The sequence below is a fragment of the Bufo gargarizans genome, chromosome 6 (genome assembly GCF_014858855.1).
Source record: "Bufo gargarizans isolate SCDJY-AF-19 chromosome 6, ASM1485885v1, whole genome shotgun sequence".
Lineage (NCBI taxonomy): Eukaryota > Metazoa > Chordata > Amphibia > Anura > Bufonidae > Bufo > Bufo gargarizans.
This window is the reverse complement of record NC_058085.1, coordinates 358,489,954-358,634,132: the sequence shown is the minus strand read 5'-3', so window position 1 is coordinate 358,634,132 and position 144,179 is coordinate 358,489,954. Positions and strand designations below refer to the sequence as shown.

General features: G+C 45.1%; 2 protein-coding genes and 1 non-coding gene across 7 annotated transcripts in view; 2 read left to right on the top strand and 1 right to left on the bottom strand.

Annotated features, from left to right (window-relative positions):
• Nucleotides 1-47,734, bottom strand: part of KIF11 (kinesin family member 11) — a 65,234-nt gene extending 17,500 nt beyond the window's left edge. The window contains exons 1-16 of one of the 2 annotated variants that reach the window (XM_044298888.1): nucleotides 47,637-47,734; nucleotides 29,045-29,141; nucleotides 26,957-27,089; nucleotides 25,211-25,308; nucleotides 23,863-23,941; nucleotides 23,547-23,732; nucleotides 23,344-23,468; nucleotides 21,108-21,198; nucleotides 20,134-20,376; nucleotides 19,329-19,424; nucleotides 15,768-15,856; nucleotides 15,608-15,695; nucleotides 15,282-15,470; nucleotides 9,879-10,086; nucleotides 6,402-6,574; nucleotides 4,258-4,383 (exon numbers count right to left, since the gene is read on the bottom strand). In XM_044298888.1, coding sequence (XP_044154823.1) covers nucleotides 4,258-4,383; nucleotides 6,402-6,574; nucleotides 9,879-10,086; nucleotides 15,282-15,470; nucleotides 15,608-15,695; nucleotides 15,768-15,856; nucleotides 19,329-19,424; nucleotides 20,134-20,376; nucleotides 21,108-21,198; nucleotides 23,344-23,468; nucleotides 23,547-23,732; nucleotides 23,863-23,941; nucleotides 25,211-25,308; nucleotides 26,957-27,089; nucleotides 29,045-29,121 — 2,001 coding nt within the window. In that variant the 5' untranslated portion in view covers nucleotides 29,122-29,141; nucleotides 47,637-47,734. The remainder of the gene's footprint in view (nucleotides 1-4,257; nucleotides 4,384-6,401; nucleotides 6,575-9,878; nucleotides 10,087-15,281; nucleotides 15,471-15,607; nucleotides 15,696-15,767; nucleotides 15,857-19,328; nucleotides 19,425-20,133; nucleotides 20,377-21,107; nucleotides 21,199-23,343; nucleotides 23,469-23,546; nucleotides 23,733-23,862; nucleotides 23,942-25,210; nucleotides 25,309-26,956; nucleotides 27,090-29,044; nucleotides 29,142-47,636) is intronic. The other variant, XM_044298889.1, reaches the window with a different exon arrangement.
• Nucleotides 47,735-61,546: 13,812 nt separating this feature from the next.
• Nucleotides 61,547-132,987, top strand: IDE (insulin degrading enzyme). 4 transcript variants are annotated; one of them, XM_044296255.1, is made up of 25 exons: nucleotides 61,547-61,664; nucleotides 71,783-71,967; nucleotides 73,091-73,298; nucleotides 73,781-73,950; nucleotides 79,021-79,143; nucleotides 82,069-82,181; nucleotides 84,910-85,072; nucleotides 86,549-86,641; nucleotides 89,782-89,873; nucleotides 92,645-92,725; nucleotides 93,863-93,966; nucleotides 102,162-102,264; nucleotides 105,189-105,311; nucleotides 108,008-108,090; nucleotides 111,787-111,931; nucleotides 115,565-115,675; nucleotides 116,092-116,212; nucleotides 123,279-123,370; nucleotides 124,492-124,603; nucleotides 124,687-124,854; nucleotides 125,730-126,002; nucleotides 127,151-127,212; nucleotides 129,881-129,953; nucleotides 131,180-131,247; nucleotides 132,013-132,987. In XM_044296255.1, the coding sequence occupies exons 2-25, from the start codon at nucleotides 71,808-71,810 to the stop codon at nucleotides 132,106-132,108; spliced, it is 2,937 nt and encodes a 978-aa protein (XP_044152190.1). In that variant the 5' UTR covers nucleotides 61,547-61,664; nucleotides 71,783-71,807; the 3' UTR covers nucleotides 132,109-132,987. The 4 variants fall into 4 exon arrangements, with proteins under 4 accessions (XP_044152190.1, XP_044152189.1, XP_044152188.1 ...); XM_044296254.1 differs by lacking the exons at nucleotides 61,547-61,664; nucleotides 111,787-111,931 and adding exons at nucleotides 61,890-62,041; nucleotides 112,310-112,454; XM_044296253.1 differs by lacking the exon at nucleotides 61,547-61,664 and adding an exon at nucleotides 61,891-62,041 and having other exon boundaries at nucleotides 132,013-132,986.
• LOC122942929 lies at nucleotides 74,277-74,475 on the top strand. Its single transcript, XR_006390767.1, has one exon. It is a non-coding gene; the product is annotated as a small nucleolar RNA SNORA74 (small nucleolar RNA).
• Nucleotides 132,988-144,179: the final 11,192 nt, after the last annotated feature.

Here is a 144,179-nt window from a genome sequence, read left to right as displayed (position 1 = left end):
GCAGAAGAAAGGTCCTGTCCAGACTCCTCGGTGATTTGTCCCAGGCCGACAGAATTGCCCTCTGAAAGGTGCGGGATCGGAATTGTGCGAACGGCACCGCTTCGAAACAGGCAACCATCTTTCCCAACAACCGCATGCTGGATCTGAGGGAAGGGCGGTGATGACGGAGGAGACTGCGAACCGACCCGCGAAGGGCCAGACGCTTGTCCGACGGAAGGCGGACCTCCGCCAACTCTGTATCCAGGAGCATCCCCAGGAAGATCAGCCGTCTGGAGGGGGTAAGGGAAGATTTGGGGTGGTTGATAATCCAACCGAACCGCGTCAGGGTCTCCAGAGTGAGTTCCACACTGCGGGATGTCTGAGAGAAGGAGGGTGCCTTGACCAGGATGTCGTCCAAGTATGGGAGAAGAAAAACACTTCTTGAACGTAGAAGGGCCAAGACAGGGGCCAGGACCTTGGTGAACACTCGAGGAGACGTCGCCAGACCAAAGGGAAGGGCGACGAATTGGAAGTGATCGTCCCCCACCGCGAAGCGCAGGAAGCGGTGATGACATGGAGCAACCGGAACGTGGAGGTATGCATCCTGAATGTCGATTGAGGCCATGAAATCCCCTCTTTCCAGGGAGGCCACTGCGGACCTGAGAGACTCCATCCGGAATCTCTGCAGTCGGAGAAAACGGTTCAGGCGTTTTAGGTCCAAGATCGGACGCACTGAGCCTTCCTTCTTGGGAACCACAAAGAGGTTCGAGTAGAACCCCCTGAACCTTTCCGTCGGAGGCACGGGGGCGACGACACCCTTGTCCATTAGAGAGTGAATGGCCGCGAAGAAGGCGGCCACTCGTACGGGATCTCGCGGAGGACGGGATCGGAAGAAACGGTCTGGCGGAATGGACGCAAATTCGATTTTGTATCCGCAAGATTCTTCAGGCGCACCTTCAGGCAGAGGGCTGCTGGCCTGTGGGAGCCCGTGCAGGCTGGGACTTGCGCCAGGTAGGTTGCGTCCGAAAAAACGGCTTCTTGCGTCTATCCTGGGCTGGGCCAGAGGAAGAAGAACTGGCCGCGGGTCTAGACCCGGTGGGCTTGCGAAAGGACCGAAAACGGGACGAACCAGCGCGACCACGGGGGGCGCCCATTGGCCTGGGGGAGGTGAGTACTCTTCCCACCCGTGGCCTCTGATATAAGTTCGTCCAGACGGGTTCCGAACAGGCGGGAACCCGTGAATGGTAGGCCGGCCAAAGAGCGTTTGGAAGCGGCGTCCACCGCCCAAACCTTCAGCCAGAGTTCCCTCCTGACAGAAACTGCCAGGGCAGAGGAACGGGCAATGAGGGCACCCGCATCAAGGGAGGCCTCACAGACGAATTTTCCGGCCTGAACAATTAGTTGGGCTAAGGAACGGAGGTCCTGAACAGGGACGTCCGACCCTAACTCCCGTTCCAGTTGCAAACCCCATTCAGAGACCGCTTTGCCAACCCAGGCGGAGGCAAAGACCGGTCTAAGGGCCGAACCAGAGGCAGTAAATATGGCCTTGGAGAGGGATTCCGTACGACGGTCCTCAACAGACTGGAGGGAAGATCCGTCCTGTACAGGAATAGTAGTGCTTTTGGACAGGCGAGCCACGGGAGGATCAACCTTAGGCGGGGATGTCCACGTGGTCACAGAATCCGCTGGAAAGGGATAACAAATGTCCAGCTTTTTGGGTGTAATAAAGCGGACATTAGGCCGAGTCCAAGCCTTGGATACCACAGAAGAAAAATCAGCGTGTATGGGAAAAACCTTGGAGGCCTGTTTGGGGCGGAGAAAGGACACGCCGGCCTGTTCAGAGCTGGGGGGGGTCATCGTGTAGCTGAAAGGTATCACGGATGCTAGTGACAAGATGCCCCACCGCGGACGCCAATTTGGACGGAAGCTCTGAGTCCATGTCCACGTCCGAATCCGCCAGTTCTCCCTCAGAAAGCGTATCCCTTTGAGAGGATAGACTTGACTGAGCTCGCACGCATGGCGGAGAGAGCGAAGCATCTGGAGAAGATGTGCGCTCAACCCTTGAACGTTTCTGAGTATGCCGGGCCCTGGAAGATTCCTGGGAGGCAGGGAACCAGTGGGGGCGGCAGAAACGGTAGTCCCAGCGGGTGCGACAGGGATTGTGGCAGCCTGCGGGAGAGGCGGTCTATCCACGAGACGGCCCACTACGTGTGTAAGGCTTTCCACCGCCTGAGACAGAGACCTAGCCCAGTCAGGGGGTTCAGAGGCACCGGGGGGCGCAGCGGGAAGCGGGCTGCACCGGGCCTGACATGCAAGGCAATGCGGCTCAGATTGCCCACGCGGAAAAAGTTCCTTACAGGCGGTACAGGCATGGTACCAGGGTTTGGGGGCACCTGTGGGATCTGACATGCTGAAGTGTGGTTGTACTCTAATATAGAGACCACAAAGGGTTATAGCAGCTATGACCAGGAGGGTTAGGAGAGGGTTAACTGTCCTACCAGTGCCTCAGAAGAACGTCAGGAGATGGCCCAGATCAGCAGCAGCAGAGAAGCAGTGAACAGCAGAGAGCAGCAGAGAGCGCCCACAGAAGCCGAGCGATGTACACAGGAGGTTAGAGTCCCCCACCGTGTCCCAGCTTCCTGTCAGGAGTGAGGAAGCGCGGGAACCTCAGCAGAAAGCGCGGGGAACAAGCTCCGCCCCCTCCAGCGCTTGAAATGTCTCCTGTGAAGGAGAACGTAGCTCCGCCCCCAAAATGACGCGCACGTAAGCCCCGCCCCCTGCCGGGACCGCTAAGCCCCGCCCCCCGTTCTCGGCAGGAAGGGGGAGAGAGAGAAGAGAAAAATGGAGTCAGCCCCGAATGAGGGGGAGGGGGGGGGGGGGAGAGAAAGATAGCAGCGTGGGGGGGGGGGGAGAAATATAGCAGCGTGGGGGGGGGGAACGGCGTGGGGGTGCTGAGGATGCTGCTGTGCTGCATTGTCCTGCAGATGAGCGCTCAGAATGAGCGACCACGGGTGCCCCCCTTACCCAGAGGGGTAGATGCAGATAGGGACGGGGTATGGGCTGGAATAGCCATCTCACCGTCCGACGTCTTCACCCTCAGTCCCTTCCAGTAGGGTCACCCCTTCAGCCACTGGCACCGCAGTGGCAGGAAGCTGGAAGAGGGGCTTGGCGTGCGGGCGACCCCCTAGCTGGCGGGATGTAGGGGAGCCATTGCTGCCCAGATCCTCCTATTGCTTCTGTGGGGGAGGCAGCAGTGCAGATAAGTTGGCACTGGCGCAGCTCAACCCCGGGAGAGCAGAGAGGTCTAATGCGTCTCTGGTATCCCTAGGAAAAAATAAAATAACAAAATTAGAAGAAAAAGTAAAAATAACAAGGAGAAAACAGCCCTGCAGTAGCAGGGAGTGTCTTGCCTCCTTGGACACTAAGCTAAAACTGGTAGCCTCTATCTCCAGGCTGAGGGTATAGCTGATGGAGGAGGGGCTTAACAGTTTTACTTAGTGTCACGCCTCCTAGGGAGCTGAGCTATACCCAAGGTCTGTGTCCCCCAAGGAAAATGGGCGAGAAATTCTGGACAACACCTTTAAATTTGAGCTAGTATGTAGGATCTGTAAGTGGAGGCAATAAAGATCACGTGGATCATATTTCATAGTATTATACTCTGTCGCCCAGGGACGACTATAAATTAAATTGCAGAAGCACTTAGGGTAGGTTAAGGTGATCCCATAGTTATATTCTTTCTGGTTTGCATCTGGCAAATCCATACAAGCACTTTTGAGGATATGTTCACAGATGGCAGACTTGTTGCAGAAATTTCCACAAAACTCATTCAGATAAATGGGAAAGTTGCAGAAATTTCAGCAACAAATACCGTATTTTTCACCCCATGCAAGATGCAATTCTCTCCCCCCCCCCCCCCCCCCCCAAAATAAAATAAAAAATGCGGAGAAAATGGCAGTGCATCTTATGGGGTGAATACTAATGGGGGCTCTTAACAGAGGTCTGATTGGGGGTCATTCACATTGGGGTCTGATCTGAAGGACTTAACATAAGGGATCTGATTGGGGCTGTGAGCCAAGATCTGATTAACATTGGGGGTCCGATTGCTGGTCAAACCTGTGGTCTAATGAAAAATATTCTTTTCTTATTGTCCTCCTCTAGGAGTTGCGTCTTAGAGGGCGAAAAATATGGTTGCGCTTGCAGCCCCTGCAAATCCACCGCACAGGCAAAAAGGTCTCTGCACAGATTATCTGCATTACAGCCTCAAAGCTATTCACGTACCTTGTCAGCAACAGCGGAGAAATTCTGCATGCATCGGCTCATCTGCGAATTCAGATCCAAAACCGAGGTTACAATTGGAAGCAAGTCAGATGCCAGAGCTTTCTGCAGTGCAAGCCGGTGCTCATTCTGTCGGGAGAGATTACACAAAAAGGGCACAGTGGTGTAGAATTAGATATGATGGTACAGCTCAGGCATTGATGAATATAACAAAAAACAAGAACAGTCCAGCCGACCGCAGCGATAGAAAAAGTTTACCCCTCTACTAGCCCTGCTGGACCAACCAACAAGTTTAAACATCAGACCGGTTTAAAAATCTGCACTTCATGTATCCCCTACTATGGCTCCCCAATTCCATTGCCACTGGAGGGGACAGAGTTGGGCCCCCAGAGGAGATTTGTTACATGAACTGCTGAATCTAAAATGCTTTAAAGGGCTTGTCCAGGAATAAATTAGTTTTTAAGCCAATGCCAGCCGCCTGTTATCAGAAGATTCACACACCATGGAGGAAAGAAGTGGCATGGAGCCAGTATGAATCTACCAATAGCTAATGTGACTGTCACACTTGCATTGTTAATTCCAGTATTGAAATCCTGCAGAGGATCTCAATATCAGAATTAAACGGATCTGTTTTGATGTGGTACATCAGGATGTGGCTGTGTGAAACCAAAACTAACAAAAAAATAAATAAAAAATGGATCTGTCAGCATTAACTTACAATGTTTTCAGTGCTGGATCAGTTTTTACACCTGGATACAAAACCGCAGCGGTCACAAAATGGAATGCTGACAGAACAGAAGACATCCTGAACGGATCTCTTTCCATTCAGAATGACCAAAGGGAAAGTATTTTTTTTTCTTCCGGAAAATAAAGCAAGTGTGAAAGTAGCCCAAGGCAGGCTGCGGGCATTAGCTAAAAATGAATTATTCCCAGACAATCTCTTTAGAGCACACCTGTCATTTCAGTATAAGCAGTCCTGTGTGCATAACCAGTAATGCCACCATTTCTGGGCATTATATGACCTGCACTTTTCCCCTCTGCAGGCTCTTAAGTTGTCCGTTTTCCCGGCGCTATACTGCACACAGAAAAGGACATCCGCACTTCTTACATATACAGTCAGAATGCAGAAACAGCATGGAGGACATTATACAGTGGTACTGAGCAGTGTAGCTGTTAATCCAGCACTAAAGTTAGATAGTGTGGCGCTCTCTGTAACTGCTGCTTCTTCTCCCTCCTCTGATCTGTTAAAATGACTGCCCATTTAAAGAAGATCCATCACATCAGAAATTGGCTGCTTACTTTTGCAGCTGCATCTTCACTGATTCCAACACAAATTTTTGTTTTGTTTTTCTACAACCCCCACTGTGTTGCCTTAAAGGGCTTTTGTCACCCCACTAAACCTTTTTTTTTTTGCTTACTTAAAATCCCTACACTGCGATTTATGGCTACATGATCAAATTAATCTACACCCGGCGCAGGCGCATTGAGGATGGAGCGGCCGCCTCTCAGTGCGCCTGCGCCAGTTGAAGACAGGTAAGGCCGCGGCGCAGGTGCAAGATTGCAAACAGGCAGGGCCAGCAGAGAACGGTCCCGTTCCCTGGCCCTGTCAATCACAATGTGGAGGGGGCGTCTTTACGATCGGAGGATGCAGCTGCTACCAGCAAGTAGCCGCCCTACTTGCTGGTAGCAAGGTAATTAGCATATTTTAAAACCTCGTTTTAAACTAAATCTACAGGACCAAAATGATTAATCATGTAGCCAAAAATCGCAGTGTAGGGATTATAAGTAAGAAAAAATTAAAAATAAAAATAAAATAAAATAAATAAATAAATAAATAAATAAAAGGTTTAGTGGGGTGACAGAAGCCCTTTAAGGTTAGGACCAGATATAGTGAACTCTCAAGTGTGCAGTCTGCTGCAAGTCTCGTGATTTTCCATTGAAACAGGGCAGTGAAGACCACCCGAGAATTCACTAGTATCAGGCACCAAAACTAACTTTAAAATTTTTAATGCCTTTAGAAAAATCTAAAAAAAAAAAAGAATCCAGACATCCCCTTTAAATGCCCCAAGTCAAAATGTTCTGTGCTCAAAAACTTTCATTTTGAAATAAAATAGTTGCTGCATACCCACAAATCCATTGCAACATACCATCAATTTCTGCAGCTCATCCTTTGCTTGAGTACACAGGCCTTCCTGCTTTAGTATTGCATCAAGGCTTTGAGTCACCTGACTGGACACCGTATCCTGAACCATATGAAAAGACGAGGAAACTGCAGCAGCGGTGGCACTTAAAGCTGAAGAGCTGGCAGAGAGAAGGCCATCTGCAAGAAGAACATCACGCTATTTAACAAACTTCTATACCCATAATGAGGTCCAGCGATGATCCAGCAAATATGTCTAAAAACTGTCGGACAAATACCGCCGCACGCAGTGTTTTTGGTCCGGCCGATTCCCATCAGGCCTAACGCTGGGAAGATCTGTTATTTAAATAGTCACCATCATGTGAACAAACTATGCAATATATCTCATCAGAGAAAGAAAAATCTCTCTTTCCCCCTAAACTTTTATTCCACGCTAAGTCTATCTTAAGAAACAAGATGGTTGTCCTCTCACTGAAGGATCAGATCACAGCAGCCCATAGAAGACAATGGAGAAGGAGGAGCTGCAGTGAAAGAAGAGACAAAAAAAAAGAGCTTCTATAAAAGGGGACAAGAAGTCTATGGAGAGAGGAGGAAGAATGAGCTGCTAGGCGTTGATAAGATATATTACAAAGTTTCTTACATTTACCTGTACTACAGATTTATGCAAAGTTGAAATGACAGTGACCATTTAAAGGGAGTCTGTCACCAACCTGACCGATTTTAAACCAATCACATAGTTCAGTGGGACACAGAGACATGACACAGATGGTAGCTTTGTTTTGTTTTTCAGATCATCCAAATCGCCCAAAAAGTCGTTTTATGATATGCTAATGAGCCATTGCAAGTGCCCAGGGGCGGAGAGTTTGCTGAAAGTGCCCAAGTTCCCCCGCCTCACTCCGCCCCTCAGGCCAGCCCTGTGGCTGTGACAACATATTTCCCTATAGGCCGTTCGTGCATCGCAGAGGCACAGAGATATGCAGTGCGCATGCCCCGATTTTTCGCCAGTAACTGCCGCATGCGCACTGCATATCTCTGTGCCTCTTCCCACTGTGGGCAGAACACTGTGCATGCCCGGGCCTGGCAGTGACGCGCGAACGGACTAGGGATATATGTTGTCACAGAGCCACAGGGCTGGCCAGAGTTTACTGAGGGGCAGAGTTAGGTGCGAATGAGGCAGGGGAACTTGGGCACTTTCAGCAAACTCTCCGCCCCTGGGCACTTGCGACGGCTCATTCGCAGTTTTTGGGCGATTTGGATGATCTGAAAAACAAAACAAAGGTAACATCTGTGTCATGTCTTTGTGTCCCACGGAACTATGTGATCGTTTTTTTTTTTTTTTTTTTTTTATCAAATCTTTTTTATTGTTACAAATAAAATAAAGTTTTGAAACAATATTCACTTGTCATGGTCTTTTTCAGATCTTACAATTAAACTACAGCGTAGAATTACATGGTAACATAAAGACATAGAGAAATTTCTATTACATGTATGTATATATTATTATATAGAGTATAGAAAGGCAAGTAAGAAGACTCCCGTAACCACCCCACCGTATAGTTAACTGAAATGCCTGGTTATCGCTTATTCAAGTTTCTTTAAAAAGAAAAAAAAGAAAATAAAAATCACATAACTATTGGGCTATGTGCCAGCCAATCGCCCCAAATTTTAGCAAACTTTTGAGGGCATCCTCTCTTAGTGAAAACTCTTTTCTCCGCCATCAACATATCATGAACCTTCCTTACAAATTCACCTAGTGCCAGTGGGTTACTCTGAATCCAAAGTAGCGCCACTAATTTCCTGGCAACATACAACAGTCTACCTATAGCAATTTTAGCAGACTCGAGACATATCCCAATATACATATTTTCGGGTCACTTTGTACCCTTAACTCCATATGCTGGTGTATCAAGTCTAATATCTCTTCCCAGTAGCATGCAATAACTGGGCAAGTCCAAAGCATATGCAATAAGTCCGAAAGCTCTTCCGAACATCTAGGACACCTTGCATCAGCCCTACATCCAACCTTATGCAAAAACACTGGTGTTTTATACACTCTGTGTAGGATAAAGAGTTGCGACAGCTTGCCCTGCTCACTCAGGGACACCTTTGGCACTGCTTCCAGTATATCAGCCCACTGACCCCCTGGAATCTCTCCAACACCCCTTTCCCATTTACTCATCCTCGACAATGGATGAGCAGCGAGGAATTTCTCCAACAACAGAGCATATACTTGGGATATCAAACCTCTCCTGTTACTTCCCATCAAAATCAGCTTTTGAACTGCCTCCACTATAGCTACTAAGCAGCCAGTCCTTATAGTGGTCTCATACGCGTGCCTAAGTTGGAGGTACTGATAAAAGAAATTACGTGGGATATTAAATTCTTCCTGCATATCCTGGAACGACTTAAAGGGAACCGGTCATGTGGATATTTCATTATAATCTAACTAATTATATACAATCATTAACTACGAAAAAGTACCTTAGATGTATTCACTTACTGGTGTGACAGATGGTTACCTCATAATATACACACAAAGATGCTGCATGCTAATGAGCTGATTCAAGTCCAGCGTGAGGTCAGAGTCCAGCGTATATTTAAAGGGAACCAGTCACCTAGATTTTGGGTATAGAGCTGAGGACATGGGTTGCTAGATGGCCGCTAGCACATCCGCAATATCCAGTCCCCATAGCTCTGTGTGCTTTTATTGTGTAAAAAAAAAACAACGATTTGATACATATGCAAATTAACATAAGAGTCATATCTTACTTGTGTGACCAGAGAAGAGTCATATTTTCAAGCTCTGACTCATCTCAGGGTAATTTGCATATGTATCAAATGTTTTTTTTTTTTACACAATAAAAGCACACAGAGCTATGGGGACTGGGTATTGTCGATGTGCTAGCGGCCATCTAGCAACCCATGTCCTCAGCTCTATACCCAAAATCCCGGTGACAGTTTCCCTTTAATTCAGAGCTATAGCCACTCCCCTGCCCACCTGCTGCTGATTCCTATGGAAACAAACTGCCACTCAGCAGCAGGTGGGCGGGGAGAGTCAGGAGCTCATGAATATTCATGACTCATCATTATCAGCTGGAGCTTTTCAATACAAGATGTTGGCAGATTGACCGGGTCAATTAAAGAAAGCGACCCAGCATTTTGCTAAGCGAATCAGTCACTTATTTATGTTGCCCTTAGTTAGGACACCATAAAACTGGTGACAGGTTCCCTTTAAAGACATTTCCCTCAAGTAGGTTCCCTATTCTCCACACCCCTCTGGACTCCCAGTTCTTAGAATTAGAAAAGTAAGAACTCCGGCAATATATTGTTATTCAAAATTGGCGAGAGTTCACTTACACCTCCTATTACTATGTGATCGGTTTAAAACCGGTCAGGTTGGTGACAGACTCCCTTTAAACTATATTTATATAAATTGTCACTTTAGAGATCACCTTCCCCTGTTCATGTACATGGCTGCACTTACTTATAGAGCTGGTATAGACGTCCAACTTCCCCTGCTGCTTCACACTGTACTCATCCACAGATCTCTGAATGGTGCTGAACATTTTATCCATGTCTTCTGCAAAGCTCCCATGGACCTGGGCATTGTGATGTTCCACTGACACCTTGCGATCCAGTTTGGCATGGAGACCAGACACATCTTTGGTGGTTTCTTCAACGGTGCTCAGCAACTAAAATGAGTAATTCAATGGAAAGGATGTTCAGGAAGCTTATAAACAATGGAGGGAGACATAAAAAAAAAAAAAAAGTATATTTGTGAGATCTGATGGGGGTAGACCCTGTTCTAGTTTACTTTTCTTTTGCCCGTCTAGACAATGGATAGTCTATAAATTCCCAATAATAATCAGCGATCATGGATAGGATAGCATGTCAAGTATTACAGCTACAAAACCACTATTAGGGCTCATGCACGAACATGTGACGGCCGTTTTGTGCATTGGGGACTGCAATTTGCGGTCTCCAACGCACGGACAACTTCAGTGTGCTTGGTGGAGGAGGATGTAGACCCAAAAAAGTAGAACGCAAAAAAAACAAAAAAACAAACAAACAGTCTATATTATTTTTTTGTTGGGGAGTCATGGACAGAAAACCACGGAAGCACTCCATAGTGCTTGGGTCCACATCCGTGATGCGGTGCACAAACGGCTGGGGCAAGAATATATATTGGCACCGTGATATTGGCCCGGCCAACACACATTTGCGTGCATAAGCCCTTTTAATGAGTTGCCTGAAACCAGCCCTTTATAGAGGACCCATTAGAGCATATAGATCTTACTAGGGCTGCAGCTAACGATTATTTGAATAATCGATTAGTTGCCGATTAATTTCTACGATTAATCGATTAATCGGGAAAAACGACAAAATTACAAAACAGAGAGGTTTATATGATCTTACTTGAAAAATTATGTTCAAAGGCCATATTAAAACAAATTGTGGACGACACTTATGGGGGATCTGTGGACGACACTTATGGGGGGGATCTGTGGACGACACTTATGGGGGGGATCTGTGGACGACACTTATGGGGGGGATCTGTGGACGACACTTATGGGGGGGATCTGTGGACGACACTTATGGGGGGGATCTGTGGACGACACTTATGGGGGGGATCTGTGGACGACACTTATGGGGGGATCTGTGGACGACACTTATGGGGGGATCTGTGGACGACACTTATGGGGGGATCTGTGGACGACACTTATGGGGGGATCTGTGGACGACACTTATGGGGGGATCTGTGGACGACACTTATGGGGGGATCTGTGGACGACACTTATGGGGGGATCTGTGGACGACACTTATGGGGGGATCTGTGGACGACACTTATGGGGGGGATCTGTGGACGACACTTATGGGGGGATCTGTGGACGACACTTATGGGGGATCTGTGGACGACACTTATGGGGGATCTGTGGACGACACTTATGGGGATCTGTGGACGACACTTATGGGGGATCTGTGGACGACACTTATGGGGGATCTGTGGACGACACTTATGGGGGATCTGTGGACGACACTTAGGGGGATCTGTGGACGACACTTATGGGGGATCTGTGGACGACACTTATGGGGGATCTGTGGACGACACTTATGGGGGATCTGTGGACGACACTTATGGGGATCTGTGGACGACACTTATGGGGGATCTGTGGACGACACTTATGGGGGATCTGTGGACGACACTTATGGGGGATCTGTGGACGACACTTATGGGGGATCTGTGGACGACACTTATGGGGGATCTGTGGACGACACTTATGGGGGATCTGTGGACGACACTTATGGGGATCTGTGGACGACCTTATGGGGGATCTGTGACGCCGCAGTTATGGAGAGGGGGATCTGTGGACGGCGCAGTTATGGAGAGGGGGATCTGTGGACGGCGCAGTTATGGAGAGGGGGATCTGTGGACGGCGCAGTTATGGAGAGGGGGATCTGTGGACGGCGCAGTTATGGAGAGGGGGATCTGTGGACGGCGCAGTTATGGAGAGGGGGATCTGTGGACGGCGCAGTTATGGAGAGGGGGATCTGTGTACGGCGCAGTTATGGAGAGGGGGATCTGTGGACGGCGCAGTTATGGAGAGGGGGATCTGTGGACGGCGCAGTTATGGAGAGGGGGATCTGTGGACGGCGCAGTTATGGAGAGGGGGATCTGTGGACGGCGCAGTTATGGAGAGGGGGATCTGTGGACGGCGCAGTTATGGAGAGGGGGATCTGTGGACGGCGCAGTTATGGAGAGGGGGATCTGTGGACGGCGCAGTTATGGAGAGGGGGATCTGTGGACGGCGCAGTTATGGAGAGGGGGATCTGTGGATGGCGCAGTTATGGAGAGGGGGATCTGTGGGTGGCGCTGTTATGGGCATAACAGTGCACAGACCCCCCCTCCTCCCCATAGCAGTGCTATACACAGACCTCCCTCCCCATAGCAGTGCCATAGACAGATCCTCCCCCCTCCCCATAACAGCCCCGGCCCCGATGCTTATAAGTCAGACTAATCACTGCATCTTTATTTTACCTTTTTACAATGACGCTCCTGTAACAGGCAGAGCGGACGGCGGCGTAACGTCACTCAATCACGTGACGCACCTGGTCCGCCCACTTCATGAAAGTTATCGAATATAATCGATTACATCGATTAATCGTTGCAGCCCTAGATCTTACAGAAGATCCCCTCTAAGCCAGAACAAGGATTCACTAGGCAACTGTGGCTCTTTCCCATCAATGAATTACATAGGGTGCACCAATACTGCACTGACGACACTACTTTCCATCTAGGACATTTATGGCATTTCAATAAGATATGCCATAAATGTCCAATAGATGTGGGTCCAACCTCTGGAACCCGCTCATATGAAAAACTGCTGTGAATGGAGAGCAAGCCACGTATGTACAGCCACCCCCTTTTTCCCTGCTACGAGACCAAAAATATCTGAGTGTTGGATTAAAGGGGTATTCCAGTTAAATAAAGTTAGTCCCTACCCAGAGGATCCCAACCGATCATGAGAACAGGGGCCCTGTACCCTGTGGAGCTCCCTTGAAATAGACGGAACAGTGACGCGCATTACGACCAGCTGCCCCAACCACATCAGGGGGGCTATACGGGGTATGCGGCCCCCATTCTCATGATTAGTGGGAGTCCCAGTGGTAGGACCCCCACTAGACTAATGGTCATCGCCCATCCTGCAGATATGGGATAGTTTTCTCTAACCGGAATACCCCTTTAACTGTTTTTGGAAGTCTTATACTAGTGAATGCAGGGGTGGCATCATATGCCGTTCATAGTGGGACCTCAATTATTAAGAGTGGAGCTGGTCTTAGAGATTAGACATTAATAGTACATCCTTTTAATATGCCACAAATGTATGATATTAGAAAAATCTACATTTTTTTTTGTGTGTGGAAATTAGCTTTCCATGCAGGATTTGAAATTTTCAGCATGTCAATTCTTCACGTAGGTGTGATTTAAAGAAAAATCTGCAGCCTATACCGCAAGTAACATGTGGTAATTGGTGCTGCGAAGAGGCACAGAAATCGTCACGTTAATTCTGTCTCAGAGGCCACACCTGTATGCAGAAAGCCTCACAGTAAATGCGCACCTTCGGCCAATTTCATTCAGTTTTTATGCTCTTTTTACAGAGCCATAAAACGATTAATGATGAAATGCCGCCACCTAAGGGCGAGTTTAGGAAACTGCAAATAGGAACATAGTACAAGTCGTCCCTCAAGTTATAATGGCCTTAGGTTACAATTAGGGATGAGCGAATGAAACATCCAAAGTCAATTCACATAATACTCCTTACAGTATTAGTATGTATTGGCTTAGATGAGGCGAAATTACTTCGGTTAATAACCTCAGAAATTAATTTCTACTGTAAAAAACATTCCACTTGGAACTAAACCAAAGTTCAGGAAATTGTTGTTTTTTTTTACAGTAGAAATTAATTTCTGAAGCTATTATACGAGGTCTCGCGAGACTTTGCGAAGTAATAACTTGGGCTCATCTGAGCCAATACATTCTAATACTGTATGGAGCGCTCGCTCAGTACAGTATTCAAACGTAGTATTATGCGAAGTCGAGTCGCTCATACCTACTTACAATACATTCCCACACAGAATGTTCTTTCCTGGACCATTAACTTGAATTGAAACTACACTCAACCTACAATGCAGCTAATCTGTGACATGTACGATTTGCTAGACGACGTAACCAGTCAGCATGGGCATGCACTGACCGGCTGTCTAGTAGCGCCTCCGCAGTACACAGGGCATGTAGTACCGCACCGATGATCTTTACCAGTGCCAGGATGATCTGCTCCTATGGACACTAGGAGAGGATGGCTCAATTTTATGTCTCTGGCACACGTATGTACGGTATAGGACTCCGTAAAAGCTCGTCCTTAGCATACAACGCGATATAATGCAGTGAGCCGCTATTTCTAGGGTTTATATATAAAGACTTGATTCATCTGTATTAGTCATCTTTCCATCATATTCTAGGGTTTCTGAACCCATTACTACTTTTTCAAGATAATTGTACCGTGCGCCTATAACTTTCCAACTTACAATGGTCGCCCCAAAACAAACGTTGTACGCAGAGTGACCATCGGGTGCACTATGCTGTGTATACGGCATGTGACCACTGCAGCCAATCACTGGCCTCAGTGGTGTATGGAAAAAAGCTGGCTGATGTTTGCCGCTACATCAACGCAGTAGCCATGTACACAAACATCAGTAAAGAGGATCAGAGCTGTGGCTCTTGAAACGTCAGGAAGTACCAAGTCAGTATACGCTTAGTTCTTATTTTATTTCCTGCATGTTAGCTTTATGGATATGCATCTGCAATTACGAAGGCGTTAGTCTAAATTTCTTGTTAGTATATATTGAGGGTATCTGCCTCTTAGATTGAGCACTCCCCGCATATCTGCCTGGAGCTTCTGAGCAGAGTCTGTCTATATGTAGCTGGTTCCTACACCGGCCTGAACATTGTAGGCCTAGGTCAAGCCCAGGAGAGGCAGCTCTGTTAGTGTTAGGGACCCATCTGCAGAAGCCACCGTGACACCAGGTAGATGGGCCAGACACACGATTGATCAAAAATGTGCGCAAAGAGCCTCTATCTTTATCATTTATAGTCGGTATAAATACACCACATGATCCTTAGCTTTTAGTTCGATTGTTTGTATGTGAACTGTTGTGCTGCCATTCCTTTTTTTGTTAGCTTTATGGAAATGCATCTGCGATTATGAATGTGCTAGTCTAAAATTTCTTGTAGTTCTTATTTTATGACACTTAGTTACTTTTTTGTAATTTTTTTTATTAACTCGGCCATCCCCTTTAAAGAGACTACCTTAACCCTTTAAAGAGTTACCTTATTGGCTGTATTGTGAAGTTTCTTTTCCGTGGTCTTTAATGCAGACGTTACAAACTCCTCCTGAGCCAGATTAAGCTTAGATTCCTGTAGATTCTTCTGGGTTTCCTCCAGTTCTTTTGCTTTATACTGCAGCACAGTAGTGCACTCCTCCAGCTCCTTCTTATTCTCAGAGAACAGCTCTGTCACCTGTCAAAAAAAGGGATTTGAACAAATAAAATGTAATCTGAATAAACGGACAGGGATAATATATCCCGTATATGGTTGCAACGGGCTGCAGACCCATTCTTCATGCTCTACAGTCACCCCAGTAACAATGGACTCACCCGTTTCAGCTCCTCCTCGAGAGCGGCAATTTTATCTGTGTATTCTGAGATCTGCTCTTCTTGGCAGACTAGTTTACCCTGTAGCTGCCTGAGTAAATAAGATAACCGTGAGCATGAACCCTGTTACTTTCTCTAGTTTCATCTCTTTAGTTAAACTTACTCGTAGTTTTCACTGGGGAGGTAGACCCCATTCTTCTCTCTGGCTGCAGCGAGGTCCCTCTTCAGGCGCTCAATCTCCTCGGTGTATTCCTAGAAAGAAACAGGTTACCTTTTTAAAAGTTAAGTACATTTCCTTAAACAGCTTTTACCGGATTCTCACATTTCAAACAAAAGTTTTGTTTGTTTTTTTCATTAAGTTTTTATGGGTTTTCATAATATTTTAACAAGATTAAAGAAGTTAAAGATTTAATGTTAAAGGGGTTATTCGAGACTAGCAAATGCACACGCGCGCGCCACCCCCCCCCCCCCCCCCATATATGCCGGGCCCCTCACACTGATTCTACTTACATGGCTCCCCACGCAGCCGCTTCTCCCAATGCATGGATGAAAATATCCGGTGTCGGAGATGTTTCAGCCAATGGCAGGCGGTGATGGGACAAGCCTCCCTAGCGTCACCCTCGATGCTAGGGAGGCTCATCCTCGAATGCCATTGGTTGGCACCCTCGGATGTTTTCATAGGCGCATGGTAAGAAGCACCGGCTGCGGTGTGGGGGAACAGGAGCGGCGCAGGGAGTCAGGTAAATTGATTCAGTGTGAGGGGCCCGGCATATGGGGGGAGCATTTGTTAGTATCGGATAACCCCTTTAAACCTCAAACTAAAGTTAAAGGGCATGTGAAAGTAAAGAAATGCATTGTTTTCTTCCACTGGCCAAAGCACAAGGATTTATATATATATATATATATATATATATATATATATATATATATATATATATATATACACACACACACACACACACACATACATACATACATACACTCTTTATTTAAGTTTTCAATTATAATCAATAAGTTAAAATTAGAACATTTGATTATTAATTCATGTATTTTTTTACACAAGCCTTTTAGGATTGTTGTCCCTTGTTCTTTTTTGTCAAATACATACATATACATTAAAAGGTATAACAAATTTAAGTTATACAACAATATATAACATTGATATTAAGATGTGTAATAAATGTATTGTTCCATTTGGGGTATTTATACAATAAAAGTTTTCCATTTTTTAAAGAAATGTTTTTTGCTTTGTTATTTAATGAATCTATTCTCTCCATACACATCATGTACTTCATTTGGGAAAATACGTCTGAAGTTTTTGGAGTTGACTGGTGAAGAGTTAATGATACATCTTTTAGCTATTAGCTAGGGGAACACTGGTTGCAGCCAGGATCGCTAATCCCATAGAAATGAAGGGGATCGCCGTGGCAGTCGCAAGGAATTCAAAACAGATAGATTTCTTGTGACTGCAGCGGCCATTCCATTCATTTCTATGTAGTACAATTTTTGTTTTTTGCTTTGCCATAGAAATTGTGAACATTTTGTTTGTTTGTTATATCTGTATGTTTAAATAATATAGGTATGTTTGAAATAGATATAATAATTTTGGAAAAGTTATCAGTAGATTACATCATCCTATTAATGACAGTAGTAAATATTCCCATCTTTGGGATTCTTCTGTTTTAGTTTTTCTAATTAAGGGGGGTAAGTTTAGTTAATATATTCTGTCAGGGGTACATCCATTTTCTATCCCTATATAATAGGTGTGTGGAAACGGATTTTTAGATTTATGCCTTTCTGAGCACAAGGAGGTATTAGTGCGTGGTGCTGATGCAGAACTTTCAAGTGAAGGATACAGGGCATGCGTGTCCTCCGCAGCCTGCTGGTGAAGGTGGCTGCATTCAAAAATTTACAGGGGGGCTTCTGCTGGCACCAATTTAAAAGGGAACCTGTCACCGGGATTTTGTGTATAGAGCTGAGGACATGGGTTGCTAGATGGCCGCTAGCACATCCGCAATACCCAGTCCCCATAGCTCTGTGTTAAAAAACCGATTTGATACATGTGCAAATTAACCTGAGATGAGTCCAGCGTGAAGGAGCCCAGCACCGCCCCGCATAGTCAGAATCTCCTCCTTTTCTCCCAGACGTCAAAAAGCTAGAGCGCTGTAATCTCGCGATGAGCGAGCTAGCACATGCGCAGTGTCATCAGTGTTTCTTCCCTGTGCTGGCATCAGCCTCAGGGAACGAGCTGCGCATGCACTAGCTCACGCATCGCGAGATTACGGCGCTCTAGCTTTCTGCACACAGAGCTATGGGGACTGGGTATTGCGGATGTGCTAGCGGCGATCTAGCAACCCATGTCCTCAGCTCTATACACAAAATCCTGGTGACAGGATCCCTTTAAAGATATATTGGAAAACGAACACTGGAGGATTTATCGAGGCTGATGCGTCTAAAGCCAGTGCCACTCTGCAGTACAAGTGGTCCATGCACCAGAATCTGAATGCGGTGTTTCAGGTATTGCTTGTACCAGAAAAATGGTGTAAGTTATGGCAAACGTGTCTGGCCGTTTAGGCATCCTTTTAGCAGAAGTGGCCAGCAGGGTGGAAAACAGGCAAAAAACAAAAAAAGTAACAATTTTGTGCAAAATGGGCAACTTTGGCAACCCAAATCTTGTGCAGGGGATATGATCAATCCCCCCCATTATTTTTCATGTCTTTATGTACACTTTGTTCCACAAGTTCTTGGATTTCAAATACATTTTTTGCTAGACAAGTCCTTTAAAAGGGTTTATGATCTGTATTGAGCTGATAACCCATCTGATAAATTCCTTAAGAAAATCATCCAGCTCCAGATGAATGCATCCACCTACACCAGCAGGCAGGAGGTCTGACCTCTGCTGGTGCTCAACGGAAGTACTGGAAATAGAGCGCTGTACTCTGTGCTCTCTCAGGCAGTGCCACAGAGTGACTGGATGTGCAGCCTCCTGCTCCATTACTAGGTGGACACAGGAACCCCGTTCTCATGATTAGTGGGGTTCCCATCAGACACCCATCCTCAATGATGTGGGTATGTATCATGGGAAAATCGCTTTAAGGTTGGTCATACACAATTATGTAGAGCTGTCGGACGCTACAAACAGCTATAATCAGGAAGGTCCAAACATTAACACAAGACTTAGGCCTCTTGCACAAAAGAGATACAGAATGAGGCTTCTTGCACACGAACATTGTGTGCCCGTGGGCTCATACAGCGGGTCCGCAATACACAGGCACTGGCCCGTATGCACTCCACATCACGGATGCAGCCCCATTCACTTGAATGGGTCTGCAATCACGGAGATGCGGAACGGAAGCACGGATCGGAACGCCACTGAAGCACTACGGAGAAAAAAATAGAACTTGTTCTATTTTTTTGCGGTGCGAAAGGATCACGGATCTATTCAAGTTGAATGGGTCTCCGTCCCAGCACCGCACTAACGCTGTCTGTGCATTGGGGACCGCAAATTGCGGCCCCCAAAGCACGAAACGGATACACAACAATTGAGTGCAAGAGGCCCGAGTCAGGATCTGTTCAGGGGAAAACTAATGGATTTGCAAACAAAAGGAATCTCCTCCCTCCTCCTCCCTATGTGTTCACTACATACATCCAATCCGGATGGAAACCGCGCTCATGTGAAAGAGGCCTAAGTATATATTTAACTTATAGCAAAAATGTGATTTACCTTGATAAGGGCCCGTTTGGTGAGTTTCTGATTCACTTCAGGTTTATTCATTATATTCTTTGCTCGGTTGGCATATTCCAAAGTGCTTACAGTTTCCTATTAGAAAAAATACATATTTTAGCATTTTAAAATTAATGTTTAAAAGGACATCTGTCAGCAGATTTGTACCTATGACCCTGGCTGACCTGTTACATGTGCGCTTGGCAGCTAAAGGCATCTATGTTAGTCCCATGTTCATATGTGTCCGCATTGCTGAGAAAAATTAAGTTTTAATATATGCAAATTAGCTTCTAGGAGCAACAGGGGCGTTGCCATTACACCTAGAGGCTCCATTCTCTCTGCAACTGACGCGGCCTCTGCACTTTGACAGGGCCAGGTGTGAAGATGTTTTCACTGCCTGGCTGTCAATTAAATGGAAATGATGCGGCGGTTGCAGAGAGAGCAGAGCCTCTTGGTGTAATGGGAACGCCCCCGTTGCTCCTAGAAGCGCGCGTGCGTACCTGTATATAAAAACATTTTGATCAGCAATGCGGGCACATATGAACACAGATGCCTTCAGCTGCCAAGTGCACATGAAACAGGTCAGCCAGTGTCATAGGTACAGATCTGCCGACAGATGGCCTTTATGGTAGAACAACTCTCTCAATTTAATCTCTTTCTTTTATGACTTGTATTTGTTATAACTTATTTATATGTACTATAATTGAAAACTACAATTAAAAAAAACAAAAACACACACACACACACACACACACACACACACCCCCAACAACAACATGGAAAGGCACACTGGAACATAAATTACCTCTAAATTAATTGAGGCTGGAGAGACCGTGGCAATAATGGAAGTTTTTGTCCTTCCTCCCAGAGAGTCCTGCAGGATCCTCGTCAGCTTAGACTCCCTGTATGGGATGTGTGGAGCTCTCTCCACCAGAGCGGTGATCACTCTGCCCAACGTCAGAAGAGACTGGTTGATGTTCCCAGCTTCGCGGGCTCTCTTGTCTACAGCGCCAGATCGGCCAATGTTCTCACTGCCAGCCAAATCCACCTGAGGGGAAAGATTCAGCAGGCGTTACAGACAAGAAGTTCAGATCACAACCATCCAGCATAGGAGGATGAGATCTAACCAATATATTCAGGTTTATAATGAGGATCAGTAATGATATCTTTATAGTTAAATGTGTCCCACAAACATATTAATTCACTGTTGCAATGCGCAAAATGTAATCATTCTGATAAAAAAAAAATATATATAATTTAAACCTGTTATAGCACCCCCTGGTGTTCTCTTGATTCACTCTGATAATGTCCACCTAACATGTCTAGTGCTGGAGGTCACACACGCTTAGTCCTCCCGCCTAGATGGCCTTGTACACCAGCAGTTGAGCGATTCCTGCTATTGTACAGGCCATCGAGTAAGAATCTATGCTCTAGAAGTGGCTTCCTCTCACCAGCACTGGACACATGACGTGGACGGCATGAGAAAGAATCAAAAGAGCAGCAGCGTCAAAACAAGTAACAGCAATATCTAGGCACAAGAAACTTTTTTTATTTTTATTTTTAATCCAATGGTTGAACTAAGGTAAATTAATTCATTGTGGGACATTCCCCTATAAAGGAGCCACGCCAAGATAGAAACTTCGGAATAAACAGGTGATCGGTGGGGACTTCTGGGACCCCTAGGCTCATGACAAAAGATAACCTGCATGCCAATTACATAGGGATTCCACTTTAATGAATGGAAAACCCACTTTTCAACAGCAAAAAAATAAAATTTACCAAATTAAGCTTCCCAATTTTCACCAGCTCTTCTCCATCAACTGTAGTTTCTTTCATGTGAATGGTGACTGAAAACACTGAATGAGATCGACTATGGAGAGAGCAATAAGAATCTAAGACTTATTAAAATGTACAAAATCTATATTTAAAAATACAAATTTTTTCCACATTTAAAAAAATAAATAAATTATTGAAACACTTGCAAACTCAAGAAAACTCACAAAATGGTACAATGCACAAAAATTAAAAGGCACCTTAGGGAAACAAAATATTTAGAACATTTATAAAAGTGTATACATAAGTAAAACACAAAATAACACATTTATTACACTTCTGTCTTAATATCAATGTTATATATTGACATTTTATTTTACAATGTAAATTTGCTATACATTTCATTTAAACGTATGTGTTCAATAAAAAGAAAAACAATAAGGGAATACAACCCCAAAAAGGCTTGTGGGGGTGGGTATGTTCTGATACTTTAATATTGATCGGGACAGGACATAAAAATCAAATCAATAGGGGTCTAATACCCCGCATGCAGGCCGATTGTTTTTTCTGAAGTACATCCAGAACGTTACAGCCCATTTAAAGTTAATTGCGGCACCTGAGGGGTTAAGTGCCGCTGATCGCAGCTCCCCGTTAAAGAGGTCGGGTGCCAGCTATGCGATTCTGCTGCCAGCACCCGCCTCCTGCATCTGTATTAATGGTTTAAAAACATTGGTGGCAGTGGCCACAGTGCCTCCCCTCCTCCGCCCCTCTTTCTTCTCATTGGTGGCAGCAGCACAGGGGGAGGGAGGGAGACACCGCTTCCCACTCCCCTGTGCTGCTGAGGGAACATGGAGCACGCAGAGAGCAGCGCATGCCATGTTCTCTGATACTAGGCTGTGCAGTAGCGCAGCCCAGTATCGGTAAATGGCAAATCCCGGTATTGAATAGATACCGCTACAAAAGTATTAATTGGGTATCGATAATTTGATAACCAGTGCAACCCTACATAGCACATGCACAACACAGCGCATACAATCTACTCATTAGCGGCTGCAGATGAAGGAGAGCGTCCCTCCCTTTCCACTGTCACAAATGAAAATGCGAAATGAGAGGAGAACGGTGCAACGTGCAAGAGAAAAGTTCCATCAGCAGCAAAGAGGAACATTGGGGTTATTTACACTTGTGAACCCCAATATTGCCATTGTGTGAGATAAACAATGGGGTTCACTTATAATTCTTAAGGTGAGGTGAGTGGTGTTACCGTTCTTCCCTGTGCCTCACATAAATAAGCGACCCCCATCAAGTACCTCTTAATATAAGGGGCAACATTGGGTGAATGTGAGATACATGATGAGGTTATTTACTATTACTACAGGCACATAGAGATAAAACCATGTGCTCCACATTAAAAGCAAGCCGGTCCATCAGGTACCTCCACACTTTAACCCCATGTTGCCTGAAGGGTGAGGAAGTATTTGAGGTGTTTATTATTGTGATGCACATGTTTTTTTTTTCAATTTGGACTTCCATGATGTGTCTCACATTAACCATCATGTAACATGTCGCACAATAACTTGTTATGCTGATACAGTTAAACAATGGAAGGACTTTTTTGGTATTGAGTATTGTTATATTTTACTTGGTATTGAAATAAACATTCAAATTCTGGTATGGTGACAACCCTAGTAAGTAGCTGTGTCCACTACAGAAATGGATGGGGCCGTGTAGTTCGGCAATGGAGCTACTGCAGAATAGCTGATCGGGAGAAGTGTCTGACCTCCACCAATCAGATATGGATTACCTATGCTGAGGAGAAGGCAGCATAAATTTAAGAATTGGATGAAGGAAAAAAAAAAAAAAAAACACAAACTAACAAACATCTTTCGATGTGCCATATCAAAGGTTTAGATTGGTGTGGGTCTGCAAGCCAAGACCCTCACTGGTCACTGGAAGTCAATGGTGAAGGTGACAGGCTCAGTAGAAAGTGTATGAGCCCTTCTTCAGTCTCTCTCTCCTGCAGAGGGGAGAGAGAGCACGCTTTTCTCTCTCCTCGTTCTAGCAATTGGGTGGGGGTGGGGTTAATCCTCAACTCTTAAACCCCCCACCGATAAAAAACTTTTTTTATGTCGCTGTTTTTTTTTCTAAGCACAGGAACACTTTAACAGACTAAAAATATATACAAAATAAAACTATAATAAAAACCTTGAGATTTTGCAGGACTATAGAGACATAAGGTCGATACCTGGAGTAAGCATTCATCAGGGTGGAGGCAGTGGTCCTCTTTGCTGCTCCCCTTTCTAAGATATGGTAAACTTCATCCTTGTTGTGCACGGTCACTTCTTCCAGGCCCTTGATGATCACTCCTCTCTACAAGACAGTCACATTACACCCCTGCCTCTGCATTTGAAGAGAATTGAAAGAGAACACATGAAACTAGAGACTCACTTTGTTGCGGGGATCATCAAACATCTGGAGCCTCTCACTGACATCGAGAGCAGGGCTTAGAAGGTCAAAGAGCTCCTCGTTGTAGATTTCCAGCAAAGAGACTTTCACAGAGAACTCTGTACCATTCTCAGAAAGCTTCTCAAATATCTGGTGAAGAGTTCGAGGAATTATACCGGCCAGAGGATCCTGTACAGAATAAAAAAAAAATAAATTTAAAAGGCATTATTTTAAAATAATGTACTGACATTTTAACAGTCCTAGACCTTGTTGAAATCTGACTTTTTGGTATGGCACAATAATAAAAAAAACACAATACCTGTTCCCAAGTGAACTCCTCATCAGCAGTTCTTTCACCTTCCATAGTGAAGGTTTTCCCTGTGCCAGTCTGACCATAGCTGAAAAGACAGGAGACAACATGTGCTAGTCAGTAGAAGTTACCAGTAACATACTGGCTACAGAGAGGACATTATGGGCCAGATTTATCATTACTCTGACAGCTCACTCCACTGTTACATATGTCCAAAGTCACTTTTGGCCAAGTCAGATTTATTAATGGTCCTTTAATACTGTGATAAATGTGGTTTGACGGTAGCAGTTTATTCTTCAGTAAGCGGCTTTACGAAAAAGTCACATGTTCTATTAAAAAGCTGCACAAGATAAGCATGGTCCTCACTGGAGTGAAATTGTGCAATTTTCTTGCGACTTTTTTAAATTGTTGCAATAGTAAGTCTGTCTAGAGATTCATTTACATAGGAAAACACGCCCACTTTCAGAAAACTGGCGAGCATAGCGCAAAGCCAATGAAAGCCAGCCTCTGCAGGGGATATGTATTATTACATGGCACAATTTAGATACATGGCTATCCATATAATTCAAGGACAGCTCTAGTCCACCACAACGGTGATCTAGTGGGATTAAACATAATGAAATCTTGGATATTACTAGGCATTTGGAATAAAAGCTAGATGGTTACAGAAGGGACGTCATGTATGTAGACACATGAATTCCTTTGCTTTGGTTTTCCCGCACTATGGTATATTGTGAGGACATATAGATCCATGTGGCAGAATCCTATCGGTTTATTTGCATTTTTAGGTGGTAAGGGTGACACCCAGGTCTTGCTGCTTAATAAAAAGGGGTCTGCTGCCGTTTGAGGTCAGAAGAGGAATAAATACCATCATGAGCCATGTCTTCTCATTCTTTTGCCCTTAGACTGAATTTTAAGATTTAACATTTTTAGAGCCATTGCAGAAGACATGGTTAGATCGCTTTGTTTGTGGGTCATGGAGAGTCATAATAAGGATATGGTTTTTATCAGCACGATCAACCTCATCAGGTTGTATGCCTAGCTTATTAGGGTTGATCATGCTGACATATTATCTTTACTGATTAGGCGTCTTATCAGAAGGGCCAGGAATTGCTGGCATCAAAGATTACACTTATTTGTGTCTATATGGATCACATTGATGAGCATACTGCAATTTAGACCATTTTCTAATGATAATTTATAATAATCATAAAACAAAGTCGACAGAAACCCCATAGGTAACAACCATGTTATAGTAATTATTTGACAAAAGAACCAATTTCTTAAACCCAAATGGAATATTTCTGTGGTCACAAAAAGCAAAAAAAACACCACAAAAAATTGAAAAGATACTCACGCAAAAATGGTGCAATTATAGCCCATAATAACCTCATCCAAGATGGGACATACTACGCTTCTGTACACTTCAATTTGCTTAGCTGAAGGGCCAAATACCTAAAAAAAAAAAAGACACCAAAAAAACAAAAACAAAAACACACTAGTACAAAGTTTTGCAATCATGAGTTAAAGAGTGAAAATACAGTCTGCAATCTTGATAGCAATAGAAGAGACAAAATCCAGCATCCGATAAAGAAAAATTCTGATGTTGATTTCCAATTGAAGGTGTTCTACAAGACCAGGATCCATTCTTTTAGAGTGGTTAAACAGGGTGTAAGGATTAAAAATCAACCGTCTGTGGTGCTCCGGTTCCAGCGTAGAGCTCTTTTCTCCTCTGCTTAACATTTCTGGTCCGGCAGGGACCAAAAATAGAGAAAGGAGCTCGGCAATAGAACCAGACCTTTGTGGCAATATCAAGAGGTTCCTCGTCTCAGAGAGTCCCTATAAAAGGGATCAGCAACCTTCGGCACCCCAGCTGTTGTGAAACTACAACTCCCAGCATGCTCCATTAATTTCTAGGAGAGTTCTTAGAAGAGCAGAGCAAGTATGCGTACTGGGAGTTGAAGTTTCACAACAGCTGGAGGTTGCCGATCCCTGCACTATAAGATCCACACAAGAGCATGACCACTGCTTATGCGTTTCAGGCTCAAAATAACCCTTCAGTAATCAGGTTATGACTTTCCTGTCCTCAAAGAACTTCTGTCTTGGCACATATATAATCTACAGACACCTTCACAGGAGCGGATACACAAAAAAAGCCATGCGATAAGGAGTAAAATTGGGAAGTTGAGGGGTTTAGACAAAGGAATTCTGAGTTTTGTCTGTGGCGTGATGCCACCCTGAACCCACAGAGCTGTTACAATGATGGGCTCCCACTTAGTAGATGGCGCAGGAAGATTTCTAGCTACCCCAATGTATAGGAGCTATTACTCCAGCAAAATGTATAGTCTAATGTAACACGATTCAGCCCACAACCAGCATTGCATAAAAGGCACTTCTACAGATCAGTCTTGGGCTACTTTCACACCTGCGTTTAGGTGCAGATCCGTATGGTGTCTGCACAGACGGATCCGCACCTATAATGCAAACGCTTAGATCCGTTCAGAACGAATCCGTTTGCATTACCATGAACAAAAAAAAAAACATTTTTGTTCATGATCATGCAAACGGATCCGTTTTGACTTACATTCAAAGTCAATGGGGGACGTATTTGTTTGAAAATTGAGCCATATTGTGTCAACTTCAAAACGGATCCGTCCCCATGAATTACATTGTAAGTCTGGACGGATCCGTTTGCCTCCGCACGGCCAGGCGGACACCCGAACGCTGCAAGCAGCATTCAGGTGTCCGCCTGCTGAGTGGAGGACAAACGGTGCCAGACTGATGCATTCTGAGCGGATCCGCATCCACTCAGAATGCATTAGGGCTGGACGGATCCGTTCGGGGCCGCTTGTGAGAGCCTTCAAACGGAACTCACAAGCGGAGCCCCGAACGCTAGTGTGAAAGTAGCCTAAACCACCCTAGGAATACCAAAACAGGCACTGTACAATAAATGGTGGAGGTCACGGCACTCAAGGAAGTGAGGCAGCCTCATCAAAAAGCTGATCTGCAGGGGTGCCAGTACTCGGCCCCCCACTGATCAGATACTGAGGACAGGTGTACACCTGGAAAACCCCTTCAAGTTCTGAGGCATACAGTCACCTACCATATCAAACATATAGTTTTTCTTCCCCAGTTTGTCATTTATTCCACCAGTCCGGACAGAAACTTCTTTGCGCTGGGTGTCACATTCTAGCACTGAATGAGAGTTAGCCTTCCGCTCCAACTGATTGAAGGGTCTGAAAAGAAAAACAAGATAGAAGTGATGGCAGACAGGCATCAAGACAATTGCTATGAATTTGATAATCGTTTTAATATCATATCTGTCAACCTTCAGCACTTCGGTAAATGCCCCTTCTGATACATCAACTAGTGTTGAGCGAAGCGATCTTCGGATGTTACATCTGAAGTGGCTTTGTTTAAAACTTAAAATTTAGGGTCCATTCACACGTCCTTAAGTGTTTTGCAGATCCACAAAACACAGACACCTGCAATGTGCGTTCCGCATTTTGCGGACCGCTCATCGCCGGCACTTAAAGGGAAGCTGTCACCTGGATTTTGGGTATAGAGCTGAGGACATGGGTTGATAGATGGCCGCTAGCACATCCACAATACCCAGTCCCCATAGCTCTGTGTGCTTTTATTGTGTAAAAATAAATGATTTGATACATATGCAAATTAATATAAAAGAGTCATATCTTACTTGTGTGTCCAGAGAAGAGTCATATTTTCAAGCTCTGACTCATCTCAGGTTAATTTACATATGTATCAAATCGGTTTTTATACACAATAAAAGCACACAGAGCTATAGGGGACTGGGTATTGCGGATGTGCTAGCGGCCATCTAGCAACCCATGTCCTCAGCTCTATACCCAAAATCCAGGTGACAGGTTCCCTTTAATAGAAAATGCCCAATCTTGTCCGCAATTGCGGACAAGAATAGGACATGTTCGAATTTTTTTTGGAAACGGAATTACGGACCCGCAATTCCGTATCCGGGCCGCACATCGTGCGGCCCCATAAAAATGAATGGGTTCGTAATTGTTCCGCAAAATGCGGAACGAAATTGCGGACGTGTGAATGGGGAGATCTGTGTCCATACAGTATTAAAATGTATGTGCTCCGATGAACCGAAGTTAGTTTTTTGCAAAGTCGAGCGTGACTTTGGTCGTTGATTTTTCAAATTAGGAGTGATATTAATGAAAAGTCATCTCTGTCCTTTTTTACTTTTCTGATACACTCCTGATTTTGGCTTTCAAAACTGCACCAGGAAACCTGACAGTGTAGCTGTACCCCAAGGCATCTTTCACACAGGCGTCCCGGATTTGCTCCGGATGCGTCGCATGTGCATTGCAGGAAAACAGCGCGAGTGCACATGCAATTTCAGTCAGTTTTGACTGTGATTGCGTTGTTCAGTTTTTATCGTGCTGGGTGCAATGCGTTTTGCACGCGCATGATAAACTGAATGTGGTACCCAGACCCGAACCAGGACTTCTTCACTGAAGTTTGGGTTCGGGTTAGGTGTCCTGTAGATTTTATTATCTTCCCTTATAACATGATAAGGGAAAATAATAGCTTTCTTAAAAGGGTATTATCATCTTAATAATCACTGTTAAATCTGTTAATGATTTAAGGCCTCATGCACACGACCGTTGTGTGCATCCGTGGCCGTTGTCCGTTTTTTTTCGCGGACCCATTGACTTTCAATGGGTCTGTGGAGAAAAAAAAAAAAAAAAAAAAAAAAAAAAAAAAAGGAGGAGGAGGAGGAGGAGGAGGAGAGAGAAGAAGAAGAAGAAGAGGAAAATGCGCTGTTTTCCAGCCACATCCGTGTTTCCCGTCAGTCCAAAAAATATGACCTGTCCTATTTTTTTGACGGACAACGGTTCACGGACCCATTCAAGTCAATGGGTCTGTGAAAAAACACGGATGCACACAAGATTGGCATCCGCAGGCTGCTTTTACACAGACGGATCCGCAGATCCGTCTGCATAAAAGCTTTTTCAGAGCTGAGTTTTCACTTCGTGAAAACTCAGATCCGACAGTATATTCTAACACAGAGGCGTCTACAGCAAACCCGCAACACATCCCGAGAGTTATAAGAGTGCAAGCCTCAAATTTCTGCCCTGGATTTTCAGTAGGTCAATCTGACATGTGTGAACACAGCCTAAGAATTACATAGAAGCATGGCACGTACCTGCATCTTACCACCACTTGGATATTCTTCCCCTTGTCATCTTTCTTGCTGGACATGGTAGAAGGTTGGGATAACATAGCCTCAAGGAGATGACCTACTGGGGAACAAATCAAGAATTTACATGCTAGTGTTTCACCAATACATATGACCACTGCAGGCCCAAGTGTTGATGTATAAACCTATAGTGTTGTTAAACAACAAAAGAATGCCCAATGTATTCAAAAAATATATTTTATTTTATTATAATAAACATATCATGATTTATAAAATATTCAAGATAGCAAGAAAAAAAAAAAAAAAAAAAAATGTATGAAGAGTCAGCAGTAAACCGGATGCCGCAAACCACTGGCCGGTGTCGCTGCTACCCGCCAGAAGATGGAAAACATGTCAAGTATGCCAGTAGTATGCACCGGGTGATTTACAGCATAATAGCCCATATAATATGACTATTCTGAATGGTAATTCATATAATCATCACCCTGGTGCATAGCCACCAGATGAATCTCAGCTCAACTCAGAGTGTAATAAAGAAAAATAATCAGACAACTGCTAGAATCTAGCAATAAAGGGGACAAAGATGAAACCCTCACATAAATGAGACCGCACACACAGAACCTTACGATAAAGGATATAGAGGAGCTCATCTGTGGATATCAGCTAGAGAGTTAAAGCATACCACTGAGACATGATGGAGGGTAGAGGCAGCAGGCACGGGACAGGCTAGGAACCTCTGTGACCTCCTGGTCTGGAGCTATGAACCCTAAAGGGTTTTGTGGGTCATTGAGCTGCCAGGATCAGCAGGGAGGGGGGACCCTTCCCAGAGGCGGGAAGAGGAGGGGCCGGCTATAGTTTAAAAGGCTTGTGCCAGCAAGCGGGTGGTCATTTTCTCTGAAGGAGGGTTGCAACGTGCCACGTGTTTAGAGGGACCTGCAACCTGTTGACATCACTGCCCTCCATGTGAATACAGCTAAGAACTCATCACAACCCAAAAGGATTCATCCATCTGGTAAACTGATTTTTGTACTGCTCAACCCCGTTTGTACCATATTACCTGCATTTGTAACCTCAGACCACTGTATATATTCCTTGTGTATAGTGTTATTTCTAGTGAGCCCTTAAGATTAATAAATATTTTGGGAATGCTCAGTTATTAAGGAGTTCTGGACGGCGGTGCACAGGTATCTTAACGCTAGGTTGGGACTCCCAGCGGTGGTGGCACCAGAAGTTAGCTTGTTAGGTTTGGTTAATGACATTCTTCAAACCAAATACGATAGAATTTTGTATAGGCCATTGATGTTCTATGCAAGGAAGTCGATGCTACTCAACTGGAAGACCCCCCAAAAAGCCTAGTGTGTCGCACTAGATTCAAATTATTAACGAGGCCCTTCCCATGTATCAACTAACGTATGAAGCTAGAGGGGTTCCGGAGAAATTCCAGAAAATTTGGGGCACTCGGTTAAATGCAAATTCGGTTTCAGAATGTTGAACTAAATCAGCTACGAATGGTCCAAGTCACTGCCTGAATGAGTGTGTGAATGGTGTTTGAATGTGGATGCCAGTTGGGGGAATACCACGGACTTACCAATCTAATGGGTAAGCAATGATTTTGATATGTATCCTACTTGTAATAACCGATACTGTTTTTCCTACTATGGTGGAAATTCCCTGTGTCTATGGCCCCTTTCACACGGTCGAGTTTTCCGCGCTGGTGCAATGCGTGAGGTGAACACATTGCACCCGCACTGAATCTGGACCCATTCATTACTATGGGGCTGTGCACATGAGCGGTTATTTTCACGCATCACTTGCGCGTTGTGTGAAAATCGCAGAAAGCTAAATTTTGTGCATTTTTCACGCAACGCAGACCCCATATAGAGGTGAATCTGGCTGTGTGAAAAATGCAAGCATCTGCAAGCAAGTGCGGATGCGCTGCGATTTTCACGCACGGTTGCTAGGAGACGATCGGGATGGAGACAGTGCTCAAGACTAAAAAAAATACCTAGTAGCCATTGGCTCCTGAACTGAAAAATTTTGTCGCCAAATCGAAACCGAACCAAAATTTTGGTATCGTGACAAAGCTACGCCGATCAGATCGGCATAGGGTTGTTTTGATACCAAAATTTTGACTTGCTTTCGTCACCATAAAAACGTATTGCGATACTCAATACAGTGCAAAAAAACACCAAAAAAGCTGCGTGCATTTTATGAAACATTCGGTCCTATCCTAATTTTTGGGGTGACAAGGTGACAAAAAAAAATGGTGAATGCTCACCGCATAGGAGATATTTTTTAATAGTTTGGACAGCGCTATGTAATATGTTTTTTTTATTTATTGTTTATATATTTTATATGTAAAATTGGGAAAGGGGGGATTTAAACTTAATATTTTAGGGTACTTTCACACTAGCGTTTTTCTTTTCCGGCACTGAGTTCCGTCACAGGGGCTCTATATTGGAAAAGAACTGATGCATTCTGAATGGAGAGCAATCCATTAAGGATGCATCAGGATGTCTTCAGTTCCGTCATTTTGACTAATCAGGCAAAAGATAAAACCGCAGCATGCTACGGTTTTATCTCCGGCGAAAAAAAACTGAAGATTTGTCTGAATGCCGGATCCAGCATTTTTCCCCCATAGGAATGTATTAGTTCCAGATCCGGCATTCAAAATACCGGAATGCACCCGCACTAAATCCGGACCCATTCACTTCTATGGGGCTGTGCACATGAGCGGTGATTTTCACACATCACTTGTGCGTTGCGTGAAAATCGCAGCATGCTCTATATTGTGCGTTTTTCACGCAACGCAGGCCCCATAGAAGTTAATGGGGTTGCGTGAAAATCGCAAGCAAGTGCGGAGGATGATGGTTGCTAGGATGAAAGTATATTCACTGTATTATTTTCCCTTATAACATGGTTATAAGGGAAAATAATAGCATTCTTTAATACAGAATGCATAGAAGGTCAATATAATAAACATTGGTGGCACAGTGCGCCCCCCCCCCAACACCCAAGTATGATAAACATTGGTGGTGCAGTGGGCAGTGCCAATGAGTGTTAAAAAATAAAATAATAATTAACTCACCTCCTCCAATTGATCGTCTACTGTTCTTTCTTCAGGACCTGTGGTGACATCACTGTGCTCATCACATGATCCATCACCATGGTAATGGACCATGTGATGAGCTCAGTGACGTCACCACAGGACCTGAAGAAAGAACAGTAGACCGGCAGCTACACGATCAACTGGAGGAGGCGAGTTCATTTTTTTAAATTATTTTTTAACCCTCATTGGCACTTCCCACTGAGCCACCAATGTTTCTTATACTGGGGTGTTGGGGGCGCACTGTGCCACCAATGTTTCTTATACAAATACAAGAGGCGGGTGCCGGAATCAAATTGCCGGCACCCGACCTTTGTGACAGGAAGCTGTGATCAGCTGAGTTAACCCCTCAGGTCTGGAGCCCTGGGAGACCCGATCATTATTACTTTATAAGGGAAAATAATAGCATTCTGAATACAGAAAGCATAGTACAATAGGGCTGGAGGGGACAACAACAACAACAACAACAACAACAACAACAACAACAACAACAACAACAACAACAACAACAACAACAACAACAACAACAACAACAACAACAACAACACAACAACAACAACAACAACAACAACAACACAACAACAACAACAACAACAACAACAACAACAACAACAACAACAACAACAACAACAACAACAACAACAACAACAACAACAACAACAACAACAACAACAACAACACAACAACAACAACAACAACAACAACAACAACAACAACAACAACAACAACAACAACAACACTCACCTTAATCCACTTGTTCGCGCAGCCCGGCTTCTCTTCTGTATTCTTTGAGGAATAGGACCTTTGATGACGTCACTACGCTCATTACATGGTCCGTCAAATGATCCATCACCATGGTGATGGATCATGTGAAGGACCATGTCTAACATCCCTGAGTATGTCACTAAAACCCTGTCACCCTGCTACATTATGTTAAAAGTGTAAATGTGTTATCATCTGGTGTAATCTGACATAACATTTGTATTATCTGGATTTTCTATGACTGTTATATGTAAATTGCTGTAATTATTTATGTACACCAGTAGGTGGCGGCAATATGCAGATAGTCTATAGGACAGTTTAGTATATCTAGGCTGGAATAGTCCATTCCAGGTTAGCCCCCCCCTTTCTGAGGAGGAGTTGAATGTTCCCACTTCCTACCTCATAGGGAGGAAGGAAAGGTTAGTCTGTGTCTACTAGCCCCCCTTCTGGGGAAGGCTGTGTTGGTAGGAGCTCCCAGTTACAGGGATCCCAACCTCAGCTGAGGTTTTAGATCCATCTTCCCAGCCTGAGTCATCTACCTCAGCTGGACGACCAGAGAAGCAGCAACCACAGAACAATAGATCTCCAGGAAGAAGACACCATACCCTGCGAACTGCCCTGTGAGTACAAATCCCAAGTCCAGGAGAAGCCAAATACCTCCTCAGCTAGTCAGGCCCATTACCAAGCAGAATACAGACAGAGCAGAAGACAGATACCTGCCAGATCTATAGGCGTATGTACCAGATGCAGAATAGATATAAATTCCTGCCACATATTGCCAAAACCTGCTGGGACCCAAGACTTAGGCTACTTTCACACTAGCGTTCGATCGGATCCGTTCTGAACGGATCCGCTCATATTAATGCAGACGGTGGCTCCGTTCAGAACGGATCCGTCTGCATTATAACTTAGAAAAATTTTCTAAGTGTGAAAGTAGCCTGAGCGGATCCGTTCAGACTTTACATTGAAAGTCAATGGGGGACGGATCTGCTTGAAGATTGAGCCATATGGTGTCATCTTCAAGCGGATCCGTCCCCATTGACTTCCATTATAAGTCTGGACGGATCCGCTCGCCTCCGCACGGCCAGGCGGACACCCGAACGCTGCTTGCTGCGTTCAGGTGTCCGCTCACTGAGCGGAGCGGAGGCTGAGCGCTGGCAGGCGGATGCATTCTCAGTGGATCCGCCTCCACTGAGAATGCATTAGGGCCAGACGGCTGCGTTCAGGGCCGCTTATGAGCCCCTTCAAACGGAGCTCACGAGAGGACACCTGAATGCAGGTGTGAAAGGAGCCTTATGCTGTAACTTGTACGGATTCAAAGCTGCATTAAAGTAAAGACGAGTTGGACTATATTCTCTGTCTGGATCTTAATTATTCCACCAAAACTCCTATTAACAACACTCAGTTTGTTGCATGTGAGCCGGCATACAGGAGTCCAGCCGTACCAAGGTAGGAGACACCGTTGACACTGCATAGAGACATTATTCCCCCTCTGGCATTCCTCACCTGGTATATGAGCTATACCATCTTAAAGGGCCCTGCTACAGTACCTGCGCACATTGCAACTGGCGTCACAAACTTATATACATGTAAACTGACCCACTGCACAGCAACCCCTCTGACCCAGTGTCCTGCTCATTGCACATGTAATGAGCGCAGTGACGTCACCACAGGTCCTTTACCCAGGTCCTGAAGAAAGAAGAGATGCCGGCTGCGCGAACAAGTGGATTAAGGCGAGTTAAATTATTTTTTATATTTTTTTAACCCCTCCAGCGCTATTGTACTATGCATTCTGTATTCAGAATGCTATTATTTTCCCTTATAACCTTGTTATAAGGGAAAGTAATACAATCTACACAAACTTGAACCCAAACCTGAACTTCTGTGAAGAAGTCCGGGTACCACATTCAGTTTTTTATCACGCGCGCGCAAAACGCATTGCAACCGCGCAATAAAAACTGAACGGAATCACAGTCAAAACTGACTGTAATTGCGTACCTACTCGGGCAGGTTTGCTGCAACGCATCCGGACCTTATCTGGACACGCTTGTGTGAAAGAGGCTTATGATTGGTATATTCTTGATTTTAAAAATAAAAATAAAGCCTATTAAATAAAAAAGATAAATATATAATTCAATCTTGTGCTATCTTGTATCTTGATCACGAAACCCCACGTCCATGTTTCGGCCTAGCAATACGCTACCGCGGGTTGGTTTCTTACTCTTTATTATAATACCGTTAGCGGACCAGGCTTATATCAAACAGGAAACTGGTGGCAGTCTTCCCGGGCTGAGACATCACTCGGCCAGCGGTAAACAGTGAGAAGGGGCCTCATCTGACTGAGCTGATCCGTTTAAAGCAGCTCAGTGTGAGGTAGCAAAGACTCTAGCAGGTCTTATGTAACATGATCCTAGAGTGAAGGCTGGGCCCTCCCTCCCTTGCAACAATATTATTTATATTAATTACCCCTCCAGTCCTGAGTTTTTCCCACTCCCTGGGTGTTTTTTTTTTTCCTTCCCCAGCTCCTGAGTTTCGGTTCAGTTGCTTGTCAGCCGACTCAGCAAGTGACTCGAAGATTCAACTCATGAATCGGTTCTTTTGAATGAACAGATTCATTTAAAAGATTCGAACTTCCCATCACTAACGAGTGCTCCGGGGGACACTCAGCAATAGAGTCTCCTCCGCACATTCTGGATGTTTGCAAGGGACACCGATGATCAGATAACTGACTCCCTACATAGGACATTCCAGTTGTAGCAAGGGACATCATAAGGCGTCCTGCACGTGACTGTATCCATGCTGCGGTCCGAACCCACAGATCGACAAAATACTGATCGTGTGCCACCACCAGTTTTTCCCTCACTCCCAACAGTATAAATGGCTACGCTCGTCCATAAAACAGGCATTTTCTAAAACATCTTGTTCTATAATTTGCAGAAAGGACACACGGACGCAGATGGCACATGGAGGACATCCGTGTACAGTCCGTTTTTTTTCTTTCAGACTAGAAACACAAGAATCCTTATGTGATCCACACAAAAAAAAAAAAATGCAGATCAGACACAGACACAGATACAAAATACAGTCGTGTGCATGAGGCCCAGCACTAAGATATACCGCCACTCCCTAACGGATGGGCGTACAACCGATTGCAAAAATGAAGGATCCCCAAAATCTCTACCTGGGCAGAACCAGAGCTCCGCAGGCGCTGCGCAGCCAGCACCCCATGCACCAGCCAGGGACGGCGCGCAGTAGAGATCTAAAGCGGACATGGTGCAGCCACAGAGGAGACATTGGAAGGAATGAAACACCTTACATACAATAAAGAGAAAATAATGATTTAAATTACAATCATTTTTATCCTTTGCATTACTCAGCCCTTACTAAAAAGGGGAAAACAAAAAAAGGTATTTAGAGAAAAAACACAATTTTTAAAACTAAAGAGTCTGGCTATTTAAAGGTTAAATCAACTCAGACCGAACTTAGCCTTCACCCCCAGGGCTGAACGTATGGTAGTGTCTAAACTCCAGACACCAAACGGACCTTCTGACGTCACACTATCACGTGACATTTCTAGGTCACGTGGGTCGGCAGCCAGCGCGCGCTTCAGAAGTTATATTACAGCAGGAACTTGGTCAGGCATGGCTGCTCTCGCTCTGCGCACCAGCGTCTTTAGCACTGACAGGGGAGAGTGTCTGCCTGAGAGGTACATGTGAAGCCTGTGGAGGGGGCCTGACAATTCTAGGAGGTGTGAGGAGGGGCTGTCATGTGGGATGGGGGGGCTACTATGGTGTGGGATTGTATGATGGGGGGTACTATGGTGTGGGATTGTATGATGGGGGGTACTATGGTGTGGGATTGTATGATGGGGGGGGGGGACTATGGTGTGGGATTGTATGATGGGGGTACTATGGTGTGGGATTGTATGATGGGGGGTACTATGGTGTGGGATTGTATGATGGGGGGTACTATGGTGTGGGATTGTATGATGGGGGGTACTATGGTGTGGGATTGTATGATGGGGGTACTATGGTGTGGGATTGTATGATGGGGGGGGGACTATGGTGTGGGATTGTATGATGGGGGGGGACTATGGTGTGGGATTGTATGATGGGGGGGGACTATGGTGTGGGATTGTATGATGGGGGGGACTATGGTGTGGGATTGCATGATGGGGGGACTATGGTGCGGGATTGCATGATGGGGGGACTATGGTGCGGGATTGCATGATGGGGGCGCTGCGGTGCGGGATTGTATGATGGGGGCGCTGCGGTGCGGGATTGTATGATGATGGGGGCGCTGCGGTGCGGGATTGTATGATGATGGGGGCGCTGCGGTGCGGGATTGTATGATGATGGGGGCGCTGCGGTGCGGGATTGTATGATGATGGGGGCGCTGCGGTGCGGGATTGTATGATGATGGGGGCGCTGCGGTGCGGGATTGTATGATGATGGGGGCGCTGCGGTGCGGGATTGTATGATGATGGGGGGCGCTGCGGTGCGGGATTGTATGATGGGGGGGGGGCGGTGCGGGATTGCATGATGGGCGGTGCGGGATTGCATGATGGGCGGTGCGGGATTGCATGATGGGCGGTGCGGGATTGCATGATGGGGGGGCGGTGCGGGATTGTATGATGGGGGGGGCGGTGCGGGATTGTATGATGGGGGGGGGCGGTGCGGGATTGTATGATGGGGGGGGGCGGTGCGGGATTGTATGATGGGGGGGGGCGGTGCGGGATTGTATGATGGGGGGGGCGGTGCGGGATTGTATGATGGGGGGGGGGGCGGTGCGGGATTGTATGATGGGGGGGGTGCGGTGCGGGATTGTATGATGGGGGCGCTGCGGTGCGGGATTGTATGATGGGGGCGCTGCGGTGCGGGATTGTATGATGGGGGCGCTGCGGTGCGGGATTGTATGATGGGGGCGCTGCGGTGCGGGATTGTATGATGGGGGCGCTGCGGTGCGGGATTGTATGATGGGGGCGCTGCGGTGCGGGATTGTATGATGGGGGCGCTGCGGTGCGGGATTGTATGATGGGGGCGCTGCGGTGCGGGATTGTATGATGGGGGCGCTGCGGTGCGGGATTGTATGATGATGGGGGCGCTGCGGTGCGGGATTGTATGATGGGGGGGCGGTGCGGGATTGTATGATGGGGGGGGCGGTGCGGGATTGTGTGATGGGTGCGCTGCGGTGCGGGATTGTGTGATGGGTGCGCTGCGGTGCGGGATTGTGTGATGGGTGCGCTGCGGTGCGGGATTGTGTGATGGGGGGGCGCTGCGGGATTGTATGATGGGGGGGCGGTGCGGGATTGTATGATGGGGGGGCGGTGCGGGATGGGATTGTATGATGGGGGGGGCGGTGCGGGATGGGATTGTATGATGATGGGGGGGGCGGTGCGGGATTGTATGATGGGGGGCGGTGCGGGATTGTATGATGGGGGGCGCTGCGGATTGTGTGATGGGGCGCTGCGGGATTGTGTGATGGGGGCGCTGCGGTGCGGGATTGTGTGATGGGGGCGCTGCGGTGCGGGATTGTGTGATGGGGGCGCTGCGGTGCGGGATTGTGTGATGGGGGCGCTGCGGTGCGGGATTGTATGATGATGGGGGGCGCTGCGGTGCGGGATTGTATGATGATGGGGGCGCTGCGGTGCCGGGATTGTATGATGATGGGGGCGCTGCGGTGCGGGATTGTATGATGATGGGGGCGCTGCGGTGCGGGATTGTATGATGATGGGGGCGCTGCGGTGCGGGATTGTATGATGATGGGGGCGCTGCGGTGCGGGATTGTATGATGATGGGGGCGCTGCGGTGCGGGATTGTATGATGATGGGGGCGCTGCGGTGCGGGATTGTATGATGATGGGGGCGCTGCGGTGCGGGATTGTATGATGATGGGGGCGCTGCGGTGCGGGATTGTATGATGGGGGGGGCGGTGCGGGATTGCATGATGGGCGGTGCGGGATTGTATGGGGGGGGGCGGTGCGGGATTGTATGATGGGGGGGGCGGTGCGGGATTGTATGATGGGGGGGGGGGCGGTGCGGGATTGTATGATGGGGGGGCGGCGCGGGATTGTATGATAGGGGGGGCGGTGCGGTGCGGGATGGGATTGTATGATGATGGGGGGGGGGCCGTGCGGGATGATTGGGGGCTGCTATCTGGGGGGCCACGTTGTATGTCACATGTTTTACTGAATAGAACAGGTCTCCATCTTCTCCGCACCTGATATTTATTCTTATATATTTTCTACTGTACAAGTCGAAGTGAAAGCTGCAGGTTTTACTGTTTAATAAAAACTTATTGTTGAACCCCAAAAAAAGGTATTCTATATATTTATGTTCATTTCTCTATTTTTATTATTTTTTATTGCAGTCCTGCTGTATTCTCGGCGCTTGTAGCTGTGCATACGTCTGTAATGGTCAGTGTTGAGTGAAGCTTCATTCAAAACTTGTGAGTAATATTGTACAGTGATTCGTCTCTGTACAGTCTTAGAATGTATGGGCTCCGAGGAGCCGAAGCAAGTTATTAACAAAGTTGCGTGAGACCCCATTGAATAACCCGAGTAGTGGATTTTTAAAGTGGAAAAACACTTTGACCCTGGGTTCACACCTGAGCATTCTGAAAGGAGCGCTCTGTATGCGCGATTGTACCGGCGTTTGCAATCGCGCATACAGAGACAAGCGAACGCCCATTGTCGCGCGTTCCCGAAAGTCTATGTACAGGAACACGCGACAAAACGCCCCAAAGAAGCTCAAGAACTTTTTTGAGCGTAGGGAGTTTTACAGCGCGTTCAAACGTGCTGTAAAACGCTCAAGTGTGAACCAGGGCCATAGGGAAGCATTGGTTTTCATGTGTTGAGCGTTTTACAGCGCGTTTGAACGCGCTGTAAAACGCTCAGGTGTGAACCCAGCGTAAAACTTTAAACAGAACTCTGCTTCGGTTCAGAGGTTCTAGACGGGACCGAAGCAGAGTTCAGTTTCAAGTGCTTTTCCACTTAAAAAATCAACTACCTGAGTTATTCAATGGAGTCTCGTGCAACTTCATGAATAACTGACTTCGGCTCCTCGGAGCCCATACATTCTAAGACTGTACGTAGTCTAATCACTGTAGTGTACAGTATTAATCCAAAGTTTTAAACAAAGTGTCTTCGGATGAAGCCTCCAACGCTCACTGCGCTTGACACTGACAATGGCCTAACGGACGCTTACATTACACCGCCCCGCGGATCTGTGAGGAACAGCATTTACTGCTACAGGGGGGACTCCCTGTACAATGCTTATACCCCTTTCTGACCACCCAACGTAAATATACAGTCCTGATCAAAAGTTTGAGACCACTTGAAAAATGGCAAAAAATCCTATTTAGCATGGCTGGATCTTAACAAGGTTCCAAGTTGAGCTTCAGCATGCAACAAGAAGAAATGAGAGCGAGACCAAACATTTTTTGAGCATTCAATTTAATGAAAACAACGAATAATCTGAAACCGGCTGTTTTTCAGCTGATTAAAAGTTTAGGGCCACACCTCCAAAAAAGAACTAACCCCCCCCCCCCCCCCCCAAAAAAAAAAAAAAAAAGAAATCCAACTTCCAAACATAAACTCAGTAATGAGTAGCTCCGCCGTTATTGTTTCGGCATGCTTGATGCAAGCGTTTCCATGAGGTGAGTGGGAACATTTCTCCAGGTGGTGAAGACGGCCGCACGAAGGCCATCTACTGTCTGGAACTGTTCTCCATTTTTGTAAACTTCCCCTGCCATCCATCCCCAAAGGTTCTCAATTGGATTTACATCAGGGGAACACGCAGGATGGGCCAAAAGAGTGATGTTATTCTCCTGGAAGAAGTCCCTTGTCCTGCGGGCATTGTGTACTGTAGCGTTGTCCTGTTACCACACAGACGAGGGCCCTCAGTCATGAGGAATGCTCTCTGCAACATCTGGACATAGCCAGCGGCCGTTTGACCAGGGCTGTGGAGTCGGTAGATAAATGGTCCGACTCCTCCGTTTTTGGTACTTCCGACTCCTTTGTATTTAATATGCGAATGTCATTACCACAGAAGTACTGGCCAGGAAGCCGCTGCCTTCTCCGCTGTGTGCTGATCTTCTGCTGAAGATAGGGCAGTGCAAGGATCCAGGACGGGGCATTTATTGTAAAACATGATTTCCCCAGTAGAATCCCATAGTCATGTTTAAGCTAACAATCGAGTTTACAAGTTTTTATAGCCTTAGCTGAATGGCAGCAGTTTTTCTGATGGTTTACAGCTTCAGTCTTGAGCTATTGACCATCCATTCCCTTATACAAGTGTCTCTAGTCCTGCAAAAAACATATTTACTTAATCGGTTATCAGTGAGAGGCGAGGCTAACCATGGGCATTGTGTTCCCTGTAACATCAGAACACAACACAATGGAAAGTATAAGTATTACCGCTCCTTAACTGTGCGTTGTGTGCCATATAGTGAAGCATATGAAAAGCTTCTTCATGGTCACTTAACGTGTTCGTTTTGCGGTAACGTGACGCACTGCATGCATTGGCCTTTATTCTTACAGTACAGAAGTACCATATTTATCACAAAAGTGGGGGGAAAATAGCAGTGCGTCTTATGGGGCGAATGCTACGACCGTCCGGTGAATAGCCTGAGAGGGAGGAGGGGCTGGGGGCCGGCATCTGTTTCTGTAATGGCAGCGGGGCCCGGGGCAGTCACTGTATTCTCCTACACCGGGCCCCGCTCACTGTAGTATACGGTAATCATATCTAACTTGTGGGTATTGTTAAAGTATTCCAATCATCTTAAAAACTTCTTGGCAGTCAGGGGGCCGGGCGGGCGCTCATAGCCGGGCCCCGCTGCCATTACAGAAACAGATTCCGGCCCCCATTCACTAAACAGGGACACTGTTATGGGGGGGGATCTGTGGATGACACATAAGATAAGATGCTATATATGTGTCATCCACAGATGCCCCCACAATGATCCCCCATAACAGTGCCCCCAACAGATGCCCCCATAACAGTGCCACCCACAGACCACCATTAGTTCAAAAGCACACCTTTTGGTTAAAAATATTTTTTTTCTTATTTTCCTCCTCAAAAACCTAGGTGTGTCTTATAGGGTGAAAAATATGGTAATTAATTATAACTTTTTGTGAATTGGGACATTTAAACTTTGCTTTTTTATTTATTTTTATTTCAATTTAAATCTAGTAGGGATTGGAGTCGGTTCATTTTTTGCCAACTCCGACTCCAGTTACCCAAAATTGCCTCCGACTCCACAGCCCTGCATTTGACGCCCCTGCACTTCCTGAAGCTCCATTGTTCCACTGAAGGAAAAAGCACCCCAGACCATTATGGCGCCCCCTCCACTGTGGCGCGTAGAAAACATCTCAGGTGGGATCTGCTCGTCATGCCAGTAACGTTGGAAATCATCAAGGTTAAATTTTTTCTCATCGGAGAATAAAACTTTCTTCCACCTTTGAATGTCCCATGTTTGGTGCTCTCTTGCAAAGTCCAAACGAGCAGTTCTGTGGCGTTCAAGGAGACGAGGTCTTTGAAGCCCTTCAGTCTCAGATGCCGTCTGATGGTTATGGGGCTGCAGTCAGCACCAGTAAGGGCCTTAATTTGGGTTGAGGATCGTCCAGTGTCTTGACGGACAGCCAATTGGATCCTCCGGCTCAGTGCTGGTGAAATGCTTTTGGGTCTAACACTTGACTTTTTTTTGTTCCATAACCCTCAGGATCATAAAAAATGATAATTCCAAATGACTGTCTTACTGCGTCCCACCTGTGTCCCCCCCAGCTTATGCAGTTCAGCAACCCGACCACGTTCAAAAAGGGAGAGTTTTTTTGCCTTTGTCATCACAACGTGTGACTACCTGACAGAGAATGACAATGAATCCACAGATTTGGCCTTTTAAGGCCCCTTTCACACGGGTGAGATTTCCGCCCGGGTGCAATACGTTCACCTCACTCACTGAATCCGGACCCATTCATTTCTATGGGGCTGTGCACACGAACAGTGATTTTCACGCATCACTTGTGTGTTGCGTGAAAATCGCAGCATGTTCTATATTGTGTGTTTTCCACGCAACGCATTCCTCATAGAAGTGAATGGGGCTGCGTGAAAATCGCAAGCAAGTGTGGATGTGGTGTGATTTTCACGCACGGTTGCTAGGAGACGATCGGGATGGAGACCCGATCGTTATTATTTTCCCTTATACCATGGTTATAAGGGAAAATAATAGTATTCTGAATACAGAATGCATAGTATAATAGGGCTGGAGGGGTTAAAAATAATAATAATTTAACTCACCTTAATCCACTTGATCGCGCAGCCGGCATCTCTTCTGTCTTCTTCTTTGCTGTGTGCAGGAAAAGGACCTGTGGTGACTTCACTCCGGTCATCAGATGATCCATCACCATGGTAAAAGATCATGTGACTGACCATGTGATGACCGCAGTGACGTCACCACAGGTCCTTTTCCTGCACGCAGCAAAAAAGAAGACGGAAGAGAAGCCGGGCTACGCGATCAAGTGGATTAAGGTGAGTTAAAAATTATTATTTTTTTAACCCCTCCAGCGCTATTGTACTATACATTCTGTATTCAGAATGCTATTATTTTCCCTTATAACCATGTTATAAGGGAAAATAATACAATCTACTGAACACCGATCCCAAACCCGAACTTCTGTGAAGAAGTTCGGGTTTAGGTACCAAACATGCTGATTTTTCTCACGCGCGTGCAAAACGCATTATAATGTTTTGCACTCGCGTGGAAAAATCATGCATGTTCCCGCAACGCCCATGTGAAAGAGGCCTAAAGGCATGTGGTCCGAAAATTTGGATCAGCTGAAAAACAGCCTGTTTCAGTTTAATCGTTATTTTTAATTAATTGAATGCTCAAAAAATGTTTTGTCTCACTCTCATTTCTTCTTGTTGCATGTTGAAGCTCTACTTGGAACCTTGTTAAGATCCAACAATGTAAAATATGTTTTTTTTGCCATTTTTCAAGTAGTCTTAAACTTTTGATCAGGATTGTACCTCGGTGGGTGGGTATTTAAATATGGTGGCCGCTCGTGAGCACCATAGCTGCTGGGTGCTGTTTTAACCCCTTAAGGACCCATGACGTACATGTACTTCATGAGGTCTGGGGGAAGATCGGGGTGGAATCGCTGCACCATGGGTGCTCTTACCGGCAGGCAGCTATGCCCTGCAGCTCCAAGCGCTGCGATTGGATGATCAATGTGTCGTCACATCGCAGCACAGGAAGCTGTCAGCAGCTGCTGGGAGGAGGTCAGAGGACAGTGGCCGGTGCTGAACTGGTCAGCACCGGTCACCTCCGAGGTGAGGCAGGGAACACCAGTGTTTTGGGTCCCCTGCCAGCGCTGCGATTGGCTGAAACAACGCTCCAGCCAATGGCAGCGCTATAGCTGCACAGGAAGAGGCAGAACGTCCCTGCATGCAGCCATTCTAGCTAGTGACTGCTTGCAGATAGGTTCTGTGGCTTGCTGGGACTTGTGCTGTACCACCACTACGAATTTAACGCCTTTGCTGCTGAAAAGAAGAAAGAACAACAACATCTGGAATAGCTGCACAATTTTTGCAGTCCCCCCCCATCCTTTTTTTAAGGACACCATTTGGTCCGTGCATTTTTTTTTTTTTTAACCATTTTCCAGCTCTGCATCACTTTTTCTGTGTGGGACCTGTGACCGCCAAGTGCTTTTCAGTGCATTTTGCAACCACTGAGCACCGATCAGTAGTGTCCATTACTGATCGCGTCTGCTCAGTTTGCGCTGCAAGTAATTTATTTTTATTTTTTTGCTGAAAATGTTTTTATTTTTTTAGAACTTTTCTTCTAAATTTAAATTTCAAATTTATTACAAGCCCCTTCAAGTGTGAAAACACTACATACACTCCCCACACTAAATAAAGGTTTACACGTTTCACACCTCAATAAAATAAAAATGTCCCATTCATCCCAACGACTATATTCAGCTGAAGGGGCATACGCCATGCTTGCCTCTGATACAGAGTCTGCCAGTGAGGAAGAAGAGGATGCCACTTTCCTCTACCCCCTCATCCTCATCCGCTGATGAGGGACCCTTTAGACCAGGCATGCTCAACCTGCGGCCCTCCAGCTGTTGTAAAACTACAACTCCCACAATGCCCTGACGTAGGCTGTTTGGGCATGCTGGGAGTTGTAGTTTTGCAACAGCTGGAGGGCCGCAGGTTGAGCATGCCTGCTTTAGAAGGTGCCCCAGGGTAGCAGCAGAGGAGGCCCCCCAGAGTGAGCCCACATGGACCCCACCCCCTGACCATTATCAGCCCCAAATTCCGGAGTTCGTGGGCCACTCAGGAATTTTGATAGATTGTGCGGACTTCGCTGAGCTAGATTTTTTCAAAATCTTCTCTGAAAATTTTGTAAATCTAGTGGTGACCGAAACCAATTTAGACGCCCAACAATTCATTGCTCAGAACCCGAGTTCTCCATACGCTAGACCCCTAGGTTGGACCCCAGTAGATGCAGCAGAGATGATGAAGTTTTGGGGACTCGTGCTGCATATGGGCGTAGTAAAGAAGCCAAACGTTAGACAATATTGGAATTCTGACATTTTCTACCAGACTCCAATTTTCAGTCAGACCATGAACCCGAAGCGGTTTGAATGGCAGCTAAAACCCATGTCTCTGTAGGTAACGCATAGAAAAGGTCTATCTGGTGTATGGGAAATAGACAGTTCACTGTGAGCAGGCTAAACTCCATGTCTGAAGAGGACCTCACCAGCAGGAGAACCTCTCTGTATATAACACATAGAAAAGGTCTATCTGGTGTATGGGAAATAGACAGTTCTCTGTGAGCAGGCTAAACTCCATGTCTGAAGAGGACCTCACCAGCAGGAGAACCTCTCTGTATATAACACATAGAAAAGGTCCGTCTGGTGTATGGGAAATAGACAGTTCACTGTGAGCAGGCTAAACTCCATGTCTGAAGAGGACCTCACCAGCAGGAGGACCTCTCTGTATATAACACATAGACAAGGTCCGTCTGGTGTATGGGAAATAGACAGTTCTCTGTGAGCAGGCTAAACTCCATACCTGAAGAGGACCTCACCAGCAGGAGAACCTCTCTGTATATAACACATAAAAAAGGTCCGTCTGGTGTATGGGAAATAGACAGTTCACTGTGAGCAGGCTAAACTCCATGTCTGAAGAGGACCTCACCAGCAGGAGAACCTCTCTGTATATAACACATAGAAAAGGTCCGTCTGGTGTATGGGAAATAGACAGTTCACTGTGAGCAGGCTAAACTCCATGTCTGAAGAGGACCTCACCAGCAGGAGAACCTCTCTGTATATAACACATAGAAAAGGTCCGTCTGGTGTATGGGAAATAGACAGTTCACTGTGAGCAGGCTAAACTCCATGTCTGAAGAGGACCTAACAAGCAGCAGATCTGATGGGGCTCATGCTGAGCTTTCCTTTGACCATGATGATGGTGAAATCACAGGTTACCGCCAGAGTATTGCAATCTGGATGTATAATTTGATGGTAACATTTCACAGATAACACTTGATGAATAGAAAATTTGAGCCGATACTTTCGTTTTCTCGGACACTGGAAGGCGGACATTTCTCAGTGATTAGAGGCTCCTCTGCAGCATCATCTGAGGTCACACCTTGTTCTAACAGGACTCGGGGTGAAGGGCGTCCATGATATGGATTCACGTTTTATAGTGATATTAAACAGTTAGGCCTCCTGCACACAAAAGTTTTTTGTTTCCGTTTAGCAAAAGGCTTTTTAAATCCCATATATGGAAAAAAACGGAATGTACTCCGTATGCATTCAGTTTCCGTTTTTCAGTTCGAAGATAGAACAGGTCATATTATTGCCCGCAAATCATGTTCCGTGGCTCCATTCAAGTCAATGGGGCTGTAAAATGAACGGATACAGAATGCATCCGTATGTTTTCCGTATTTGTTCCATTTTTTGATAAACCGTCTATTGAAAATTTTATGCCCTGTGGAATTTTAGAATGTAATTACTGTATATGCCTTGTTTAAGTTCCTCAAAAAACGCAAACCAAACAGAAACGGAACGGAAACTGAGACAGTACTGAAACAAAAAAAAATAAAAAAACGTATCCTTTTAAAACGGACTTCAAAACCATCCGGTCTTCTGCAGGAGGCCTTATAAGGATTAAAAATAAAAATGAGATTTTCTACCACTCATCTGTTCAACTTTATTTGGCAAAATTATTGTAATGGATCACATACCACAAAGGGTTAAGAAGGTCCTTACGGAGTATGGAGTTTAGCCAATTCACTTTGAATCAGCTAAATCCCATCATAGTTCTGTACCTAACCACTAGGGGGCTAAGAGGTCCGTACCGTGTATGGAGTTTAGACGGCTCCTATAGAGTTGGCTATTCCCCATACTTAGTAAGGACCAGGTCCGCACCGTGTATGGAGTTTAGCCAAATCAATGTGAGCTGGCTAAACACTAGCTCTGTTCCGGACCCGTCCACTAGGGGGCAAAAAGGTCCGTACCGTGTCTGGAGTTTAGACAGCTCATAGAGAGCTGGCTATTTCCCATACTGCAAAACGACCAGGTCCGTTTGGTGTCTGGAGTTTAGACACAACCCTGAACGTATGGTTCCATATGGGAGAACGGTGAAAGCACCAAAAAGGGAGACCGCACTCGGCAGTACGGTATGAACGATGGCATACGATATCACGACAGCACACATCCTACCTGTCCGCGGCTCCGGTACTCGGCGGGGGACGTTACACAGCGCGCACAGCCGCCGACTCTCCTCTACACTGTGGGGACGTTTGAAAATTGCGCTTCCGAAAGCGACAGCCAATCCGCGCTCAGCAACGCCTAGGGAATGCGGATTGGTCCGCTGATGACACGTCGTTACGGATTGGATGGTGTATGCATCACGTGATCTCGTTTAAAACTCCAGAAGCTTTTCTTTAGGCTGCCGCTGCTGACGTCACGTGTGTTGGTGAGAAGCCCCGCCCATTAGGCTGTGGCGACGGCTTCCTGTTTACTAGGGGCAGCAGAGCCCAGAGCTCTGTGGTCACACACTGCGGTGTCTGTTACATGCTGTCCGCTCTGCCTGCTCTGTGCACAGCGCTGACTGCCGTGTGTTCTAGTACAGGCATAGATTATATTCTATTTATTAGATTTTTCCTTTAGGTCATATACATTTTTTGCGTTTTTTGTTTTCAGTGATACATGGGACATTGTTTTTATACTAGTTTTTTTTTAGTATTTTTTGTTTGTTTCATTTTTATACCAAGGAAAAAGTATTTTTCTTATTTTTTTCTTAATAGCAGAAAGTGCAAGTGACATAACTTTTGCGATATGGTCCCTTCTGTGATCGTTTTGATATTTGCTTCATTGTTATTAGAAAGTGCAGTGTAATTATCATTTTTTTGGTCTTTATATTAAAGGGAACCTGTCACCGGGATTTTGTGTATAGAGCTGAGGACATGGGTTGCTAGATGGCCGCTAGCACATCCGCAATACCCAGTCCCCATAGCTCTGTGTGCTTTTATTGTGTAAAAATACAATTTGATCCATACGCAAATCACCCTGAGATGTGTCCTGTACGTGAGATGGGCGCAGCACCGCCCCGCATCCTCAGAATCTCCTCCTTGCTCCCCGACGTCAGAAAGCCGTGAGACTATCGTGAAAGGTTTGCTTTAAAGAGGACCCGTCCCCTCCCCTGACATGTTTGTTTTTGTAACTATTTGTATTCCCCATGTAATAACAGTTCTAGGGCATCTACTCTTATGACTGTATGTTGCGCCATTCCTCTATTATTCCTTCTCCAAGTTTATGGATAAAGGTACAGATGAGAGTTACCGGCCTGAGGATAGGCCATCAATAGAGAGTTACCGGCCTGAGGATAGGCCATCAATAGAGAGTTACCGGCCTGAGGATAGGCCATCAATAAATATAACTTGGACAACCCCTTTAATAAACTAGCAACAGTACCTTATAGATCATCTTCAGTGTGTTCTTATACATCCTTGTGCCGCTTTCATGCGCTGTATATGCCTGAAAAAAAGTCTTATAAAGTAATCATTTCCTGCTCCAGCAGTCACGCTAGAAGTCAAGGGGGTAGCCCTTCCCTTACCTCAGGCTGTACCTCCCCTGCCCTAACCCCGCCTCTATGCACTGTAATTGACACCCGGTTCAGTCGCCAGGACCATGCTTGAGCAGGCTGCGCATGCGCCGTCCTCCTCATTCGCCGCGCGATCCCGTCTATCGAGCGGACTCAAGCGCGATCCTGTAATTCAGTGCTCCTAGAGGCTCCGTTTGCCCACCTCTTTTCACGCCCTTCTTCTCTTGATTGACAGCAGCCACTGAACGGCGCGAGATTTACACTGCAGACACGGCCGGGGGAGGAGAGCAGCGTTGCCCTGGCCCTGTCAATCAAGAGAAGAAGGGCGTGAAAAGAGGTGGGCACTAATGTCAGTCAGCTTAATACCCATTTTTCAGGTGACAGAATCCCTTTAAATGGGTTATCCAAGATTTTAATATTGATGACCTATCCTCACATTATACACTGCTCATATCCAGGGATTATGACCACCCTGCAATCCAGCAGCGGTGGTCGTGCTTGCACAATATAGGGAAAAGTGCTGGAATCTGGTGGCAGCAGCTCTGGACCTGTCCACCTTGTATCTGTGCTGCAACGGTGGTTGTAACCATGGAAACAGGCCGTGTTTAATGTGATGGAAAAATGAATCCAGCCAGCAAAAGAGACAATATTTATTTAATGCACTTTACAGACATTGGCATCACACTGTCCACCAATGGGGCTCACAATCTAAGTTCCCTATCAGTATGTCTTTGGAGTGTGAGAGGAAACCCACACAAACACAGGGAGAACATACAAACTCCATGCAGATGTTCGCCTTAATGTTTTACTTTTGTGTTTTAATTTTTGATGTTTGTTATATTCTTTAGTTTGAATTGTGTAATACTTTATGGTAGACATTCTATGCAAAATGGGGCTCACACTCTAAGTTCCCTATCAGTACGTCTTTGGAGTGTGAGAGGAAACCGGAGAACTCCCACACAACACGGGGAGAACATGCAAACTCCATGCAGATGTTGTCCTTGGTTAGATTCAAACCCAGGACCTCAGCGCTGCAAGGCACCAGTGCTACCCACTGAGCCACCCTGCTATGGATATTCACAATATATTAGTAAGTGCCATTTGCTAAAGGGAGAAAACCCCTTTAGTACAGACCACCCTGACGTGTATGGTCTGTGGGTGGTCCACAAGTGGTTAACCAATGGGATGTAGTAAAAGTGAACTTTGAATGCTGTGGTTGTCGCACCTGCAGGCTGCAGTGCTTTTGGCTCAGTGTATAAGCAGCTACATCGCCCGTCCGCTCTGCTGAGTGATGACAGTAGCCGTCTCCTGGTTGGACTGTGATAACCCTGCACGTCCACTACTATGTAGATGGCAGGTAAACAATGAAGCGGATGCAGCGCTTGCGCAAGCTCTGCAGCCCTTTCAAACATCTGATCAGAGGGGGTACCAAGAGTCGGACCCCCCCCCACTGAAAAATACAGAGCTAAGAATTCCACTTGCACCAGCTAGACTTGATCAGGGCATGCTAAGGTGATCTCAGGAGGCTTTCCTTGCTGAGTTCTACAGTCCGCAAGTGTCGATGAAGTCAATCTCCTCCCGGAAGAAAAGACTCCCAGCTTCACTCTAAATCAGCAAAGCCGAAAGTCTTTTTTCGTCCGGGAGAAGACTAACGTCATTGGCACTTGTACAGTGCAGGTGTCAGAGGCGAGAGCCTCCTGAGATCAACTGTGCATGCGCTGATGAAGTCTCACTGGCACAAACACGAGATTTCAGGGACAGGCATCCAAACAGTAAGGCCCCTTTCACACGGGCGCTCAGATGCGATGCGTGAGTTGAACGCATTGCACCCGCACTGAATCCCGACCCATTAATTTCTATGGGGCTGTTCACATGAGCGGTGATTTTCACGCATCACTTGTGCGTTGTGTGAAAATCGCAGCATGTTCTATATTGTGCTTTTTTTCACGTGACGCAGGCCCCATAGAAATGAATGGGGTTGCGTGAAAATCGCAAGCAAGTGCGGATGCGGTGCGATTTTCATGCACGGTTGCTAGGAGACGAGCGGGATGGAGACCCGATCATTATTATTTTCCCTTATAACATGGTATATGATCTTTTACCATGGTGATGGATCATGTGATGACCGGAGTGACGTCACCACAGGTCCTGTTCCTGCACACAGCAAAGAAAGAAGACAGAAGGAGATGTCCGCTGCGCGATCAAGTGGATTAAGGGGAGTTAATTATTTTTTATTTTATTTTTAACCCCTCCAGCGCTATTTTACTATGCATTCTGTATTCAGAATGCTATTATTTTCCCTTATAACCATGTTATAAGGGAAAATAATGCAATCTACAGAACACCGATCCCAAGCCCGAACTTCTGTGAAGAAATTCGGGTTTGGGTACCAAACATGCCGATTTTTCTCACGCTCGTGCAAAACGCAGACAGACGGAGTCACATGCATCACATAAGTCAGTGATTGGCCTCACTGGTGATGTGTTGCCAAGCAGCATGGGACCCAGCAGTGATGTGCCACTTGGGTACATGTCTCTGCTGTAGCCAGTCATTGGCTGCAGTGGTGCACTTAAAGGGGTTGTCTGGGCTTTTTAATATCGATGACCTATCCTCAGGATAGGTCATTAATATCAAATTGACTGGGGTCGGACACAGCCGCCAATCAGCTGTACGGCACCCCCTGCCTCGGTATTCCTGGACAGGAAGACGGCACATGCGCACTGCACGCGCCATCTCCTCATACAGCTGATTGGTGGGGGTGTTGGACCCCTGCCAATCTGATACTGATGACCTACCCTGAGGATAGGTCATCAATATAAAAAAGCCCAGAAACCTCTTTAACTGTGTCCATTTGGAAGATTACACGACGGGGGCCATTGTTTGAAGGTGGGGGCACTGCACAGTATCAGGCTCCTCTCTCTTGCAGCACAGGCGCTGCAGGCTTTCGCAGGTCAGTACTCTAAAACTACTGAATGCCATCACGGAAGTGACAGACTGCTGAAGTCAGTGGGAGTTGACAGGTTCTTTTAAAGTGTTTGTCCAGCTTTTTTAAAGGGAACCTGTCACGGGATTTTGTGTATAGAGCTGAGGATATGGGTTGCTAGATGGCCGCTAGCACATCTGCAATACCCAGTACCCATAGCTCTGTGTGCTTTTATTGTGTAAAATAAATGATTTTATACATATGCAAATTAATTTCAGATGAGTCCTGTCCCTGAGATGAGTCACGTACAGCACTCATCTCAGGTTAATTTGCAAATGTATCAAATTGTTTTTTTTACACAATAAAACCACACAGAGCTATGGGGACTGGGTATTGTGGATGTGCTAGCGGCCATCTAGCAACCCATGTCCTCAGCTCTATACACAAAATCCCGGTGACAGGTTCCCTTTAACTCAGTAACAGCCTGTTGACCCATCAGTGACATGACGACCCGACCCAACACGTCACCACTGAGGCCAATTATTGGCTGCAGTGCTGCACGTGATCCCTTTCACTTTGAACATTAACACAAAGTTTGAGGGAACAGAGTGGTGGGCAGCAGGTGAGTATCCTTTGTTTTCACCAGGTACAACAGGCTGCTACTGACAGTTAAAAAATAATAATAATCTGGACAACCCCTTTAAGGTGTGTTGTCTCAAATAAATGTGCTTAGGTGTTTCTACATGAATGATAATGTCATAATCAGTGTTTACCATACATTTTACACAGTAAGTTGAACAAGAAGAAGAACAAGAATGGCAAGAATGATGACATCTTAATCTCTGACAAATTAATTTAGTTAAATAATTGGGGTTGTTATTTGATGAAACAATATTTCTTTATCTAAGCACAATACAGACACTCCCTGGTTTAAGTAAATGACAAGTCATCTTTTCTCTACATATTGGATAACTGTATGACCTCATTCCCTGACCTGATTCATACAGGGATGGCACAATGCTGAACAGTTGTAGCCGATTGTAACGGAGAGCTTACACTTAAAGGGTAACTGTTAACTTTTTTTTAAATTTTATTTGCTAGTTTATTAGAGCTAGGCATGTATATCTGAGTTAGGCTACTTTCACACTTGCGGCAGAGAGATCCGGCAAGCAGTTCCGTCGCCGGAACTGCCTGCCGGATCAGGCAAAACATTTGCCAACTGATGGCATTTGTAAGACTGATCAGGATCCTTAGGCCTCTTTCACACTTGCGTTGTCCGGATCCGGCGTGTACTCCACTTGCCGGAATTACACGCCGGATCCGGAAAAACGCAAGTGAACTGAAAGCATTTGAAGACGGATCCGTCTTCAAAATGCATTCAGTGTTACTATGGCAGCCAGGACGCTATTAAAGTCCTGTTTGTCATAGTAGTAGTGGGGAGCAAGGGAGCGGTATACTTACAGTCCGCGCGGCTCCCAGGGCGCTCCAGAATGACGTCAGAGCGCCCCATGCGCATGGATCACGTGATCCATGCGCGTGGGGCGCCCTGACGTCACTCTGGAGCGCCCCGGGAGCCGCACGGACAGTAAGTATACTGCTCCCCCACTCCCTACTACACTTTACCATGGCTGCCAGGAATTTAGCGTCCCGACAGCCATGGTAACCATTCAGAAAAAGCTAAACGCCGAAACGACGTTTAGCTTAAGGCCGGATCCGGATTAATGCCTTTTAATGGGCATTCATTCCGGATCCGGCCTTGCGGCAAGTCTTCAGGATTTTTGGCCGGAGCAAAAAGCGCAGCGTGCTGCGGTATTTTCTCCGGCCAAAAAACGTTCCAGTCCGGAACTGAAGACATCCTGATGCATCTTGAACGGATTTCTCTCCATTCAGAATGCATTAGGATAAAACTGATCAGGATTCTTCCGGCATAGAGCCCCGACGACGGAACTCTTATCACCTTTTTTTCAGTCTGCGCATGCGCAGACTGGAAGGACGGATCCGGCATTCTGAATGCCGGATCCGGCACTAATACATTCCTATGGGAAATAATGCCGGATCCGGCATTCAGGCAAGTCTTCAGTTTTTTTCGCCGGAGATAAAACCGTAGCATACTGCAGTTTTCTCTTTTGCCTGATCAGTCAAAATGATGCAAACTGAACGGATTACTCTCCATTCAGAATGCATGGGGATAAAACTGATCAGTTATTTTCTGGTATAGAACCCCTGTGACGGAACTCTATGCCGGAAAAGAAAAACGCTAGTGTGAAAGTACCCTTAGTCTGTCAATGATTGTCAAAAGATCTGTAATTACCTTATTATAACAGCTTTTATTAATGTCCTCTGTCCCTTTCCACTGCTCCCTTAAAAGACAGTTGCTATGGCTTGTCTGTCTCTGTCTCCTTCGCACTGCATGCCTGCATTAGGCTTCAGAGTGAGGAGGCGTGTCTCTCAGTAATCCAATCTGATTGGCTGGCAGGGAGCTGCTGGCTACAGCAAGTGTGTATGGGAAGTGAGTGAAAGCAGTTTTGGCCTCAGAGAACTGGCAGAGGAGCCATCTTGAGAAGGTCCTCATATTGTAAATGTTTAAAGGGATTCTGTCACCTATTTTTACCCTATAAAGATTCGGACATGCACGGCTAGATCGCCGCTAGCATGTCCGCAATATACCTGTCCCATAGCTCTGTGTTGTTTTATTGAGTGTAAATTTTTTTTTTATATATATGTAAATCAGCCTGGTAAGGAGCCCAAGGGGCTGTACTAACCGTTCTGGAGCCCAGCCACACCCCCCTGTGGAGGAGCCCAGCACCGCCTGTAACCAGGAATCTCCTCCTTGCTCAAGAACTCAGATCACCATAATCTTGCGATGTGCGAGCTAGCGCTGGCTGCTCTTCGCTCACTTTTTGAACCCTGTTCTGGGATCCGCACCTATAAGAAGGGGGGGGGGGCTGAATTTTGTGGTCTGATCTGAGGTCTGTGTCACGGTCCCTCCTGTGACAGAGGTTAGAAGATCTGAGAGACTGGCTGCACGTTACGTTATCTGACAGCCTATCTGTTTTGACTTGTTGCAGTGTTGTTGTTGGTAATGACCACATCTTGTCTCAAGTGTAGCTTGTGGTCATTACTGTTCCTCTATTTACCATGTGGTTGATATCTGCCTGGAGTTGGAAGAGCTGGTGTGTGGTCCTTATCTGAGTTCCTGCTCATCCATTTTCTATTGAAGATAAGTGTACTTCCCTTTGTATTTTGCTGTTTCCATTTGCTCGTTCTTTACTAGGCCTCAGGAAGACGCTGGTTTGTTCAATTGGGAAGGAACCAGTAGTCTCAGACCCCGTCACTACTCCTAGGGCTATTCAGGGTTCCTAGGGCCTAGGTTTCCGGTGTATGAATGTTCCTACCTTCAAGGTCTATTCATACTGACAGGAGTCAGGGCTAGGTTTAGGGTTTCCTAGGTGGTGACCTTTTCCCTTTCCCTAGCCATGATGACTAGTTTCTGGTCATTTTCATTCTGTTGTCATTCTGGTGTTACTCCCCTCCCCCCACATTGTGACAGTATTCAGGAGTTTGAGGGAGGGTGCTCCTGAATATTGGGTTCTGATCTGAGGGGGGGGGGGGGCTCCTGAATTTTGGGGTCTAATCTGAGGTCTGCAGGGACCTTTGGGAGAGGGGTACATGAAATTTGGGGCCTGATCTGATGTCTGCAGGGATCTGAGGGAAGAGGGTTTGGGGGGGGGGGGGGCATGTGAATTTTGGAGTGTGATCTGAGATCTCCTTCAAGGGATGGTGGGTTATATGGAGCCATATTAATTTGGGGTCTGATCTGAGGTCTGCATTTAAAGTAAAGAGGATATAGGGCACCACATGAATTTGTGGTCTGTATAAATTTGGGGTCTTATCTGGGGTTTGTGTGAATTTGGGGCTAATCTGGTTTCTGTATTAATTTTGGGGACTGTTCTGGGGTTTTATGCCTAAAGTCTGATTTTGGCCCTATCATTTTCTAGTTCTGTATATCTGTCATTTGGCATTTTTATTTTGGCAGTACAGTATTTGGCGTAGCTTTGTGGGAAAGGGGTGTGACCAAAACACATCTCTGTGCATGAAAATGTTGGCACTACAACTGTGCCAACTTGTAGGTGACATAAAGTTAGACTAGCCAGTTTTTTTCACTGACACATTTTTGGACGCCAAAATTCTAGTGTAAATTTGGCACATAATTTATAATTCTTAAAATTTATAAAGGTCCATGTACCAAAATAGTAATTTTGTCTAATATTAGAGGGGTTGTCCCACAAAAAATATTGTACAGTTTTTAAACCAGCAACTGTCACGATCAGTGTGGGGGGAAAACTGAACACAGGAGGGAAGGGGAACAGTAACTGGGCCTGGAAACTAAGGAAGGAACAGGTCACCTCCTAAACAACCCTAATCCAGACCCTAGCTACCTATCAATATGAATAGACCTTGAAGGTAGGAATATTCATAAGCTGGATACCTAGGCCCTCATATCCCTATAAGGGTACTTTCACACTAGCGTTTTTGTTTTCCGATATTAAGTTCTGTCACAGGAGCTCAACACCGGAAAAAAACAGATCAGTTTTATCCTAATGCATTGTAAATGGAGAGCATTCCATTCAGGATGCATCAGTTCAGTCCCTCTTACATTTTTTGGAAGGAGAAAATACCGCAGCATGCTGCAGTTTTCTCTCTGGGCAAAGATACTAATCACTTGCCGGAATGCCGGATACGGCATTAACTTACATTGAAGTATATTAGTGCCGGATCCGGCATTAAGTGTTCCGGCAAAACGGATCCGGCTTTCCGATCTGTGCATGTGCAGACCTTTAAAAATGCCCAAAATTTTTTATATCGGAACCGTTTTTCCGGATGCACCAGAGAGACGGATCCAGTATTTTAATGCATTTGTCAGACGGATCCAGATCCGTCTGACAAATGCCATCAGTTTGCGTCCGGATTGCCGGATCCGGCAGGCAGTTCCGTCGCCAGAACTGCCTGCCAGAATCCTCTGCCGCAAGTGTGAAAGTACCCTAAGGCCCTGGAATGAGTTTAGGACCAGAGACAACCCATTCCTCCCCAGATGGACGAATGGAAGTCTCTGTCCAGGCCCAGATACAACAACAGGGAATAGAACAAACACAATACAATAAGAAAACACACAGAGTACAACCGACCAGCTGGTTAGAAGACAGGAAGAAAGTCTATAACCGCACCTCCAAAAGTGAGAAGCGGCTACTTATGGGAAAGGTAAATTACCCTCAAGCAACACCTGAAGCAAGGGGTGTGGCATTCACCAAAACACAGACACAATAAGATCCACAGGGAACTTGTCAATTTAACCCACGAGTTGCCAGTCTCCCCGATCTCCTGGTACCTGCCACGGGAACGTCCCTGGCAGCAAATGAATATGAATACTTTTGTAATTGCAGATAATTAACGGGGTTGTCCGGGTTCAGACATACCCATATTTTCACTGAGGCAGCCCCCCTGACAAGAGAATCAGAGCATTTCATGCTCGGGTGCGCTCCTTTGTCCTGCGCTGAATCGCGCAGGGCAAGGGCTTTTTTATTTACAATAACACACTGCCGGGCGGAGGCTTCTGTCCAGCAGTGTGTTCGGTGACGTTACCAGCTCTGATAGGCTGTCTCTAGCGCTGGCAGCCCTAAGGAGAGCCTGGTACTAGGGATGAGCGAACCCGTGGAAGTTCGGGTTCGGCCGAACTTCAGGTCAAAGTTTAGGTTCGGGACCTGAACTTGACCCGAACCCAGACCCAATTAAAGTCAATGGGGACCCGAACTTCACTTTATAATATTTTCCAGTATGGTTATAACGGAAAATAACAGCATTCTTAAGATAGAATGCTAAATAAAATGTCCATTGAGGGGTTAAAAATAATTTTAAAAAAACTCACCTCATCCACTTGATCGCGCAGCCGGTATCCTCTTCTTTCTGCAGGACCTGCGCTGAGGGAGTTCTGAGGAGACGAGCCTCCTTATCTCAGAGCGCCTGCGCCGAATCAACACAGGCGTGCGATTTTTGAAATGCTGACAGGGCCAGCCGGAGGAGGAGATCGCGGCTGGCCCTGTCAATCAACAAGAGGAGGGGGTTTTCTGCGGCTGCTACCAGCAAGTAGACGCCCTACTAGCTGGTAGAAAGGTAATTAGCATATCAGAAAAGTATGTTTTTTGCAAAATCTACTGAACGAAAATTATTAATAACATAAGGTATAGCAATTTCGCAGGATAGGGATTATAGGTACACAAAAAAAAAAAAAAAAGTTTAGTGGGGTGACAGAAGCCCTTTAAAAACTGGTAATTTGCCTCTGTACTGCGTCCGCACACCCTGTCTACCAGAGCGAATCCCCACAATTGGTGGAAAATGAGGGAAAGAGCAGTGAGGCTGGCGTGAACGCTGATATTTTGGGGTTCTGCATTTTTTTCAGGCACGGTTGTATGTCGTACATTAAACCAGCTGTATTTCAACCAGTGCCCCATGACAAAATGGAGGCTGTTGTGAAGACCCTCATTGAGGCTAATCTGCAGCAGCGAGAGACAAACCTGCATCTACGTGAGGCTAATGAGCAGCAGCAGGAAACCAACCAGTTGCAGCTACAACATGTGATGGCTTTGCAGACAGCAGGAGCAACCCCGAACGTCCACGATGCGCGGAAAGCAGTCCGTGCCACAATTCCCAAGATGACCCCCGCAGACAACATCGAAACCTACTTGGCGATGTACGAGAAAGTGGCCATCAGGGAAAAGCTACCCCGTGACCAGTGGGCTGAGGTCGTTGCTCCGTTCCTGACATCCGATTCCCAGCGAGTGTATTTCGACTTGCCGGACAATCAAGTGACCGACTACCAAAAAGTGGTTCCTGTCCTTGCAAAACGTTAAGCTCACCGTAGAACACAGGGCAGGCCGGTTGCAGGGAAACACGTATGCCCTGTCCCGAGTATACTGTATAGCATGTGTTCACCGCCTCAGGGTTGAACAAAGGGGGAAGGTATGTAAGAAGGTACAACAATCATCGTGGATGATAAGTACGTGTCACTGAGGTTCCTGGCCTCGGTGGAGTAAGAGATGGTTTTTATGTGTCCGCAGCAGTTGCTGTTTGACACCTTAATACTTAGTATGGCTGTATAGCTGATCCGGGACGGCTCTTACTGGGAGTAGTCAAAGTGCTGGGTGGGTGACTACTCCCCATCTTCCAGGCCAGGTTTTGCCAGGCCTAAAAACCAGCCGGCACTGCCAGGTGAGGAGGATTACCTCAGTCTGACAGTGGAGCTCAGGGTGTGTGTGTGCTGGGATCTGAGGCTTGTCTCGTGCTGGAGGGCTGAGACCCGTCTGTAAGGGAAACAGGCCCCCTAAAAGCCTGCTATGGACTGCTGGAGGCAGAACTGCCAACAAAGTGATTTCTGCTATGTGGACTTTCCATTGTGTGTGAACTAACACCAAGACTGCAAAGTGACGTTTTGTTTTTGCTTTATGTGTGAATAAACACAGAAGTTTGATTTAAGAACTGGTAATTTGCCTCTGTACTGCGTCCGCACACCCTGTCTACCAGAGCGAATCCCCATGCTTATTATACAGATCCATAAGCTTATAAACCATACTCCACTGCTGAATCACTTCATAGTACTTATACATATTCTAACAGACTCAATGGAGCCATTAGTCATAATGCATCCACTGTGGATGTAAGGTACCTCCTGAAGGGAGGACTATACGCTAAGGCATAACAAAAGATACAGTGCTAAAACGGCAGAGACAAAGAAAACCATACAGACCAGGACCTGGGGAGAACAGGACAAACCCAGACGTACGTTTCGCCACGCTTCCTCTGGGGGCGTGTCCATGTGATTTATTCCCACACTTAAATGCCCCAAACAATCTTGTGATCCCTCCTCTATCATTAAATATTTCACCTGTATTATTAGAAATGGTGACTCCCGCATGGCGCGGGTGGCTTTTCAGAGGTAATGGCAATAAGATCCCACAATGTATCACGGGATCGCCAGAGTATCGTCTGGCTATGAAGCTAAATCTTGCAATGATTGTCATACTGGCTTCATCGCGTATCCGCGCATGCGCAGGGCCAGAATATGATAGCGCCACTGCGCGCGCGGGCAAAGACAAGATGAGAAACAACCAGCCAGCATAACAAATAGGCAAATCTTAATAATAGACTCCCGCCCTTCGATCGGGGTCGGGGCAATATTTGAGAAGGGCAAAATGCCCACATCATGGTCCCTGCACACGCCTGAACTTAGACATAATAGAAATAGGCAACCACATCCATATGTATTAAAACCTTCTTGAACACTTTTTTCAAAGCTGCGGTTTCTAAAACCACGAGCAGAAAAAAAGTGGTTTTCCCATTGACATCAATGGAAATTATTTTCAAGCTCTTCTGGGGCTTTTTTTTTTTTTAGCACAAATTTTCTCAAAAAAACAACAACAACCCTCTGTGATAGGGTATCTATGTGATATTTGTAAAACCTCATTCATTTATATCTGGTGGAAATCCGCTCATCTACATGGCCGTACTCCAGCCTGTACTGTACCGTATGTATGCCCGATTTCATAGAGGGTTTTTTCTGTTGCATTACTAATGGAAGAAAAATCGAATACCGAAAGTTCTAAGGGAATTCTCTTCTGGAGTACTGAATACGTCTGTTCAGAGTCAGATGGAGCCTATAAGGCGGTATGGGCTCCTATAGGACTCTGCCAGGTGCATGATACCTTAGGCCCCATGCACACGACCATATTTTTGATCCGCCATTAATTTCAACAGGGCTACAAAAAAATGCTTACTGCAGAACGCATGTTAAATCAGAACGCTCTTTTTCTCTGCTAGCGGTTTTTTAAACTGTCCGCAAGGTGGTTTCTGCCATAAGTTTTTAATTTTGAACGGTGCGGCCCCACTGAATGGAGCTTGTGGATAACCGGTGTCAGCTCAGTAAGGGTGGGTTCACACTAGCGTTAGGGATTCCGTTATAAAGGAAAATAACGGAATACCCAGACAGAATGCAAAACGGAAGCCTAGCCTTTAAAAGGAATTCCGTTTGCTTTCCGTCCTTATAGAAGTCTATGGGAAAGACTAACAGATCCGTCTGTGTCCCGTTATGCAAGACGGAAAACAAAGTCCAGTCGACAGGACTTTGTTTTCCGTCTTGCATAATGGGACCCAGACGGATCCGTTTTGATTCCCATAGACTTCTATTAATACGTAAAGCATTTGCATTCCGTCATGATACAAGTCTATGGGCAGAAGAACGTTTCCGTCCTTCCGTCTTATGGATTCCGTTATAACGGAGAGCCATAACAGAATCCCTAACCGCGCCAAAAACAGAAGTGTACCTTCTTGGTGCGGTCTGGAAAAATCCTCAGCCACATGAACTGTGGCACAGCCTCCCATTGAAAACAATGGTGAGCTGTTTCCATCCATTATACAAGCATTACTCTCATAGGCCTGGCTTAGTGGCTTTACGGGTGACAACTTGACCAAATGCCATCTTTCTGCAGGATTTCTCAATGACCTTGTCCTTAAAATAGACCGGGGTTGGCAGCTCAGCGCTAATAGAGGAGGGCCTGTGGCAGGTAAGTGCCGGTGACTAATGAGCAGACGAGTCCTCCTCCTCCTCCATCTGCTTCTCATAAGAGAAACGGACCAGGAGTCACGAGCATCTGCCCGGCTCCTTCATCATTTGGTAAGTCATGGTAGACCAGGCCTCTGAATAGGCCCGAAGACCTTGGGGGTCTCCTAGTAAGCTCCCCGAGAACCTGCCACTGCAGCGCGGGCTCAGCCTCAGGAAAGACCGGGGCTTAGGTGGAAAGACTGATAAGTATGGTAGGGTCGGGAATGAAGAGGTGGGAGCGGAGGGGCCGGCTTTGTGTGGTGTATTGGAGGCGGGCACCATGGCGTAGGTGCCGGCTCCATAGGTTAGCATTGGCAGGCGGGAGGAGGGCCTCGTCCTCCATAGGCCGCCCCCCTTCTCTTGTTGCGGTGCCGGGCTATGTTGCAGGGCTCCCGCCGCCTCCTCCTCTTCGCCAGCCGCCTCTGGGGGTCCCGATCACTCACAGCAGGGTAAGAGGTTGGAAAAAGCGGCCTCCGGCGCCCCCTCCAGCCGGCCCTTCTCTCCCCCTGTCCGGGTATGTTCCGTATCTGTCGCCCTGGACAGTGTGTAAAGTCGTGAGTCAGCAGGCGGTCACATTGGATGGGAGTCCTACTTCCTGATCCCCCCCCTACCACTAGAGTGCGGCCATGATATGTGTGTTATGGTCCATAGGCCCCCTCAGGAACGTTACAGCATAGTTTCCACTTGACTTGTAGGATAAGGGAGACCCCCCAACTCCTGCTCTATAGTGCATAAGCCCTCAGATAAAGTGGAGGCCCGGCCCTGGAGCACATTCTTCAGGTGTATTCACACTAGTGGTTGCAGTGTGATTGAAAACTGCAGCAGAAAATAAATGCTTGTGGTTTGCGGTTACAGTTTTGGACAGGTGAAGCACACTTAAAGGGGTTCTCCGGGGCATTGACTAAGTTCTAGCTTTCAGACTACCTGTGGAAGGATGATATTCACCACTACTACTTGTTCCGTCGCCCCGCCGATCCTGCGATCTGGGCTCACCGGACCGGCTGTGGGCTCTACCGCTGATGTGTCACCCGGATCTGCTCCGGTTTCTTCTTGCTCAGGCGGATTGTGGAATCGGCGGGGTGATGGAAAGGTAAGTAATGGTAAAAACTACCTTCCTTCCACAGGGTGAAAGCTAGAGATTAGTCAAAGCCCCTAGAATTTACAACGTTCACCTGTAAACTCAGAAACCGCATCAAAATCTGCCTTTTTCATTTTTTTTTTTCGATGCAGATTTTAAGCTTGTCTCGCCCACTACGTGTGAATATACCCTGTATGTTCCAGTCCTTCTCTACTTAGGATTGTTCACACCTAGCGGTACGCTGCTGATTTGCAGCAAAGTGGGTGAGATCTTAAAGGGCGTCTGTCGGAGGGCACAGCAGGTGCAGAGAGAGCAGAGCCTCTAGGTGTAATGGCAACGCCCCCGTTGCTCCTAGAGGCTCATTTGCATATATTAAAGCATCATTTTTGTCAGCAATGCGGACACATATGAACATGGGACCTACACAAGACGCCTTCTGCTGCCAAGTGCACATGTAACAGGTCAGTCAGTGTCATGGGTACAAAACTGCTGACAGATGGTCTTTAAGATCTCGCCCACTTTGCTGGCACTGTCAAACACTGCAAATCAGCAGCGTATCGGCTACGTGTGAACATATCTTTAGAAAAAACGTAGATGGAAATCTCCCCTACGCGCTGTGGAGAATTAAAAGCTGCAGTGTAAAGTGATGTCTGCAGATTTTATTCTTTTTTAATGCAGAGTGTGAAATCCTGGAAAATCTGCGAGGAAACGTCCAGACTTAGACGATTTGGTACATGTGTCCTGTACCCTTAAAGGAGCTCTCCAGCCCTTTAAAATCAGTATTGGATCTGTGGGGGTCCATGGTGCTTGGGGTATGACGGCGTGATAGCGAAGCACCTGTGCTGCGGATGAGTATTGGAAGTGCCTCCTGGCCAATAACCACGCAGACGGACTAAACGCTGATCAGCAGGGGTATCGAGAGTCGCACCCCGACCAAGCTCATATTGCTGGAGATAGGCCATCGGTTTTAAAAGGCTGGATGACCCCATAAAAAAAAATAATAATAATTGCAATATGCGGGCACCGGCCGTGTGCTCTCTGCATCACTGATGTGGACCCATTCACTTGAATGGGTCAACGATCCAGAAGGTCGGTGCGGAACGGAGTCACAGAAGCAGTACGGCGTGCTTCCGTGGGGTTTGTCCGTGCCTCCGCACTGCAAAAAAATAAAATAATGAACCCTTTTTTTTTTTTTTTTTTTTTTTTTTTTTTCCTGTGCAGACAGATCACGGACCTATTCAAATTGAATGGGGCTGGATCTGTTGCGGCAGCCACAAATTGCTGCCCCCAACGGTAGTGTGAATGAGGCCCTTACGCTGTATTGCACTCTTGTGTTATACAATTGTTGCAATTGTTCTTCAAATGAATGACAGAATACAATGTAACCGTTGTGAGCGGAGCCAGAAAATACCGTTTTGTTTGTGTGTTGTATCTTTAGGTGTTTGTTTTATGTCCTGTCTCCATGATCTCGTGCCCGCCGTCCTGCTGTGTGCATGGGCATTAGGCTCCTTTCACACTCGCGTTTGGTGCGGATCCGTCATGGATCTGCACATACAGGTCCGCACCGATAATACAACCGTCTGCATCTGTTCAGAACGGATCCGTTTGTATTATCTTTAACATAGGCAAGACGGATCAGTCTTGAACATCATTGAAAGTCAATGGAGGACGGATCCGTTTTCTATTGTGCCAGATTGTGTCCCCGTTGACTTACATTGTGTGTCAGGACGGATCCGTTTGCCTCCATCGTCAGGCGGACACCAAAACGCTGCAAGCAGGGTTTTGGTGTCTGCCTCCAGAGCGGAATGGAGGCTGAACGGAGGCAAACTGATGCATTCTGAGCGAATCCTCTGCCATTCAGAATGCATTAGGGCAAAACTGATCCGTTTTTTACCAATTTATGAGATCCCTGAACGGATCTCATAAACGGAAACCAAAACGCCAGGGTGAAAGTAGCCTAATCTGGTGACAGTTGGAGTCTCGACAATACTGTAGACCCTGGAGATTTCTGAACACTCGGTGCCGGTTTTCAGATGTACAAAAGTCGCACATTATGGCGCAGGCCATTTTTGCACAAACAAATGCTTTTTCTGCTTTTATGCCACACTTGCAGAAGTAGGTAGGAAAGTGGGCATGGTTAGCCAGGCGAGCAGGAATGTGCCCGATTTATGAGATGCAATTTAAAAAATAAATAAAAAAATAGTGAAAACTGTAACAACATCGCTAGACGTAAGTGTTTTTAAGGATGCAGCAAATTTGATAACTTGGGCACAAATTATGGTGATGCAGACTCAAGCAAAATGGACTTGATAAACTGTGTACCTGCTCACTGGACCTGTGCATGTCTGTGGGGCTATGCACATACCCGTATGTTTGAGGCTCTGTGCGGCCGTTCTTCAATTTGAGCGTGTCCTATTCAGGTCCGTATTGAAGACAAGAATAGCCCTTTCCATCGTTGGGAGCGAGGAAATGCACGCAGAAGGAATCTGTTTTGTGGAGCCATTGTTTTGTGGACACGGCCATGTGCCTGATCCTTATGTGGTGGTAGAGCAATTCTGTGAGGAAGAAACCTTGTGCAGTAAAGTAGTGGGCATTGCTATCGGTACGGTAAAGATACTGCCAAGCCACGTCTGCCTGCAGCAGCCAATGACTGCATGGTTTTGCCGTAAAATCGTGCGGCCATTACCTGTGACTTGGACGCATGCAGCCTGCCGCACTGCCTGAAACTTGCCGCCAAAGCATCCCTATTCAGATGAATAGAACTGATTCAGTCGCAGATAATTTCTGCAATGAAATCTGCTGTGTGTGAAAGCAGCCTAAAACTTCATATTCTATTAGGTTGGTTTTACACGACCATCTTGGCCATGGCACCAGTCACACCACCAAAGAGGTCTGTATAGCAGTGCAGCTATTGAACTAAATGCAGTCGCAGCAAGATTCACAAGTTGCCGTGACTTTCACCTTAGATTCACAAAAACCCAGCAATGTTGGATTTTTATATTTTTTTGCAATTCAGGTGTCGCATTTGCAAGATGCGTTGCGACCCCCTTTCAGCTCAGAAGCTGCACTGCTAAGGCAATTTTTGTTTGTGCGATAGGTGTGGCCAGGATCGCCGCGTATAGCCAACCTTAAAGGGGATGTCTAGGAGGATTATTATTATTTTATTTATATTACTGGTATGGCTCAGGCCTATTGACTTTTATAATGTAGCTGAACCACAGTACCAGATACAACCTTTAGACGGGTGGTGCTGTTCTGAAAGACGCGCCTAAGGATTCTTGCATGTGTGCTCCATACCCATGCTGAGGGCCACAAATGGCTGTGTGGTTGCCATTTACGGATGCAGTTCGCAAGATTCATGGTCTATTATTATTTTAAAAAATTTTTACAGTGCAGATGCGCTCCGTAGTGCTTATGTAGGCTTCTGCTCTGTTTGTATCTTACAGATTGCGGACCCACTCAAGCTGTTTGCGGACCACAATATGGGCACGGGCTGGGCACGTTCGTGCACATGATCCCTAGGGGCCAGACCTTCTATAGCACTCCTTAAGCAGGTCGCCTGACCTCGATGCCTCGCTTTTGGCTGTGAGACTTGTCGGGGAAGATCCACAGTTAGTTGTGATCCCAAGAGAGGTCCAGTCGAGAACGCGCTGTGTGCTATGTCGCTGACCTTTGAGGGATTAGGTGAATGGTTCCAGCAGCTGGGTGGCTTCATTTACACCACTCTATATGACGGCTACATTGCAGTATCATCTTTTATTAATTTCCTTACAGCTGTAGATCTTTTTATGGCGGCAGGTATTCAGTGGTGTCTTATTGATCGACATTAGTGCAGCAGACCTAGATCTGCCGCAGCCCTCTTCCCGTTCTAAAGCACAGAAGCTGGGGAAAGAGATCCTGCACCCAACTCCAAAATGAAGGGGGGGGGGGGGGTTACTCGAGTGGAGATGCTAAGGGTCACTGTATCCAGGTGGGGAATGAATGGAGAGGTGACAGTGCAAGAGGCTCAGCCCTCTCCATTTATTTTCTTTTGGGGGGTGGGAATGGATCCAGCCAGGCAGTCCAAACCCGTTTTCTGGAAATAGGTGCAGGTCCCACCTCTGGGATAAATCTGGAGCATTTCAGGCCGGGGGCAGGTAAGTAAGCTTGCCTTTACAGGTCTGGCCAAATTCCCCCCCACGCACAGACACCATTTTTGCATAACCCCATTAGCAAACAGAATTTATTATGTAGATGCAGTTAATACAAGGCACTTACTAATTAATGTATTGTGATTGCCCATATTACTTCCTTTACTGGCTGGACTCATTTTTCCATCACATGATATACTGCTTGTTTCCATGGTTACAGACCACCCTGCAATCCATCAGTGGTGGACGCGCTTGCACACTATAGGAAAAAGCACCAGCCTATGTGCGCTCCCATGGTCCCGGCCACCACAAAGGACAGCGCGTTTTCCTATAGTGTTCAAGCACAACCACTGCTGATGGATTGCAGGGCGGTCGTAACCTCGGAAATGTTCAGTGTATAATGTGATGCAAAAATGAATCCAGACAGCAAAGGAGGCAATATGGACAATCGCAATACATTAGTAAGTGCCTTGTATGCTATTTGCTGAAGCGACACAGGCTGGGTTCCCATCGGCGCAGTGGACTCCTGCACTGTAATCCGGTCACTGTATCTGGCGTAAATGCCTGTTTTCAGGCGAACAAAAAATACTACACTATTTTTTTTGTCCGTCTGGAAAGTGTCCGGATCGCTGCCAGATCCCATTACAGGGAAAGGGCATTTGGTGGTATCTGGCTGTGCCGGATACAGTAAATTCTGTCAGTCTTTTCCGCCGCTGGAACAGACTGCTGGAGTTCACAGCGCAGATGCGGACCGGCCTAGTCTGCAGCGTGTTAATTTATGTTGCAGATTTCACCTTTTGCAATGGATAGTTTGATATCCGTGACACATGCGCATGTAATGCATGAAGATCTTGGTTATGATTTGTTGGTGATTCATGTAGAAACTTGTAGCAGATTTTTTTTTTATTTATTTTTTTTCAGCTGAATTTTGGCCCCATGTGGACTTACCGTTATATGCCATAAATGTCCCGATTGGACAACCCCTTTAAAGGGAGTCTGTCACCACTATATGACCATATACAGTGCTTACTGTCCTGTCGCACACCTACACATGAATGTAATGGTACCTTTGTTATTTTCTTTACACTTGCAAAAGCAGGAAAAATGAACTTTGATTCATATGCAAATGAGCCCTCGCAAGCGGCGGCATTCACTGAGGCTCCTCTGCCTTCTTTCAGCGTTACTCCTCCCCAGCCTCTGTCTATGCTTGCCCTCCTATTCCCTTGTGTCATCCTTCGGTCCGGCTGAGATCCCACGCCTGCGCACTGCTTCGCCGGGCAGGGGCATACACACTGTGATGCCCATTGTGGGCACGGCATTGATTCAACTAGTGCGCATGCGCCAGCCCGATGAATCAGTGCGAAGGCGCAGGATCTCTGCCGGACCTAGGGATGATGCTGTATATGGTCATATAGTGGTGACAGGCTCCCTTTAAGGGCTCATTCAGATGGCCGTATGAATAACTATGCATCCGTTCCCCAATTTTAAAGAACAGGTGCGGACCCGTTCATTTCAATAGGGCCGCAAAAGATGCGTCCGCATCCGTGGTTTCTTTCCGCGGCTCCTCAGAAAATATAGAACATGTCCTATTCTTGTCCACAAGACAAGAATAGACCTTTTCTATTATGGTCGCGGCCATGTGCAGTCCGCAAATAGCGGAACGCACACTGACGGTATCCATGTTTTGCGGATCTGCAAAGCACTAGGGCCGTCTGAATGGGCCCTAAGAAGAAGGAAATGCATATGGGTTCTTTGTATAACTTTCACCTGTCTTCGTTCTGCTGGCACGCTGAGGTGTGACTCTCCTGGTGTCATGGCCTCAGGCACCTGGCAGGTCACACTGGAGATCTCCTGTACAAGCTGGTGTAACCGCAGTGAGATCCCGCACTGAATTCCTTCCCAAAACAGCTGGCAAATTGCTTCTGTGCCCAGTCTGGAATGCCACCTGTGTGCGCCAGGTAATGCTGGTGGTGGTTATTTCCGACGTTGCTGAGTGCCTCTGATTTATTCATGCGCTTCTGGATAAAGGCTTTTATAGCTAATTGCTAATTGGGATGTCATTCTGTGGCCGAGAGACATTCTTCTCCAGTCTACAGGTAGCCAGACGTTCCTACAGCTGCCAGCTATGTCTGAGTAATGCATGTGATGTCAGTGGGAAGATGACCACCTGTGAGAAGAAAGGACAGGCTGAAATCCAGTATGGCCTAGTGTTCTTCCCCTATTTCGTCAGGGGATATTTAGGACACCCCTGGTCTGTGGTTGACCTTTCCTCTTGAAATTGGCAGTTTTGGGCAATGTTCATCTCATGTGTGTGCCAACCTTTAGGGTAGGAATGGCCAACCTGCAGCTCTCCAGCTGTTGCAAAACTACAACTCCCAGAATCCCTAGACTGCTTACAGCTTTCAGCCTACAACAAAGCATGGTGGGAATTGTAGTTTTACAACAGCTGGAGAGCCGCAGGTTGGCCAGCCCTGCTTTAGGGCATGGCCGCACAGCGATTTGGGCACGCCCTTGTTGCATCCAAGCATCGCGGTGTACCAGGGTTACCGTAGGTATGAGTGGGGCCGCAGTTCATTGTGACCCTATTCATTCCTATGGCAGCCCCGATATACTGCCATACTAGGGTGCAGCACGGGTCGCTACCAAAATTGCCATGCAGCTGTTTTCTTGGGGTACGTCCATATGTGACTGAAAAACGAGGAAACGTCTGCTGCGGTTTTTGCTGCCATTCGGGGGGGGGGGGGGGTAGTAGAGACAAGTATTACATTTTTTATTTTATATTTTGCCACAGAAATGACTGGATTTCTTTCATTTTGAAGACTTCAAATCCACACCGCAGGTCAATTTACTCTGCGGATCATAGGGCAGAATGTTGAGGAACTGCTTTTTATGCAATTCTCTAGTAGATTGGTGTTTCCCATAGCTGAACCTCTAGCTTCCAGCTTCTGGATAACTCTCCGTATGTAGTCAGGCCTGACCTGCAGTAACCCTCTGTGATGTTTTTGCAGCAGCGCGCAGACCTCTGCGCCTGTCGGTGTGGGGGGTGCGGCGTGTTTGCTGTGAGCTCATGCTGTTATCATGTGATCCTGCGGTCTCTGATGCTGCAGTCAGCGCTGAGCGGTTTCTGGCCGGCGTTCAGCATACTCTGAAGGAGTTCCCTCAGCTCCAAATAATAGAAGTGTCCTGGAAAGACTTCTCAGCCTTGAATTGGACACTAAAATCTTGCTTCTAAGGCCTCATGCACACGGCTGTACGATGCCGACCGTGTGCATTTTGCAAAACTCAAGGTCTGGCAATCAATAGACCAGTCCTTTTCCTTGTCCATGATACGGACAAGAATGGGACTTGTTCTCCTTCCTTTTTTTTTTTTTTTTTTTTTTTTTTTTTTTTTTTTTTTTTGCATGGCCGTGGAACGGAGATACGGACGGCACACGGAGGGCTGTCCACATCTTTTATGGTTCCATTGAAGTGATTAAGTCCACATCTGAGCCGCAAAAAAAGCATTTTGGATGTGGACCCAAACAACATTCTTGTGCATGAGGCCTTAAGGGCACCTCTCACTATTTAGGTATACTCTGCGTTTTATTCAGTTATTAGAACAAAGACAACACCTTTCACTATTTGGATGATAAGGTCCAGTTAAAGGGGTTCTCCGGGCTTTTAATATTGATGACCTATCCTCAGTGTGCATGTCTCTCTTCCTGCTCGATACTGCTGCTATGTCTATGGCAAAGCAGGAAAAGAGAAGGGAGACGGCACATGTACACTGTGCCCACTGTCTCCTCATACAGCTGATCGCGGGGGTGCTAGGTGTCAGACCCCCGCCGATCTGATATTGATGAACTATCTTGAGGATAGGTGATTAATATTTAAATCCTGGACAACCCCTTTTATGACTGCTGATGGTTTGGCAGTTGTCACTAGGGATGGGCGAATCAACTTCGATCTGAAGTACGGAGCGAGCATGGGCGAGATTGTCACGCGGGTGCAATGCGCAAGGTGAATGCATTGCACCCGCATTGAATCCGGACCCATTCACTTCTATGGGGCTGTGCACATGAGCGGTGATTTTCACGCATCACTTATGCGTGAAAATCGCAGCATGCTCTATATTGTGTGTTGTCCACGCAATGCGGGCCCCATACAAGTGAATGGGGCTGAGTGAAAATCACGAGCAAGTGCGGATGCGGTGAGATTTTCACGCATGGTTGCTAAGATGACAGTCTATTCACTGTCTTATTTTCCCTTATAACATGCTTATAAGGGAAATAGCGCGGGTTTGCCGCAACGCATCCGGACCTTATCCGGACACGCTCGTGTGAACTCGGCCTTAGAGTTTAGTACATGAGATTGCAGATTCAGGTCTCCTGAGAGGACTTTTTAAAAAAAAAAGGTACAAAAAACATAAGTATAAGGGCTCATGCTCACGATGCCCCTGACAAAGCTTTTCATTGCGAAACCCAGGTCGGGTGTTAGATCTTGTGTATATACTGCTCATTATCGTTTTAACCCGGCGAGTATAAACTCTTTCCTTTGTCAACCTTGTGACGGTGCTTCACTATTGTTGCTACTTTTGGTCTTTGACAGAAGTTTGCAAAGAGGAGGAGAAGGTGGCTTTCTGTGGCCTTAGTGCTTTCCTATATCCACCAACATCTGCCGTGAATGAAGAGCATGCTGTGCATTTGTCGTGACTTTCACTGTGGGGCTTCTGAAAATAGCGGCGTTGGCGCTTTTTTTTTCGGAAGTCTCGTAGCAGGGAATGTAGACGGCACGCATGCGCAGCTGGCTGGCTCTCCATTCTCGTTGGGGCCCTGTTCTTGAGATAGGAGCAGGTGCCAGAGTATTACAGCATTATTTTAGAAGACTGCAGCAGGTAGGTGATGGTTTTGGGATAGAGTAACTCGCCCAGCTACATCGAAGTATATTCTAACGCTTTAATTCCTGGATCGGTATTTGATTTTGTTTTTTTTTTTCTCCTACAGATTTCAATCTAAAACATATAGCAAAATGAACTCCCTTTCAGTCCAGCGAGTTGTCAATGACATCATCAAGTCCCCAGAAGACAAGAGGGAATACCGGGGCGTTGAGCTGGTCAATGGGATAAAAGCAGTTCTGATAAGTGACCCCACCACCGACAAATCCTCCGCAGCTCTGGATGTTTACATTGGTACGTGGTTTTAGTATTTTTTGCATTGCAAATGCTCCATGTCCCACATTCAGAGTTCTCCTGTGTCCCTCACAATGTATTTCCATGTTGGAGCACAGGACGTTCTCATGGTTTCGATGGTTTCCATAGACCTTCTGCATTGTAGCCACAGTAATGACCATTTTATTTGCTTATGTTTTGTTCTGGGGTAACTATTGCTATTTTCATTTTAGATGTTTTAGGACAATAAAAATGGTGGCAAAGATGTACTGTTTATTATTCCTCCCGCGCCACTTTTCTGGGTTTGTCAAATTTCTGTACACCACCCTCTCCACATTCCAAAAAGGGGGGTTGGGGGACCAGCGGCCCAACACGGTTATCTTCATTTATGACAGTTTTGTTTAAGGACACAGACTACCGGAGGATGCGCCTAATATGTGAAGAGGCCTTCTCATCATAAATTAGGCACATCCTCTGGCAGCACAGGGTATATCATGTGTGAGGCCAGTGTCTGTATTGTGGCCAGCAAACAGCGGGTCCACAATATATGGGCATTGGCCATGTGCGCACTGTTTCACGGAAGCGGACCCATTCGCTTGAATGGATCCTCAAGATACAGCGCTGTGCAGAGCAGAGGCATGGAGCAGAAGCCCATGGAGGCACTACCGAGCGCTTCTGTGGGATTTCGGTCCATGCCTACGCACTATTTTTTTTTATTTTATTTTTTGCGTGTTTCAGTGTTTTTATGTTTTTCCTCTGACCTCCAGCTTGGCTGGACACACATCAGTAAACATACCTGGCCAATCCCAACCGCTGGGCTCAGGCTCCATCGCTCCCCCTAGTGCGCTGCAGGTCCCGTGTCTCCCCACATGGGTGACACATCGACACTGTGGCAGCCATGTGACCCACATCAAACAGGATGTTAACACAGGGAGAACCGGGACGTGCAGCACCTGAGAAGGGAGTGATGGAGCCGGAACCCAGTCACACGGGACATGAAAAGGGGAATCTGGGAAGAAAAGAAAAAAACACACCGAGGGTCAACAGCCCCTTTTAAAATATTGTGAATTGCATGTAGCAATCTAGCCTTAGACTCTGCATACTGGGCTTTATACTAAATTCTCTGCAATCTCTCTCCTGACAGGGTCTCTCTCCGATCCCGACAACATTCCAGGGCTCGCCCACTTTTGTGAGCACATGCTTTTTTTGGGCACAAAAAAATACCCCAAAGAGAATGAGTACAGCCAGTTTCTAAGTGAGCACGCGGGGAGCTCCAACGCCTTCACCAGTGGAGAACATACCAACTATTACTTTGATGTATCCCATGAACACCTGGAGGGAGCACTGGACAGGTAAAAGATGTGTATACAGGACAGGTCTACTGCTGGGGGGTTGGTTTTCGGTTATTTGTCAGAATTCTATACTTTTTAATAGAGGCTGTTGTAGTTTTTACAGACTTTTCTCTTTCAGGTGTATTCTTCTAGGTGATATGGATGTCTTAGTTATATTAGGGAAATCCTCCATGAGCCTCTGTTATTCCTCCTGAACATTGATGAATAATTTGACTACTGGGTGTTACCATTCCCTCTTGTCCCTGCACAGTGTGAGCACTGATTGCGCAGTGTCATGGTGTGTAGGGCCCTCCTCACAAATGGTGACGCCCTGTTGTCAATTTATTTATACGTTTTCTATGAGGAATAACACAGTGCAGAAAGAATAGGTGATAGAGAACTATTTACTTAAAGGAGTGACCGGACCAAGTGACCAACTTCATATCAACCTCCTCAGTAACTGATGCAAGATAACTAATCGTGGATTTTTATATTCCTATCAGGTTTTCCCAGTTTTTCTTGGGCCCTCTCTTTGACGAAAGCTGTAAGGATCGGGAAGTGAATGCAGTGGATTCTGAGCACGAGAAGAACCTGATGAATGACGCCTGGAGACTCTTCCAGCTGGAGAAGGCGACCGGAAACCCTCAACACCCCTTCCATAAATTTGGAACAGGTGTGCAATATATGAATTTCCCAGGCAGTCCTAGATATTGTGTATCACAGCATTAAAGGGGTTTTGCAGTCTCAGACAATGGGGGCATATCGCTAGGAGCTGGTCCCACCCCTTAAATGGGTGCAATCCGCTATGGCCTTTCCTACTAGAATGGGCATGCTCCGAAACTGAAAATTACTCTTGACTTTAAGCAGTTAGGATCCCTCAGAGCAGGGTCACTATAGTAATGACTTTTTTGCACCTACCTGCAGTGCCCGACATTCAGGATTAGAATGCAGTTATGAGTATAGTTCCTCTTTAAGTCTTACAAACGTGATCCGTTCCTATCCAGCGGTAGTAATCTGTCCAGCGCTTTCCATGCCTGTGACTGTGTTACACCGCTGGGAGATGAGGTCACTGCTGCCTGATGCTGATGTGCTTTGTTGCCGTTCTGGTGACGTCACATTTGCCTTTAGCAGTGCTGTGATTCCTCGAGAGTGCGCCTTGTAAGTACTTCTATTCGGTGCTAGTCTGGAATCACACAGTTGCTTTCTTAAATACTATGGACGCCTTCAGGGCAATTTATTTTTTAACAATTGCATGTTACTTACTTTGGGATAAAAAAAAAAATTCAATCGGACTTTATTCTAAATATTTTTAGCCCTTTCTGAGATGCAGGGGTTGAAAATCAGTCTGTTAGCAAGGTGTTCATTTCGTGTTTTATTTTCTTTAATATTTTTTTTAATCCAGTCATCTGAATTCCTGTATATCCCTTTATCTCTGATCTCCTGACCTCATAGACACCCTTTAATAGCTCAATTCTTATCAAACTGCTAAGGCTACTTTCACACTAGTCTTTTGGCTTTCAGTTTGTGAGATCAGTCATGGGCTCTCACAAGTGGTCCAAATCTGATCAGTTTTGCCCTAATGTATTCTGAGCGGATCCTTTTCTATTCAGAATGCATCAGTTTGCCTCCGTTCAGCCTCCATTCCGCTCTTGAGGTGGACACCAGCGTTTTGTTTTCCGTCTGATGAAACTGAGCCAAACGGATCCGTCCTGGCACACAATGTAAGTCAATGGGGACGGATCAGTTTTCTCTGACACAATCTGGCACAATAGAAAACGGATCCGTCCCCTATTGACTTTCAATGGTGTTCAAGACTGATCCGTCATGGCTTTAGAAGACATAATACAACCCGATCCGTTAATGACGGATGCATGCGGTTGTATTATTGTAAAGGAAACTCTTTTTTGCAGATCCATGACGTATCTGCAAAAAAACGCTAATGTGAAAGTAGCCTAAGAATATGGTTTAAATGTGTGTTTGAGGTCAGGAGATCAGAGATGAGAGCTGTACATGAGCTGTCAAATGACTGCATTCAATAAGAACAGAAAGTGACCGCTTGCAAATACTTTTTTTATTTTTATTTTTTTACTGTTTTTCAGAAAGATCAATTGAAGAAAATTATTTTTAGCCAGAAAAGAGTAGAATGCAATCATAAAGAAAAGCCGCCGGAGGAGTTCAGAGCCTTTAAATGTATAAAGAGGTCTTTTAGTGTGCAACATTTTGATCTGCAGTGACGGGCAGGGTTGGCCTCAGGGACTTAGCAGCACCTTTTATAATCGGCTAGCTCCTAACATACTGCTGTTGTTGCCGCCAATGCTTTGTGCGCACGTTTGTCGTGCACTTTGCCGGTGACAGGATGTGCACAAAACACTTTGGACTGGAGTCTGAAGCTTAATCTCCAGATTGTTCACACAAAGTATTGGCAAAATGCCAAGAATCGCACAGCAAAACCGCAGTGTTGGAGGTCCAGCTTGTACACGTGAAGCATGTCTTTCAATGTAAGGGTACTTTCACACTAGCGTCAAAGTTTTCCGGTATGGAGTTTCGTCCTAGGGGCTCAATACCGGAAAAAACTGATCAGTTTTATCCTAATGCATTCTGAATGGAGAGCAATCCGTTCAGGATGTCTTCAGTTCAGTCCTTTTACGGTATTTGGATGGAGAAAAAACCGCAGCATGCTGCATTTTTCTCCCCGGCCACAAATCCTGAACACTTGCCAGAATGCCGGATCCGGCGTTTATTTCCATTGTAATGTATTAGTTCCGCATTGACGGATCCGGTCTGCGCATGCACAGACCTTTTAAAAAAAAAAATGTAAAAATAAATAAATACCGGATCCGTTTTTCCGGATGACACTGGAGAGACTGATCCAGTATTGCAATGCATTTGTGAGACGGGTGGTTTTAGATTTGCATACTGATTGCCGGATCCAGCAAAACAAGTGTGAAAGTACCCCAAATCGGACAGGTTGCGTGCTGCTCAAGACCGGCGTGATGGTGGGGGGAGGTAATGCTAAACATCGCTGCCTTGTTTCTGTTTGCTCTAACAAGCAGACTGACTGCATTGTGGAAGCACCACTGCGGCGGCAGCAGCAGCATCAGTTACTGGCACAAAGTCTCTCCATGACTGGTCCATAATCGGCTGCTGATGCTGCAGCCGTAGTTTGTGCCTCCATGATGCCTGGCAGCCTGCACAGGAACATGCAGTACCCTACCCTTCCCCAATGCAGGTCTCCAGTAGCACACAGCCTGTCCTATTTGTGCTCCAGGGTGGGTTTCTGATACAGGACTGTGGCCATTTTAGTTTACAGAAGTGAGTACCCCCACCCTCAGCCATGTTGCTAATTGTAGGTATTTCAGTTTACGTCATTGCTACAGTAATTGAAGGCATTTATGACTATATCTTTGAAAGAGGACATGTTGTGTGTTTTTTCTTCTATTTTCAGAATTCCCTTTTAAACTCTAAAGTTAGGGGATAAATATATGACCAGTCATTCTGTGGCACTGGTGAAAATGGCTATCACTGGCACGCCGGTAGTCACCAGTGTCTGTGCGCACGCTTAACCAGCCGCTCCTTTCAGACAGCGGAAAGGGGATCCCCTTTCTCAAGATGATGTTTTTTTTACTTTTATGCCAGTGCAGGGGATTTGGAGCTCTGTATCCAAAAACGAAGCTTTACAGTGATAGAAGATATGTTAAGAAATGAATCTGCTTAGAGGTTTGATTTTCTTTAGCTAGAAAGAATAAATAGTAATAAACTCTCATTAGATGCTGAATGATCAGTTTTTAGCAAAACCTATGGAAGGTAATAAGGCGTAAATGTTCGCACATATACAGATATTTTTTTGCATTTCTTACCTTGATGCCCCGGAGAAAATATCAGTCTATTGTACTGGTGTTTTGCTTCCCCTTGGATGACTGTGCGCTGTTTCTCAGTGATTATCTCTGGCGTGCTGCCTCTTACGGCCACTTTAGTTTTGCCGATGTTTGGGTAGATAATCGCCAATGAGCGTTTGTACGGACACTTGTTGTCGATAATGCCGGTGTAACGCTGGGTTCAGACCTGAGCGTTCGCGATGGAGCACTCTGTATGCGCGATTGTACGGGCGTTTGCAATCGCGCATACAGAGACAAGCGAACGCCCATTGTCGCGCGTTCCCGCTGAAGTCTATGGGCGGGAACGCGCGACAAGACGCCCCAAAGAAGCTCATGTACTTCTTGGGGCGTCGGGCGTTTTACAGCGCGTAGGAACGCGCTGTAAAACGCTCAGGTCTGAACCAAGCCTAAAGGTGCCGGCAGCAGATCATGCCGCACTCTCCTGCAGGCAAACAGTGAGTCTGTATGGGGACGAGTGATGGTATTGGCGGTCGCTCCTCCACATACTGTGGAGGAGATCTCTGCATGCAAATGCAGCTTTCTCCTTCACCGACGAGCAGGTGAATGTAAAAGAACACTTCCTTCCCGACAATTGTCTAGTCCATTGAGCAATGTAAAGGGGCCTTTATACTTTCAAGGGTTGATACTCAAGATGAAATAAACGGCACCTATGGTGTATGGGTGGGGCGTACAATGTGTTACTCATCAGGCGTTTCCTTGTAGCTTCTGTTCAGCCCAGTCATTTATTTCCAATGCCTACAGATAAAGGAGTCTTCGCAATATTTCACCTGCCGTTTAGCTGTTATTAGAGAAGTGACTTGGCTGCATTTGCTTCTTCTCATTTCTCTAGGCCGGGTTATGTTCAGAACTGTCACTGCTGGATCGTGGTCATTATTGTCCTATTAATAGAGTACTGTTACTGGGGTTAGGATCCGACGGTGTTCCTCCTCTGTTCTTTTAATCTAATAATCCAGAACTTTCATGTATAAGTTACTGTGCACATGGCTAAGGCCTCATCCAGACTGCCTTAATGTGGACACGTTTTACCCTTATTACAGATGCAAATTCTGTCCCAACCATGGGTCTGATGACCTGCACTAAGGGCTTCATGGCGATTCTTGGAGAGCTGTCGACCAGACATTCATTCTGTCTGGAGAATCGAGCTTGTCGAAATCATACGTGCCAGCCGTTTATCTAGTGGTAGTCTGTACACCCCCATACACATTAGATAGTTGCCGTGCTGACGCTGGCGCCTTCAGCCAACGATTGTGTATGGCTACCATAAAGGGGTATTCCATTTATGACAAGTTATCCTGGGGGGGATAACGATCAGATGGGTGGGGGTCCTACCACTGGGACCCCCACCAATCATGGCAACTATCCTGTGAAGCCCCCCCCCCCCCCCTCCCTGAATTGCACAGAGAGGCTATGGGAACGCCATAGATAGCTGAGTAAAGCAGAAACCAGGATACCCCTTTAATTCTTCGCAAGGCACAATGCATCTTGGGGATAATGTAATCTGCTAGCACAGTATGCAGCAGGGCTATAGAGTATGTGTTTTTAAATGGTGTGTGTGTGTGTGTGTGTGTGTGTGTGTGTGTGTGTAATTAGCCAGTTGTGGGATATGGACTAGATGGGTCCTTACAGCAATCTACATACTCCTTTGGTAAGATGGAAGTAGAGTTCAAAGGGTACGGAGTATAACGACCCTACACGGGATAGGAGCTGTAGACCCTGGGCAGTAGTACATTTTTATTTCAGACTATTACTATTTTATATGCTTTTATAGCCGTAGAAAATGCATGTTAAGGAGGATATAGTCCTTTTAGTTCTAAACCAACTCATCGGCTGCGATTTCTGTCTTTCAGGTAATAAGCTTACTCTTGAAACCAGACCTACCCAAGAAGGACTCGACGTGCGGCAAGAATTGCTGAAGTTTCACTCCACGTATTATTCTTCTAACCTCATGTCTATTTGTGTACTTGGAAGAGGTAATAAAAATGTACTTATGTTATTTAGTTCAGAAAAATGTCAGATTAAGGACCTTTTGGGCACAATATTGGTGAATTCATTATAAAGTGCACCTTTACTGCACGGCAGGATCCCGTCACAGTGGGCTAAGAGAAGACTTAAAGGGGTTGTCTCATCATGGACAATGGGGGCATATCGCTAGGATATGCCCCCATTGTCTTAAAGGTGTGGGTACCAATGCTGGGACCCGCACCTATATCGAATGAAGCCTCGCAAGGTGGTGGCTGGAGGACTCCGGTCCGGCCATAACCAAGCCGGCTCCCCATAGAAGTGAATGGGAGATGACCGTGCATGCGTGGACCTCGCTCCCGTTCTTTTCTATGGGGCTCACAGAAGTAGCCGAGACAGCATTGGCTATTTTAGCCGGCCCCATAGAAAATTAATAGAGGGCGGCTGCGCATGCGCAGTGCGCCCTCCTTCACTTGCGGGGCCCCGTTCTCAATATAGTTGTGGGACCCACACCTATAAGACAATGGGGGGGGCATATCGTAGTGATATGCCCCCATTGTCCATGATGAGACAACCCCTTTAAGCTGCCATCACTAGGACTATGTATGACCAGATATCCAGTACTTTTCTGCAAGAATGAAGAGAAGGATTACACTATTGTGCCAGGGCTAAGGCCCCATTCACACAGCAGATTTTGCAGATGTAAAATCTGATACTGTTTCAGCCATGGCCGTTTGACCTGCACACGGTTTAACCCCCCCCCCCCCCCCATTAATTGAAGCCAAACTGCAAATGGACAACTACTGCCTCTTTCGGCGTGGTCCATCTGGAGGCTGCACCCGGAAAGGGCATGTCTTTTCCTGGCACGGTTGTGGCTTTAAACCACCAGCCGTAAAGGATGGCAGCGTGGCCTCCCATAGGGGTGGACGCCGCGCGGGGACTGCCGCCCTTTTGGTGCAGAATGCACGCCAAAATTCTGGCATCGAAACGCTGTATGAACATGGCCTGACTGGAGAAGTTTCATCTGTGATGCATGAAACCCGACTGCGGCCGTGGGCTCTCCTCCTGCGCAGAGCCATGGCCTGCAGATCCTGGTACTAAGCGAAGTGAAATGTGATCTGGAGTAGTGATCCTTTTATTTGTTGCTGGGATACCTTCAGTATTGTAGGGAACAAAAAAAGAGCTTCTGTGTTTTTTTTTGTTCTTTTTGTTGTTTTTTCTACCTCTATGTAAAGTGCACCTCCCAGTTTCACAAAACCTCTTGCATGCTGACATGTCAGAGGTGTTGATCGGTGAGGGTCTGCTTGTTGAAACCCCCACTGCTGAAACAAAGTGACAGAAATATTTGAACCCTGCGCCCCTTCATCTGTTTTTGGCTGTCCTCAGAGGTGATGTGCACGACTGATCACCCATCCAAGGTCGTGGTAGAACGGCACACCAGAGGATTTTCTTGTAAAATCCATTAAGGTTAAAATGCGACATTTTGTGTGTGTGTGTGTGTGTGTGTGTGTGTGTGTGTGTGTGTGTGTGTGTTTTTTTTTTTTTTTTTTTTTTAACCCATTAGGCATTTGTCAGGTCTTCATTGAGAAAATTTCAGAAGTATCAGAGAAGATCGTCAGCTACACTACAGTCCTTTCCTGGGTATCATCATCTCTGCTGTTTCTAGATTCTCCCCCAGTGGAGACCTGATGAAGGGTCACCCACCCAAAACATTGCACTGGTGCAGTGTCGAGATATTTCTGACCTATCCTCAGGATAGGCCATCAGTATAAGATCGGTGAGGGTCTGGCTCCCAGCACCGCTCCCGGTCAGCTGTTAGGAGCTGCAGCGCTCGAAACCGTTTACCTTCACCCCGTCTAGGTTGTCGTGGCGGTGCAGTGTAGTGGCGGCTTCCTCTCCCATTCACTTGAATGTGAAATAAAGTCTTGTGTGTGTATTTATTTTTTTAATGGATTTAGGCAAGATGGAGACTTCTGGTGTGCTGCGCTGCCTCTTTACTTGAGCGGAGTATATAGAAATAATCTAGAATAGTAGAGGAGATGACGTGAAGCAGCGCGAGATCTGCCACAAAAGAGCTTTCAGTTACTCAAATGTGGGACGGTTTTGCTCTGGTTAAATGGGTGCAATATACAGACCGCTCTATACTGGTATAGAATTGACTCATTAGCTGTGTAAAATTTCAGGTTTTCTGTTAAAACGCACATTGTTAGAAAACTGTGTATGGAGGTGCAGTGCGCACACTCATCCGGATCCTCTTTTGTCATTGGCGAGGGTCACAGTGGGTGGAACCCCAACAATCAGACACTTATTCCCTCACCCTGTGACTAGGGGACACGTCTAAATCTTTGGACAGCCCCTTTCAGCTGAATTATACTCTCCTGTGTTATGGAATAATGAGACAAAATGGATACTTGCTTGCTGAGAACTATACTTTAGCTAAAATGGCGGCCAGGCACCCAGCCAACGCCTAGAACAAGAATCTTACTTTCATGCTTCATGTGCCTCAAGACCGTTTCTATTCATCCCAAGCAAGCAGCTTCACCCATGGGAGGGGGGGGGGGGGGGATTCCTCTTGCACATTGATGTGACAGAAAATACAGAGTTTTTAGCAAATGGCAAAGATATACGCCGCCCTACCTCCCCCGCTGCCCTATATAATGTCGTCTGTTCCGCAGTACACCAGAGATCTCGCTTTGCCCCCAGCTTTGTGTGTCTCAGTTTGATCGTTCCGTGCACGTATTCATTTAACATTGATTTGGAGCAGTACATCAACCGAACTGGCAGTTTGACCAGATCCAAAACACCTGCCCTTATACAACCGGCCATTATTTGATGTTTCCATGTGTTTGTGCATAAAGTTGTCAGTAGGTTCACCGAATTGTTATAATGCAGTCTAGTTATGGCCGAGCGTTAATTATTTATCATTGTATACACAGAAACTCTTGATGAATTGACAGAGTTGCTGGTGAAACTGTTTGCAGAAGTAGAGAATAAAAATGTCCCAGTTCCAGAATTCCCTGAAAACCCCTTCCAGAAGCAATGTCTGCAGGTAAGCGCTTGTCTTAACAGGGGTTATGCCGTAACTGAACATCAGTCGCCATATTATACTAGAACCAGCCCTGTACCTCACATGGATCACCCCATTCAGTGCTTCAGTTGCTCTGCTAGATTCTCTTCAGGCTGACCTCTCAGAAGGTGTCCTTTATCAGGGGACGTGTCCTTTCTTCTGCAGCCCCCTCTCTGTAACAGTCATAGCTTGACACAGTAGATATAGCTGGTGATAGTTGAAAGATGTAACTGAGCACGTGCGACCACCTCAGTAGGCTGAAATATTTAATGGTTGATAAAACTTCTCCTTTAAGCAGACCTTACATTTGTAATGCTAGTTTGACTGACAAGCTACGCCTCACATATGAGTTCTTTTTTTTTTTTTTTTTCAGCCAAGCATGCATGTGTTCTCATTAAGGAGAGCTGCCATCAGACACATCTGTTGGTGACTTTCCATATTTTTCGCTTTATAAGAAACACCTGATGATAAGACGCAGCTAGGTTTTTGAGGAGGAAAATAAGAAAAATATATATTATGAACCAAAAGGTGTGCCTTTGGTGGGTTTTGAACTAATGGTGGTCAGTAGATGACACTATTATGGGGGATCTGCGGATGACACTTATGAGGAGATCTGTGGATGACACACTGTTATTGAGGGATCTGTGCATGACACACACGTGGCACCTTCTGCTGGTCCCCTCATGGGCCAATGTGTCACAGTATGAAGTTATCAATGTGTCCCCTCATGTCTCTGTGTGAATAGTGCCCCCTTTACACCGGGCCCCACTCACAGCAGTCTTTACATGTAAAGTCTATTTAATCTTCAAGCAGTGGCTCTGGTTTATTAACCTAATGGCCTGTAGTAGTACTCGCTATCAAAGCAGCGGGCCGGCCGGCAGCTTCATGTCACTCACTCGGTCACGCTCCTCCCACTTCATTAATGAAGCTGGCGGAGTAGGAGCGTGAATGATGTGAAGCTGCCCGCTGCTTTGATAGTGAGTACTACTACAGGCGATTCATTTAATAAACCAGAGCCACTGCTTGAGGATTAAATGAATAGACTCTACATGTGAAGACTGCTGTAAGTGGGGCCGGGTGTAATGGAGTACAGTAAGTAATAACAGTAGCCGGCCTCCAGCCCCTCCCCCCCACCCTGCGTGATGGAACTTAACTATAACTGGTACATCACAGGCTGCTATACTGTACAGCGTGGCCTGCGATGTCAGCCATGTAAAAAGTGCACTATTCGCTTTATAAGACGCACTGCCGCAAGTGCGTCTTATAAAGTGGAAAATGCAGCATCTCCCTTCAGAAGAAAGGATCTAGCAGGTTGAAATTCCCTAGGCCATGTGCTGTTGGTAGATTCGGGACACATAGACAGACAATAGATGGTTCGCTCTTCCAGCCACAGTAGATGAGTTCAGCTGATATTAATGTCTATGCAAACTTTAATATGAATCCACACTTGCGTGGCAGTATTTTGGTCAGTGCATTGCATCAGGGTTTGCCAAGTTAATAGATTAATAAAATAAATTAGTCTCCAGGAAGTGATGGAGTATCCTTCTCCCCCAAGCTTCAGGGATTGACTGGAGAGACCGTAGAGGTCCTTATCTGTGTGTGCAGTGTTAAGCCCTATTAGACTGAGCGACTATCAGGCCAATTATTGGCAACAAGTGTTCATAAAAATGGTTCCTGATAATTGGCCCATGTAGTTGTGCCACCGATCAGCCAATAGGCGAGCTGATGTTTCATGATGAAAGGTGCACAATTATCAGGGTTGTGCTTCTGATAATCAATAGAACTGAATGAGCGAGGAACAACTGAGATGCCAGTCGTACCTCCCCCATTCACTTTGCTTCGGCCTGTGTAATAGCCTGATGCAAACGAGCGCCGATTGACATGTTTATCACCAATCTGTGCTCGTCCTGCCTGAACATTAGGCAATCTAATAGGGCCCTCACTGTCCTGCCTTATGTAGGTCTCCAAAATGTACAGCAAAAACCTTTTTGTGAAGGTTTTTTACAGTGAAAACCTTTTGAGCGCGTTCCCTAAGTATCCCGTCTTGAATACAATTTTATCAGCTTTAAACGAAATGGGTTCAAAATTCAGTTCTGATTGACGTCTTAAGAAGCTTAGACGCTTACTGCACGCTGTTCTCTACACTGAAACATAACGGTATCGCAAAGTTCCTAAACGCCCTTATACCGACGGCTGACAACAGCCAGAATTTCATATTTTAAGGCCTCATGCACATGACCATCTTCCGGCCATGCCTGTATTGCTGCCCAGCAATTTGGGAGATGCGATGCGGAATGGAGGCGCAGATTGGAAGCCCTACGGAGTGCTTCAGTGGGTTTTCTGACTGTGCCTCCGCACCGCAAAAGAGTAGTGCATGCAGGACCGTCAGATGCAGATCGCGGACCCCATTCAAGGAAGTGGGTCCGTGTCCACAGACGGCGGGCATATGGTCGGTGCCCATGCATTGTGGACCGCAATTTGCCCGTGCATTGTGGACACAGCATGGGCACGGCCAGTACACGGTCATGTGCATAAGGCCTAAATCTGCGTCTATGCTGGAACTCTGTCAAAATACAGAGCCTTGATGGGCATCAAGATATAGTAAGAAGTGATTCTGCCGAGAATATTAAATCTTAGAAAAGGTTCACATGCATATCTTAGTTCATGCTCTCATTTTCTTGTCTTTTTTTTTTTTGTTTTTCATTTTTAGAAAACATACAAAATAGTGCCTATAAAGGACATAAGAAATCTCTACGTCACGTTCCCGATTCCCGACCTCCAGAAGTATTACAAGTCTAACCCAGGTCATTATCTTGGACACCTCATTGGACATGAAGGTCCTGGAAGCCTACTCTCTGAACTGAAGTCTAAAGGTAAATGAAGAGGGGTCCCACAGGAGTAAAAATGTTGTGGCCTCGTAGGGTATATTTAATGTATTTGGTGTGTTTTTTTTTTATTCTCCCTTGTTCTCTTCAAGCTGAAGAGGAACCTCAAGCTGCTCTGAATGAGGGGGAGAATAAAGAAGTGAGAAATGCTTTTCTAAGGGCTCTTTCACAACACGAGCGGATGCCGTCCGGGTAATCCGCTGCGTGACTTAGTGCCAAGCCCCGCTCCGGACAGCAGAGACACAGAGCATTAACATGATTGATAATGCTTTGTGCATCTGTGACCTTTTTACTACAAAATCACAGTGAGAGAGTTCTCACCGTGATTTTGTAGTAAAAAGATCACAGAGAGACACAGAGCATTATTAATCACGTTAATGCTCCGTGTCTCTGCTGTCCGGAGCGGGGCTTGGCACTAAGTCACGCAGCGGATTACCCGGACGGCATCCGCTCGTGTGAAAGAGCCCTTAATCCTTGCAGCGCTTGCTTAGTCAGGTGCTGCAAGAAGAGTCGCGCTCATTCATGAGCCGAGCAACCCACCCTCCGCAGCCTGTCCATCAGGAGGATCAGCAGGTCATGAATAATTAACTCTTTTCTGGCTGGTGTTGCAAGGGTTAAACTTCTCCACAGCCACGTAAGATCAGCAGAATACTGAAATCTAAGTCTGCCCCTACCTTCCTCAGTGAGGGCAGCATAAAGTTGATGACTAGTTCCCTTTAAGACTAGATTGGCCCTCAGTTTTGCAGCATTTTTTCAACAGCACTTTTTTTATTCTTTACTTCTTAAAATCCAGTAAAATATATAAAAATCTACACACGCAGCATTTTGGCAATAAACCTTGAATTATAATTGAAATTTGTGGCTTTTTTGACAGGTGTTTAAAATGATTTCATATACCCCAAAGCTGTATGCAAACTCTGCCTCTGAAGTCGTGGGGACAGCGGAGCTGCCGCTACCAGTCGAGCTTGCCGCACCGCCAGGCGGACTCTTTTCTGACGATTGACATCTGTTGACCAGCAGACACCAGGCACGATGTGCCCGTGATCCCACGCAAGCAGCTGTTAGCTATTCTTCTCGACGCCTGTGCAGTCTTCCCAGCTGCAGGCTCACTGCACAGGCGCCATATCACTGGACCACACGCTCCCTGCAATGTGGCGCCTGCACGCGAAGAATAGCTAACAGCACTTGCACCAGATTTTGGGAGCATTGCATCTGATATCTACTGGTTTGCAGATGGCAGTCACCAGTGATGATGCTGTCGGGGGGAGCAGCAAGCTTGACTTCTAGCGTGAGCTCCGCCGCCCCCCTTGACTCAACAGGCACAATTTTGTATACGGAGCTGTGGGTATATAAAAAAGTTTTTCTACAAAACGAAGAGATGGAGACAATTACACATGTAGATTTGCTCTGGGTCCCGTTCTAGTCATTGCACGTAACCTACTATTTTCCTCTGTCCTCCTATAGGCTGGGTGAATACCCTGGTTGGAGGCCAGAAAGAAGGCGCCAAAGGATTCATGTTCTTCATCATTAATGTAGATCTAACGGAGGAAGGCCTGTGTAAGTAATTTAATCATCCATTTGAAATACTTAGTGTGGGGTTGGGATTTTCTCAGATTTTTATTCCTACTTTATTTTTAAATTAAGGCTACATGCACACATCCATTTTAAGACCAGTGGCAGTCTATGGGGTTATTCACAGGGTAGTTTTTTTTTTATTTTTTTTTTAGACTGTCAGTGAAAAAACGGGCATAAGAAAATAGAACATGTTGTATCCTGTCTGTTTTTCACTGACCGACAGCCCCCATAAAATTGCATATGTCCGTTTCTCAGAAAGGCATCCGTAAAAAAAACATTAGTTAAAAATGGATGTGGCCTAAAGGATTTCCCAAGAAGTGTGTGAGGCTAGCAGGCGATGCAGGGGGTGTATGTTTGCTCAGACCGTTAGCCCTCTTTACATACGGAGTCTACACTTTGCTGACCTGACATCCGTTTTGGCATTAGATTTGCTCAAGTTCTTTATAGATTACCTTCCTCTTTTATATAATCCAAAAGGCTTGTATATCTCTGAAGTCTCTTCCCTTCTGTTCATGTCTTGAAATAATTGCTAAGAAACAGTAGTGGACATTAGTGTCAATTTATAAAATGCCACAGATTACATTAATGAAAATGGCACAGGACACGAATAATTTGCCTTTGTGCTGTCCCTCTCTCCGTTCGACTGTCACCGGCTTCTAACAGCAGTTATGGCTGGTGGTAGTTGAAGATGGAACTAAGCGACCACCTAAGCAATCCTACTAAGGTGGACAGAGCAATAAAGAACAAACAGCAGGTGGCGCTGTACAGATATATTTTATTGAACAACTCACTGGCTATACTAGATTTGTTGTTACATGCAATTACTTAAGTATTCAGATCCAGGTGCTGAGTTCAAAATGTAGAATATTGTTAGTAGGACCACTCATTAAATTTAGCACAGTTTAGCTTGTTGCACCCATTGTATAACATTTTTATAAATTGTATAAAATGCACAATAAATATGGTGTGTGCATGTACTATTATATATTGTATGCACATTTTGTCATGCTTTGCTTACAAAATCTCAGTTCTGCGCGTCATCCCTTTTTTTTATACAGAGTATTCTGATTGCAACGTAAGGAAAAAACAAGGGAGGCCCTATGTAGGGCTGCAGTAAATGATAATTTTAGAAAGCGCATATTCTATTCGATTAATCGCGTATTCTAATAAGAAAAAAATAATGAATAGACTGTTTAACATTATAAAAACTCATCAGACCCCCTGCCATCAGTCCCCAACACCCTTCGTCTCCACTATCCCCCCGTGCCGTGGGCTCCACTATCCCCCCGTGCCGTGGGCTCCACTATCCCCCCGTGCCGTGGGCTCCACTATCCCCCCGTGCCGTGGGCTCCACTATCCCCCCGTGCCGTGGGCTCCACTATCCCCCCGTGCCGTGGGCTCCACTATCCCCCCCGTGCCGTGGGCTCCACTATCCCCCCCGTGCCGTGGGCTCCACTATCCCCCCCGTGCCGTGGGCTCCACTATCCCCCCCGTGCCGTGGGCTCCACTATCCCCCCCGTGCCGTGGGCTCCACTATCCCCCCCGTGCCGTGGGCTCCACTATCCCCCCCCGTGCCGTGGGCTCCACTATCCCCCCCCCGTGCCGTGGGCTCCACTATCCCCCCCCGTGCCGTGGGCTCCACTATCCCCCCCGTGCCGTGGGCTCCACTATCCCCCCCGTGCCGTGGGCTCCACTATCCCCCCCCGTGCCGTGGGCTCCACTATCCCCCCCGTGCCGTGGGCTCCACTATCCCCCCCGTGCCGTGGGCTCCACTATCCCCCCCCGTGCCGTGGGCTCCACTATCCCCCCCGTGCCGTGGGCTCCACTATCCCCCCCCGTGCCGTGGGCTCCACTATCCCCCCCCGTGCCGTGGGCTCCACTATCCCCCCCGTGCCGTGGGCTCCACTATCCCCCCCCGTGCCGTGGGCTCCACTATCCCCCCCGTGCCGTGGGCTCCACTATCCCCCCCGTGCCGTGGGCTCCACTATCCCCCCCGTGCCGTGGGCTCCACTATCCCCCCCGTGCCGTGGGCTCCACTATCCCCCCCGTGCCGTGGGCTCCACTATCCCCCCCGTGCCGTGGGCTCCACTATCCCCCCCGCTCCTCCTGACACCTGGAGTGCACAGTGTCACTGGTTGCTATGACTCTGTGCACTCCTTAGTCGCACCAACTTACCTTTCCAGCAGGGGCGCTGCCAACACTCCATTGTTCAGCGCTGCTCTGCAGTTGGCGTCAGGTAGTGCGTACGCCGGGAGGTCAGTGCAGTGTGGGACCATGAATGTGCTATGAAGTGTCCGGAGTCCCCCTGCTGGAAAGGTGAGTATTGTGGGCCAGTGGCAGACCACGGAGTAGGAGTAATAGCAAGCGCTTCACTCCAGCTCTGTGGTCACATGACACAAACGAATCTTCGATGCAAAAAGTTTGCATCGAGGATTTTTTGGGTGTCAAAAATTTGATTCAATCGAGTAATCGTTTCTGCCCTAGCCCTATGTATCTCTATGGTAGCCCTATTGCTATGTTCACAATAGCTTGATGTGTTGCAGCAATTTCTGTGACTGAAGCTTTCTCCCATGTGTCGGAATGGGATTGTTTCTAGAGCCCGTGCAAGGATTTTTACAAACCGGATTCGGATGTATAGAACAGACGCAGAAATGTCTGCAACAAATCGGCCTCCTGTGAATATACCCTAAACAGATCCCATTGCGTTCTATTGGTATCTGTCAGGTTTCTGTCCGCTTGCCGTTTTTTTTTTTTTTCTTGACTGTTGTAATGGTGCAGACAGAAATGGAAGTCATGGAAATTTCCATGAATCTTTCTTTTTGTGGCTTACTATCTTTGCTGCTATAATAGAAAAGCTTGGAGCAATAGCCTTACTGTTATCAGATATTTGGAGTTTGCATAGGTCTAGGTATACTCAGCTGATATCCATTTATGCGTTCAACGAACTGTCCATGTCCTTTAAAACTTTTTTCCCTTTGGGGAAAGGTATTATTCTTTATGTGAATGATGAAAAACTAAACAATCCGATATATTGTTGAACACCTAAGATTACTTTATACCTTTTTGTATTTGCTTTTTGTAACGTGGGTTTGACATTTTATATATATATTTTTTTAATACAGTGCATGTGGATGATATCATTTTCCACATGTTCCAATACATCCAAAAACTGCGAACTGAGGGCCCTCAAGAATGGGTGTTCCAGGAATGCAAGGTGAGTGCCATCTAACGCCATTTACCAGGCAATAAATTGCACAGTGGGTTTAATTTGCTTTCCATATCCCTGTATATATTTCCGAAAAAGTAAGCCGGATTTTCTGCGCACTCCTTATGGAGCTCGGATATTGTCCTGAATTAGTGGGGGTGTACAACTCCAATGTTTGGGGTGATTTTCTAGCCAACATCAGGACAGTTACTGAGAACAAATGTTTGTACGATATGATTGTTCCCGATATTTGCTCCCAGCTTAAGTGTCGCCTGATCATGCAACAAGCGAGCAGGTACTCCTTTTTTTGATGCTTGCATCTTTCTTATGGCGCCAAAATTAATTGTTCATCAGCAGATATTCCAGAATGGTTTTTGCATGGAATATAAGTATTTACTAAGCCAGACCTCTCAGGAGAGAACTCCCTCTATAAAGGAAATCTGTCACGCAATCTTGGACTATGATCCACTTTAATACATGTGTATCACTAGTTTTATAATTTTCCTACTGCCCCCTTGTTCCCTCGCTTACATTTGCATTGAAATTGTCAGGACTGCTGCACATGCGCAGAGGAGTCCTTTATTGTTTTGGCTTGGCACAGCAGTCCTGAATGTTACTGACAATGGGCAAAAGGGGGAGCTGGGGGTGCAGGGGAGTCGGAAAGTAAAAAATAGTGATCTGGACTCTTCATCTGCTCTCCACGTCCGGCATCCTCTCCTGCAGTCCCCGCTCGCTAGTCTTCTCTGGGCCCGCGCTGCAGTCTCCTGACTGCGTATGGAGTCAGATCATAGTGCTTGCTGTACGCCATCAGGACACAGCTAGCGCGGCCCTGGAGAAGACCAGAGGAGGGGCGAGTACAGCGCTCACAGCACTTTACTCCCCGCTCCTCCTGCATACTAGTGAGCACTTCCATAATGGATATACAGCAATTGGCAATGTGCTTTTGGTAATGGGGGGCCCAGTCGCAGTTGTGACCACTACGACCCCTGTAGCTACGCCACTGATCTCTATGGACATGTAGGATCCTAAATGCAGAGTGGTTGGAGAACTGAGCAGGCCAGCAGCACAAGCTCAGTAAGGGCTCATACAGAATATATAGGAGGGAATTTATTATGGCTGCATACTTTTTGCACAAGCATCATTTCATAAAAATAAAAATTTAGGCCACTTTCAGTATGTTCTAGGATGGGCTTCTTAGCAGAAGGCTCAGTGGCCTCCTGCAGTCCGACATATTTGCTTCTACCTTACACTGGTGTAAATCATTGAGCAATCTACAGCAGCTTGTAGCTGGGATTGTCGGACACAGACAAGATGCTCCTCTTAATTTGTGACATCAGTGCACCTTGCACGAAGACTGGCATTTGAAATATTGGTCTTTCACCCCTCCCCCTACCCCCGTGCCTCCTGCAATGTAGGATTTGAAATTTTGGCTGCTGTATTGCAGAACTGTTCTTTCCTCGAAACATTGCTATATAATACCATAATACAGTGCTGTGCCAAGCACTATATGGCGGCACACCTGTTGTATGGTATTCTTTTTTTATTAATCAAATCTGCAAATGATTGGTAATGGATGCTATTCCCTTCTATGTGGTTCTAGCTCATAACACGTACCACCAGTTTTGTCAGTATTAATGTGTTCTTTCGTGATGGGGATTTTGCTATTTTTATTTCTCTTTGAGGACAATAGGTGAGAGATATAAAACTCTGTTTTTTTATTTTTTTCATTTTATGTACATAGAAGAAAGGGATGCAAATGAGCTCTTAAAGAGGTTGTCCAGAGCTGAACCCGAACATACCTAGACTTTCACCCCTCTGGCTCTGATGCTCTTCCTTGCCCTACGCTGGATGTGCTAGGCCCAGCAGTGTGTTCGGTGACGTCATCGGCTCTGATGGGTCGGCTTTAGCACTGCCCTAGCTGACATCACCGGGCTCGCTGCTGGGTGGAAGCCTCTGCCTGGCAGCGCTATGGAAAGCCCGGCACGTCACCGGATCTCCTGAAAATGCATTTGCCCTTCGCGATTTAGCGCATGGCAAGAGAGAGCATCGGAACATGAAATGCTCTGATGCTAACATCAGGGGGGCTGCCTGGGTGAAATTCTGGGTATGTCCGGGTTCAGCTCTGAACCCGGACAACCCCTTTAGCAAGCTCCGCCTCTAATGCCACCTTCAGACATGACTTGGATAATAAATAAGCCAGCACCTCATCTACAGACAGCTGTTTCGGGGTGACTGCACCTCATCAGTGCAGAGCAGAGGGTACTTCTGCAATATAATCATTTCTCTGAACTTGGCAAAATAGTAGTTTTCTTAAAAAATATTAAAGGGGTTTTCCCATCTCAGACAATGGAGACATATTGCTAGGATACAATGAGAACGGAGCCGGGAAATGAACTGAGGGCGCACTGCGCATTCGCAGCCGCCCTCCATTCATTTCTTTGGGGCCGCCGAAAATGGCAGAGCGCTGGCTCAGCTATTGCCGTCTGCTCCATAGAAATAAATGGGAGCATGGGCCGCGCATGTGCAGTGTGCTTCCATGCTCCCCGGGGTCCTCAAGCCACCGCACTCCCCGCTTCATTCTCGTTGTAGGGACCCGCACCTATCAGACAATGGGGGCAGATCCTAGCTATATGCCCCCATTGTCTGAGATGGGAATACCCCTTTAAATACAAAAATTCCAGCTTAACAGCACATGTAGGATGACAATGACTTATTAGCATCATGTCCTCCAGAGATTAATGGCCTTTATACTGTATTTTTTGTTTTGTTTTTACTTTTAGGACTTGAATGCTGTTGCCTTTCGATTTAAAGATAAAGAGCGTCCACGTGGCTACACATCAAAAGTGTCCGGACTGCTGCATGTGAGTTGCCGAAAACATGGAGCAATCCTTTATTAGGGTGAATTACAATGAAGGCTTTCTGCTGAGCCAAATGATAACCTGTATGTTCTAAAGGGGTTTTCCAATATCCTCAGGCTAAGCCTTCATTGTGTGATTGGTGGTGGTCTGACCCTCAGAACAATGGGTCCAAAGTGCTTGTGGCTGTGGTACATCCATCTATCCATACACGCGGCTAGCCCCATTTAAAAATATAGTAACGGTGGAACTTCCCCTTTTAAAGGAATGACCTATACAGCATTGGGAACAATCTGAAATATATTAACACAATTTTAATTCATGTTGTCGGCAGACACAATTCATATATATCAAAACTAGTGGAAAGGAGGCCTTTATTAGCTAAAAAATGGGACTCTGTGTAATATGTCAGAGCTGGGATATGCTGTTCGGTTCCTATTCCTTCAGTTCAGTTTTTCTATACTTGGAGGTTCTGCTTTGAGCTTCTCGAGGGTGTGCTGACGAGTTGGTGTGGTAGTTGTCTAGTACATTGCAAAGAGTATTAAAGGGGTTTTCAGTATAAAAATCTCGGATGACCTATCCTCAGGATAGTTGATTAGTATCTGATCTGTTGGGGTCCGACACCTGGGACCCCGCTGATCAGCTGTTTGAGAAGGCGTTGACTTTTCTGTGTGCGCTGTGGCCTTCTCTCTGCTTTTGCTTGGCCAGTGAGGACACGTTCATGACCTAGGAGCAGCTCCTCCTCATTCAAGTAAGTGGGGCTGAGCTGCAATACCAAGCGCAGTCACTATACAATGGACGGCGCTGTGCTTGGTAAGCTGCAAGTAGACGGCGGCACTCGCAGGAGAGCCTGGGCCTTCTCAGACAGCTGATACCGGGTATCAGACCCCCACCTCTCCAGAGGAAAGGTCATCAGTAAAAAAAATAAAAAATCCTGGAAAACCCTTTTAAGTACAAGTCACCTTAGTTACTTGTACACGTGATGTGATTCCTTGATGGCATGTAGGTATTCTCCTCGGATATTTGCAGGCAGGATACGGTGATTGAGCTCCTGCAGTTTATCTTGAAAACCCTCTTGTCTACATCATTAATGTCACTTGGACATTATTACCATGAGTTACTAATGACTTGTGTTCTTTATAGTATTACCCTCTAGGAGAAATCTTGGCTGCTGAGTATCTACTAGAAGAATTCAGGCCGGATTTAATAGAAATGGTGCTCGACAAGCTCAGGCCAGAGAACGTCAGGTAAGTTTCTAACCTGTCAGTCTGCAATATAAGCTGAAGCTTAAATACCATCTAGGTTCTGTGCTTCCAAAATCACTTATAAATATCATATTCTCATTACACTGCATACAGTCCGCTAGAAAGCCTTTCCCTGAAGCCCATGACGGCACCCTTGAGAGGCCGCCTCCATCCAGGACAGGAAACGGGAACTCTCGTGGAGAGCTCTTAAGGAGGGGCTCTGCCCCTGTAGCACCAGTTCCTGTTTCCTGTCCTATGGATAGGACCTATAGTGGAGAGCTAAAGATTAGGCTGCAGGAACCCCGCATGTGTTTCAGATTAAGGGGTTACCTGGTGTGGCGTAAGACTCCACTAGGAACCGCCTGCTAAGTCTGGGGCCATTCTTCTGGGTTTCGGACTTTTCCATGTCGAGCCGGTGTTCCTGGGCAGTCCTGGTGTTACTGGGAGGGAATGCCAGCACGCCGGACCCTCCTGGCGGCTTTTTGGGAGGTTCGGGACCTAGTCTGTCGTCCTCCTAGCCTCTAGTAGCTTACAGAGGTGGGGATGGGGGGGGGGGGGCTGAACTTTTCTGAGCGCGCTCCATGCGTGAACCAGAAGTTGCGTGACCTCAAAGATTTGATGGCGAGGGATGGTGGTACTAGGCAGAATGTGACCTCCACAATACCAGCCTTAGGTTGGTCCCTGTTTTGCTCCAGGACACTTCAGTGGCAGATCCTAAAAGAATGGCAGGGGTCTCTGTCCCCGCTGGATGCCCCTCTTCCTCTCATCCCTCAGGTGATACAGTCCTTAACCTGGTGGCTAGAGCCTTCAGGGGGCATTCGGTTAGTGGGGGGGTTCTGCTGGGGGTATAGAGTCCAACGGAAAGCCAGAATTCCCAAAATGTGAGGGAATTTAAGGGCTGTTCTGCTAGCCTTAAGAGGTTTCCTGCCCAATTTTTCAGGGAATAGGGGTAAAAATATTCTCGGACAACGCTACAGTGGTATCCTACCTAAACAGACAAGGAGGGACAAGATCAGAACGTCTTATGTCCTTAACCACAGAAATTTTCTCATTAATCATTCCTTATATTCCTTTTTATCAAGGCAGTGCATCTAAAAGGAACAGAAAACAAGGTGGCGGATTTCCCTATTGCCAATCATCCTTGGATTAGGAGATTCTTTAAAGCAGTCAGTAGAATTAAGCCTGTAATCGGGTCTTCTGTCCCCCCGTGGGATCTGAATCTAGTTTGGTCTAGGATGATGGAGCCTCCTTTTGAACCGCTGCACAACTTATGTATTAAAACATTATCTTTTATAACTGCTTTTTTGGTGGCCATCACCTCAGCTAGGAGAGAGGGTGAGATTTCTGTCTTTTCTACCTCTCCTCCCTATACTAACATCCTGGAGGACAGAGTGCTCATTAAACCGGACCCTTCTTTTTTTTTTTTTTTTTGGCCCAAAGTGGTCTCCCTTTTTCATAGGATATTGTCCTCCCATCTTTGTATCAATCCCCTAAGAATGAGCAGGAAAGGAGGCTCCGTTGTCTAGACGTTAAAAAGATGCCTGTCTTGTTATCCGAATGTCACCAGTCAGTGGAGGAAATCCTCTAGGCTTTTTGTGCAGTTTTCGGGGGAAAAAACAGGGGTAATAAGGTTTCATCTAGAACCCTAGCCGGATGGATAGTAGGGTTTATTGTTTGGCCTATTCCAAATATTCAACCAGATCAATTTCTACTTCATGGGCAGAAAGGGCCAATGCATCTTTAGAACAAATTTGTAGGGCAGCTACATGGAAGTCTCCATGTACTTTTTTTTTTCATCACTACAAGTTAGATTTAGACTCTAATGATCGTCTATCCTTCAGGAGGAAAGTGTTTAAAGCGGTAGTTCCACTGTAGAAATTTGCTGCATAAATGGACATGCTGCCGTTTTGGAATCTGCAAGCAGCGTTTTGGTGTCCACCTCCAGAGCGGAATGGATGCGGATCGGAGGCAAGCTGATGCATTCTGAGCGGATCCTTTTCCATTCAGAATGCATTAGGGCAAAACTGATCAGTTTTGGACCGCGTGTGAGAGCCCTGAACGGATCTCGCAAACGGAAAGCCAAAGCGCCAGTGTGAAAGTAGCCTTACTCGTACATTCAACTTTAGCATTTTTATTTTCATATGTAAAACAAATCACATCTTATAATGCAAAAAGCCTAATAATAATCTTGTACAGCACCAGCATAATGCACAGTGGGAAAATATATAAAGAAAAGCAGGCATTACAGAAAAGCATACTAATTAAAGGGGTTGTCTGGCCTTGAAGCTGACATCCCCTTTGGTCTGGACCCATGTCCCTGAACTAAAAAAAATAAATAAGGAAGACTCCGCTGTCCTATTGCTGCTCTACTCCCTGCAGGACTGGGAAGTGGGTGAGATACAAGATGCAGTGCGCTAGTTCTGCACAATGGTCCAGACATCTTTTATACTGAAAGGGGAGTACACATAAAGCTGTATAGGCCAGTCACGTGTGTGTGTGTGTGTGTGTGTGTGTGTGTGTATGTGGCATTGGGGTGCAACTAAATGAATGGATCAGGTGATAAAAGGCCAGAAGGAGTCGTTCTCTGGTTCAGTACAATTACAACAATACCACATTTATATAGTTTTTCTTTTAATACTTCATCGCCGTATTATGTCGCCCATAACTTTTTTTTAAAGTTACATCTACGGAGCTGTGCGAGGGCTCGTTTATTGCGGACCGATCTGTAGTTTTTATTTCTAACATTTTGGAGTGTGTGACTGTTTTGTCACTCTTATTCAATTCTTTTTGGGAGGCAAAGTGATGAAACATTGTGAATTGACCCTTTTAGATTTATTTTCTTTCACCATATGGGATAAATATTTTTATATTTTAGTAGTACGGGTGTTTTTTAGATGCAGCCTATGTTTTATTTTTTCATAGTTCTTTTTATTCTAAGTAAAGGGAGAGTGAATTTTTATTTTTTTCCTTTTTATATATAAAAAAAATAATAAGTCTCTACTTGCTTTTAGGCCCCTAAAGGCCTAACGTCATGCAATCGTTGGATTGCCACTTACAGCCATAGAAATAGATCCATGAGTATATTGCAGTATACTGCCACCTGCCTGCCTATATTGGAATATACATGTAAAAGGCATCGGAACCTCGGCAGGCTCCAGTCTTACACAGACCACAAATGCAACAAACGATGGGTGCGTAGGGGAGCCATTCCAGGCCCCGAAAGCGCAGCACATTTGACCACAGCATCTGAGGGGTTAAATCGCCGATTGTAGACATTAGCCTAGGGTGTTTGCTGTATGACAGTGCGGAGGTCAGGAATGGGTTAAAGGAAACAGATCACTTTGAACATGATGTGCTCAGAAGTCATGATTGACAGTGTGCATACTGTGCTAGAGACGGGAACGATTTCTGGGTCAACTAGTGCCTGTACGTGATTAACCCCTGGTGCCATGGCTGTCCTTGGCAGTGGTTACCCTGACCTTCCCCAGGGTGAGCATAGAGGAACAGAGTTAATTTCCTAGTTCCTCTATAATCCCTACAGTCAGAGTAGATCCTGTGCCGCAGTTGTCGTCGTCTCCTGTATCTTGCAGGGTTTCTCCACCTTGTCGTCTTTGTCTATAATGTATTCCCTTTGGCTGTTGTCACATAGATTGTGTGCACGTCTCGCCTTATGAAAAGTGTTTTTCGTACACCGTATAATAAGGACATTTGAAATTTTGTGATTGGTTTGCGTTTTTTAAATTTTATTATCATTTTAACAGAAGGGCGGTGTGGAGATGAAATGGGGATGTTCTACTCTACCAACCTTTTTCTACCCTTTTCTGCAGATTTGCATTTAGTGAGCTGAAAAGGCAGTATTCCGCGCCCATATGCTCTGTTATTTCCACCCTGCCCCATAAAATTGAGTTTTACGCGCTCCCCTCCGCTGCGAGCGAGCACAAGCTTGTTTAGTATTGCAGAAAAGCAGCCCTGGAGACAGAAGGAACACCATTATCTGTGAAGTAATTCTGGATGGGATTCTGCCTGCCATCTGTGGAGGCACAGCCTGCATGCTGATGAGACGCACTGCTTTCCATTTCCCATCTTCTCTTGTGTCCTTAACCTTGGAAGCTACAAGTCCTTGCTTCATCACGCCTCAAGAAGCTCCGACGTGTGCCGATCCTGCACAATTGGCCGCGTCCCTTTCCTGAAGGCGCATCTTCATGTCTCCGTCACTCCTTTGGAGATTAAATAAAAGCTTGATTATTTAATAGGCTTTCTGTTTAGACAAATTGATGGGATTGCTAGCGGGATGGCTGTAAGAGCCGAGCCTGTTTTCTAGCACAATGCAGCCTCCTGCACCTGCTAAGACATGGCCCCCCGCATGCTGTTGTCAGGTTACAGTATTTGGATCCCTATGTAAAGGGAAACTGACTGACCTGTTCCATGTGCACTTGGCAGCTGAAGACGTGTGTGTTGGTCCCATGTTCATATGTGCCCGCATTGCTGAGAAAAAGGTTTATTATATGCAAATGAGGCTCTAGGAGCAACGGGGGCGTTGCCATTACACCCAGAGGCTCTGCTCTCTCTGCAACTGCCTTGCCCTCTGCACTTTAGTAAAAAAAAACGTCATCGCTCCTGGCCCTGTCAATATGGAGAAGGCACTGCAGTTGCAGAAAAAGTCGAGTTTCTAGGTGTAATGGCAACGCCCCCGTTGCTCCTAAACGCTCATTTGCATATACAGTGATCCCTCAAGATACAATGGCTTCAGGATACAATATTTTCCACATAAAATGGTCTTTTCTGACCCATCGTAAGTTGAAACCAGACTCTGCATACAATGTCTCAGACTCGGATCCAACCGATCCAGGCCACTTCTCTGGTATAATATCTGGATTAGTTGCTGGTTAGCAGCTATTCCTGACTGATATATGTAAGGACTTGTTTTATCAGTCTTAGTTATCTGCTCATTTATCTTAAATCTTTATTTTCTCTCATCTTGGATGACATTTTGGGGTTTTGGAACCGATTACTCAACTTGCAATGGTTTCAACATACAAAGGTCGTCCTGGAACCAATTAATATTGTAACATAAACCTCATCTTTCTCAGCAATGTGGGCACATGTGAACATGGGACCAACACAGACGTCTTCAGCTGCCAAGTGCACATGTAACAGGTCATCCAGTGTCATAGGCACAAACCTGCTGACAGATGTCCTTTTAAAGACGCTTTAATGATTGCATTGTACTTATTTTGGGCTAAAATGCATTTTGCTATTTATTTTTTTCAGAATTTTCAACCGTTTATCTTCTACAGCCATCAGGTTTCATTGACTCTGCAGACTGTTCTATCCCCATCTTGCTGAGATCCATCAGCTGCTGTCTCCTCAATCTGCAGCCCTTATCTCTTCACTCCTGACAGCTCATAAACGCTCATTTAAGCTGAATTCTTATCAGGTTGATCATAATTCATCTTGAATTTGTATTTATGATCTATCAGGAATAAGGGTACTTTCACACTAGCGTTTTTTGATTGCAGGAACTGCCTGCCGGATCCGGCAAGCCGTGTACAAACGGAAAGCAGTTTCCGGATCCGTATCATCCGGAATAACGGATCCGGTATTTAAAGATCAAAAGCAAAAATGGCTCCTCCTACAGTGTCCTGGTGCATGTGCAGACCGGGAAACTGGATCCGGCGATGCGGCATTTTCCGGAACACTTGGTACCGGATCCAGCATTAATACATCTCTATGGAAATTAATGCCAGCTCCGACAAGTGCGGTATTGTTTCGGGATTTTGCCCGGGAAAAATACTGCAGCAAGCTGCGGTATTTTGTCCGGTCAAATACTGTACAAGGGACGGAACGGAAGTCATCCTGATGCATACTGAACGGATTGCTTTCCATTCAGAATGCATTAGGACAAAACTGATGTGTTTTTTTTTTTTCCGGTATTGAGACCCTTTACCGGATTTCAAAACCGGAAGAGAATAACGCTAGTGTGACAGTCCTGTAAATACATTAGGGCTACAAATGGAGGGGGCAGCACACATCTCTAACTGATTACAGGCTGTAGAAGACAAACAATTGACATTTTTTAATAAAGGCCAATTGGAAAAAATGCTTTTTAGCTCAAAATAAAATAAAAGTAAAATGCAATAATAAAGATAGTCCTCCCCAAAGATGTCCATAGTTTTTAATATATGCTTGTAGATAATCCCTTTTAAAGGGGATTTCTGGCGGTTTAATATTGATGACTTAACCTCGGGATAGGTAGTCAGTATCTGATCGGTGAGAGTCTGACTCTTGATAACCCTGACTGTTTAACGGAAAGGGGCCAGGTGAGAGTTTTGGTCTATTCCTACACCAGTGGTGTCGTGTTCATCAATCACCTGGCCTATGTGCACCTCGGTCCCATTCAAGTGCACGGGCCTGGGCTGCAGTACCGAGCACAGCCACTATACAATGAACGGCGCTGTGCTTGCACCGCTGAGTGCAGCAGCCTATTCAAGAAGCTGATCAGTGGTGGTGCCCGGTGTCTGAACCCCACTGTTCAGATATTGATGACCTGTCCAGAGGATAGGTCATTGATATTTTCTTTACCGAAAACTCCTTTAAATAAAATTGTTCTTTAGAAGTAGGAGGCAACACAAACTAATAAAAATATATACAACTGCAACCTGTGACTTGCCAGACATACGAAAGCTATTCTTCCAGATTTTTCTGGCACTTAAAGGGGTTATCTGGGATTTTAATATTGATGACCTATCCTCAGGATAGGTAATCAGTATCAGATCAGCATGGGGTTTGACACCCGGTACCCACCGCCGATCAGCTGGTTGAAGAGAAGGCTGCGCTCATGGTTTACCTGCTTGCCGTCGACATCGCAGCAGTGAGCAGGTGTAATTCCAAGTCATCCCATTCACTTCTATGGCACAGCTCCTTACTATTCAAGGGTATACTACAGAGTAGCTGCGCTTAGGCTATATGACCGATGGATTGTGTCGTCACTGGCCTAGAAAAAGCTGAGAGAAGGCCGTGGCGCTACTGCAAGCACCGGTGCCTTTTAAACCAGCTAATCGGCGGGGGACGCCCACTGATCTGATATCCTGAGGATAGGTCATCAATATTTAAAATCCCGGAAAACCCCTTTAATATTTTGTAGAGATCTCTTTGCAGTTGCCATCTCACAGGCAGGACTGATGATTAAAACCTCTGTTATACAGCTGGAGGCAGATAATGCCAGATCTGCCTTTGGTAATAAATGATGGTCATGGGCAGCGCAGTGGCTCAGTGGTTAGCACTGGTGCCTTGCAGCGCTGGGGGTCCTAGGTTCAAATCCAACCAATGTGCAGGTCTCCTCCCCCACTTCCCAATAGGGAACTTGGATTGTGAGCCCCCAATGGGGGCAGCTTGATGCTAATGACTGTACAGCGCTGCGAAATATGTCAGCGCTATAAAAGTGCATAAAATAAATAATGGTCACAGCGTCCTTCCTCCCCCTCCCTGCAGAATGAGCGCTGTTCATGTCCTTTAGCATGCACACAACTTCCATAGACATTAAGTCACTGTATGACTGAGGTTTCCTGTGCTCATGGCGGCTGCTGTAAAGCAAATCTCTATACAGCTGATTGCAGCTCAGATCAGAATATTACAGAAAAATACAATAAAAATTAAAATTTACAAAATATAAACAGATTAGAAATAAATGTTTGTGCTAAATCAAAAATGGTGGCAATATTATTGATTTTTCTTTTTTATTGGTTGTGAATTCTGACATTTTGTTCTAATGGAGATTCGGCTATAAAAGTGCTGCGTGAATTGTGGTGTTTCTAAACCTTAACAATGTGACCTTTTTAGATAGTAAGATTATGTTCCGAGTCTCATTGTCAGCTTTTATGACTTGCTCATACTCCAATTATTATTATTTTTTTTGTGTACTGGGAGGGCTATAGCGAAAGAAGCTGCCTTTGTTTGGATTTGTAATGTTTTGTTTCCTGGTTATTTCTGTAGTTTTCATTTCAAAATGTATTTCAATTTTTTTTTTTTTACTGAAAATTCCCTCCATTCAGCACCAAAATAAAATAATCGCCATCAGATATGTTCCTTTTAAATCTGCCTCTCCAATATTGGCCCCTAAATGCCGTATTTGCTGCTGTCATATGTTCTGAGCTGGAGACCATACGCTCTTCATCACATTTATCTGTTATGTCCTACAGAGTGGCCATCGTTTCCAAGTCTTTTGAGGGCAAAACTGACCAGACAGAAGAGTGGTATGGAACACAATACAAGGAAGAAGCCATCCCAGCAGATGCCATCGAGGTCTGGAACTTACAATGCTTCATGTCTTACAGAACTAAGCAGAAAATCAATGGTCTTTGAAAGACCAACTATTGTGATCCTTGCAAAATGTAATGACTTGAGGGAGAAGGATTTCTTCATGCAATTTATGAAGAATTGAACACGAGTAGAAAACTGCAGATATTCCATGAGCATCCATTAACTAAATGCCTGTTCTTTTAATGAAGACTTGGAACCACGTTCCTTTTTATAAGAGATTGCACTAAAAGCCGGGTGGTCCATTTCATTTATTTAAAAAGGATCTTTCATAGGATTATGGGTTACAAACTGGCATGCTTACCAGATAGGGCCGCCCCTACAGATGGCAGTAATTTTATTTATTAATAAAAAAAATTAAATACCCCTCCGTTCCGGCGCTGTCTCCCCCATTGTTTTTGGCGCCTCATATGTTAATTTAGAGTATCGGTACAGGGAGACGCCAGGGTTTCTCAATGGGAGTCTCCTTCTCCCTATAGCGCGGTCCAATCACAGCGGAGAGCGACACAGCCAGGGGGAAGTTGAGCAGTTTTTTCTCCTGGCTGTGACTCTCTCCGCTGCGATTGGACCGCGCTATAGGGAGAAGGAGACTCCCATTGAGAAACCCTGGCGTCTCCTCCTCCGTGTACTGATATTCTAAATTGACGTATCGGGCACCAACAACAGCGGGGGACACAGCGCCGGAACAGGGGGGTATTTTAGGAAGAAAAAAAAAATTCTGACATCTGTAGGGGCCGCCCTATCTGGTGAGCATGCCAGTTTGTAACCCATAATCCCATGAAAGGTCCTCTTTAGCAGGCTGCTTAACGGCAACTTAAAGAAAAGCTAAACACAGAAAATGCATAAATAAGAAAAAAAATCACAGGCCTTCCTCCCTTAGGCCTCTTTGACACTGGCGTGTGCGCCCCTGTTGCCGTATTGCAGCCCCCAAAATGCGGGCCGCAATACACGAGCACAGTCCGTGGGGCAGCCGCAGCGGATCGCGGACCCATTCACTTGGGTCCGCGATCCGACTGTTCCGCAAAAAGATAGGACATGTTCTATTTTTTTTTTTTGCGGAACGAAGTACAGGATGAAACCCCACGGAAGCACTCTGTAGGGTTCCGTTCCGCATCTCCGGATTTGCAGACCCATTCAAGTGTATAGGTCCGCATCCATGATGCGGAGTGCCCACGGAACGCCACCCATGTATTGCGGATCTGCAATACGGCAACGGGGCGCACACTCCAGTGTGAAAGAGGCCTTAAATGGACTATTTGAGACCAGGAACCCTTTTAATATGGCCAGGCAAGGTGCAAGGACTAACCAAAGACGCTGGCTCTCTGCTGTCATTGCTGAGCTCTTTTCTTTCACTTTCCCCTCTCTCTGCTGGAATGGACGTGTGACATGCTGTAGCGCTTCACCTTTGTTGGCTAACTAATGTGTTTAACGGTGGCAGCGGTCACATGCAGTGCTTGCACACGGTACCGTGGATGGCAGCTGCGCTGTGTGTGTAGATGGCACTTCTGGTCCAGTGGGTACCGGAAGCTGAGGAAAAGGTAGCTGGGCACTAGAGCCAGATTGCTGGGGACAGGTGAGTTTTTTTATTTTTATTTTTTTGTAATAACTGCATCCCTACCTGGCCATATCAAAAAGGGGTTCCTGGTCTCGGAGACACCCTTTAAAGGAGTGGTGAACACAAACTTTACAAAGAAAAAGATCTGTGCTTCCTTCCTTCCTTCATTTCCTCCTTTTTTCTTTGGCTCTTATTGTGTCTCCTATAAAACTGTATAAGGAGATCTTTGTTCCTGGCGATCAGCCATGTCCCTCCTCCTTCTCACAATCCCGATTCTGCAGCAGAACCCTCCCCCCTCTGCTCCATCTGCAGTAAGACAAAGCCTAATTTTCTGCATGGTCCTGAAACACAGTGGGGACAACTGTATTTTGTATTTTATGAGTAATGTCTACATATAGTGTTCCTTTTAAGTGGTGATTAATGGTAATATTTCATTACAGTACAATGTGCAAAGTAGATCCATCCTGGAAGGATGGGTAATAAGAGTCTGATCATTGAGGGTCCGACAGCTGAGACCCCCACCGTTCATTAGAATGGGGGTCTTTTTATCCCCCTGTAATACTAGAGTGGTGGTTGATCACGTGCATTGATGTTCCAATCACCTCTGTAGAACATATGGTGGTGGCCGAGGGCTGTTTTCTGAGTTTCTTTGCCATGCTCAACCACTGCTCCAGTAATATAGGGGCACATAGGATCCCCCATGCTTGTAACGTTAGGGTTGTCGGTGTTCAGATCCTTATAGATTAGACACTTCTCTATCCGGTAGATGGGGCATAGGTTATCTTGGGAGAACCCCATTAAAGAGCATCTGAGAATGAAATGGATAGCACAGGGCAAGGGCTTTGTTATTTTACAATAACACACTGCTAGGCGGAGGCTTTCCCCCAGCAGTGGGTTCGGTGACGTCACCGGCTCTCATGGGCCGGCTTTAGCGCTGCCTTGACGTTTTACAGGCAGCCTCCACCTGGCCGCCCTATGGTGAGCCCAGTACGTCAACGGATCTCCTAAAAATGCCTTTGCCCTGGCGATTCAGCTTGGGGTAAAGGAGATCATGGGAACATGAAATGCTCCGATGCTCATCTTAATGGGGCTGCCTGGGTGAAGATATGGGCATGTCCGGGTCAGCTCTGAACCCGGATAACCCCTTTTAAGTGACCTGTATGTTTTAAAATTGAATTATTTTACATATTTTTCTAGTTTGCTGTCTGTCAGTAACTAGTAAATGTTGTGATTTTATTTTTTCCCTTCCCAGTTCTGTACATGGATCACTGCATATTTGTCCCCTGTTATAATACTAGCTTACAAAGTGGCTTCTTCTTATTCACGATCAATTAACATTTGTATGTCTTTTTAGAATTGGCAAAAAGCTGATATAAATGGGAAGTTTCATCTACCCATGAAGAATGAATTTATTCCCACAAATTTTGAGATTGTTCCTTTAGAAAAGGATGCCACACCGTGTCCTGCACTGGTTAAGGTAAGAAGGAGGAATTTCTAATTTGTCACAAATTCTAAAATGTCATGAGCATTGCTTAGAAGGCTACATTTATCAGGAATTTTCCTTTCCACTATTGCGATCCGTCAAAATGCCTAAATGTCTGATTAGCAAACCAATTTTCATATCGGACAAAGATAAACTGAGCAAATACAAATGGCAGTTTTTAAATGAGGATATAATTTATTAAGGGAAAACTATCGCAAACAACCTGTCCTTATGTGAAAAAATAATTGCCCCCCCTCCCATGAATTACCTGTGATTACCACAGTTTTTGGAAAGCAGAGTTCAATTTCAATTCTTACTAGCCACACCTAGGCCTAATTACTGCCAGACCTGAAGAATCGAGAAATCACTTACGGTAAATAGAACTCGTCTGCCAACATGAAGTATGCTAGAAGATCTCAAAAGGCAACACATCATGCCCCGATCTGAAGAAATTCAAGAACAGATGAGAGAGACAACTCATCCAGGAGTTCACAGAAGAACCCCGAACAACATCTAAAGCGCTGCAGGCCTCACTTGCCTCAGTTAAGGTCAGTGTTCATGATTCAACGATAAGAAAGAGACTGGGCAAAAATGGTGTTCATAGGAGAGTTCCAAGGCGAAAACTACTACTGACCAAAAAGAACACAAAGGCCCATTTGGCAAAAAAACATCTTGATAATCCCCAAGCCTTTTGGGAAAATATTTTGTGGACTGACGAGACAAGTGAAACTTTTTGAAAGGTGTGCGTCCTGTTGTATCTGGCATAGAACTGACACAGCATTTCAGAAAAAGAACATCATACCAAGAGTCAAACGTGGTGCTGGTAGTGCGATGGTCTGGGGCTGTTTTGCTGCTTCAGAACCTGGACGACTTGCTGTAATTAATGTGGCTATGAATTCTGCTCTCTACCAGAAAGTCCTAAAGGAGAATGTCCGGCCATCAGTTTGTGAACTTAAGCTCAAGCGTACTTATGTTTTGCAGTAGGACAATGATCCGAAGCACACCAGCAAATTCACTTCTGAATGGCTGAATAAAAAAACTAAATGAAGGTTTTAGAGTGGCCTATGTAAAGTCCAGACTTAAATCGCTGTGGCATGTCGTTCATACTCGAAAAAGCCTACAGTATGTGGCTTAATAAAAACAAAAAATGAGGCCAAAATTCCTCCACAGAGATGTGAAACAGTCATTGGACAACTAGTTATTAGGTTTAGGAGGCATTTATTTTTTCTCTTAATAAATTAAATAATAATTTTAAAAACGGTATTTTTGTATTTATTCAGGTCACCTTTGCATAAACAAAAGAAATCTGTAAAGGGCCAAATACTTTTTCACACTACTCAAATATATATAAAAAAATTATTTTATTTTATTTTTTTTATTTTTTTTTATAGGAAGGGATGAAGTGAGCATGCATGCCAATCTCTTACTGCAAAAAAGCCAAATCAAAATAAAACGCACCTCCGTTAGCTTGGCAGCCCACCCCACCCTCTAGATGCCGAGGAGTGATGGGCACACCAGCTCAATTCAGCTTTGTAGAAACCACAGCCGTTTGGTGCCTTTTGTTTGAAGTCCTAGCCTTATAGCTAGGCACGTTATTGGAAGACCCTACAATGTGCGGTACATAAAAACAATTTTTTTTTGACCAAAATGCTCACACATGATGCGGATGGGCTTGACAATGTTTATAGTGATAGAGGGTGTGTGTGTGTTGTGTGTGTGTGTGTGTGTGTTTTTTTTTTTTTTAAGGGGTTATCCCACAATGGACGTTTATCGCCTATGTGTTTTGATAAATGCACAAGTTACAAGTCCTTTTAGCAGCCAAACCTGCTTTTTCACCAGTAGCAAAACTCCCATCTTAATCTTTATCTGCCACCTTTAAAGGGGTTGGCCACTTTCTAGTTAACGTTGATTAATTTGTTTGTAAGAGGACTATATATTTGAAATTTTGCGTCATTTTCTATATGTCATAGCTTTTTAATTTTTATTTTTTTTTATGCTGTCAACACTGAGGTAGTGTCCATAAAGTGGCTGTTGATGGACGGTCATGTGACCAGGCAAATCGCTCAGCCTCCTCCATTCAAATACCCTGCACCTGCCTTCTGCACTGCTGGGAGTTAGTGCAAGTACAATGTGTTTGAATGGAGGAGACTGAGTGATATGTCTGGTCACATGACCCTCCATCAGCGGCCATCTTGTGGACAGGACCTCTGCGCGGACAGCACAGAAGATTTGCCCAATGAGGGGACATACCTTTATGAAGTATATCTAATGGTACAGAATATCAACACAGGCTATATTGGTAATTGTCACATAGTCATCTTACAGATTAGTCAACCTCTTTTAAAAAGAACCTGTCTGCTCTCAGAATTTTTGTATTCCCCATGAAAAAGCCTTTCTGGGGTGGCTTTCCTTAGAAATCCCTATTGGACCAAATAAACAGATCAAACCTGTTCCTGGAAATGCATGAGGGTGCTATACCCTTCACATTCTACCTTTCTCCTTGTCTGGATCTTGTCAATCTACTTGTATTTTTACTGGAGGAATAACAGCACCCCAGACTTCTTATGTCATTGGGACTGCAAGTACTTACTAAAGTGCCAAAAGTAATTGGGGACGGGGAATTTACTACTTTTTAAATACCGCCTTTCTCCCAGTGTTTGGTAAGTGCATTTTCTCTCTTGTTTTTATAGGACACAGCAATGAGCAAATTGTGGTTCAAGCAAGATGACAAGTTCTTCCTTCCCAAAGCCTGTCTCAATTTTGAGTTCTTTAGGTAGGTGTCCACCCATTATAAGTGATCCTTTAGCTGCTGATCTTATGGTAAGCTGTTTACATTCCATGCAAAGCGCACAATCAGCATTTGTATACTAATGAAGAGAGACCGTGTTTTCCAAGCTCGGATAATAAGCGCTCGCTGATATTTATGTGGCAGGCTGTAATCACAGGAATCGTCCAATGTGCTGACACTGAGCACTTATGTTAGCATTTTTTTATTGCTTGAACTTCAGTAAAACTGTCATAATACCCTGCACTGGCCATAACTCTGGATCATTTGTCATCTGTTTATGGCTAATGATAAAATCGGCCACGTCTGAAATGCTTGGCCATAACCCATTAAGCATTTAATGCTGCGGCAGCTCTATTTCTGCTTTCCTGCGTGATGGAGTGAGGGGCGGACAAAAATACACTTAGTCAATGTAGACAGGCTTTAACTTTGTTTTTGTAAGTAAACGCAGAAGGCCATATAGTAAATGCATTGTGGTTTGCTTTAAAGCATAAGCAAATGTCTGTTTTTGCAACTTATCTGCTTCATTCACTTAATATGTACACTCCATTCGTTACAGCATGGGACAGCGGGAGAAGGAAATTTCAATTAATGCACTCGCTTACGTTATCCCTTTTTAATGTCTGCTTTAGGCTCCATCCACACGTCCGCAACGTGTTTTGCGGATACACTGAGCCGCAGATCCGTAAAAACACGGCAAGCGGCAATGTGCGTTCTGCATTTTGCAGACCGCACATTGCCGGCACTAATAGAATATACCTGTTCTTGTCCGCAATTGCGGACAAGAATAGGACATGTTCTATTTTTTTGCGGAACGGAAGTGTGGACCCGGAAGTGCTGATCCGCAATTCCGTGTCCGGGCAGCACATCGTGCTGCACCATAAGAATGAATGGGTCCGCAATTCCGTTCCGCAAAATGCAGAACTAAATTGCGGACTTGTGAATAGAGCCTTAGAAGGAGATGGAAAAGAAGAAATTGCTTTAAAATCCTATCTAAACAGGGATTTACAAGCTAACTTGAAATATTGCAGAGTCTGCTGTAATCGCAGGACTTTAATTAGTTCCCACTATAGATCCAAAAGGTTATTTGCATGTTAGTGATGGCATATCATGTCACTCTGATCGCCTGTGCCCAACCTCTGGAAGCCCCAAATCCTCAGAGTTAAGGGGCTGCAGCCATGATGTAGGGCTTCAGTCACTTTTAATGAACCTGTGTTGCAATTCCCGTGCATAGCAGGTGGTAAGGATACCACTTTGAAAGCAATGCTATAATAAACTAGTTCAGATTGGTTATGTCCCAGAGGTTGGACTCCCACTGATCATAAACTGATGGCGATATGACATTTGTTCTCCAAGATTGCAATAACCCTTTAACTAAATAGTTGCTGCTATAGATGAAGAGTTCTGTGATTACAGCAGACTCTGCAGGGTTTTAAACATGGTAGTAGCTGTGGTGTAATGTAAACTAACTGGCTTGTATAGACGATTGGTGGCTGTGCTGCAGCTCTAGTGTATCTTGAACAATAACGACTTCTTTTTGGTGAATTGAGATGGAGAGGTCTGCAGCACCCTTCTATGGGAAGAACTAGGAGCATTGCGATGGGTTTGAGTTGATACTGTTTTGGAAAAAGCCAAAGGGGTTGCTGCACTTGAGTGCTATTGGACCCTAATTCTAGGCATCAGTGGATATCCCAGTGGTCAGACTTCTACTACTCGGACATGTTTGTATACTGTTTGCGGCATAGCGTATGATATATTGGAATTAGTATTCGGCCACAGTCATTGTAGAAACTGTGTGTCATCCCAGAGGTCATAGATTACAACAGAACTAACCTCTCAAGTCCCAAGATTTGTGCAAATGCAGCAGTTATTGGACGGCTGTTTTAATTATAAAGCTTAAGGCGAAGATTACCGGGGATTATAAACCTGCATGTTTTTCAGCATTCTTCCTTGTACTTTTCTTTTTAATTGAAATTAACTGTTTGTGAACTGTGTGTACTGTGACTTTGGTATTTATGCGAAAGAGTAAGCTGTTTGATGCTTGAAGCAATACTGTGTATTATATCAATCTATGACGTTGCCATGTCACGTAGAGGACTTATTGCCACATGGGAAGTACGTATTTGAGATGGTGTTTGTTACCCACTGGTATCCGTCTGGGTCTCTGAAGAAGACTAAATGGGTATTCCAGGGTTATATACTGAAGCCCTCTTATGTTTGACCCTCCAGCTATGATTCTCTGGTGGTTCTGCTCTTGATTTCTCATCTATACCAGTTTCTCCTACACCCAGTTATTAGTAGGGCCTCATCAGGGCCTTACACCGAGCACCTGCTCCATCCTCACCCTTTTTAAACAGTCAGATTAAGTTCATTATAAAGGTGTTAAAGGGTCACTCTGTGTATTTCATTGATGGTTTTATTTTTATGTGGATCTAGTGAACTATATATTCTGCATTTTTAGTGTACATTGTAAACTTTAGTTGTAGGTGACTGCAGGACTATGTCTTTTTTAATGTGTAGGTCCCAGTTGAAAGACTTCTTCTGGCACTTGCCATAGAGTTCCTAATGTTAAAAGCTAGAAACGGACACGCTAGTAAATGCGAGAAACTCGCTGCAGTGTGCGTTCCCGGTTGACCCTCTACTCCTCTGACGGGATCGCACAGCATTATGATTTATAAGGCTGTGCGTCTCTGAGACCTGGAATCTACTGAATAATTAGGGCTTGTTCACACGACAGTGTGAAGCCCGTGCTGTGGATTGCAAATTGGGTCCGCAATCCCTCCGTTCCGCAAAAAGATAGAGCAAGCTCTATCTTTTTGTGGTGCGGAAGCACGGAACGGTGCCTCAGAAAGCGCTCCGTAGTGTTCCGTTCCGGATTTGCGGAACCATTGAAATGAATGGGTACGCATCAGTGATGCGGAATGGCCACAGAACGGGACCCGTGTATTGCAGGTACGCAAATGCGGTCCGCAATACGAGCACGGGCTTCACACGGTCTTGTGAACGAGCCCTTACACTGACCGCATTATGTCAGTGTAATTCATCAGATTCCAGGTCCAGGAGGAAACACAGCCTTATAAATCATTATGCTGTATGATCCGGTCAGAGGAGCCGACTGGGAACTCTCACTACCGCACGTAGCGAGTTTCTCGCATTGAACTTTTGTTTGCGTCTGGCCTAAAGCTGACCTTGGATACAATTCTGCGTATATGATATTTGGATCCTGGTCATGAGTATTACCATCTTCCGAGGCTTGATTGGGTAGGGCAGTAGTTTGTTCTTATTCGTCACATTCACTGTAGACCTTGGGAACCAATTCCAGGTCTACACGTAAGCGTTTGCACGATTGTACAGGTGAATCGATTGTGTGCGATAAACACACTTTTTGAAGAGATGGTGCAGCATTTTTTTAATAAACAGATTTGTTCTCGGTTAACCTTCTATTATGTCGTATATGGAGCTGTGTTCATGTTCGTCTACCAGTCATGGCAACTAATGGAGCAGTTTACTCAGAATCATTGCCAATATGTAAACGGTTTTCTCTAAAGCTCACATTTGCCTGTAAAGCAAATTGTGGAACTCTATGGTTCCGATGACTAATGGCAGGTATGGAGGCCGATCCTTGTACCTACTGTATTAGATATTTGCACCAAGCCAGACTTTAATCTCAATATTCTCTTTCAGCCCATTTGCTTATGTGGATCCTTTGCATTGTAACATGGCCTATTTGTATCTTGAACTGCTTAAAGATTCTCTCAACGAGTATGCATATGCAGCAGAGCTAGCCGGCCTGAACTATGACCTCCAAAATACCATCTATGGGATGTATGTAAGTACCTGAAGCCAAGGAGGCCACAAGATCACCTCCTCCACTTCCTCCTTGCTCCTTATTGTGAGCGGAAGACCTCGCTTAGGCTTTTAGTCCTCTCTGTTCAACCTACTTTTTAGATACCGTTTATGGGGGAACCAAACTTTTCATTACGTCTTTGAAAATTAACACCAGGCACGTGATCTTTACCGTTGTGCAATCCTTCCCGTCCCAATAGACAATGTGATTGTGAAGCTGCATATTCATACTCTTTTTGTCAAGGCTCCTCCTCGCACATTCATCTCACTGCATCACATTTAGTGCATCTGTCATTTTTTTTATTTTATTTTTTATATTTCTGTTCCTTTTTTTTTTTCTTCCATTTTCTTTTTTTGTTAGTCGTTACCTTTATGCTGACCCCCTCCATTGCAACATGACATACCTGTTTCTAAGGTTATTGAAGGATGATTTAAAAGAGTATACATATGCAGCCAGCCTCGCAGGTGTCAACTATGGCATTGCATCAGGAATGAATGCAATTCTTGTAAGTAAATACGTCAAGGAAGCTAGCGACTTCCCATCAAGGCATGAAAAGACATATATATCTGTGTGGGGTGCTTATACTGGCTTCATATATGGACAGAGGTTCCCCTCCGCATCAAGGGATATACAACGGGACAGCAGCCGAAAGATGTTTTGTCAGTCCTGTATGACTGCTATGTTAAGGAATGATATTTAGATCAAACGTATAGCTCCTGTGGAGAGCCTCCATTTTACAAGCTAGGTATCTTCCATTGGTCATGCTTTTGTTATAATAATAAAATTCGGAGCTATTGCTCCTAACCATTTTTTTGGGGGGGAGAATCCTCTTAAAGGGGTTGCATGCTTTGGACTACTTGTACTAAAAGGTACCCCAAAAGAAAAGGTCACGTTGTCCTGTCCCTCAGTGATCAGCTGTAATCTGGAGGGGGGAAAAGGGATCCCAGGAGTAAGTGTTAAATGTTCCTGTGGCGCCAAAACGGGGGCAAAACTAGGCATTACTCTGTTCCTATTGAAGACTCTCCCTGGACGAAGATTCCTAGTTGTGTTTCAAGGGTTTTAATGGTCAAGACAGTGGTTTAGAGACGGCTTTCTTCCTCCTGGAGGACAACTAATTTGCATTCTCTTTCCCATGGAGCATTGCATATGACTTTCTACACAAGGAGAAGCCGCACCCTCCTTAAATTCCTATTGAAATCAATTGGCTGTCCAAGTAATGCATGGAAGTCCTACAGAACAAGAGGCTTATGCTAATAGATTATGGCCCACCCTGTAGTAAATGAGATACAGTCATACAATAAAGATGGGAAAGGAATGCAATTTAAGGTCGGAAATTGAGAGAATGTCGTCAGCCAATAACTTGTTTTATTCACGTTTTTATGTTTAGTTAAAATTTTTGGTGATTTTTTTTATTTTATTTTTCTTTTAATTTTTCATGTTACTACATGTAATAAAAAAAAAGCTAAAATCGTGCGGTTTTTCGTGCAAAATTCACAATAGGTGATGACCTTAATCTGTTCACTTCTTGTAAATTTTGTTTTTATTAGCAAACATAATGAGATCAATAAAAGCTTAAAAAAGGTGTAAAGTGAGGTAAATATCACCATTACAAGTGCAAATTTGTGTGCAATATATCCTGTTGTAACAGCACACGGATAATACTTCCTAATTCTTATCTGTTCACTTCTGACCTCTGCACAGGTCACGGACAGTGCCTAGAAAGCTCTCCCATAGAAGTCAGTGGGGTCCCCTCCAGTATATGGCCCATGTGACTGCCCTCAAAGAACAGGAAGTCTTGACCTATTTTAGGCCACAAGGGTGGTGTGAAAGATGCATGACTTTTTTTATTTTATTTTTTCAAATATACATAGAGACCTACAAAATGTAAAAAAAATCACCAAAAAGTCGAAAAAAATTTTGACATAAAAACTTGATTTAAACAGTAGGATTCTGATGACCCTTTCCCTTTTAAGGTGGGAAAGGAAACCAATCTAGATGCAGAGCAGTGAAACTTGACATATTGTAGTAAAAAAAAATAAGAAAAGAAAAAATGTGGGTGTCAAAAAATTCTCATCTGATGATCAGACCTTTGTTCACAGGGATTAGTTCCCTCTCCTAAAATGCTTTGCTGTGTGTGACTATGGGCATGGGCTCCTAACCGATGCATGTGGTGTTCCTCACAATGTGTAATGCCTGGTGTCGGGGTGTGATAAAATATACTTGGCACCTACACGCAGGAAGCCATTTTTAGGCAGACTACCGTATCTGAGGATATGGCTTCTCTAAGAAGTAGATGTGACATTTATAAGAAGTCGGGCTCCTCACTTGTTCCTACTTGGACAATCCTTAAGTGTTAGAAGTGTCCCCTGAAGATGAGTGGATTGCATTGTGTCCTGTTGATGAAGCCCCAAAGATCAGCTATAATCTGTGAGGAACCTGGTAGTAATTGCAGCACATAACAGCTTGCTGGAATTCTCCCGCTCCAGCCTAGCCAGATGGCGCCATTTACTGCTGGAGCCCAGCCACTATAATGGGAACCAGAGGGAGCTTTCACCGATATCCCGGCATTTATGCCAAGGAGCGGCCAAATTTAACATTGGATCCCATTATAGTCCAAGGCGTCCGGCGGGCACACACTATCGGGCTAGGCTGGATACAGAGAACTCCGACAGGTTGTTTTCTGATGGATTGCTGTGCTGCAGGTGTTAAAGTGGCTTAAAAGGGTTTTCCTCTGGGTAGGTCATCAGTATCTGATAGGTGGGGGTCCGACACCTGGGACCCCTGCCGGCAGCTGTTTCAAGCAGTCAGCGGTGATCCTTTGAGCACCGCAGCCTTCTCACAGCTTGCCAAGCAGAGCAGCGTACATTGTATAGCGGCTGTGCTTGATATTGCAGCTTGGCCCCATTCACTTTAATGGGGCTGAGTTGCGCCTAGGCCATGTGACTGATGAACGTGTCACAGCCTAGGGCAGGGATCAGCAACCTTCAGCACTCCAGCTGTTGTGAAACTACAATTCCCAGCATGCTCCATTAATTTCTATGTGAGTTCTTAGAAGAGCAGAGTAAGTATGCATGCTGGGAGTTGTAGTTTCACAACAGCTGGAGTGCCGGAGGTTGCCTACCCCTGGCCTAGGTAAAGCTGCGAGAAGGCCGCGGCGCTACTGTGAGAGCTGGTGCCTGTTCAAACAGCTGATCGGCAGGTCCTGGGTGTCTATCAGATACTGATGACCTATCCAGAGGATAGGTCATCCATGTTAAAATGTCGTAAAACTTTAATGGTGCCTGTTAGATGTCCATTTTAAGACCTATTGGGCCCCTCAGAGTGAAGCCTTTTTACTTTTTGCAGCACAAATTAATAGAGGTTATATATGAGGGATTCTCCACTTATAACTTCTAATACATTTCAGAAACCAATATTACTTCTTCCTGGTTAATAAGTAGGGTGACAGTCTGCCTAGGAAAGGGCTGCCCTGACTGTAGAGGCCCAGATGAGCTCCACACACTTCAGATGATGACCACTAGTAACCAGCACTGGCAGATGAAGGACACTGTGCTTGTCTTTCTGAGTTTAAGATGTGTAACCTTGGGGTGTACTGATATGTACCCTGTCTTCCAGCTCTGTGTGAAAGGTTACAATGACAAGCAGCATATCTTGTTAAAGAAGATCATCGAGAAGATGGCTACGTTTGAAATAGATGAGAAACGTTTTGAGATAATTAAAGAAGCGGTAAGTCAATCCTTTTATAAAATAAATAAATAAAAATATATATATATATATATGTTACATATTAGAAGTATATTCCCTGTCCACATAAGTGATTGCTGGGGGTCTGAGCGCTGGGACCCCCATACATCTTAAGAACGATGTGCTGCTGAATTGCCCCATGAAAATGAAATGCAGCGGTGCTACATCCATCGCTTCCTTCACTTCTATGGGACTTTCAAGTACAGCGCTCCGAGAAGTTCCATAGAAGTGAATGGAACCATTGCAAAATTACATTGTAAATCAATACAGTTTGTAAATTGGTGTTGAGAATAATGTTAAGGTCTGTAACAGGATTGGTTACCCCCAAAAACTTTACAACTATCCAATAGGGTATTACAGCATATAGTCTTTACAATGTGAGATTCTCCGTTTTACAGTACATGCGCTCTCTGAACAACTTCCGCGCAGAACAGCCTCACCAGCATGCAATGTATTACCTGAGGCTGCTGATGACTGAAGTGGCCTGGACCAAAGAGGAGCTCCGGGAAGCTCTAGAAGGTGAGACATTTCTGTTGATGTAAGGAATTTGACATTCCTCTGAATAGGCACATAAAGCACCTACCTACTCTGAAGTTGTCTTGCGAACCACAAGTCACCATGACATGCAAGTATCCAGAAATCCAAAGCTCCAAGACTTCTGACAACTTGCAGTTCGTAATGCGACCACATTCCCTTCATTATATTGCCATATAACATCATGATCCTGTGATTATACATTATTTATATCCTGGAAACCTGCAGATTTCACTTTGCTGAGCTCACAATAGGCTGACCTTTCTGTTCTGTAGATATCGCTTTGTAGCAGTCATCTCATTACTATTAAAGGCAGGATTACAATGGCAGGTGTTGATAGCATTGTAGGAAAGAACCCCCTCTTCCCCCTTCCCTTATATCAAAACCCATCCTAAACCCTATCCTGGCATTAGATCTCCTGACGCTGGGTTCACACCTGAGCGTTCGCGATGGAGCGCTCTGTATGAGCGATTGTACCGGCGTTTGCAATCGCGCATACAGAGACAAGCGAACGCCCATTGTCGCACGTTCCCGAAAGTCTATGTACGGGAATGCGCGACAAGACGCCCCAAAGAAGCTCATGTACTTCTTGGGGCATCGGGCGTTTTACAGCGCGATCGTACGCGCTGTAAAAAGCCCAGGTGAGAACCATTCCCATAGGGAATCATTGGTTTCTCCTTGTTGAGCATTTTACAGCGCGTAGGAACGCGCTGTAAAACGCTCAGGTGTGAACCCAGCCTCAGGGCCTCCTAGACCTGGTGGAGCTATTTAAAAGGTCAGGTAGAGGATACCATGATCTATTATGTATTAAAAAAAAAAATACGTATGAAGATTTATCAAAGAAATACTGGACCTTAACCATAATGTTTTTGTGTGCGGCTCATGATTGGAATTAGACCTTCTACCGGTATCACCTGTGTTAGTCACCTCTATCAGGGCTCTGCAAGATGTGGTAATTAAAGAACGCACCCCATACTGCTTCTAACTTTTCCATGTTTGATATGCACGTGTGTTGAACATTATGACAGGTTGGATGAAGGTGGTATGAAGTCGCTCTGACACCCACAATAAAATATAACTTGGTAGACAGATTCTGAGCCAAGAACTGACCTTCTAAATCTTGATCATAAAAGGCCATTACCATACACACTAGCCTCTCACTGACATTGGAGGTAGGGAGGCTACTGGGGAAATATTCAGATCTTCTTAAAGGGTAACTGTCTCGTTTTCATCAAAAAATCTATTTTAGCATACGTTACTGCTGCAGCAGCATTATGCATAAAGCAATCTTTAAATTCTTCATATACCACTGTTTTCCTTGAGTTTTTCCCTTTGTTTACGGCTGTTTAAACAATTACAATATGAGGACCTTCTCAAGATGGCTCCTCTGCCAGTTCTCTGAGGCTAAAACTGCTTTCCCTCACTTCCCATACATACTTGATGTAGCCAGCAGCTCCCTGCCAGCCAATCAGATTGGATTACTGAGAGACACGCCTCCTCACTCCGAAGCCTAATGCACACATGCAGTGTGAAGGACCGCCCCTCTGTCTTGGGTTTATATTAAAAGGAAGATAGACCAGCAATAGCAACGGTCTTTTAAGGGAGCAGTGGATAGGAACAGGGGACATTAATAAAAGCTGTTATTATAAGGTAATTGCAAATCCTTTGACAATAATTGACAGACTAACTCCGGTATACATGCCTAGCTCTAATAAACTAGTAAATAAAAAAAACATGACCGTTACCCTTTAAGTTGTATGTGTCCCTGTAGCAAGTTGCCATTTCTTTGGGGGACAACTCTGATGGTCTGGCCGACTCCCCTGCTACCCCCAGGTATCCGGACTTGTATCATCTCTTAAATTTTATAGTTTCTTTTATCCTTTTTATTTTGAAACTACCGTATATATTTTTTTTTTTGCATTGTATTTGTATTTCGTTGTATTTTACAGTTTGAATAACTATTTATGTATGCACTGTCCTTTAGATATTCAAACTTCACTTTAATAAGAGGCTTCTTGTGTTCTAAACAATTTCACGACCTCTGATAGAGTTAGCCAGGTCCATAAATATTGGGACAGCGACACAATTCTAACATTTTTGGCTCTATACTCCACCACAATGGATTTAAAATTAAATGAACAAGATGTGCTTTACCTGCAGACTGTCGGCTTTAATTTGAGGGAATTTAAATCCAAATCAGGTGAACGGTGTAGGAATTACAACACTTTGCATATGTGCCTCCCACTTGTTAAGGGACCAAAAGTAACGGGACAGAATAAAAATCATAAATCAAACTTTCACTTTTTAATACTTGGTTGCAAATCCTTTGCAGTCAATTACAGCCTGAAGTCTGGAACGCATAGACATCACCAGATGCTGGGTTTCATCCCTGGTGATGCTCTGCCAGGCCTCTACTGCAACTGTCTTCAGTTCCTGCTTGTTCTTGGGGCATTTTCCCTTCAGTTTTTTGTCTTCAGTAAGTGAAATGCATGCTCAATCGGATTCAGGTCAGCTGGTTGACTTGGCCATTGCATAACATTCCACTTCTTTCCCTTAAAAAAACTCTTTGGTTGCTTTTGCAGTATGCTTTGGGTCATTGTCCATCTGCACTGTGAAGCGCCGTCCAATGAGTTCTGAAGCATTTTTCTGAATATGAGCAGATAATATTGCCCGAACACTACACTTAAGAATTCCTCCAGCTGCTTTTGTCAGCAGTCACATAATCAATAAATATAATAAAACCAGTTCCATTGGCAGCCATACATGCCCACGCCATGACACAACCACCACCATGCTTCACTGAGGAGGTGGTATGCTTAGGATCATGAGCAGTTCCTTTCCTTCTCCATACTCTTCTCTTCCCATTACTCTGGTACAAGTTGATCTTGGTCTCATCTGTCCATAGGATGTTGTTCCAGAATTGTGAAGGCTTTTTTAGATGTCGCTTGGCAAACTCTAATCTGGCCTTCCTGTTTTTGAGGCTCACCAATGGTTTACATCTTGTGGTGAACCCTCTGTATTCACTCTGGTGAAGTCTTCTCTTGATTGTTGACTTTGACACACATACACCTACCTCCTGGAGAGTGTTCTTGATCTGGCCAACTGTTGTGAAGGGTGTTTTCTTCACCAGGGAAAGAATTCTTCGGTCACCCACCACAGTTGGTTTTCTGTGGTCTTCCGGGTCTTTTGGTGTTGCTGAGCTCACTGGTGCGTTCCTTCTTTTTAAGAATGTTCCAAACAGTTGTTTTGGCCACGCCTAATGTTTTTGTTCTCTCTCTGATGGGTTTGTTGTGTTTTTCCAGCCTAATGATGGCTTGCTTCACTGATGGTGACAGCTCTTTGGATCTCATCTTGAGAGTTGACAGCAACAGATTCCAAATGCAAATAGCAAACTTGAAATGAACTCTGGACCTTTTATCTGCCCATTGTAATTGGGATAATGATAGAATAACGCAAACCTGGCCATGGAACAGTTGAGAAGCCAATTGTCCCATTACTTTTGGTCCCTTAACAAGTGGGAGGCACATATGCAAATTGTTGTAATTCCTACACTGTTCACCTGATTTGAATGTAAATACCCTCAAATTAAAGCTGAAAGACATTTCAAATCCATTGTGGTGGAGTATAGAGCCAAAAAATTTAGAATTGTGTCGATGTCCTAATATTTATGACCTGACTGTGTGTATATTGGTGTATTAACCCTGTGAACTGCTAGAGCGTAGTGGGTTTGAGTGGGTAATTGTGAGTTACCTAATTTAAGGCGTCCACTTAATATAACAAGTGGTGGCAGCTAAGATACCTTTTATATGTAGATGTCAGATAGCTAAAGGGGGAAGAGCTTGCGTAACCTGGGGGCTCCAAGTAGAAGAGTGGGAGGTTGATGTTAAAATCTGGGTCACCATTTAAACTCTCATCCTGAGTCTGATCTTGACAGTCGCCTATATACATAACCAGATCCACCACTGACAGTAGGTGATGGTCACAGATCACCTCCTCCCCCTCCCTGCAAAATGGAATAGATGATGCTGAGGATAGATCATCAATATTAAAGTAGAGGAGAACCCCTTTTAAATATGATTTTCAAATGCAAAGGTGTTCAGGCAGGGTGATAAAGCTGGAAACCTGTGTCACTGCAATAAGGGCACAATTTTCATATCATTTTCTGCAGTACTGCATCCATTACTGTGGATAATATGGGGTTTTGGGGATCCTCATTCTAAGTTTTACTCTGATAGATGCCTTTGTTGAATACTATGTTATGTATTCTAATCCTCTGCTCCCGTACCATTGTAGACAATTCCCACATTCAGTATAGTAAGTTTGTCATCTCTAAACGCTACTTTCACACTTGCGTTTTTGCCTGTTCTGGCAGGGATCAGCAAAAGTGCTTCAGTTTCTGAAACAACCGGCTGCATCCATTAGGACCATCCGGCATGAAAACCATTGAAAGTCAATGGGTGCCGGATCCCTTTTTCTATTGTGTCCACAAAAACTGATCTGGCACCATTGACTTGCATTGTGTCATGCCGGATCTGTTTGGCTCCGCATCTTATGCCGCACAGAAAACCGCAGCTTGCAGCATTTTTATGTCCAGTATGGGAACGCAACCAAATGGAACAGAATGCATTTTGGAGCGTTCTGTTCCGTTCAGTTTTGTCCCTATTGACAATGAATGGGGACAAAACTAAAGCGTTTTTCTCTGGTATTGAGATCCTCTGCCGAATCTCGATACCGAACTAGTTAAACGCAAGTGTGACTGTAGCCTAAGTCATTTGGGTCAAATGCAGGACTGTATCCTTAGACATTATGATTTCTGCTGTACCTTCTGACCACACATCCCGACGTTGTCTTTAGCTATTGCACTGCATGCGGTCCCAGCAGGGATGGATTCTGTGACTGCGTATTTCATAGATTGCACTCGGCGGTTCTATTTCTGGGTTTGTATAGGGAGTTTTTTTTTTTTTTTTTCTTCATCGTGTGAACAGACTTTCACTTCTTTTTCCAGAACATCGCGTTTTTTACTGCATTCCCTCTGCTCGGAGTCCTTTGTTCTGTGGGTGATGTTTGCTGCTGTTCTAATAGACCATTCTCCAGTCCTGTAATACTTCATTTGCCTTCCCAGCAGCCCTATAAATCATGTTCGCTGCTCTGCAGAGAGCGCGGCTTTATCTCTTTACACCACCTGAACGAGCAAAGCTATTTGCTCTGGAGCGTATACACATGTGCCGGAAGATTGCGAAGCAGAAACTGGGTCAGACCGCAAGCGCAGGCTCCGCTCATGGAATTTAACACAAAATGAAAACTTGATGGACGCCATATATCACAGAATTTCTTTTTATGGCAGTCTTAGCTATTTAAGCAAAGGCAATTTTCTTACCCAGAAGTATTTTGGCCATTACTAAAACTAGACGTTCGAAAAGAATGCCTGTTCACGTCACTCGTGCCCTATTCACAAAGCAAAATTGTTTTCCTGGAAAAAAAGGAAATTGCTTGGTACGCTGTGTATGAAGAAGGCATAGTGAAAAATGGGAACTCCGACAAAAATGTACCAGAGGCCATACCTTCTTTTTCCAGATAAGATGTCATTTTAAAATCAAGAACTCCTTTGAAAGCTATGCTCAATTTTGCAATTGATTTTGGTGTTTATTGTCCAAATGCATCTAAAAGGAAGCAACTTTGCAAATGGTGCGGCTTCAGAATTTCTACAGTTTTGTGTAAACAGCTTCTATGCAGACTTGTCTCCATGGTAAGACTACAGTCAAACCCGCAGTCATATGGTTTCATCTGCCCTGCTCCTTCCTGACCTACAGTTCAGTCGGTTAGCAAGGAATGAGAGAAAGATGCAAGAGGGTCAGACTACATAGTGTTTGTAGTCTGTTACCATGGAAACTCATATACACTATTAGACAAAATGGTAAGACCTTTTTAATCAAGGCAGTGTGGTTAGCTTTGTCCATGTTTTAGATGCTTTTAAGGCAATGCAAAAAATCTTCTGAAAGAAAAGTAATGTTGACCTTCAGCACTGCTAAAAGTGGCTGGGGAGGGGGTCGGGTGCAATATAAGATCAAACTGGTAAATTTCATGCTTTCAGCTCCCTTGGATTTTAGATACCAACCAATCTTACTTATATTGTTGTGCTCTACCTGGTGGTAGCTGATAGCCTACCCTCTGCATAGGTTATAAGTATCTGATCGGTGGGGGCCTGACACCCAGGACCTCCACCGATCAGCTGTTTGAGAAGGCACGGGTGCTTCTGTTAGTGCCGTGGCCTTCTCGCAGCTTACCAAGCACAGTGCCATACGTTGTATAGCGGCGGTGCTTGGTATCGCAGCTCAGCTCCATTCACTTCTAAACTGATACTTCCCCCCCCCCCCCCCCCCCCCCTCTGCCGGATCTCAATACCAGAAAAAAACAATGCAAGCGTAAAACAGGCCTCAGGAAAAGCTGCGAGAGGACTCCCCTACATAACGGAAACAGGACGGATCCGTTTTGCAGCCCATAGACTTCTATTATGACGGATGATTCATCATAGAATTGCATTATGGTCCTCGGTAACGGAATTCATAACGCAATTCACCTTTTACCACCAAACGAAGTGTGTACGAATTTCTAAATATGAAATTGGCTCAACTCTAATTATGACAATTGTCTTACACTGTATTATTGCCGGGGCCAGTGGCCTACATAGAGAAGGGCCCCATAGCGAGGATGAAACCAGGTCCCCCACACAGGACAGAAGGGTTTCTGCCTAAACCATTTTCAATTACCTACTGCATTGTTTGCTAAAAGTTGTTCCTTTAGAGGGTAAAGTCCTGACCAGGTTTTTACCTCCAGTAGAAGAGGAGATAATCCCATCTAAGACTGGGCCCCCTAGCAGTTGCACGGTCTGTCGCTATGGTAGTTACGCCGTTGGCTGGTGGCAATCTCTGCTCTGCTGATCGCGTATAGAAGATTTAACCGATAATTCACACTTTATTCCAAGAATAACCTGAATATTGCAGCAGCAGAACCTGACTAGACTCTCTAAAGACTGTGTTCTTGTCTCTTCCAGATGTTACCCTTCCTCGTCTTAAGGCCTTCATTCCCCAGCTGCTGTCCCGGTTGCATGTTGAAGCTCTTCTCCATGGCAACATAACAAAGCAGGTTGGTGATTTACACTGTACATGTATGGAGGGCGTCACTGACCCCTAGTAACAGATGGAATAAGCTCTTCAAATTCGTGAAGCGTTTAATTTTTTTTCCTATCCCTTCAGTATATCTGCTATCCTCCCTGTCCTTTTATAGCCCACACAGTCCCACTCTGAGCCGGAAAAAACATCAAGACTGAACGAACTTGTGTTTCAAGTTTGGGGTTCAAGGTTCAGGTTATCTAAGAATTACGTTATATCTTATGGTCCGTGGTAGCGGAATCCATAACGGAATTCTTAGATAACCCGAAACTTGTACGCTGAACTTGAAACACAAGTTCACTCATCCCTGATCAAGACCATTCATTTGGCTGCTCAGTACCAGCCTATATGTCATTGACCCAAACTGTATAAAGGTTCTCTTTCCTGTCCCAAATAAGTCATCCTTACGCAGCCGTGGGATTAAAATTTTTAACAGGTTGCCTACTCAACGGCGGACACGCAGCATCACAACATATGTTTACATATATGTACTATATATATGTAATATATATATATATATATATATATATATATATATATATATATATATATATATATATATATATATATATATATATATATATATATATATATATATATAATTACACATGCGTAAACACACCATATATACACACATACCAACCAACTAAGGAACTAAACTATCAGTGTTGCGCAAAGCAATTGAAGTGAACATCTCCAGCTACCCTGCCGTTGCCAGAGCACCGGATTAGGGCTCAGCCGGTAACACAGTTCTCCGATTCAGTTGTCCGTTCTGGAGCATGGGTGCACAGAGAGGCTTGTGCCCTCCCTTGGTGCACCTAACTGGTCATTTGCATATGGATTATAAGTACTTTTTCTCCAGAACGCATGGCAAATAAAGCTGGTCATACACCTAAAATAGCTGTTAGGCATATGAAAATCCAGCTTGCCTGATCCTTCCTTTTACTGGCATTGAGGCAGTCTTGACACCCCTATGAGTTGGTCAGTCCCCACAATATTCATCACATGAATTGGCCAGCTTTAGAATGTATACATGCACCTTCGGTGATGGAAGAGAACCTCATCTTGACGTGTGTGGTGTTTTTTCTTCTGCAGACGGCAGTGGGCATGATGCAGATGGTGGAGGACACTCTTATCGAGCACGCTCACACGAAACCCCTTCTCCCAAGCCAGCTGGTTAGATACAGAGAAGTACAGCTGCCTGACAGTAAGTCACAGTTTCTCCTCCTAGATGACTACAACAAGCAACCACCGTTCATATGTGATGCCCTTATCTCTTGCGTTTTACAGGGGGCTGGTTTGTGTATCAGAAGCGGAATGAAGTGCACAATAACTGCGGTATCGAGATCTATTATCAGACGGACATGCAGAGTACATCCGAAAACATGTTTCTAGAGCTCTATTGTCAGATCATTGCAGAGCCCTGCTTCAACACGCTGCGCACCAAGGAGCAGCTAGGTGAGCAATTCAGTCCTGTCTCCTGTAACCAACGCACATATTACCTTGGCACCTTTTCTTCAGTGGTTGACCTTTGCAATGGTGTTAACCTCAAGCTTGACTTGCATTTTCCCCTTTTACAGTTAGTTCCCATCAAAAAGGGGAATAATTATATAATTTTGCAAAACCCTTTTTATTTTGCACTGCTTTTTATTTATATCTAGACACATAGCTGCTTTCAATTTTGGAAAAGGACAACAGGTTATCCTCAGACAGACTCGTCATCACCTGACACATTACTTGCCTTTCACCTGAACTCCCGTTATGCATTCTACAGAGGGAAGTCCAGTGAAACGATGTTCCATAGATCTCGTGTATATGCGTTTCACCTTGCAGGAAAAACACGTCCTGAATTGGATGTGGTCCAAAACCAGACCTGCATCCCTTTTCATTCTCAGGATTGGTGGGGGTCCCAGAGATTTGGACCCATCGATTTTAATATAGTAATTACATATACAAGTGTATACTAAACTTAGAAGGGTTAATCCCAGTTTATAAGTCTGTAGTTTGAAAAATGAGCGAAATCTAACTGGTGTCTTGGGATAAAAAACAAACAAAAAAAAAAAACGCAGATATCTTATCATGGAAATGGAGGCGCCTCTTATCTCCCAAATGTTTCATCTTGGTCATCTTTCTCAAGACTGATATATGACTTGATGACCTCTTTTAAATGATCTTACATGGGGCTTATGGTAGCGTGATAAGTGACAGTCCTACAGACCTCCTTCACCTTGGCTGATGTCTGTTATGGTTGAAGTCCTCTTTTCTCTACTTAAATGCTTCAGACAGATTCCCTGCTTTGCTTCTCACCTACACAATTTTGTTGTTTCTTTTAGGTTATATTGTTTTCAGTGGTCCCCGCAGGGCAAACGGAATCCAAGGCCTCCGATTTATTATTCAGTCAGAGAAGCAACCTCATTATCTGGAGAGCCGGGTGGAGGCCTTTTTGAAGACTATGGAGAAGTCCTTGGACGAGATGACAGATGAGGCCTTCCAGAAACACATCCAGGCTCTAGCGCTCCGGCGCCTGGACAAACCAAAGAAGCTGTCCGCTGAATGTGCAAAATACTGGGGGGAGATCATCTCTCAACAGTATCACTTTGATAGAGGTAAGGCAGGGGGCACCAGTGGATGCCACCTTTTATACAATGCCATGATTGCCCAACTGCCTGTCATGGTTCTCCATCCCTCAGTAACGATCACAGTACTTGATCTATAGACATCATTTTTGGATTCTGCTGTTGGAGGTCATGGGGTAGCTTGCCTTTGAGCTCATTGTAACTTGCCAGCAATTCTTTTGTTGTAAAATTGCAGCTCTGGAGGCATTTAATGGGCTTCTGTATACTTGATGTATAGATCTTTTAGGGCATGTGGACATCATAGAGGAAAATCCTCTACTCAGCAGCTCTCTGCTTTGCCCTAGGACAGTCCTATGTAAGACCGTTCTGCTCTGACGTAGTTGGCTCATCCATATATTACACGGTTAGTCATTTATTTGAATGTCCAGCATGTAATGTCACATTCTCCCTGCGGTGGCCAATGCATGGAAAGTGTATGGGTAGGTAATGGTGCCCATACACACTGGATAAACTTCAGCCAGAATTGCTGATTTCTGCAGGACAGGCCGACTGTCTGATACGTATGCCCCAATTCTCTCCTGACTACAGATTTCAGGGGAAAAGGGGCCAGACATGTTGGACTTTAATATGCCTGATTATTGGTTCTTGAATAATATGTCATCATTGTATGTCTAGCAGCAGCTTATTCCCCTCTCCTCACTGAAAATGCTTGCATGCTTGGAATGGGAAAAGGGGTCAGAAGGAATGGCCGTTATTACCAGGGGAAGCCTTAATTAGGCCATGCACATTTTGACAGCCATTGGCTGAAGGATTTCCCGGTCTTTATCTGACTCATGTTTTCTCGCAATCCCGTGGGGCACAGCGGCAGATTTGTGCATTCATGTTAAGAACAATGTATTCTTGTGCAATACAATTTACATCAAGCATATGGGGTGTATAAATGTGTGTATATATATATTGAGCATCCACTGTTTTTCAGCTGCCTGCAGTGAGCCAAGGTCTATAGGTTATGTGAGAAGGGATGCTGCAAAGCAGGCCGCCCCTTTAATAGTAACCCGTGTCCTGAAGTGTAACTGATTATTGAGAAGACCACTCATTTCTGTTATTTGTTATAAATGATGTATTTGCAGTGTGAACTGTCCATCTCTAGTGAAATGGGTTTTGTTTTATGTCTGCAGATAATGTTGAAGTGGCGTATCTGAAAACCCTGGTCAAGGATGATATCATCAAATTTTACAAGGTAGCCCAAGATTGGTCTTGTGCCTAATGTATTAATTCTGACGGGGGGGGGGGGGGGAGAGAATTCTCAGGTCTCATTAATATTTAAGTACTGCAGTCAGGAGAACGCTGTGCACTTCAGGCCGAAGCTCTCCCCGTCTCAGTGTGAGACCTGAGTAATGAAGATAATGTATGTGCCTTGTGTATATGTCGTATCATAATGCACCCTGAGATGTGCTCATCCTTTGGACAGCTTGCATGTCCTGTGCTTCGCTCACAAGTTTAGGGGGAAATGTTTTTGTTGCTTGGCTTTTCTAGAACCATGAACAGACCATCTATCAATTCATACAAAAATATTGCCTTTGCAACATAACTGGGTACTTCAGGGTTATCCCAAAAAATTGGAAATTAATGTGTCTGAAGTAAATCTTGTTGGCGCATACGGGACACAATCGCATTTTAACCCCTTAGTGAAATAATTAATTTGGGACCAGTGACATTTTTCCCTCTCCGTGTTCCAGCAGTCATAACTTTAACTTTTTCTTCTAATTTTTTTATTTTGTGGCATTAGTTGTAGTTTTTTTTTTTTTAGGAACCATTTAGGGGTATATGTTGTGTAGTATATAACCTTTTTTTAATTTTATTTTTAGTGGGAAAGATTAAAAAAAACAGCAGTTTTTATATTTTATTTACAGCGTGGTATACCGTAAATAAAATTGTCGGTCACTACAGTGATAATGCAATTTTTTTTTGTGCTAGTTTTCATTTCTTTCTGCATGCTGTCTTCCCCAACACCCCACTCCCCCTTCTCTTCCAGACTGAATGGTGGCTGCTTTATCTGCTCATATCTCTGGTTAGGTAGCAGCTAGATATATGTGTTTGTTGTGAAAGCTGACATTCTAAGCTTTCAGACAATATCAGAATGACAGCATTATCTTCAGTACATGGGAACATAGCACTGTTAGAAGTCGGGACACAGTGAATGCAGCTGAAAGTAAAAGCAGATTTTACCTGAGATTATTCCTGAGTCTAAGGCCTAGTTCACACAAACGTTTTTTTTGCGGGTGTACGGGCCGTTTTTTTGTGTTCCGTATACGGTCCGTATACGGAACCATTCATTTCAATGGTTCCGCGAAAAAAACGGAATGTGTTCCGTATGCCTTCCGTTTCCGTTTTTCCGTTCCGTTGAAAGATAGAGCTTGTCCTATATTTGGCCGTAAATCACGGGTCGTGGCTCCATTCAAGTCAATGGATCCGCAAAGAAAAAGGAACACATACGGAAATGCATCCGTATGTCTTCCGTTTCCGTTCCGTTTTTTCTGAACCATCTATTGAAAATGTTATGGCCAGCCCAATTTTTCCTATGTAATTACTGTAAACTGTACATGGCATACGGAAAAACGGAACGGAACAACGGAACGGAAACGGAAACACAACGGAACTCAAAAACGGAACAACGGATCCGTGAAAAACGGACCGCAAAAAACTATAAAAGCCATACGTTCGTGTGAACTAGGCCTAAGGCCGAATGCACACGGCCGTGAGCGGTCCGTGGTATGCCAGCCTGGAGTCCTGCTGACAGCAGGAGCGCACGGCGTAATTGGTTGCTATGACGCCGCTGCTCTACAATAATACACTCATATGATAATGGTGATATCTCTTGCTTATGTTGTGCTAATGCTGTCTGGTTTGAAAACCTTCAAACATTCTTACTTACAGCTCCTCTGCAGACCAGTGTGTCTCCATGGTAACAGACTACAAACAGCTTGTGTAGTCTGATCTTGCAGTGGGTCAATAAGTGGTTTCTAAGGTGGACATAGCCTTTCTAGCAATATGTGTATGCCTTTAGTTTAAAGGGTTTGTACAGGATTAGAAAACAATAGCTTCTTCTAAAAACGTCACAGGTTGTGTGTGCACCATTTACTTTAAGTGGAACTGATATGCAATTTCAGAAACATCCCACTGACAAGTAAGGCGCTATGTTTTCTAATCCTGTACATTCCCCTTTAGTACAAAAAAAACAGTTTGGCTCATTAAAGTGACAAAGTAAATAAAAAAACTGTGGTTCTGCAGTCAAAGCAATGGTGAAAAAAGTGAATATGGACAGAAAGAAGCCAGGACTAGGGCCAGACAGCAGGTCTCTTACAGGACCTCTCTAATCTACTGGATATAGCTTGTGGAGATGTTGTTTTTTTTTTTTTTTTAACAACCAGCATATAAGAAATCTAGTTTAGACTCTTGATTTTCTGCAACTTTTCTGGAGTTGTTTACTTGACTCTAGAAGAAGACGTGTGAGATGCAGACTATCATGGTGGCTTTATGTAGTGTTGCTGGCATCGTATTGATGGGGACCTCGAGGCCGGTCATAATTGACTGTAGTGATGTTCTAAATTTACCAGTCTCCGTCTTTTATAATGCTGATTAGCTGTTGCTACGAGAGTAGTTTCCTGGCAACCTGATTTGTATTGGACTTGTGCTAGGGAATAAATTTCGTGACTAATCATAGCTACCAGCAAACTTCATGCCATTGTCTACAAATAGGAAATTAGACCTCACAAAGTCCACAGAAGGAAATGTGTTAAATAAGGCACCAACTAGCTCCTGTAAAAAGTTGGCAGATAATTTGGTCAACGTGACAATACAGCAGTATTTACAGAGTTTGGTTGCTTTGTATTTTTATTTTTTTTTAGGAATTATTAGCTGTGGAAGCTCCAAGAAGGCATAAAGTGTCGGTGCACGTGCTCGCCAGAGAGATGGATTCATGTGAGTAGTCGTCTAAACCTTCTGTGTATCCCACCCACACCCAAAGTATTGAAATCCAAACTATTTCCATATGTGCTCCCAGTGGATCCATGTTGTCGTTATTGAAGCAAGACTAACCTCCAACTACAGACCATGCCATTTATACCAAACTTGGCCAAATTTGCCCACTAACAGTGGTCAAGCCTTCTGCAACGAAGAATGATGGCAACTTTATAATCTTTAACTTTTTGTGCTTAGAACACTGACTGCATTCATGACATGGCTCCTGGTGAGGATAACCATGCAGCCACATGACCATATGGGCAGGACCTCTCGAAGGTGAACAGTCACAAGGCTGCCAGTGCTAGACTTGCTTGCAGTTACCATACATATGTACAACCTCTGTTGCTATATATGTCCCTTTTAGTCAAATTTTCAGTTCCTTCCATTAAACAGATTTTGTCACCAGGAAATAATTCTAGGCATAATGCCTTGAAGGGTTAGCTCAGTTGTGGAAGGCACTTTGTGCACCCTTGCTCCTCCGCCTTGATCTTCCAGCCTCTTCCTCATTGAGAGGGCCAGGATCCAGCATGGTCATCTTGGCTGGCCCTGTCAATCAAGGTGGTGGTGCTGGCAGCAGAAGCATGGGGAGCAAGGGTGCACTGGGTCAATTGGACCCGCCCTTGGTGCACATAACTGCTCATTTGCATTTGAATTGAAAGTATTTGTTCCCATTGTGCCTGGTTTAACTGAATTTTCAAAGCCCCCTTAAAATTGTCTTAAAGCGCACCTCACCCACCTCTTTAAAAAAAAAAAAAAGTCTAAATACTTTTTTTTTATTGCTCCACTCTGCCACCATCTTTAAGATGTGACGGGTATGACCATTGGCCTACTGATTGGTTTCCTCATCGGTATGAAGTGTCTTAGTGATATTTTCTGAGGTTCCTGACCTCTTACGCTCTTGTCATGTTCCTTTTAAATAAGAGAAAATAAAGGTGACATTTTAAAACTATATAAAAAAATAAAAATAAATGAGGCCAAAAACCAGAATCTCTATAGCATTTGGCTATTGACTTATTTTTCTATCGTGAAGATATTCTGGGTCACTAAGGGTCTATGAAGTGAAGGAATAACTGGACTAATTTTAGCTTTTTTTGTCCAATTCAGAAAATGTCTAATAAGTACAGGGACAGATCTACACGTTTTTTCCTTTTCTGGCATTAATGTTCCATTGTTTTTCTGACCAGGTCCAGTCGTTGGAGAGTTCCCTAGTCAAAATGATGTCAATCTTGCTCCTGCCCCAGCACTTCCTCAGGTACAATCCAGTATTGTAACTTTCTTTACACCGCCAAAAAGTGTTCTTTTATGAGGGATGGATGGTTACAGTGGAAGTGAGCAGGGCTTTCATGCTTGACCTTCTGTACATGTAATGTCCATTTTGCAGATAAAGACTGGGAGGGACTGAGGGACAAAAATGCTGTCGTTGTTAGCAAGGGTCCTTTTTTAAAAATTTTTTTTTTATAATGGTCTCAAATGGCCCAGCACTTGGGAATATAATTATAGGAGTTTGGGTCACTGCTAATGATCTGCCAGCAGGCTTAAAAGGGCATGCCCTATGAGTAGTGTCCTATACCAGTCAGATGTAACCTGTGAATGAACCTGGTAGCAAGTTGTAAATTTCCCTACAGTGCCACTGCAGGAGAAGTGAAGTATTACAGTGTCTTCAGTAAATACATGTACCTGTCGGGTCCTCCAGAGCGAGAGACACTCTTTGCCGCCACTGACTGATAAGGATCCTCCACAGGTTACAATCTCCAACTTGTTTTTAATGCAGAATTGAAAATTGGTTTCATAAACCAGACAATCCCATTTAACTGCAGAAATGTCCCTCTTCCCCATAAAGGGGTTTAGGTTCTTGGAAGCATTGAGGTGCCCTCTCAATACTTTATGGATTTCAGGTCCATTTTAAACCCAAGGATAATGAAGTCCTCGAACAAACCATTTGGTGGTGTTGTGCATGTCCAGTTAATCTATGGTACAGAATGAACATACATATATCATGAATCTCTTCTTCCCACAGCCCGATGTCATCAGTAACATTACAGAGTTTAAGAGGAGCCTACCTCTCTTCCCACTTGTCAAGCCACACGTTAACTTCATGGCTGCAAAATTATGATGCACGCAAAAGCAGGAAGATCTGGAAAAACACCCAAGCCTGGCGTTCTTTGCTGCGTTTGAGAATCCGTGAACCGTGTGATGACTATAGTAGGATATTGCTAATAGACCCGTCAATAGGATCAACAAATGATTTAGTGAAAAATGTAATAGGGTATTTTTTAATTGTGGCGTGTCGGAAACTATCTGGATCACAGCCCTGCGTCCTATACGAAAAGAAACCTGTACTGATTATTTTTATCGTGTGTGTGTATAGATATATATATAATGCATTGATTTGCAGTGGATAGAAAGCGTTCCTATGAAGGGGGCCCAATGCTGGCTAGTGGACATGATGGGTCAGACGGTTTGGAAATGGAGAGGCAGCACTTCCATGCAGCCGTGGATTTCAACTTTTAAAACTGGGTTATATCACCAGGTCTGCATTTACTCATTAGGCAGGTATTCTCCTTCACATGGTCCTTTCAGTTGTTTTATCCAATTTCTTCAGATCTTAAGGACGTGGTTGTTTCTGAGGTGACATTATTGCACAGTGCACATATCAATAGCTGGGATGTTAAAGATGCTGCCATTAAACCATCCCATCAATCCTCATTTAACACATACTTTTTTTTTGGCTTTCCTGTATGCAACAGGGGTGTAAGCTGGCTCTTAAGTGTTCTTTACGGACTCCAAGAACAGTGGCTCCTTGGCACTGGGATCCCTGGCAAGAAGGGAAAAAGGTCAGAAAAGGTATCTGGTGTAAACCAGAAGATATGACTTGGGCTGAATGCACACGGCCGTGAGCGGTCCGTGGAACCACGGGCTGGATTCCTGCTGAGAGCAGGAGCGCACGGCGTCATTGGTTGCTATGATGCCGTGCGCTTCCTGCTGTCAGCAGGAATCCAGCCCATGGTTATGTGGACCGCTCACGGCTGTGTGCATTCGGCCTTAAAGGGCATCTGTCAGCAGGTTTGTACCTATGACACTGACTGACCTGTTACATGTGCACTTGGCAGCTGAAGGCATCTGTGTTGGTCCCATGTTCATATGTGTCCGCATTGCTGAGAAAAATGATGTTTTATTATATGCAAATGAGCCTCTAGGAGCAACGGGGGTGTTACACCTATAAGCTCCCCTTTTTCTGCTGCTCCTGTGCCCTTTGCACCTTGATTGTTAGGGCCAGGTGTGATGATGATTTCATTGCCTAGTCCAGTCAATCAAAGTGAAGAGGGCTTAACAGCTGCAGAGAGAGCAGAGCCTCTAGGTGTAATGGTAACGCCCCCGTTGCTCCTAGAGGCTAATTTGCATATATTAAAGTATCATATTTCTCAGCAATGCGGCCACATATGAACATGGAAACAACACAGACGTCTTCAGCTGCCAAGTGCACATGGAACAGGTCAGACAGTGTCACAGGTACAGATCTGCCGACAGATGCCCTTTAATTGTTTTTTGTGCATTTAGTAAAAACATAAAAATTACCTGCTTGATTGCTACAGTAAACCACCCCTTTAGCATCTTAAAATGTATTCCTGTGTATAGTTATCAGCAGGTAAAGTTACCGCCTGTAGAAAGAACAGATACTTCTAAGTCCCCATGATTACAATGATGCCCATGGTAATCACGGTGCCCCTGAGCCTATGTGTGCTCCTGTTCAGAGAGCTGCACGAACATCAACTTGAATTGCTGGTAATTCACCACAGGAATTTTATATTTTTTCCTTCACTACGCAAGCAGTTTTTACTCATGAAGAGAACTTTATCTATGACCATCTTACATACACCTTCATCATTCATGGTAATTCCTATTTAACTGAATTGTTTTTCTTTCCTTTTTGAGGGGCTGTTACACCTCTCTTTAGGAGCTTCGGGCTCAGTATGCAAATCTACACTTTAATCTCCGCAATGATTTTAATCATTTTTCACATCATATCCAGATTTTAGAATCCAAGTGAGATGCTGAACTATGTATCGACCTGTTTATTTATTTGACTTATTATTTCTTCTTTTTCTTTTCAATTTCTTTATCTCTTGGCATCTTGTCTCAGGGTTCCTCTGGTTTGTTGCCCACATAAACTTTATAAATAAAATTGTTTTATTTAAAATGATTTGTTCATGCTTCATTTCTGAGGTGACAATACTCTAAGTTTGTAGGAAACACCATGGTATCATGCTTGATGAGGATTTGTCTCTTAGATCATTCTAAAGGCGTAAAATGGGCAGATAACTATGGAGTCAAATCTACTAACACTGGTTATGATGCCGGAGAGGCTGGTTGCTGCATTAGACTTTTTTTTTTCCCCCACTGCTGTACCTGGATTGAAGACCAGGCTACACAGGGCCAGGAGGAGGCTCGCACATCGTCCTCCTCCCACCGCAGGCCCTGCTCTGCTCTTCATACAGACTGACCTGAATGATGTGTGTACAGTACATACAGCATCTATTTCAGGGGAGGTCACGGCTTTAAAACAAGACCAGAATCTAGTTCTAGCAAAGTTTTAGCCAGAGCTTGATCCTTTACGGTAATGGTAATACTGTCTTTTTCGCTAGCAGAGGATAGGCAGTTATCGGGTGATATTCCCTACACTATAACGGCCTTAAAACTGGTCCTTTTTTATGAACCATTAGTATCTGTTGCACATGACGCAACTAAAATCACTTATATCTAGAAGTATTATAGCCGTATGCACAAATAAGTGGTTGCCTCAAAAGTATATCCCCTTTCCATATGCCCTATTAGAGCTCTCAGGACCCCCATCCTGAAGACCGCCGTCTCGGGACCCCCATCCTGAAGACCCCCATTAGGGATTGACCGATAATTTGTGAACTTTCAGGCCGATAGCCGATAATTTATTCCGATATTCTGGGAATTTTCATTTTTGAAAAAAAATTAAAAATTCCTAACACAAATCTGCAGAAAATTAATGTTTATTGTTAACGTGTAGTTTTTTTTGGGGGGGAAATCTTTATTTTTCATTCATACTTAATATTTGGATATTTATTTTTTACTAACTTTTAGCCCCCTTAGGGACTAGAACCCTTGTCCTATTCACCCTGATAGAGATCTATCAGGGTTAATAGGAGCTCACGCTGTCCCTGCTGCTCTGTGCTTTGTGCACACAGCAGCATGGAGCTTACTATGACCGCCAGGGCTTCAGTAGTGTCCTGGTTGCCATGGTAACCGATCGTAGCCCCAGCATTACACTGCTAGGGCTCCGATTGGAGGAGCAGGGGAGAGGGGATCCTGTGGCCACTGCCACCAATGATTAATACTGGGGGGGCACCACGCCACCAATGATTAATACTGGAGGGGGGGGGGGGCACCGCGCCACCAATGATTAATACTGGAGGGGGGGGGGGACGCACCGCGCCACCAATGATTTAATACTGAGAAATCTCTTTAATTCATATACAGGAGGCGGGAGCTGGCTGCAGGATCACATAGCCGGCTCCCGACCTCTATGAGCTGTAGCTGTGATCCGCGGCAACTGAGGGGATTAACTACCGCGGATCGCAGCTACCTCTCATAGAGGTCGGGAGCCGGCTATGTGATTCTGCAGCCAGCTCCTGCCTCCTGTATATGAATTAGAGAGATTTCTCAGTATTAAATCATTGGTGGCGTAGTGGCCCATCCTGAAGACAGCCTGTCTCAGGACCCCCATCCTCTGTGCCAGAACAAAGAGCCACTCATAGTGGTAAATGCTGACCAGACCATCCATGTATTGTATGGTCATGGCTTCCTCTGGTCCAAGTAACTTATAATTGATTATTTTCTGTAACACAGAGCTCTTGTGGGAAGAATAGAAACATTCCTTGTATCCATCTCTCATTTCCATTTTATGTTTTTGTATAACATGACATTACAGATCTGTAACATCCCAGTTTACATCTTGTAGTTTATGGGGGTGCATCTAAAACACAAGCAGAGGAACTGTGGGGGGTACAGTTTTGCATCTCAACCAAGCAGTTCATGCTGATCTCCAGGGATTACTATCTTCCGCTTCTGGAATAGACTGAATTCTATAATTTTACATCCACTCTGAATGGTGCCTTACTAGTTGTTTTAAAAAATCTTTTGACATTTTTTAATGCACCATTTGGTTGGCAAGCCAGAATTGCAAAGTGCTATGCAAATTTAAAAACTTGTTAGTCTGCGATTTATCGTGTTCTTCAAAGGCTATGGACACTTTTGTGTTTTTATTATTGCATTAACATTTTTCCTAAACATATTAAATGTTTTCAACCCTTTGTCCTCTCGGCCTACATCTTTTTGTATATTTCAGGCTTCTCTGCCTCCTTTTACAAAACAGTTACCCTGCTTTCACACCTGAGCGTTTCTCAAACGCGCGTTTCTATGCGCGTTTTTTGTAATAGTAAACGCGCGCTTGACGCGCGTTTGTGTGATTGACTGCAGTGTCCTATGGCCACAAACGCGCGTCAAAACGCCCCAAAGAAGCTCAAGTACTTGATTATGCGTCGGGCGTTTTACAGCGCGATCGTACGCGCTGTAAAACGCCCAGGTGAGAACCATTCCCATAGGGAAGCATTGGTTTTCATGTGTTGAGCGTTTTACAGCGCGTTTGAACGCGCTGTAAAACGCTCATGTGTGAACCCAGCCTTATAGGAGTTGTTTGATGGCTCAGGACACTTCCGAAAAATTTAAAAAAAAAACCTCTATATTCATGAAAAACAAAATTTAATAGAATTTGTCAGTACTATACCATTGAAAATTAAATATAAAATATAGTATTTCAAATGAAATATGCATATAGGGAATTCATTATTAGTTTACTGCTGCTGTGGAGGGAAGATGTCATTATTTCAAAGGAAATTTATTATAATTGTAGGTGTAGAATTGGGATAACGGTATGACAGCTGTATTTTTTATTTTATTTTTTTTGGCAAAATCTGCGAAGGAGGCCCTGAACAGAGCCTCTGATGCAGATGTGAACAAGCCTTAGACTGAAGGTTTACCTGTTGTGTTAAAAAATAAATTTTATATATTATATTATATATATATATATATATATATATATATAATTTTCATTCTGAAATATGTAGCACTATGTCCTGGCAGGAGTGGTAGAGACCATCGCCTTGGATAGTCTTACACGGGGAGTTAGCTCTTGAACACATGAATGATGAAGCTGTCTGATGCTGAACGGTGGCTTTGTATGTTTAGTTCTAGATGTGATTGTCCTACAGTCAGATAACTTGACTGTAGTTTATATGCAACTTTTTTATTTTTTTTATTTACAAAATTGAGTGGTCTCAGGCATTTCAGTGGATTCCTAAGGAGGAAATCCATAGCTGCAGTCTTCTCAAAGCAATACCTGATTACCTATAGCACTTGCTGATAGCAGCTCCATTTGTAGATGGCCTTATGTGTTCTTATGTTGACGTGACACGTAGGACTGGTGGTGTTAAATTGTATGTCAATGTTGGTAAAATCGTTTACAGTTTAATAAAATGAAATCCGACCTATGTTCTCGGTGTCTTTTGTAATGTGTGACGCACAGCACTGCAGGATACACTAACAGGGTTTGAGCATTGGGAGGACCTCTCGAATGTTGCTTCTCTTCTGGCCACAGCTTCAGAATGGAGTGAGATGTGATATAATCAGCTGTGCACTCCCTCTCTGTTCACCAAATACTACAGGCCCCAGTCTCTCCCATATTGCCAACAGAGGGAAGTGTATTTTTCTGTAGAGAAAAGGCGATGGTAGGAATGGAGGAGTTCAATGGATTTGACCTGCAATATCAGACACAACCAAATGACAGCTGTTGCACTGGTTTTGAAATGAAGCAGTAATCCTGGACAGCACACATTAAGGCCAAGTTCACACTTCAGTTATTTCCTTCAGTTATTGTGAGCCAAAACCAGGTGCAGATATTTCCCTTTATACCTTAGAGGACCTTTCACAAGAATAAAACTTCTAAACTAACTATACAGACATGTAGAGCGGCGCCCATGGATCCCCCTGCACTTACTGTTATACCTGGGCACCGCTCCGTTCTCCCGGAATAGCCTCCAGTATCTTCATAGTTAGGCTCCACCCAGGGGAACCTGCCGGCGTCTCCTTCTCCCATGCTGTAGCGCTGGCCAATCACAGCCTGCCCTGAGAGGCTTTTTTTCTCTCTCAGGCTATGAGCTGAGCGCTGCTATTTCCCAGAAAGCACTGTGAGCAGGAAGTCAGGTGACCTAATGAATATGCATAGTTTAACAAGGCAGAAGATGCACTTACAGCTAAAGGTCACTAGATGGTGCTGAAGGCGCACACACATTAACAAACTATACAATAGTTAGTGAAGAGAAGACAGTACAAAGGGTAAAGCGAAATAACGTCAAGAGTCAACCATGTATACTCTCTGTGCCACTGTTTGTACATCAGCAGTATCCCAAATATGACCCGGTACCCAATCTCCCATCCTTTCCATCAGAGAGCCGATACCCGAAACAAAGGAGGGGGGGACGGGGGGTCACATTTTTGTGAACTTTTGGTAATGTGTGTACTGTGGGTGTGACAGGTGCTTCCACATCCAGAAAGTCATATTGTCTGTGGTTAATAAAACCCAGATCTCTCCCTTTTTTGAGGATTCTTTTTGGTATTCAGATAAAGGATTTCTATCCAATTTCTGATATGTGGAAGCATCGGACGGTAAATCCACCATTTGTTGGTAATGTTTCCTTATTTAAAACCACCACTGAGAGATCTGGGATTTATTAACCACAGACAATATGATTTTCTAAAACACCCATAATACACGCATTACCAAAAGTTCACAAAAATGTGACACCCCCCCCCACCCTCCCCCTCCTTTTCGCCCTATTGTTCCATGTATTGGCTCTCTGATGGGAGATTGGCTGGACTCCCTGTTGCAACCACTTGTTAAAAGGGTACCGGGTCATATTCGGGATACTACTGTACTCTTTGGAGCAAGCGCATCCGAATTAATTGACATTCGCTTATAAACGCAACATTTGTACTGCGATTTCTTCGAGAGCTTTGAATATAGCGGCAAACAAATCTAGAACTGAATTCCTGTTCAAATCTAAAAGGACTAATATAACTAAAAATGATACAAGAGACTCAGAATAACCTACACTTGTCCTTGCAGCCGCCAGTTCACACAAATCCAACAAGCTATTAGGAAATGTCTTCCTATTTTGTGTGAGGACAGTACTCTATAGGACATTGATGTCCTCCACACTTGGTGAAACCTATGTAAAACATGCAGATATTCTACCCCACCAAGACATTTTCATAATTCCACACATACGGAAACATTCCTGATAAAAAAAATAGCTATATTGCATTACAATGGGCATTATTTATGTCATAGAATGTACAATGTGTGACCTTATGGATATAGGGAGTTCCAGCAGGGAATATAAAACAAGACTGCCGGAACATGTTAATTACATAATTAACCCCTCAGCGACAGGTACATCAAATGCAGCCAACCATTTCATAACAGTACATAGTTGCAGTTTAACTAGTTTACGCACCTATGCGATTGAAAAAGTAGTTGTTCCTGTGAGAGAGAGGTGGTAATATGAAGGAGGTTTTGCAGCGGGAGGCATATTGGATATTCAGACTGAATACCAGATATCCTCAGGGTCCTAGTAATTTAGATGTCTTCTTATTTTTATACCTATTTTTCATGTTTGACTTTTTATCCCATTCAGACTATGCAGTCTTTCTGGGCAAAAATACGGAAACCGCCCATGTGCCTTATGCAAAACGGAACAGGCGGCCCATTGTAGAAATGCCTATTCCTGTCCGCAAAACAGACAAGAATAGGACATGTTATATTTTTTTTGCGGACCACAGAACGGAGCAACGGATGCATTGAAGTGAATGGGTCCGCACTCGAGCCGCAAAAACTGCGGTTCGGATGCGAACCAGAACAACGGTCCTGTGCATGAGGCCTAAATCTGGATCACAGGTGTAGCACATGACAGAGTTTTGGAGTGCCCTGTCCCTGGGAGGTGGTTCCCCTCCCCCCTATTGTTGGTCAGGGGAGTAGATCTACTTAAACCTGGAGGTTTAGCAGTCCATACGGTTATGAATAAGTCTAACTTCACACTGGCGTTTTGGCTTTCCATTTGTGAGATCCGTTCAGGGCTCTCACAAGCGGTCCAAAACAGATCAGTTTGCATTCTAATGCATTCTGAGTGGGAATGGATCCGCTCAGAATGCCTCAGTTCAGTCTCCATTCCACTTTAGAGACAGACACCAAAACGCTGCTTACAGCGTTTTGTTGTCCGTCTGATGAAACTGAGCCAAACTGATCTGTCCTGGCACACAATGTAAGTCAATGGGGACGGATCCATTTTCACTGACACAATCTGGCACAATAGAAAACGGATCCGTCCTCCATTGACTTTCAATGGTGTTGAAGACTGATCCGTCTTGGCTTTGTTAAAGATAATACAAAAGGATCACTTCTGAACGGATGCAGAAGGCTGTATTATTTGAACGGATCCGCACATAACGTGAGTGTGAAAGTAGCCTAAGAACATTACAGTTTGAAATGCGTCAATTGTGCAGTGGTGTAAGGTGGGCTCCATATGCTGTAATTTGTTACAAAAAGAAAAAGACAATGAAACGATTTACAAGTGCTGGAACTTTCTTTACGTTGTTTATTTCAGGTTAAAGCATCTCCCTTCCTTCCACAGTCTGATCATGGCTAGTGTGGAGGAGGAGAGGGGAACCAGTGGGGGACATGCTGCAGATACTCTTTCCCTCTGTAACTGAACATGTCCCCAGCGGGAGGGTAACATGGATGTCTTTGCACGTCATCAATGCGGCCAGATCCCTGTTGGATTCCATTTGTAGTCAATGGGTTTCTGGCGTATCGGATTCCTCTGCAGAAACAGCCTGCCGAGTTTCATGATGGCACAGCATTACTACTTCAGACAAATTCAAAATGTACAATTAAAAAAAGTGACATTTTTCAGTAGGTTTATTCCAATTTTATTGTGACTTGCAGTTCATCTGTCAGTTTTGATAAATTGACCCACTATTATGGACAACGTACCAGTAATTAGTTTGTTAAAGTTCTGAATTCTTTTGTTCCTCATTGTTCTGAGGGATATTCTGAATGGCCACTGTGTCAAATTTAAGGGCTTGCAGAACGCTTTCACTGGGATGAACGTCCTGACAATTGTTACTGTCCTATAAATAAGTGCCTTTTTACGCCATTCATGGTTGTCTTGGCAACCAGTCTTTGATAGCAATGCCATTTCAGTCCACCCAAAGTCGGAGGTTAGCAGCAGTTTACAGATAATTTAGATTTTATTCTGGCTATAAAAACTCCAATCGGGTCTATGACCACTCTGGTTCATACAGGGGTCCCAAGCTGTGGACTCCCCTCTAACAGTTTCCAAAAATCCCATATTTGCCAGGACTGTATCTTTTAATGGGAACTGGGGCACTATCCTTTCACATGTAGAGGCAGAAACCATCCCTTATTTAATCAAATCAGTTATCAATTGGATTAATTCAACAAAATGACCTCCATTAAACAACAGACCACATTCATTATTTGTATTTTGTTCCATATTCGATCTGCATTTTTTTTTTTGCAAGTTGAATGCAGACCCATTCACTTCAATGGGGCTGCAAAAGATGCAGACAGCACAAAGAAACATGGAATGTGTCGGCAGATAAAAACCATTTGGCCCATCTAGTCTGCCCAGTATACTGAATACTATGGATAGCCCCTGGCCCTATCTTATATGCAGGATGGCCTTATGCCTATCCCATGCATGCCTAAACTCCTTCACTGTATTTGCAGCTACCACTTCTGCAGGAAGGCTATTCCATGCATCCACTACTCTCTCAGTAAAGTAATACTTCCTGACTGTAATGACCGGCAACACGCACAGGGAGGAAAACAGGGAAAGCCCTGCCCAAGGGAGAGGGAAAGGTGGTGACCCCTAACTCACCTTGCAGCTGGCACCTGCCTGCCCTGATGTCCCTAGACGGGTTCCTCACCCGTGCGGCGATCACGTGCCTAAACCCTGGCTTTCCCTGAAATGAGCCCTAGATAATGAACGGGCCGGTGGGATCGCTAGTCCTCACCACTGCACTAAGAGGGAAACACCAGGGAGAGGACAGACAAACACAAACACCCAGGTGGACGGCAACAATTGTCCACAAAGGTCCAACAGGGATCCGGAGGGTAGCGTTCTAAGGCAACACTCAGAGAACGCAGCAACACAGCTCCAGTGGGTCAGAATAGATGTCCAGGCAGGAAGCTCTATATCTGGCAACCAGAGAAGTGTGAGAGGGGAATATAAGGATGATTGGGAGTGCTGGACAAGGAACAGCTGAGAGAAGGAGCTACGGATCCCTGAGTGAGCCAAAAGGGTTTGTAAAGCAAACCCAGAAAGCTACAATAAGGAAACTTCCCTATCTGACATAGAGCGTGCAGCCAACCGCTGCGACCTCCTGACCCCGGGTAAAACGGAGTCAGGCGTGGCTCTTGACACCCTCGTGACACTGACATTACTTTTAAACCTTTGCCCCTCTAATTTACAACTATGTCCTCTTGTAGCAGTTTTTCTTCTTTTAAATATTCTCTCCTCTTTTACCTTGTTGATTCCCTTTATGTATTTAAAAGTTTCTATCATATCCCCTCTGTCTCGTCTTTCTTCCAAGCTATACATGTTAAGGTCCTTTAATCTTTCCTGGTAAGTTTTATCCTGCAATCCATGTACCAGTTTATGTTATGTTATGTTACTAAGTCCTTGTATAGCGCTCTAGAGGAACTCAATCGACGTCGACGGCTATATTGGTGGGCCCCTACATCATCCTACACAAAAAGCCAGGTCTTAACCAACTTCCTAAATTCCAGGTAATTTGATGTTGTTCTAATGTGTTCTGGGAGGGAGTTCCAGATCTTGGGGGCCAATACTGAGAAACGTCTGTCCCCCCCCCCCCTTGTCTTGAGGCGGGTTCTTGGCACCGACAGAAGGGAGGCTGAGGTGGATCTCAGTTCTCTAGGAGGATGGTGACGTGTTATCTTTTTTTGCAGGTAGATGGGACCTGTTTTGTAGAGAGCTTTGTGTGTTAAGCAGCACAGCTTAAACTGCACTCTCTCTTTCACTGGGAGCCAGTGGAGTTCCCTGCGTGCTTTTGTGACAGAATCTGTCCAGTCTAGTTTCTTGATGAGCCGGATGGCTCTGTTTTGACAGTGTTGCAGAGCTCCCAGATCTTTATCTGGCAGCCCCGCATACATTGCATTACCATAGTCCAGGTGGGAGTTGACTAGAGCTCCCACCACGACCTGTCTGCATGTGTTGGGGAGAAACGGTAGGGCTTTTTTTTAGAAGGAATAGGGCGAAGTTTGCTTTCCGTATTACTTCTTTAATCTGGGGACGGAGGCTCATTTCTTGATCCAAGATTATCCCCAGACTCTTTCCTTGTGTGGCGATGGCAACGTTTTCCCCAAAGATAGACGGGGCGGCAGCCTCAGGTGTTTTATGTAGTGCAATAAGCTCAGTCTTGGTCGGGTTGAGTTTGAGGTGGTTATGTGCTAGCCAGTTCCTGGCCTTATTTAGTCCTTGCGTGAGCTTGTAGTCATCAGCGGATTTTGATACTCTCAAAAGGATCTGTGTATCGTCCGCATAAGACTCATCGCTGATGTTATACTCCTTCAGAATAGCGAGCAGAGGTCGGACATATATATTAAAGAGTAATGGCGAGAGGGGAGATCCCTGAGGGACTCCCCACTCCACCTTCTCGACTGGGGAAAAGAATGAGCCCAGTTTGACTCTCTGAGTTCTGTTTTTCAGAAAGGAGTCAAACCAGGTAAGTCCGTGGCTATCTACTCCGATGTCAGCTTTTAATCTATTTAGGAGGATGGGATGACTGATAGTGTCAAAAGCTGCCGACATGTCTATGAGGACCAACCAGGTCCCCCCTCCCTCGTCTGCGACCCCTAGGGCTTCATCCCATAGGCTGACCAGGGCTGATTCCGTGCTGTGTGTTGGCCTAAAGCCCGACTGGTGTTCATCTGGAAGTCGATGCTTTTCTACGTGCAGCTGGAGTTGGCTTGCCACTGCTGTCTCCATGATTTTA

Coding starts and splice junctions, on each gene's coding strand:
- IDE (XM_044296254.1), top strand. CDS start 61,971: ATGTTGCAGGGCTCCCGCCGCCTCCTCCTCTTCGCCAGCCGCCTCTGG. Junction 73,299..73,780: donor CTGGAGGGAGCACTGGACAG/GTAAAAGATGTG, acceptor TATTCCTATCAG/GTTTTCCCAGTTTTTCTTGG. Junction 124,604..124,686: donor AGAAGTACAGCTGCCTGACA/GTAAGTCACAGT, acceptor TGCGTTTTACAG/GGGGCTGGTTTGTGTATCAG.